The sequence below is a fragment of the Mytilus galloprovincialis genome, chromosome 2, assembly GCF_965363235.1.
Source record: "Mytilus galloprovincialis chromosome 2, xbMytGall1.hap1.1, whole genome shotgun sequence".
Taxonomy (NCBI): Eukaryota; Metazoa; Mollusca; class Bivalvia; order Mytilida; family Mytilidae; genus Mytilus; species Mytilus galloprovincialis.
Window position 1 is genome coordinate 40,339,422 of NC_134839.1, and position 133,678 is coordinate 40,473,099.

The 133,678-nt window shown below is 32.1% G+C and overlaps 2 protein-coding genes and 1 long non-coding RNA gene across 4 annotated transcripts in view; 2 read left to right on the plus strand and 1 right to left on the minus strand.

Annotated features, from left to right (window-relative positions):
• The window catches only part of LOC143063592 (uncharacterized), an 11,969-nt gene extending 6,470 nt beyond the window's left edge, over positions 1 to 5,499 (plus strand). The window contains exons 4-7 of the mRNA XM_076235808.1: positions 1,306 to 1,460; positions 1,992 to 2,155; positions 3,172 to 3,542; positions 3,965 to 5,499. Coding sequence (XP_076091923.1) covers positions 1,306 to 1,460; positions 1,992 to 2,155; positions 3,172 to 3,348 — 496 coding nt within the window. The 3' untranslated portion in view covers positions 3,349 to 3,542; positions 3,965 to 5,499. The remainder of the gene's footprint in view (positions 1 to 1,305; positions 1,461 to 1,991; positions 2,156 to 3,171; positions 3,543 to 3,964) is intronic.
• Positions 5,500 to 64,989: 59,490 nt separating this feature from the next.
• LOC143063594 (choline transporter-like protein 2) lies at positions 64,990 to 120,330 on the plus strand. Of its 2 annotated transcripts, XR_012975056.1 has the most exons (24): positions 64,990 to 65,123; positions 69,676 to 69,724; positions 70,715 to 70,788; positions 76,518 to 76,593; positions 77,335 to 77,428; positions 81,255 to 81,389; positions 83,853 to 83,916; positions 85,711 to 85,873; positions 89,498 to 89,581; positions 90,301 to 90,413; positions 90,867 to 90,998; positions 92,835 to 92,934; positions 93,512 to 93,604; positions 95,321 to 95,417; positions 95,848 to 95,897; positions 96,865 to 97,041; positions 98,675 to 98,803; positions 100,595 to 100,664; positions 104,402 to 104,475; positions 105,395 to 105,465; positions 109,263 to 109,351; positions 110,446 to 110,530; positions 116,520 to 116,732; positions 116,903 to 120,330. XR_012975056.1 is itself a non-coding variant. In XM_076235810.1 (23 exons), the coding sequence occupies exons 1-23, from the start codon at positions 65,081 to 65,083 to the stop codon at positions 116,639 to 116,641; spliced, it is 2,184 nt and encodes a 727-aa protein (XP_076091925.1). In that variant the 5' UTR covers positions 64,990 to 65,080; the 3' UTR covers positions 116,642 to 120,330. The 2 variants fall into 2 exon arrangements, 1 of the variants encoding a protein (XP_076091925.1); XM_076235810.1 differs by having other exon boundaries at positions 116,520 to 120,330.
• LOC143062244 (uncharacterized) lies at positions 101,631 to 102,859 on the minus strand. Its single transcript, XR_012974632.1, has 3 exons — positions 102,738 to 102,859; positions 102,308 to 102,386; positions 101,631 to 101,748 (listed from the first exon to the last, which is right to left on the minus strand). It is a non-coding gene; the product is annotated as an uncharacterized LOC143062244 (long non-coding RNA).
• Positions 120,331 to 133,678: the final 13,348 nt, after the last annotated feature.

The window sequence follows — 133,678 nt, forward strand, 5'->3', positions numbered from 1 at the left end:
AATTGTAGTGAAAAAAGTTAGAAACACAATAACTCCAAATGATGTTAGACTCGGGTGCCGTGGGATGGGAAGTTATCCGGATAGCATACACCAATCCCCTTCAACGCCATCTGAATTATAAACATAAGTTCAGACGCAATTGATCGAAAATTTAGCATGAAACGCTGTAAAAATACGGCATCATGTTTGAATGGCGCGTGCCACAGTTTAACTGATGGACACAACAGTCAAAATTTAGAAACGAATTACATCAGACAAAGTTTATAAGTTGTTTTAGTTCTATGTAGTCTATTGCTCCTATGTGTTTTAGGAGTGAAGGGGGATACATTTATTGCTTCCGCCGCTTTTTTTTTTTGTCTCGGTTGTACAATACAAGAATAAGCCTCATAAAAAAAGAGATTATAATGTTAAACAGTCTTATGTTGTAAAATTTGGTTTTTTTTTTAACCGGTTGGTTTTGATCTTTACTTTTAATGTGATTACAAACTCCTTCATCCAGCTTCCTATTTATTTTTTTAGAAAATGCAATTATAGCAAGGTTAAAAACGTTCTTAATGAAATGGTGAAAACGGGGGATTAATATTTATCTGTATTCACTAATGACCAAAACATGTTATCTGTTTCAGAACATTGTCCAGGTATTCTTATTACTATGAATGAATTGCAATATCTATTTTTTGTCAATTAACGATAATAGCCTCATTCACATCACTTCCTCAAATTACAATTTTAAATCAATGAGCGGTCGCACAAAAGCATAAACTTTGATATTTTATATCCGTGCTAACCTTTCCGTGACTGTTTCTCGACTGGTATACAATGTCATTATGAGTCCCATTTCGAAGTTGTTAATTCATCGTGGGTTCTCATATTAAGGATTTGTATCTGCCATTAAAATATTTACTTTGTATATGATAACGATAAAAACTTACCAAATGAAAGGCAAAACGCAATCAAATCATTAGCCCAGACATTCTAAATGTCAGTGGATGACCTAGCAAAAAATACAACATTCGTCCTTTAACAGAAAACGTAAGAACCAAGATAAAAGTGTAGTTTGTATAAGTCTTGCATGCATTCGTAATACAATCAACTCACTTTAATTGATGTTATTTTTTTATCACAATTATTATGTAAAATATTTCAAAATTCAATTATTGTTTTCAGTCTTTTATGTTGACGGTACGTTCATACAAAATGATATTAACAAGCACAGAAAAATGCAGAAAATGCAGAAAGACAGGTGGCAATTATAATGAAGTGTTTTTTAAACATTGGGTTATATTAGTTTTAAATACATTTCAGGGCAAAGAATATGAAAAAAAGATTTCAGTTTCTGAGAAGACAAAACACAGACACAGTGGTGGATCAAGAAAACTCTTTTTCCTTCTTTAGTGTAACAACCTACGACCAAGCATTACAGTGGAGCAGATCAGTCGAGGATCTCCTTCATGATAAAAGTAAGAAACACGTTTATGTTTCCTTGTATTTTGATTTTAAATACTTTTGGTTTTTTTTATATATATATATTTTTTAAATCTGTTTACCGTTAAGTTATTGTTTTTATGACTCAGTATATAGAAAATGTCCTAGATATTATTTTGAATTGTTAAAAAAAATACTCATACACATGAAATAAGAATTAATATTAGACACGATTACCAAAGCCAACACGGCGGTTGTCACATAAAAAAAGATTCTGCGTATTCTTCCAGAGTACCTGATATCACCCCTGGGTTTTTATGGAGTTCGTGTTCCTCAGCCTGTCATTGTACTTTATTGACTATTGTATGTCTTTTGGTCTTTTTTCGAGTTTTTTATGGCATTGTCAGTTTGTTTTTGATTTGTTGTTTAGACTATCCCTTTGATATGTTTTGCTTGTATTTTCCATGTAATGAAATGACAAACAGAAATAACTGTGTTAAGGAAATATGTATTATGATGACTTTATTTTTTTAAAGTCCTCACAAGATAAATTCTTTATTTTTCAGATGGTTTAGAACTTTTTCTTGGATATTTGAGATCAGAGTTTAGTGAAGAGAATTTAGAATTTTGGATTGCTTGTGAAGAATTTCGGTCGTGTAATGAATCTAGTATGACAGGGATGGCAGAACAGATCTACAATAATTTTGTGGTTTCAAAAGCACCAAAAGAGGTAAATATAACAGATTTCAAATAAATTTTCGACCTTTTTGTTATAACTATTATTTTTATTGTGTTCCATAAAACACCATATAACTTTTATAAGAGTTGTACCAAATAACTTTTTAAGTATGACATTATTGATAAATGTTTTTCTAAGTAGCAAATATTTGTTATTATCAAAATAATGAATGTTTACGCAGTTTAATAAATAAATATACAAGAGGTTCAAACAATGAACAAGCACTGGTCTACCACCAATGTATATGCTTTTTATATTTGAAATAAAGTCAACTATTCAGACACACCATGAGCTTTTTGAATTAAAAACGCAGTTCTAGATGAAATTTAAAATGCATGTAAATAAAATTGAGAATGGAAATGGGGAATGTGTCAAAGAGACAACAACCCAACCATAGAGAAGACAATAGCAGAAGGTCATCAACAGGTCTTCAATGCAGCGAGAAATTCCCGCACCCGGAGACGTCCTTCAGCTGGACCCTAAACAAATATATATACTAGTTAAGTGATAATGAACGTCATACTAAACTCCAAATTGTACACAAGAAACTAAAATTAAAAAAATAATACAAGAGTTACAAAGGCCAGAGGCTCCTGACTTGGAACAGGCGCAAAAATGCAGCGGGGTTAAACATGTTTATGAGATCTCAACCCTCCCCCTATACCTCTAGCCAATGCAGAAATATATATCACGTTGGTCTATTCTCAATATGAGTATTAAACGAGTAGAACCTTGGTGAGCACTAAAAATTTATTTCCGTATTATCTGTGAACTCGGTTTTGTTCTTTATCTATATTCTCTACTTCAAAACTCCGGTCGTTTGTGTTCTTCCTTTTGCTTTGGTCTTTGGATCCTCAAATTTTGAAAAGAAAGTTAAATATTTAAAATATATTCGGATTACACAACACATTGTTTAAGATTTCCACATAAATTGTGTTTACAAAAGATTAAAAATATAATACAACTAACCTGCCCAGAAATCTGTATGTGTCTCTTTTAATCTGTAGGTTAACTTGGATTCCGACACAAGAATGGAAACAGTTTTAGCATTGGAAAATCCTTCAAGAGATACCTTTGATGTAGCACAGTACAAAATTCAAGCTTTAATGGCCAAAGACTCCTACCCTAGATTTCTAGAATCTGATCTCTACCAGTTTGTTTTGGAGAATATATCCAAGGCTTAGATCAATGGACATTTTTAACTTACATGTGTTTTTCCTGAAAAATTTGCAGATACAGAGGATTTTTCATATAATTTTGATTAGACTTAATAGAAGATTGTAGTCTTTAGTGATAGTGAAGAAGTAAATTATCACAGCTACTACATGGAACTTATTATTGGAATATGAAAATGGATACTATAAACATGTTGAATTAGGTAAGAATCTAGTCCCAATATGCTAAATATTAACCATGACACGCTTTCAAAAACATGATACATAGTAACCGGGCATGCTATGTATTTACCACATCATATTAACCATTAACCAGACTATGTTTAGAAATAACCATTTTATGCTTAGAATTAACCATACTATGCTACGTATTAACATACTATGCTAAGTATTAACATACTATGCTAAGTATTAACCATACTATGCTAAGTATTAACCAGACTATGCTAAGTATTAACCAGACTATCTTAAGAATTAACCATACTATGGTATCATAACAACACAATGCTATGCTTCACTCTGTTTCTACAGGATCTATAATATCTATTTAGGAACTGTTTTTATCAATTTATATTTCGTGCTTTTCTGTATCATGGTATTTATATTTCCTTTTGTTATATTTTAGGTATGGTTATTAAAGTACAGGGAATTGGTGATGACGAACACATTGTATGGTTCTCAATGTCTACCAAAGAGTCGCTTTTAAGATGACAAGTTTTTTCTCCGAAATTTAGACTTTGCAGACACAATATCATTAACATATTTGATCTCTACAATTTGATGTTATCAGGCATTATTTTTTATATAATTCTTACCAGTGTTTTGATAGCAATGAAGAGATAGATCACAATTTATTTCATGCATTTATGAATTTTTAATATATCGTGCATATGTATGTTAGGTGAAACAATTTAGCATTATCTGATTCATTATAAAGGTAACTGTGAGTGAGAATAATAAGCATTCCGATGTTGAAATCTTAGCTTTTTTTGCAAAGTTCTTGGGATTTTTTTTCAAGTCTCGATTTAGCATTATTCATATGCTGCTAAAATCAAGGAAATAATTGTGCGTGTAAAAATGCCTAATACCAAGTATCATGTATTTGCTTTATTTTCGGATTTGAAAAAAAAGATGAATATAGCCTCAACGGGATTTGTTTTCAAGGTCTTTCTTATCCCTGAAACGTTTTTATTGAACCTTTGATTAGCTGAGATTTAGAACAGACTGATGTTGGGTTTTTTTAACGAAACGTTACTAAAATTGATCCCTACATTATGCATACCTTTAAATGTATGTGTTTTAATTTTGCTGTCACCCCATATGGAATTTACTGACCCCATATGTACCGTATTAGATCACTAGCACACCATGTAATTAATAATACCCCACACAAATTTAAAGAGAAGAAAAAAATGGTGATTGCGTAATGGACGTTTTAGTTGTTCGAAATTGTTCAATTCAAAGACACATTCATTTTGTGGTCTTTTTTGGTCATATAGTTCTTCATCTATTTCAATTCTGATACATCCATAGCTTCAAAATATGCGTTCCTAGTAAAAGTAGTTCCAGAAAAGAGCTTCTGGCACATAACTTCATAAAATGCTGTTTTCGTTTTTATTAACTCGCTTATAATTTTATCCTAAAACTTCTGTATCTTTTTAGAATTTATATTGACAAGTCTATCGACTTCCTTACATTCCATTATTGATATCTAAAATGTTGTGAAATATTGAAAAAAAACAGGAGTCAACGAGACAAGATACGTATCAAAATCCATACTAACAAATCATTGAAAAAATGAATTTTTTGTTTCATTTCATTTCATGTTTTTATGCAAGCGCAAGTGCTCATTCCGAACGATTTTAAACATTTACGTTTAACAATCCATTTTGTGATTAATGGCAATTTGTTTTGAATTGCGATTTCATTGTGTGAATTTTTTTTGTATTTCCGATTTTCATAGTTGTATTATTATTGTGACTTATCATTACTTTATATTATAAGATAGCTTTTTATTGTTGATCTTTGTAAAAAAAAACTGTTATTGTATATATAATATTTTTCTACCAATTTGAATCTTATTCCCATTTTTGCACACCATTCCATTGTTATATTTCTATTTTTCTTATACTATTAAGCACAATAAAAAATTAAAAGTCACTTAGCATTTATTACAATGCCATTTATTACTAGAATTATTTCACTTGACATGGCGGGGTTTAAGAAGTTCGTTTATTTAAGACCAGTTCTTCTATAGACAGGAGTTTTGGTATAAACTCATCAATGAAGTGTCCAGTTTTTCGTCCCATATCATACACTCAGTTCCTTTGTATATGCGTTTGATGACACTGATAGGTGATTAAAATTCAATAATAATTATAACGGCAATCATCCTTATCACACACATCTTCAAATAGACGGTTCTTATGCAAATTAAAACATAAGCTCCGCCCGATCAGTTGAAATAACATTAGTTAAACAGATACATTATAATTTTCAACCCATTCCAGTAACCGCTGGATATACTACAAGGCAAAAAGAACATTGTTTTGTTTCAAACAACAACTGAACAGGATAAATCTATTAGCTGAAAGTTTTCTTTGATCGTTGTTTATTGTGCTCCCTCTACATCTGATGAATCAAGCCCTCCCATTCATCCATAAAGTTTGTTTTATTTTGTGATGTTACACCAGTGTTTTAGTAAAGATGAGGTGTTGAGCCCCTACATCATTAATATTCAGTGATTGCCGTTGGTTAATGTCATTCATATTTGCTTTTCGCTTTTCAAAATTTTTATACGGTTTAACCTAAATAATTCAGTCATTAGCTGCTGTTTGATTTACGTTTGCTCATTGTTGAATGTCAGACGATGACCTATAGTTGTTTAACATTATTATCGTTTTGTTTGGTAGATATATGTCTCATCATCAATAATATTAAAGCTTGTTTTATATTAAGAACAAATGCTCTTAAACTGACACATATTTTCAAATCTAGTTCCATTTTCATCATAACAAATAACTGTCAAAATGAATCATCCGTGCAAGAAAAGTTCCAAGGGAATATTTGACCTTTAGAAATAAAGATAACTTATATCGAATTTATTATTGCATTATATATATTTAATTAAAAATTGAAAATAGTTTGTAACGTGATTACGTGCACACATGTCTAGTGTGGGGTGGTGTATTTCATCAACAACCATGGGTATCAAAATATTAACCATTTGTTTTTTCCGATACATGACATTTTATTATAATAGCAACGACTGGTTGTCTCAGAGAACGTATTTGGCATAACCTTTTGGAAGTTTTGGTCATCAATGCTCTTCAACTTTGTACTTGTTTGGCTTTATAACAATTTTGATCTGAGCGTCACTGGTAAGTCTTATGTAGACGAAACGCGCGTCTGTGCGTATTAAATTATAATCCTGGTACCTTTGATAACTATTAGCTTAGATAAATGTCTATCTACTGTTCCCTTGCGCCCTGGTGCGTTGACAATCTATTGTCCGGGCTTTGGTCACTGTTGCTTCGGTCAAGGTTAATGCAGGACTTCATTTATATCAATATACGGTTTTTAAAATTTTTTAAATCTGTCAAGCGGACATTAACCGCTCATTATTTTGTTCGTTCTTTGTTTGAAGAATTAAATTGTTTAGTTTCATTATTAGGGTTGTCACCATACTTCGTAATGGACGTTTTATATTTTTCCCCTACATTTTCCTATGGACAACCAAGGGCGAATCCTTGTGATATAGTAAGTAGTGTTTGAATGAAAGTATTGAAACCCGTTTGGATGGTTTTACACTAGTCATTTTTGGACGACCTTTATATCTTGCTGTTTGGTGTGAGCCAAATGCTCCGTGTTGAAGACCGTATATTTTGACCTATAATGGTTTTTTTTCTTGTACAAGTTTTGACTTGGATGAAAAGTTGTCTGATTGGTACTCATATTACATCTTATATCTATTTGCTGCATCAGTGACATTTATCGCGTTTTCAATGTCAATATCGATAAGTCGAAGTCCCTAGTAAGCCTCATTTCTTAAGAGATTAGAAGGTGTATGTTGTCTATTAGTTTAAACATATTTATTTATAGTGGATTAGGAAACACGTTTTGCAACTCATAATAATCCCTTTCCACTTTGCTGATGCGAGTGCTGCCTTGTAGAGGCATTAGCATGCTCTTTTTCGAAATCTACAAGGATGTCTTTAACGTGCAAGATATATGGCTCTCTCTTATCACGGGTCAGCCATTTATCGTCCTTTTCCGACGGACTATCATCGTTTCCTCAAGACCATATTCGTTTGATGTGTTTTATCATTTGATTTTGCCATTTGATTAGGAACTTTCCGTTTTGAATTTTTCTCGGAGTTCAGTATTTTTGTGATTTAACTTTTGTCTTACTTCACGATATAACCATAATTTTATTACCTCTTCATACATATATATTCTCTAAACCTTAAACGCGACCAAACGTAAAAATTTAAAAGACTACTACAAAATGTTTCTTTTAAATGGCGTCTGGCGTATTTAAAAACTATAATCCTGGTACCTTTGATAACTATTTAATGTGCGTATATCTGTGTGTGTGTTTATTCTACATTGACTATAGGTATAGGGGAGGGTTGAGATATTACAAAACATGTATGATTATTGTGCCATCCAAAGTCAGGGGTCTCTGTCTTTTGTATGTCTTGTTTTCATAAAAACTATTTTTGTTCATTGAATAGTTTCAAAAGATATTGCGAGGGGAGAGGTGGGGGGGGGGGGGTCAAAATAAAATCAGATTTTTATGATATATTGTCAAAATGTACTTTATGTAAGACTTTCTTCAAAAATAACATAAAACTATTGGCCTTCGGGCTCTTTTTAACGCAAAGGTTGTGCAAAATTGTCACATTTGACACATTCCACATTGCCATTCTTAATTTTGTCTTAGGACTGAAGACAGACAACATCATGGTAGAAAGACAGAGAAAAAAAGATCACTAACACACATAATATCGGAAAACACATACAACTGACATAAACGCAACTCCACTTTAAAAAATACTTAGTGGTGACCTCGGATGCTCCATAAATGGCTGCACTCTGCAAGTGGCTCTATTTATTTGGGTAAGTCTAAGAAAATGGTACTGAAGTTAAAAAGAAGTTAAGTAAAAAGTAGCATTTGCCTTTGAAGAATATTTTCTTCTTTCGAACCATCGGAAGACCCAAAAATTGGATTCGAGGAATCTGAAACAATAATTGCAAATGTCAGCTATGATTTCCGTCAGATCAAGGCAAACAGGGTGAATTTTATAGTTCAGAGAATCCTGCCTTAATATTTCCTACCAAGTCTAGATCAGACAGGTTATGCAGTTTTAAAGAAGACGTGCTTTCAGTGAGGTTACGGCTAGTATTTTCTAAAGGGTTCTCAGTGGTATTTCATATTGCTGAAAACAGATTTGACTTTTATTGTTTCATATGTGTAAAAATTATGCAGGATATTTTAAACATTAGTCTATTTTAAAATCTTTTTGCAGCAATATTTTTTTCACAAGAGGTGATAGAATTTTACAACTCAGTGGACGTACGGCAATATAACCTCTTTTCTGAGTTGTATAAAGATTTTATTTGGGTATGGTCTGTTCCCTCAATTAATACCTACAAATGTTTGAAAATTGCTTAGGTCCTTAGTATTGAAAGAGATATTTTAAAGCTATTCAGTGTTCTAATTTTTGGACTAAAGTCAACGGAAATGGAAATCTGTTGTTTCTGTTTGAATTATGTATTTGTTGGCACGATTCTTGCATTTTTCATTGAAAAAAAGTTGCGTAATTATCAGAAATATAACAAGTCAACAGGAAACGTAGGGTTCTAGAAAGTGATTTGTACCAATTTATTTTCTTTTAATGTTCTTATTATTACAAAACATGACAGGTATATTTTTTTATAACAAAAGTCAATAGTAAAAGAGAAATGCTTTATCCAATGACCATGGCATGAAACAGCAAATATCATCATTTATCAGGATGGAACAGACATTATTAATTTCAACTTTAAAAAGCTTAAATACTGATTTTAACAAAAATAAATCGGATACTGTTTGCCATTAAATTTCTAATTGAAAAGGGTAATCTTATTGTTACAATCGATCTGATATTTGTGAAATTGGATATACCTCAAACTGGGCCGTCGTTCTTCGTATTGTTTTATTGAAAATCAATGTAATAACACGGCATGCAATCTCCAGTAATGGTTCATTCTTTTACCAACTGTAAACTTTCTCCCTACTTAGGCCAAAGTTGTGTTTTCTTCGTTGGTCGACTTTCGCTTCGTCTCAGGTAAAACAAATACATGTATATTTTTGTCCATCTGATGAGCTAAGCCTTTTTCAACTATTTTTATAGTTCGTTCTTATGTTGTACTGTTATACCACTGTCCCAGGTTAGGGGAGGGTTGGGATCCCGCTAACATGTTTAACCCCGCCACATTATTTAGGTATGTGCCTGTCCCAAGTCAGGAGCCTGTAATTCAGTGGTTGTCGTTTATGTGTTATATATTTGTTTTTCGTTCATTTTTTTACATAAATAAGGCCGTTAGTTTTCTCGTTTGAATTGTTTTACATTGTCTTATTGGGGCTTTTTATAGCTGACAATGCGGTATGGGCTTTACTCATTGTTGAAGACCGTACTGTGACCTATAGTTGTTAATGTCTGTGTCATTTTGGTCTTTTGTGGATAGTTGTCTCATTGGCAATCATACCACATCTTCTTTTTTATATCTTAATGTAAACTTTCTACCTACATAGGCTAAAGTTGTATTTTCTTCGTTGGTCGATCGTTCACTTCGTCTCAGGTAAAACAAATACATGTATATTAGAAAATCTTTTGAAAAAAACTTTTTTAAGGAGACATCTGAGAATTAGTCACATGAATGTTCCGATGATATTTGGATCAAACTTAAATCCTCTTTAATGTACATCGTTAAATGAAACAATAAAAAAACATTTTTTTTTTTAAATTTGGCTTTATATACATTGTACGTTTAGTTTGTAATGGGTGTCTTTTTGTTTAAATGTATCATTTCAAAGTTTTTTCTTCATTGTATGGTGGTAGTTGTCGAAAATTTTACTTCACACAAAACAAATAAAAAGTTAGATGTGGCCTTAACAGAGAAGCATATACCATAGCAGATCAATAGAATATGATATTGGTAATTTAATTTGCTTTTAACTGTTTCAATAAAATATTTGATTGATGTTTTACAACAATGAAAACAATATACAATGACTGACTGATAAAATCTGTCTATGGTAGATGGAATGGCAGGGGACTAATTAGAGTGGATTGGGTGCAAACATGCAAAATTATTTTTACCACGCAATGCAATTAAAATTAAGTAAATATTTTCCCGACATTTTACATATACAAAAACAGAATCCATGACATTTTTAATAATGTCATGGATAAACTTATTGTTGTGGGAATCGAATTGTTATGACTAGGTCAGTAGTTAGCAAATGTCGACTTGGTCTGAATGTCAGAGTGTGATAAAAGAACTGTGTGGTTTTTTCTTTGAAAACCTTAAAGAAACCTCAAAGATTCTGAAAACAAAATTTTACTCCCGCACTCCCGGTTATAATAGACAAAAACAAAAAAAGGAAATATTGTGAAGAAAAATCCTAGAAATAATTGTGATGCATTATCTAGATAAAATAAAGTGTTTTCACAGATCCAATAAAAATGTGACCTACTTATTGTTAGCTACTCACAAGAATTGAACAATTTATTACTTTTTATAAAATAGGACTCATTGTACAACATGCAGACTAATAACAAATATCATTAATGTTAAAAAAAAATGAGATAATTATTCATTTCAAAAATTATAAAACATTTATTGCACAATGGAGGTGGTCTGAAAAAATCTGAATCATTCAAAATCCCGAATATATTTTTTTTAATTCAAGCATGCTGATTAATACTTGCTGAACATCCGCCGGGAAAAAAACAAAACAATTAAAAAACTATGCGAAAATCCGGATTTACTCTCATCAGGAACGTTCAAAGCCGTCTATTTGTAGGTCAATGACGTATAAAATCCAAAACAGTTGACAAGATATTATGACTATCTAGATTTACATTCAGCTGGAACGTTCAAGGCCGAATATGTTTAGGCCACTGTTTGCATAAAAAACGAAACAGTTGACCAGATATTATGACCTTCCGGGTTTATCTTCACCAGAAACGTTCAAATTCGAATATTAAGGGCATACGATACAGTAATTAGGGGGAGGGGGTTGACGTTGCTTACGTATATTGTTATTTTAGCAACGTCAAACTATGACTTTTCGGGAACAGATTCAGTTTTCGACTGATTTTTATCATTAAAACTTATCTAACTTGAAAACGAGTCCATGGACCCCTATTTTTAAAATGTCATTTGGTCTGATTACACAAGAAGATTCTGGGTGCCAATTTTCATGAAAACGTAACTAGTGCATTTTTTTTAATTTGAGCTAAAAATGACGTTTTTTTTTCTACATTTGTGAACATTTGATAAATATGAGTTATTTGAAAAAAAAATTGCTCAAATTTAAAGTACATTTTGGCTTTATAAATATTTTGATATGAGCGTCACTGATGAGTCTTATGTAGACGAAACGCGCGTCTGGCGTACTAAATTATAATCCTGGTACCTTGATAACTAATTATATAAAACAGAATTTACAAATACTTTAACACAAAATCTTATGTTTATTTTTTAAAACCAAAAGTTATTTCGGTCGAAAGGGAAAATACGTCCACAAATCCGAATTTTGAACAGATATATAAAATTTGTTTATCATTTTACTCAAAAAGTAGCACATGAAGGTATATTTTATATTACATATTTCATTTATATAGGCAAAAAATAGCCCATATGCAAATTGTCAGCAAAATTTAAAAATTCAAAACTGTATCGTATGCCCTTAAGACGCCGAGAAAGTATTAATAAAAACAGTTGAAGAGTTATATACGTTTTTTTTTTCGCTTGAGAAATTTTAACCCATTTGCAGTTTTGTAACTTAGAACCAACATTTTTTTCTTGAATTCTTTCTGAAAATGTCAGTACCAACTACTAATACTGAATTCCTTTTTTTTCTTGGAAATAGTTGTTAATTCTAACAGTAACAGGAAGGATAGTAAATGATAAATTTAATTGAAAATATTTTTAACTATTTCCTTTTTTTTTCTATATTTATATCGTTACTTATGAATAATATATTAGTCTTGATAGATCTATCCTGAATTAGTTTTATATTTCATAATACGTAGGAGGAATAACTAACCTTTTCCTAATTTTACTTTCCAAGAGAGTCATAAAGATAGGTTTATACATTGAAATATAAAACTTTAATTATGCAACCGTTTTTTACTACATTAAATTTTTACAAAATAACTTCATTGCAATTGATGTTTCAATCAAAATTATAAAAAAAATATTTTAATTATGAATGAAAATGTTTTTCCAAGATTGTTTAATGCTGTAAATGCCAGTTGCCTACAAATTGGAAATTTGATGTTAGGAATAAAAAACTAAACACAATAAAGGCTGGGGAAGACAAACCCCACCAAAAACTATTTTAAAATTTGGACCTAACTTATAAAATTATACTCATTGATCTTTTACTTTCGTCTCATGACTTCTATTCTATAAAACATCAAAGTTCATTGTTGTTGAATATGAATCATGACCAACTAGCTTGTAAGTTAATTATGATCAGAAGATAATGCCCTCGATTATTAAAATATCATAAATTTAGAGTCTCGGAATCTGACCAATGTTATTTCACAAAGAAAAAGGGAAACTAATACAATTCTGAACATTTCTGCAAATGTGGTCATGCAAAATATTCCTGCAACGATAATTCTTAATTGATCGAGCCGCAAAAATATAACGCTGGTTTGGTCAGCATTTGTTTGATATGTCAATCGCTTCTGTATCTTTAGCAGTACAAAACAAATTATAGAACTTTAATTTTTTCATGATTTAGATTGTAATGCTTATATATCTCAATGAAAAAATAGAATTGAAACTTCGTTATTTTAACATAAAATATTTTATTATGAACTTTGCCGTTAATCATGTTAATCTCTTTGTTGAGATAATTTAAACTCAGACAATAGTGTATATATTATTCATAAGGTTGAAACTCTTGTTATATTGAATGTGACTAGTTGACCTATGGTATATATCCCGCTAGATATATTGACAAGATAAGGATTGTTGTTATTGCTTTTGTTTAGAGGTTAATATCATAGGGTCCATACACTAAATTGCAATGCACGTTTACATACAAAAAGGTATGTTAACATTAAACATGAACAAACACAGGTAGCACTCCACAGTTAGAAAATAAAATTAAAATTGAACCACAAAATGTTTTATCATCTTCTATTCCATGCTTTCTATTACATTAATCTAACTGTTTGTGTTATACATGTGCATATGTATGTAATCAGTATCTTCCATAAATGTGATTTTCAAACTTCCATAAATTTGATTTTCAAAAGTTAAAAGGGTGAACTATAATTCCTTCTTTGTGTATCCATGGCAACATTCTGCAGTTTTTACAATAAAATATTGCAAAAGGGGGATGAAAATGTCACAATATCCCCAAAAATTTGGATCAAACTGGAATTTCAATGCCTTTGAGTGATATCTTTTTCAAAACTGTTGACATTAATCTACCTTATGATAAAAAAAAATGGGTGTAATTTATATATTGTATCCTATTGATTTACTCCAATTTTGTATAAAATTCAATAACTTTAGAGAACAAAAATTGTCATCGTATAGTTCAGACCTGGGTCTATTAAACTATATAATACGTCTCATTTCAGACGGATTTTTGTTCTCTAAAGTTATTGAATTCTATACAACATTGGAGTAAATCAAATCTATGGAAGATACTGATTAAATCTCAACATCATCAGGAATGTTCAAACCTTAATACTTTCAGGAATGCAAAAACTCAAACATTTTAAAACCTAAATATTTGAAAGCAACGGATGTACTTATACGTAGAACGAGCGGAGCTATATGTAAAAATTTGGCATAAACAGAAAAGCAAACTGCCTTTAATGTAAGCTGCCGAGGGGGTATGAACCTTAGTTTTTTAATATTTGTTAAATTCAACAGCGTCAACATTTTGAAGACTAGTTAAATTTGTGTCAGTACCGATGCACTGAACTCATGTAGTCGATAAAAGTCATGTCAGTGCTTGAAGTACTGTCTACGGAATTGAAGTGTTATTAGAATATTTGTGCATGTCTCTATACCATTGTACTTTTGTTTGCGAGATTACAGATGTATATATATAACCCAAACTGTCAATTGACGTCTGATTGAGAATGGTATAATTATTACTGATCCCATCAAGAATGAGGAAGATAGATCGAATAACTATCGTGGTCTCTACATCAACATTATTGATGTTTCCTTTGTATTCAATAAACAACATATTTACGTATTGAACCATTTGTTGGACTTCAACTCAACATTTTAGTAAGTTTAAAGAAAAACTTATTTTTGTGATTTTACTGTTCATTAAAAGTTTTTTTTTTATACATCTCAAATTAATTTCAGGACGTATAGTTTAACGTATTTATTTTCGAAAAATATGTAGGTTATGTATGGACATATCTCCTTTATCATTACAGTTAGAAATAAGAACATAGTTTACTGCTAATGTGTGAATCCATGGAAAATTTGTGTAATTTCATTACTTATACGGATTTACTCCCATACTATTACCTCTGACGTATGATGGATAATGGTATAATTAGAACTGATCCTATCAGGGATGATGAAGAATGATTGCAAAATGATTTTGCTGCTAATTACAGATGTTCCTCAATCAATAATACTGATGTTTGCATACTTTTGTATTCGATAAACAATTATAAAATTGCGAAAGGACAAAAAAGTGCATTGGTTTCAACATTTGAGTTCATTATAAAAAGATAAATTCAGTATGTGTTGTTCATTAAAACTTCGAGACTGTATAGATTTGTTAATCGGTTAAATGGTATGTTCGACTTTATTTTCTGGTTCTATTACTCCATCTGTTCGGTAAGCCTTAACAATCCCATTTCCTAGCAACTGAAACCATGTTTTTGCGGGGGAAGGGGAAGTATCACTAGCCCAGTAGCCAGTACTTTATACTTTTTTTTCAGGTGTTATGATATTCCGGAACATATATTGTACGATATTTCAAAACATGTATTTCTTGTCATGATTTCCTTAATAGAGGGCTGCTTACAAGGAAGCTTTATTTTAAATCATCCCTTATCAACACCAATTGACGCCATTATCACATTTGTTTTTTACATTTGTGAAATATCTGTTTCACAGATGACGACGGATATCTCCTTATTGGCGTATTCACAATCTTGTCCTTTTTCAATTGAATGTGACTCACCAAATTGGACTTTTAACCGATTTTTAATAACGTTTGCCACATGACAGATGCCAAATGTTGATCAGAATTTGCTTACCCTTCCGGATCACATGAGATCACATCCAGTTTATGGTAGGGTTCGTGTCGCTCAGTCTTATGTTTTCTATGTTTTGTTTTTTATAATGTTGTGTCTTCCGGGTTTTTTTTTTAGCCATTAAATTGTCAGTTTGTTTTTGATTATTTCTTTTATATGTTACTGCTCTGTTTTACTATTATATTGATATTAAACTCCCATTTGTTTATATTTATGGCCATGCAAATGCGAAATTAAGAAATTGATTCAGATACATACACTGGTGCAAAAATATTTCTACTCCTCCCTGTTTGAATTTGTGAGTGGAAATCACATAAGTAAATATTAATAAAGTATGACAAATTTGTGGTGAGATTCAAATATTTTCAGATAATAAGCCGTATATAAATCATCCATTCTGTCTTTCAAAAACAGAAATAAAAACAGGCATATCAAGGATTTGATATGTTTTCTTCGATCGCAATAGGAGTACAAAATGCATCAAACAAGTCTATATTGTGTCTAATTGTTTGATTGAATGATAGTTGTTTCCTTGATTAAAATTTCAATGTAAGATTAGGTTTGCTATCATTATTCAAATAAGGAGATGTGGTATGATTGCAAACTATCCACCAGAGACCAAAAGACATCTATGTAAACAATAACGTATGGCCTAGTATTTCATTCAAACAGTACTTATGATAACAAACATAAACTATTTGTTTTATAGTTTATTGAAATATTTGCTTTAAATTTCGTTAATATAATATCTTTAATGGATCATAAATTGATATTTTATTAATATAATAAAGAGAGTAGATTTTGATGTGTATATTATTTTCCCCGTTATCCATTAGCGTAAACATAAATTACCTAAATAATTACATTATTTCATTTTAATAGATGTATCACAGCTTCAAGGATAATAATTCAGTGGCCGTTGTATTGTACTGTAAAATAAGTTTCTTGTTACCCCGGACAGTAATGAAATAATCCACGTAAAAAACATATGTACTTAGACCGAATAATCAAGTCGTTATAGGGGAAAACGTAGTATTACATTTGCCTGACCTAAGGTTGGCTTTTTGTGTACCAAGGCAGGCAAAGAAGTCAACTTAGGAGCGCTGTGATTGGATGTAAAGTATGCCATTATCTTTATGAAGACATAATTTTTCAATCAGTTTAATTGAAGTCCGGAGCTGGCATGTCAGTTAACTGCTGGTAGTCTGATGTTATTTATGTATTATTGTCATTTTGTTTATTTTCTTTGGTTACATCTTCTGACATCAGACACGGACTTCTCTTGAACTGAATTTTAATGTGAGTATTGTTATGCGTTTACTTTTCTGAATTGGCTAGAGGTATAGGGGGAGGGTTGAGATCTCACAAACATGTTTAACCCCGCCGCATTTTTGCGCCTGTCCCTAGTCAGGAGCCTCTGGCCTTTGTTAGTCTTGTATTATTTTAACTTTTAGTTTCTTGTGTACAATTTGGAGTTTAGTATGGTGTTCATTATCACTGAACCAGTATATATTTGTTAAGGGGCCAGCTGAAGGACGCCTCTGGGTGCGAGAGTTTCTCGTTGCATTGAAGACCTGTTGGTGACCTTCTGCTGTTGTCTGCTCTATGGTCGGGTTGTTGTCTCTTTGGCACATTCCCCATTTCCATTCTCAATTTTATCATTATCTTTAATCAATTTGTGAATAACTTCAGTGTGTATATTTTTTACAATCTAAATTTTGAAACCCATTGAAATATTTTTTTAGAATTATTTGATAAGACTTTCAAATTTTCATAAATTTGACAAGATGTAAAATGGTTGTGGGCATGGATACCATATACAAGAATGATAAAGTATTACTACCACATGTAACTGGTTTTTTTTTCAGTTTTTATTATAAAGAGTGGTAAATTCGGGAAAGTTTAGTATGGTCGCCTATGGAAGAATACAGTTTTCTCTATATTTCGCTGCTCAACGATCATGGTTACATTACAAACAAGTAGGAGAGATCGTTTATGGTGAGGGACTGAATTATTCGTGTAAACACGTACTCGACAGTATCGTACGGAAATTTCACAACGAGGCTTTCAATACGAAACAAAAGATCACAATACATGTTCAAAACTGTACCGCACATCGGTGAGTGGAATTATTTGCTGGTGGTAAAAGCGATAGAGCTGTGCATTGAAGACTGACACATATAAAGGATGCGACCAAACAACTGCAGAATAAACAATTCAAACAAATATTGTCTCAAAATCAATAAAAGAAAAGATTGAACAACCATGCACGGGCATATCAAGATGTTTGTTAGAAAACTTGACAAAATAAAAGAATAAATAGGGCAAACTATTTGGATGAACTGCATTTCTGTTTTAAAATATTTATACAAAAAGGTTTATTTAAACAAAAAACAAAAAAAGAGTTGCGTACCACCTCAAACCATAAAAAAGTAATAAAAGCAACGAAACAGTTCCATTTACTTTCGATTTATTTTTTGTATTTAATATTTTTTATCAGTGTGATAGTCGTCCGCATCACGGTTGGGTTTGTGGTGTGTTTGTGCATATAACACTTACAGGCATATGAAACTATAAACGTCATTCAAATTCGCCGTATATCGTTGTCGCGAAACATCATACCAAATTATTAAGCATCGCATTTCGCTACTTTTTTGCTATTAAAGCAAACAGTACAAGGAAGTGAGAGATCTTAATTGTATGTCTGAGAAGGGTGGTATGCTTTCATAAACATTGTTATAGTTATATATTGCAGAGTTTTCGTTTCTTATCATCATTTTTATATAGAGGGATACTTCATACATGGAAACTATTGAACTAATGGCAAATATGTTCCAATTTCGGTTACATCAATCCCGTACTCTCTTTCTCGATTTTGGCATTCTTGACAGGGCTGATAACCGAGTTGTTACTAACATGAAAAATGAGATAAGGACCTGTGGATCTGTTTACCATTCAGTATTTAAATTTCTTTTCTTCAATCTTCTTTTTGAACAAAGTATTGTCTGTCTTTAACTTGTGTTTTGTTTCTACCTTTTGATATCTTCTGTTTCTCTTTAACTTGTAGTCTAGCATCTAACTTAGCTTTTCAGAAATGTATTTTTATCTCTGCTGTTTGATTATCTTATCGTTACACTTTTATTATTCGTTGCACGGTTTATATCTATAAAGGCAGTCACGAATCAACTAGTTAAAAGCAATGTATATTTGAGTCATTTGAATATATGTTTTTTTCGAAAAATCTAAAACAGTTCATCGTAGAACGGGTTTCACCCGGCAAAGACGAGTCATAAGTTCAAATAGGCTTTCAGCACATTTTATTCACGTATTGAATAACTAAAACATATGACTACTAGTATATCAACTATTTTCTTAAATCAGAACCATCGAAATATTTAAACGTCGTCATTTACTTATTCTCAATTATAAATTAAAAATTTCAAAATAAATGCGCCTGTTGTATATAATTTAGTGGATTTGCATTTGGTCTAAAAAAAAATACCATGTTCTTTCGGAATTATATAAGATAAAAGAATCACTCGATGCGGAGCTGTTTTCCGATATTTTTCGATGTGATAAAACAATCCAACAACCTCGGAACTTTGTTTTAACTTGACCAACTTAACACGTTACCTTTAACTTAATCTTTAGTTATTTCATATTAATTTAGTTAATGTTGGTTTGCAAGCTGATATCAGAAAGTGTAAATGAAATAACGGATTGTGCTGGTGTAAAACAATCCTGCTATAATTTGGTTATAAGAAATGGTTTTAATACTATATTCTCGTAATTTAATAAACGAATGGCGATGATTATAGCGATTTTTTTTTTTATAGTTAAGGCTATTATTTTCTTATTGGTCGACACTCAGCTTGTATATGGAGTGGTATGCGGTAGCTGAGGACATGAGAATCTACCGTTAATTTTCATTCTCAAGCGAGTTGAGTTAGAATGAAAAATTATCACATTACAAGTACAAAGAAAAAAATAACGCATAACATAGCGATAAACATAGCTATCTATGATATAAATAATTCCAAAAAAATATTTTTTTAAAGACAATGTTCCTTATGTGAATTAAGTTTTTCTTACTTCTTTGTTAATGTATACATTTATAATGTATATATTTTGTGTTTTATTGAATTGTTGTTAAATGTGTATCACCAAATAACCTTTCTTTTCAAAACCATCTAATGTACTTAAAAAGTAAAACAATAATTTTGTATCAAACCTATTATATGATGAAAAACGGGTAAACATAAAAATCGTTAATGTTTTCTTGGTAAAATTGCAGCATAAAACAGTAAGTTAAAAAGTATTAATATTTCATTATTTCTGTATTTATTAGCAAGACTATCCTAAAATGCATTTATGTAACTAGAAAAATAGCCATTAAATGCAAATCTGTTTTTAGTTTTTTTTTTATACGATGAACTGGGTTTGGCTTTGGTATTGTTTTGATTTAATACATGGTTTAAATAATGATTAGAAGTTTATTGTTGTTTTTAGCTTAAACATCATACAAATTTCAACAAGATGTTTGTTTTCTCTTTTAAGATTTATTGTTCAATATCAAAACGGAGAAATTCAAGAAAAGATGTTTTTCGTGATATAGATGTATTTATTAAAGTTGAGTATATACGTGTTTCTATTATGTAAACAATCACACGTGAGTGTGTGTCCGCATAGTGGTCATCTATTGATGTTTATAGATCTCACAAACATGTTTAACCCCGCCGCATTTTTGCGCCTGTTCCAAGTCAGGAGCCTCTGGCCTTTGTTAGTCTTGTATCGTTTTAACTTTTAGTTTCTTGTGTACAATTTGGAGTTTAGTATGGTGTTCATTATCACTGAACCAGTATATATTTGTTTAGGGGCCAGCTGAAGGACGCCTCCGGGTGCGAGAATTTCTCGTTGCATTGAAGACCTGTTGGTGACCTTCTGCTGTTGTCTGCTCTATGGTCGGGTTGTTGTCTCTTTGGTACATTCCCCATTTCCATTCTCAATTTTATTTAAATATATGATATTTCGGATTGGTCAATATTTGTCGCATTGCGTAAATATATTGAGTATGATATTTGATACGTAAATAGCACGGGATTTTAAAAGCGCGGATAGTTTTCTTGTTAAAGTAAGTTAAAGTTTATGACCCCTTCTGTAGCCATTTTTGTACGAACTTTTCAAACTTCAATTGTATAAAAACTACAGATATAATGAATAATGGAGATATGCCATTGTGTACATATACCAAGGGGAAACTTGGTGCAAAGCATTATTATTTATTGTTTCATTGCGTTTGATAGAAAAAGAGTACTTTGTGGCAAATAAACCATGATTTTTATAGAAAATCCACAGTCTTTATAACAGAGGTTTTTGTTATAAAATTTGAAACATAGATTACTCAATTGCTTTTCTATGATATGCTAGTGTTCATTGTTTACAAAAAGTTCTAATCAATCTGTTAATTTCAAAATACCTCGTGATGAGTCGCTTAAGTCGAGTGCACCCTAAAAAGTGTATTTTAGTTGGTCCGTATTTTTTTTACCAATAACTACATTAATAAACTTGTTTTAAGGAAATCAATGCTAGCACTGCATGCAGTAATCCTATACCTATCAGTCATCACATTGCCAAATATGCGAGTACAAGGATAAAGGCTGTGGATTTTCTATAAAATTTCGATATGTTTACCATTGAATCAACACAAGGGTACATAATCCTTAAGGTTCATCATAACAAACGGAAAAATATGGCTGTATTTACATGCCAAAAATTACTCTGAGTACAGACTTACCTGTGAAGTTGGAAAAGTTTAATGCCTGGCATCCACTAGATATAATAAAGTTACATGCATTTTGTGTTTCAGAAAGATAAAATCTCTTTTGGATTTTGATGGGCATTTTTTTTCCTTCATGCAAAAGGTGTGAAAATTAACTAAGTTGTGGAACAACTATGAGATGCTCCCTCAGGTAAAAAACCGGTTTGTATTGTTTTGATTGTCCTTAATTGACATGAACAAGAGTTATCTTCACAACTATAGGTGAGTTAAAGAGTTTAACTGAGTCAGTGAGTGAACAGTATCAAAGTAATTCAGGTGTTTGTTTATTTTTACACCTTCTGCAGAAAGGAAAAAAAATGCCCATCAAAAACTAAGAAAGATTTTATCTTTCTTAAACACAAAATGCATTTAACTTTTATATATCTAGTGGATGCTAGGCATTAAAACTTTCCAAACAGCACAGGTAAGTCTGTACATAGAGTAGTTTTTGGGGTGAAAATACGGCCATATTTGTCCATTTGTTATGATGAACCTTAAGATATATTGTCATTCGACGCTCGTATACCGTTCAGAAAAGTGCAGTTTAGTTTAGGTAAAGACATGTCCGAGCCAGTCCTCGAGTTGAATGAAGACGATTTGTTAAGAGATCCCTTGTATAGTCAATCCGAACGTCATAACGTTTCAAATTCACAAGCAAGTCAACAAAACCGTGACTTAGTAGACACTTTTGGGCTTTTCAAAGATTATTTGGATAAGAAACTCGTTGATTTAAAGTCCGATATTCTTTTAGAACAAGACAATTTGTCAAAGAAATACAGAGATGAGGCTAATATTAAGTTTAAATCAGACGGGAATCATATTCAGTTTCGTTTTAATGAGAGTATTTTGGATGGTCTTAACAAAATCCACAACGATCTTGTATCTGTTGCTTCTCCCCCTTTCGTCTATTACCGGTGATTTGGTGGGTAAACTCAAAGAAAGATATAAACTCATCAGGATTGCTGATAACTCCACTAGGGGATGGGTTACTGTTAAAGAATACGAGAGTAATGATATCGCCGACAATGATGAAGACGAGAAAAAAAATTGTCAGGGTGAGACTAGGGCCCTTAAAACTATCAAGGAGAAAAAGATCCGCCCTCAGCTGTATACAGCTAGTCCATATCCAGCAGTTGAACCTATCGCTGCTGCCTCTGCTCTTCCTCCAGCTTACGATTTCAGCCGCTATCAACAGCCCTTTCGTACTAGCACCACACGGCGTGAGCTGTGCTCCATGGACATATGTCACTACTGTAAGCAGTATGGTCACTGGAGAAGAAACTGTCCACTCAACTTCAAGTCGGCCACAGCTTCTGCACCCAGTTACCAGCCATCCAAATAGCAATGACCCAGTTACTGTCAATGATAAGAACAAATGTATCTATAGATTTATATTTTTATTTTTATATTCTAAGCTATGAAAGCAGAAATGACAAACTTGTCGAATTTATGTCACAAGTTTATTTTCTTCAAAAATTAAATTTTTCTGCTAGTCGGGATAACTTTAAAGGCGTGAAAAGCAGGTTTGCAAAGCATTACAGATGCTAGTTATGTAGCCTGTAGGGTTTATAATGAAGCATTAGAAAATGATATCAGTTTTCACAAAATGCGGAACGGATTTGAGAGATATAAAAGCTCTACTTGGAGAGAGATGAGAGCAATTGAAGAGGCTGAATTGTCGTTTAGTACTTTAATTATGGGTAAAACATTTTAAATAGTTTACTGATAACCAAACCTTGTACGTATAGTGCAAGCTGGAAGCATGAAGGAAGATTGACAAAATCTTGCCTATTCTTTATGTTGTAATTGTAAAGAGCACAATATATCCATTGAATTACAACGGATTCCTCGCACATTGAATTCAAAGGCAGATTATGTGAGCAAAATGAGGGATTGGAAAAAAAATTTAATGAATTTTTAAATTTTTAGAAAGTTTATGGGGAACTTTTTATTATTGACAGGTTCGCTGGCGTGATTAATTACGAGACAAAAAATGTTTATTTATTTGTTTGTTTGAATTGTTTTACATTCGTCAATTGGTGGTCTATTATAGCTACTATGCGGTATGACCTTTGCTCAGTGGAAGGCCGTACAGTGACCTATGGTTTTTAATTTCTGTGTCATTTGGTCTCTTGTGGAGATTTGGCTCATTGGCAATCATACCACATCCTCTTTTATCAACTCATTTTCCTGGAATCCAACCGCAGATATCTGAAGCCTAAGATGCTTTTACACAAAAATTGACACGGAGAAAATAAGTGGCTTATCCCTCCTATCTATTCAGTTATAAGCACAGTTAGACATCTGCATAATTAACTATAAAAACAAAAGGGTCTTGATTGTCCCACGATGGGTATCTGCGCCATTTTGGTCATATATTTTCAATAAAGATTTGACTCACAAAGCTTATGTTAAGGATGGTAGAGAAAGCGAATAGAATCTATTTCTGAAGGAAGTAGTTCAAAATGTATGTTTTGGAACTAAAAATGTTTATCGACTATGTCTCACAGTTAGACTAGACGCTAGTCTACGATGTTTCACATGGTCCTGATATCAATTTTGGTATTGCAGAGACATGGTGTATGAGATTTTACGTTGTACATATTACTCAGTTGAGAATGTAAAAGATGAAGGATTTTTAACGTCATGGTCCTAGTATCATATGTCGTAGAGTGACATTGTAGTAGGCACGGTCGATTGTGTTTATGTCCTATGCATTTTAATATATGAACACTTGTTTAATTTTCCTTTATTTGGTAACACATTTTTCAGATGTCTTCAAAACCGGGAGATGGTTTAGTATGGGTTCTTTTTGTCAATCACAACACATATCCATGCAGCTCCTTGTAGACCAGATACCTTCCTTTTGTTTGTCATCTAGAACGGACAACACTCAACGACAGTATAGATTTGTTTTCAACGCTTTCTGTGAGTGGTGTTTCATATATTGATTTTCAAATACATTACCTGCTACAGACATTTCTGTTGTACCATATTTAGTTATTTGACAAATATTGGTAAATCTAGTAACAGCATAAATGAAGTTTTGTATGCTATAAGTTGGGCTTATAGATTAGCCGGAGTTGAGAATCCGTGTAATTCGGATTTGGTTATTTCTGTTAAAGAATGAATTGTGAGATCTGTTGGACACATTGTGGTTAAGAAAGATTCTATTACACCAAAAAATGTGCATCAAATTGTTATTCTATGTGGTAAAAATAGATTCCATCTAAACTGATATTTACCGTGAGGGTAGAGATGTGCTCATTTCAAAAACTGACAAAATAAGATGTCCCTTTAAGATGTAAATGCAATAATTAAATTTGGCAGACATCAAGTCGGACAGTAGAGATTTGATTTTTCGTCCTTTTATATCTTGTAAATCTGTAAATGGCTACAAATTAAGAAATGGTAAGCTTTCTTAAACTACTGCAAGCAAATGTTATTAGCTACTTAAGCATTTATTAGATTATACAAAAGTATTTTGGTTTGAATAGTTTAATTGAGGTCCGGATGCGGTACTGCCGCTGAAAATGTGTATGTGAAAGATTACATCTTCTCAAAACATGGTCGTTGCAAATCAGATAGGACTAAGGACGGATAAGTCAAAAAGAACATCAGTAAACGTCTGACAGTAACTAAAAATTTAGGAATTTTAAAAAACACTCGTTAAGGTCTTTCCTTTTTCTATAAGGAAAGACCTTACTGTATTTCTTCTGATTATCATTATTATTATTATTATTATTATTATTCTTTTTGTTCCGCCAAACTTTGACAAAATAAACCTCCGTAACCGTAAACCATGTCGCTTTCATGTTCACACTTTGTATCGGTGTCATGAATATCTATCCGGAACTGACCCTGTGAGTCGAAATATTTTGTCGGTTCGGAGTAATCCCTCCGAAACCCAAAAACCTTGTTATCGTTCCAACACCGTAACCGTAATAGGTAGAAAAAAACCGAAGGGTGAAATTTGTTCAGGACCAGACCCCGGTTCTTCGTTACATTTGGATCGAAAAGATTCAACGACTCATTGGTAGGGTTATGCCCCTATGAAAATTAACCGGTGTCGGTTGGCCACCAAAACTCAGAAACCGTAAGTCATAGACACCTAGGATCTTCACCAATCATCATCAATTCATGTATCTTTGAAAAATACCTCAAGGTCAAATTTGTATGTTGACCTTGACCTTTGACCTAACACCTTGTTATGGGATAATCTCAGAAACCATTATACTTAAGAAGTTAGAATAGTGGAAAATGTTTGGGTCATTAATGCGCAACTTTGTTACATTTTGACCAAAGAGATTTGACCTTTCTGTAAGGAGCATAACCCCTGATTTAGGTTTCTGAAAAGACAAAATCAGCTTTTACTACATAACCAAAGGTCCTAGACCCATGGGGTCTTCAGCAATGACATTGGGGACTAATGACCTTGACAAAGGTCACAAGGTCAAAGGTCAAGGTCATGTCCCAGATAGCGAATTATGTGTTTTTGACCTTATTTTGATGATTTTTAGTGTGTTTTAAATGTTTTTAAGGTTGACCTTGAACTTTGACCTTTCAACTTGTTAGTCGATATCTCAAAAACGGTTAATCTTACAGAAATAGTAAACAGTGAAAAATGTTTAGGTGACTGAGGCACAACTTTTTTACATTTTGACCGAAAGGATTTGACATATTCTTAAGGGGCATAACCCCCGTTAACGGTTTCTGAAAAGGTAAAATTAGCTTTAACCCTTGAAAGAAAAGTCCTAGACCCATGGGGTCTTTTACAATGACATTGTTGACCAATGACCTTCACAAAGGTTACAAGTTCAAAAGCCAAGGTCATGTCCAAATTATCGAATTTGTTGTTTATGTCATTTTTTAACGGTTTTGTGTGTGTTTGAGAGCTTTTCAATGCATTCTACGCCTATTGGAACATGTACTTTACATTTCGAAAAGGAAAGACCTCTCAATTGTTCAAGAACAATTGACATTTTAATTTTAGCCTTTCTTTGTTTTGTCGAAAATAGCTGACCATCCTGGCGAGCTATTCCTTTGAAACAAGTGTTTGTTTTTATTTTATAAATACTTTATATTCGTTGGAGGTAACGAATTAGAATTAATATAAATGTATTTATTAAAGTTGAACATACACGTGTTTCTATTATGTAAACAATCACACGTGAGTGTGTGTCCACATAGTGGTCATCTATTGGTGTTTATATTAGATAAACAGGTTTATGTTTTAAATATATGATATTTCGGATTGGTCAATATTTGTTGCATAGCGTAAATATATTGAGTATGATATTTGATATGTAAAGAGCACGGGATTTTAAAAGCGCAGATAGTTTTCTTGTTAAAGTAAGTTAAGGTTTATGACCCCTTCTGTAGCCATTTGTGTACGATCTTTTCAAACTTCAATTGTATAAAAACTACAGATATAATGAATTATGGAGATATGCCATTTTGTACGTATACCAAGGGGAAATAGGACGAGATTTTAAAAGCGCGCGAATAGTTTTCTGGTTAAAGTAAGTTAAGATATATTGTTATTCAACGCTCATATGCCGTTGAGAAAAGGGCAGTTTAGTTTAGGTAAAGACCTCCCTCCCTGAGTTGGATGGTTGTATTTATGAAATGTTTTTACTCATAGATATATAGATACAGCCCGTAACAGAGAAGTGATCGAATTGATGTTTCTTTACCGTCAAAATTAGCTACGTAAAGCCCCAGTCCCACTAGACCACGATCGCACCACGCTCACCGCGATCTAAAATAAATTTAGATCGTGGTGAGGTCGTGGTATGAGCGGCATGAAAATGTAAATTTTCGTTGCTTTCACGATGCTACTACGTCCTCTCTACGCTTCTACAAAGATCCCGCTACGATTATACCACGTTCTCATCGCGCTTATTCTGCGACCTCACTACGCTTATCAAGATCTTTCTACGCTCTTCACGTTCTCACTACGACCATACCACGAGTTATCCGATTGCAACACGATCTTACTGCGATTATTACACGTTCTTACCACGATTATACTACGTTCATACTCATAGCGCGATCTTACTACGTTCTCAGCAATAACGTCAACATCGTGTTCCATATCAATACAGTTCAATTCCTTCTATTTCTGATTAAATCGTAGATTCCCGGAAACAATACAGTCATGCCACCAAAATCTACCAGAACACGTGGGCATAGTGGTAGGAGTTGATGTAGAGGCAGAGGGAGCAAAGTAACGAATCCTGATCAAGCAGAGATGTCGGACCGACCAATCCAACCTAAATTACAACCTATTGCTGGTCCATGAAGCTCAATGACGATATTTTAGTGAACGATAACAGAGATGACATAGATGTATCAATATATATAGGAAGATGTGGTATGAGTGCCAATGAGACAACTCTCCATCCAAGTAACAGTTTATAAAAGTAAACCATTATAGGCCAAGGTACGGCCTTCAACGCGGAGCCTTGGCTCACATCAATCAGCACGTTATATATCTAGTGTTAAACCATTTAAACGGGAAAACCAACGGTCTAATCTATATAAAAACGAGAAGCATGGTTGAGCCGTTAGAGCAAATGGATAATTAAATTCAAACAAACAAAATCTAGGGAGCTTTTTTATATATTTTATGTGAAAATAACAATGAGAATGATGGTCGTAGTGTGAACATAGTCAGGTCGTAAGAAGAGCGTGATGAGGACGGCAAGGGCGTACTAGAATCGTACTATGGTCTTGAACAGCGTAGTATAGTCGTAGAGGAAGCGTAGTTGGGTCGCAGTGAGAACGTGATGGTCGTAGTGAGGTCGTGATTACGTCGCTGTGCGATCGTAGCGCAGTCTCTCCGAATAGAATCACGCTTTCGCTACGCTCTCGCTACGATTGTACAGCGACCTTTGCGACCTTACTACGATCTTAGTGCGCTCTCACTACGCTTCTACTACGACCTGATTTCGCCACGACCGCACCACGATTGTTTTGAACATGTTCAAAGTTGGCCACGCTCTTCACGATCTTGAAGACCTCACCACGACCGTGATACGACCTTACTGCGATCTACACGATCGCACTACGATCATCAAAATTTGCATTTTTTTCACAGATCGTAGTGCGATCGTGGCCTAGTGGGACTAGGGTATTATCGACAAACTTAATTGAGTAGTGACCGAACTATTGGTACTTTAACGTTAAAAAGATTGACAATGCTGACAAACTTTCATGTGTCGATAATCAATTTTAATACCGATAATATTGAAAATAATTCTAATAATATGAAACAAAATATGTCCATGCACCATTTCGATTGGGCGAAAAGTAGTTTGTTGTTGACAATTTTTTTTTCATATGACAAAATATTGAGGCAGCAGGTTTTTTAAGTCAAAATCAGGGTCAGAATATTGTTTTCTAAAAACTACCAGGCCCCTTCCTCCATGAAAATTAAATGGTCCGTGGCAAAAATCAAAAATTCCCACATGTTCAACTTCAAAATTTGACCAGATTCTATTCTTAACTGTCGGATAATATACCAAGATAACATAGAAAATGTCCTGTATGGGACGATTCTGTACTCATACTTCACGCGTAGTTGGGTACAAGTGTCCTCGTAGTGAACGCACGCGACTACGCGTGCAGTAAAAAGTGTACTCTTACGTCGGATACCTGGCAGTTTCTTTGTTATATCTGTACTTTATCAAATACATGTACATGTTAATATTTACTTAATATTAAATAGGTAAAAATTATTGCTGAAAGCCTGTTCAGGGTTTCTTTCTTGTGTACGATTATATATTTTTTCACATGCCTGAACTCATTGACGATAATGTAAGGTGCTCTATTAGAAAAAAATGGATTTCTAGTTCGGGTTTGGAAAAGAAATTTCGCCTTTTCTTGAGCCTGTTTTGTACATTTAGTTTAACAGATATCATCCAATGGAAATTTTCACATGGAACCTTCGGTAAATAGGAAAATAAAAAGATATGGGGTAATTTACAGAGAGACCACACTCCATCCATGAGAAAAACGGACGGAATTTAAAAATCTAGAGGTCTCCACAAGGCTTTCAACAAGGGTGGAATCTCACTCCTTCTGAAAAGCTCTAAATCGCCCCAACGTGTACATGCGTTTGGTCATCAAGAGATTCTGGTTTCTCATTTTGTGTGTCATAAACGTTCAATTCGGATTTGACTCAATTTACCGAAACATTTCCGTACATTAAATCTTAGGACGGTCAGAACATTTTAAGGACGCAACAGATCGAAGTACAATTTTAAGTAGTACATAGATGTGCAATAATTCAGCTTCCTGTACATGTTCATGAAGTTCTAAATTTTGAATGTTGATTTCTTTAAAAAACACACCATTTTTTTACAATAAAAAATCTCAAAATGTCCGTTAACAATGAAAAAGTTTGACCATGAAAAATCACATATCTAAGAAAAGCAGTCGTTTAATTGATTATAAGAAAGTTTCAGAATATCATGTCAAATTTCTTTAATTTGAGAGTTTTCCTTTAGTTACAAATGTGGCTCCATGTCTGATGGTGAAATAAAAATGAATGTCTCAGAAAGTGGTGAATTAGTTTCCATAAATGACAGATGAATCGGGCCAAGCTTAGTAACTTACAGTAAACAGACTACTGTAACATTGACGCACTCGTCAAACTGTTTAAAAGATTTGTGTTTATGACCAAAAATTTATATACAACTTCATTTATAAATTAATCTGAATTTCATAGCGGGTCGTCACAATAATAAAAGTTATAAAAAAAATCTATAAACAGCAGATCTATACTTCTATAAAGAAAGTATTCTTGTACAAAAGTGTATTTATTATAAAATGGTCCTAACTATAGAATAGATAGTTTACCACAGAAATCTTAAACGGAAGTTTCGACAATTTTAAACAGAAGAGATTTGAAAATAAACTTAACTTTAAATAAACACTGAAATAATTTTAAAGAAAATGCCAATGACAGAGGTTGATTATAAAAAAATGCTTTACTGTGTTAAAAAAAAACTTCGACTTAAACAATGAAAACTTAAACGTTGGACATGAAATATTTTGTCGATGAAGAAAATTAAATTATGTCACTTCTAAAATAAGTTTGTCAATAACGTAACTTATTCTGACGGTAAAGAAACGTGAATTCGATCACTACTCTGTTACGGGCTGTATTGATACTACCAGTATGACATTTTTCATTTTCTATTTTGTAGGCTGTCGTGTACTACGCAGCGGTGATCCGGTATCATGATGACATCGGGACTATAATTTTCTTTTTAATAAAATCATAACAGTAAGCTGCACATGCTGGCTAGCTATTCCTATGAAACAAGTGTTTGTTTTTATTTTATAAATACTTTATATTCGTTTGAGGTAACGAATAAGAATATAATTACTTTTATATTTGCAACAATGTTTAGATAAACGAACGTCTTTTTACGCTCAGACTTTTAGAAATTGTTGAATCCGTTCTGAAGCATAACAGTGAAAGTATGAAATACAGACAAGACTTCATATTTTAGCAAATAAAACAGTAAGTCTCAAAGCTATAAATATTTCTGTATGTATTACCATTAAATATATGTATAAGAAGTTGTGGTATGAGTGACAATGAGACAACTCTCAATCCAATTCACAATTTTTAAAAGTAAACCATAATAGGTCAAATTACGGTCTTCAACATGGACCGTTGTCTCACACCGAACAACAATCTATAAAGGGCCCCAAAAATGACTATTATAAAACCATTCAAACAGAAAAACCAACGGTCTAATCTATATAAAAATCAACAAACGACAAACGACAACAACTGAACATTAGGTTCCTGACATAGGACAGGTGCAAACAAAAGCTCCCGGGTTAAACGTTTTAATAATTACAAACCTTCACCCTTACCTGAAACAATAGTGTAACATCACTCCATATAAAGACACACTATAAAATATCAATTGAAATTGTTTAACTCAATCAAAAAAGAGATAACAACACGTGAACATACACTGAACGAATATATTTGATCTAGGAGACAATGAAAATACAAAATCAATAAAATAATGGGTGAGATGTTAAACAATATGTATTAGATAAAATACAAAGGTAACAAAGAAACAGGCCGGTAACAACCGTTGCCGGATAGTTTTTCTGCACGAGTAGTCAGGTCAAGGTCCGAGGCGATAGCCGAGGACCTTGACCTGACTACAAGTGCAGAAAAACTATTCGGCTGGTTGTTACCGGCCTGTTTCCTTTGTTACTTTTGTTTTTTATCTGACTTGTACGACGTTTCAAGAAAGTTATAATACATTTTGCAAGACTAAACATTTTTTAATACTTAGATAGCCATAAAGCAGTAAATATAAGTTATAGTATAAACATTTTTCATTTCCCTTCAACCGAGATTTTTTTTAAAGAAAAAAAAATCAGGAATCTAATTATTTGATAAAAAAAAAAAAGAGCCATTTCAAGTAAAAGATGAATGTTGTACACATTTAAGACTTTTAAAAGGCAACTTCGTAAAAAAGTAATATACTAAAGAAATATTTTAGTGGTAAGTAGGATTACGTTTGATCTTTATGGATGAAACGGAAAGCGGGGAAGAAAGGCGGGGGCTAATTTATTTTAAGATAAACAGGCTGTAATCTTTATTTCTGATGAAAAATGCAAGATGTGCCATTCCATCCCCCCACCCCCCTTAAAAAATACGTTTGTTGCCATATTCATGAATTAAGTATTCAGTGGTGGGGTCCTGGGGGTTGGAACAACCTTGTTTTGGATGATCAATGCATTTAAATGGGGACATAAAATTGGACCCCCTGTTTTGTCCTGAATTTGGACCTGAATCCGCCACTGATATAAATTCGATAACAATATAAATGTATCAAAAGAATGAATTTCCTACTTCATTAGTAAATGAAATGTTTATGAAAAAATGAATTTTGTCTTAATATTAAATATATTCAGGCATATACTTTATTTATTTCTTTAAATTCATGCTGGTCTCTAGATCTGCAAGTGTTGATCGGGAATAAACACGTGTTACTATATGATCCAATCGCAGCTTACCGCCCAAAATTGATGACATAAGTTGAATGATTTTCTTCTGGATTTGCTGCTTATTTGGACGTTTATACATGAACACTTTTTGTTTATAGGATCAATCGTGCATTGGTGAGTTGATAGGGATTTTATCTTTTGGTAAGATTTGATTTTTATTTACTTATTTCCTGTCTTATTTTTATTGAAATATACACGTCAGTATCATCCTTTCTTTACTTTCAGCATTGTCCAAAATACTATTCATATCCATATATTGAAGAAAACGTTTATTGACCGAATATTTTGCTTCATAAAGGAGGCGGGTATGTTCTTTTTATTGAGTACATTAATTAACTCTTTACTTTTCAACGCCATCACCCAAATGTTTTTGTTTAAATTAGCACTATTTACGGTATTCGGAAAATCCGGAATCATGCAAAACATTAATTTGTCATCTGCTTGACCATAATAAATTTTTTCTGATAAAATTTGAGATCAAAATATCTTTTTTTCAGGAAAAACATACCCCCGCCCCTTTTGAAGTTAAATGTCTAATCCCTTAGTGTACTGATATGAATAGTATTTTACTGGAAATGTTTGAAAATAGATATTGATGCTAACGTAAATATTTTGTTCAATAAAAAGACAGGAAATAAGTCGGTGAACCAAAAAGTTCAAATCTAATTGAAAGTTAAAGTGCCCATGATCTCACTGATCATGCACGAGTTATTCTATTCATAAAAATTGTCCGTGTAACAACTAAAAAGAGTCCGTGTATCATCTAAAAAGAGTCCGTGTAACACCCGTTAATGTACTGTTTTTCTATAGCTCTGCGGGGGGCAAAGTCGTACAAGAAAAAGACAACCATTAACCTTAGACAAAATGTAAATGAATTTTGTTATAAGGTATACAGTAATGGAATGCGAAAATTTTGTACAGATAAATAATCAATTGTGTTGTTCAAAGTAGAGTCGGAAAATTGATAGTCATTCCAAACACTTATCAAAGCTGTTACATTTATATATATATATATATATATATATATATATATATATATATATTTAAGTAGAGAGACGAGATATAACACTAAATGAGTAAACATTTAATAACAAAAAAGCATTACAAATTGTATCAACAGGTTAACACAAAAGTACGATTTGAGAGTACTCGCAGTTACTGAAAGCTAGTTAAAAGCCAAAAACAATTAACAATGAAACATCATGCATCAGAGACTTAAATGAATTAAACACATCCCAGGGTTTTAGTATTTTAACGGACAAAGACGACATGACTTGTACAATGCCACAAATACAAGTATCGACAGGTAGTAAGATAGTTAGGGGTAAACGTTTCAATTAATAAGTATAACGTAATGAATAGATAAAATAATCTCTATATAGAAAATGAACGTGGATGTTATAATTTCCAATTTTGTTTTAAAAGAATACAAAGTTAGTTATGTTTTAATTGGCTGATTACAAAATCGGTATTTATGCCAATGTAAACTATATTCAAAGATACATTTACAACATTAGTAAGATAACTAATAAGATTTTTAAAAAGTTCAATGAGTTTATACGGATCACTTAGTAATTTCCGCGCTTTTAGTACGATATTACCGTAAAATTTTGGATGTGAAATACCGTTTTTAATTTTAAGCCATTCTTATTGAAATAACCATATATTCAAATATGTGTTTTAACCAGATTTAGAATTGGAACTCACAAACTAAAAATAGAAAAAGGTTGTAACTTTAATTTTAAACTAGAAAATAGAATATGCAAACTCTGAAATGAGGAAATAAAAGATGATATGCATTTTTTTTAATATGTAAAATTTGGATAATGTAATACTGCAGTCCCACTAGGCCACGATCGCACTACGATCTGTGAAAAAAAATGCAAATTTTGATGATCGTAGTACGATCGTGTAGATCGCAGTAAGGTCGTATGACGGTCGTGGTGAGGTCTTCAAGATCGTGATCAGCGTGGACATAGATAGCCATAAAGCAGTAAATGTAAGTTATAGTATAAACATTTTTCATTTCCCTTCAACCGAGATTTTTTTTAAAGAAAAAAAAATCAGGAATCTAATTATTTGATAAAAAAGAAAGAGCCATTTCAAGTAAAAGATGAATGTTGTACACATTTAAGACTTTTAAAAGGCAACTTCGTAAAAAAGTAATATACTAAAGAAATATTTTAGTGGTAAGTAGGATTACGTTTGATCTTTATGGATGAAACGGAAAGCGGGGAAGAAAGGGGGGGCTAATTTATTTTAAGATAAACAGGCTGTAATCTTTATTTCTGATGAAAAATGCAGGATGTGCCATTCCATCCCCCCACCCCCCTTAAAAAATACGTTTGTTGCCATATTCATGAATTTAGTATTCAGTGGTGGAGGGTCCCGGGGGTTGGAACAACCTTGTTTTGGATGATCAATGCATTTAAATGGGGACATGTAATTAGACTTCTTGTCCATTTTCTCTCAGGGCTCAACCATGCTTCCCGTTTTTATATAGATTAGACCGTTGGGTTTTCCGTTTTGAATGGTTTTATACTAGTAATATAATTTTTGGGTCCCTTTATAGCTTGCTGTTCGGTGTGAGCCAAGGCTCCGTGTTGAAGGCCGTACCTTGACCTTTAATGGTTTACTTTTATAAATTGCTACCTGGATGGAGAGTTGTCTCATTGGCACTCATACCACATCTTCCTATATCTATTGACACATCTGTGTCATCTCTGCCTTCGTTCACTAAAATATCGTCATTTGAGTTTGATGGACCAGCAATAGGTTGTAATTAAGGTTGGATTGGTCGGTTTGACATCTCTGCTTGGTCATGATTCATCTACATCAACATAAAATTGAGAATGGAAGTGGGGAATGAGTCAAAGAGACAACAACCCGACCATAGAACAGACAATAGCAGAAGGTCACCAACAGGTCTTTAATGCAGCGAGAAATTCCCGCACCCGGAGACGTCCCCTACCACAACGCCCACGTGTTCTAGTAGATTTTGGTGGCATGACTGTATTGTTTCCGAATTAATCAGAAATAGATGGAAAGGAACTGCATTGATATGGAACACAATGTTGACGTTTTTGCTGAGAACGTATTAAGATCGGATAACTCGTGGTATGATCGTAGTGAGAACGTGATGAGCGTAGAATGATCTTGATAAGCGTAGTGCGATCGCAGAATAAGCGCGGTGAGAACGTGGTATAATCGTAGCGGGATCGTTGTAGAAGCGTAATGAGGACGTAGTAGCATCGTGAAAGCAACGGAAATTTACATTTTCATGCCGGTCATACTGCGACCTCACCACGATCTAATTTTTCTTTTTACCTCGCGGTGAGCGTGGTGCGATCTTGGTCTAGTGGGACTGGGGCTTTACCAATCCCTTTCTAAGCAAAATATATAGTAATAAATATATTTCAAAACTTCATAAAAAATCTCTTTTTATTTGGTTAATGGGAAATGAGGATAAAAACATTTTGATAATAATAGAGACAATAACAATCAAAACCAAGGAGTAAACAAAGACTAAAAAACCGAAGGACATTTACATCAACAGTTATAAATAAGAAATAAGAAACAACACGAACTACACTAAAAACCGGGAGGGAAATCAGGTGCTCCGGAAGGGTCAGCATTTCCTGTGCCGTATACGGCACCTTTCGTGGTATTTCTTTGTTCAGTTCGGAAATCCTCAGTAGAGGTTTTAAATATAAACAGGAATACAATATAAAGATATAGAATGATATTATATAAATTATAGGTGTGCTGTTCAATAACGAGACCAGAGTAACAGACCATGGGTCAGATTATGTTATATATTTTTATAATTACAATTTGCTTTGATATTTAATATTAACCAATTAAATCAAAATCTATCATATTATGTGCTTTGTTTAACCTATTTTTAATTTACTTTTCATTATGTTTGAAAATTATTTTGTAATTATTCTCATTTTGGACGCCGTGATAGGCAAATACAATATTTGTTTGTTTGTTTGTTTTATTTTGCATACAAAAGTATGATGTAAACATTGAAAGTTCAAGCTGTGATTTAAACGACACCAAGCCTTTCGAATTGTCTGTAACAATAAAACATCGCAAAAGTTTCTGAATATACAGTAAACAAATAATTATAATGTTTATCACAGAAAGTAAACATATACTCCTGAATCTGTTTTTTTTTTTTTTATATATATATATATATTCTAGTTTTTTTTTATATAAAATATTATTCGATTTTAATTTATTTGGTTAGATTAACTTAATTGCAAAGTTTTTAATTGGCATCTATTTGTGTTTTTCATTAAAATGTCGTATTATTTAAAGATTAAATCAATCACTAGCCTAAACTATATTTGGTAGAACACGAATGTTTACTTCTGATGTTTATAGTTCAAGTTCTCTTTATAAACAAAAAGATATCACACACAAAAAAAACTATTATTATAATAATGAAAGTTCTGCCATTCGAATGAACATTTCCACATTTTTTTAAAACATCGGGGAATGTGAGAATTTCATGATAACAATAAGTCATTGCTTTCTAAAGGTAAAAGGATGGTACATTTTTATCCATTCACTCCTTAACAGTAAATATTCTATTGTTTCCCAACATATAGTTCTAATAATAAATGTAGTAAACAAGGGTTATTTTTGGATAATGAAAATTGAAACACAGACTGATTCTGTCCAGCAAATAATACTTATGTCTAAAGGTTGTTTTTTGTCTGTACATGCTATATAAAAACGCAGAAATGTTTGTTCTTCTAGTGGTAGTCTTTACCTCCCACTACACAGGATCACAATGTCATAGAACAATATTTGAAGGAATGTTGTTTTTTTAAAGTGTTTCCCATTAGGCTATTATATAACTTCTTTCAGCAATTTGTTCAAAACAAAATAATAACTCCACTAAATTATTCTGTTGGGTTTAGTTGTGCAATGTTATGCATTTGAACACGTTATCTTTGTGTTAATTTGATTTGTCCTCGTCGTTTATATGCTTATATTATTTACAGATAAAGGTAAAGAAAGCAAGTGATGGCGAAGGATTGTTTTGAACTAAGATTAACTACCTGTTTTTGTGTTTGAAATGTATAACTTCTGGGATAAAAACAATGCAAAAGTAAATTCCAAATTGATGCTGGAGTGGAGTTATTATGTGGTTTTACAAAACAAATAATTTAAAGAATGAGGTTTTAATTCGACTTAGTAAGCAATGTTAGCACAGCATAGTTCTGTGTTTGTGATGAGAATTTTGGACGAAATAACAAAAGGATACATGAAGGTGTTAAGGGGAGCAACCAAACGCATTAGTGGATGAAAGAAAAAAACAAGACAAACAGACACATAGACACACAACAATCTACAAAACACTACACCTACACTAAAAGGTAAAAAGTAAGCAACAAGAACCCATCATTAAAAGAAGGGCTACCAGGGGCTACAGAAGATAAAAATCAATTCCTAGTTCAATCTAATTCTTAGTCAGTTACACTTAATTAAGGGCATGCGATACAGTTACAGGGGAGGTAATGACGTTGCTAACGTAGAATGTTATTTTCGCGACGTCAAACTGTGACATATCGGGAAAAGATGCATTTTTAGACTGATTTTTATTATTAAAAACTGATTTAATTTGAAAACGAGTGCATGGACCCCTATTTTTTTAAAACGACATTTTGTTTCATTTTGCAGGGAGATTATGTGAATCAAATTTTATAAAAATTACGATAACTCCAAACGGTACGTTATTCGATGCATATAATCTTTAAAAAAATAATGAACCATACATTCTTGTGTTATACTTATGAATAATATATATCATTTTTTGTCGTTTTAAAGTTCAGGAACACCGCATTCAAAATATGAAAAAATGAAAAAAAAACACAACGCACTTCTATCATTTGTGTACATTTTTTTCTACATATAACTCAGACAACAGACAAACGAGAAGACATGGTTGCATTAAAAATTAAATTATCAGAAAAACACATATATTTTCTAATGTCCAAACAAATAATTGCTGTATTTGTACTTCAATTTTTTTTAATATTTATTCTGACGAAAATGAAAGTTATCTACTGGCATGAGGTTCCAAAATCAAGATCCTGCTCGACATGTGGCACCCATCGTGTTGCTCATGTTATAACACACTCGGTAAATAAACTAATTCGGTAGGTTACATTCATGAAAAGGGAAGGGGATTGTTACGACGTAAGAAACATATCAGACATCATCTGTGAAACGGTAATTCCATAACGGTCAACCATCTCGTGATGGCGTCCGTAAAATTTTCAAAGAAATGGTCTCGAATGTTGGAGATCGTTGGATCAAACCCTTCAACGGCTTGAAAAAAACATATTTTCTTTTTCTCTCCCATGTTCTCAGCATTTAGGTTTATCACAAAGCGATGTTAGCTCGGAGTCATTATAATGTGACTAAATGTGATAAGTTGTTCCACGGACTTAAACCTTGTGAGCGCATACAAATCAAATTCGGTGTTCCACTAAAAAATATACATCCACGTCCCATCATGTTTATGCAAGTAACTTTGTTGCATGACAGAGGCAAGTCACCAATCAATCCTAATTTCAATACTTAAGAGTTTTCAGCAAACCTCGTCATTCTTATCATGTCCAATACCTACTCACATGTATCACACATAAGCATAATAATTTATAAAGATGTAAGGCAAACCAATATATTTACAAAAGCAAAAAGATAATGATACCCGTTAATATTTTTGAAATCACGAGAAAGGATTGCAAACATATAAGACATATTGTTGTTTTTATGTTGTCATGTTGTAATCTTATGGAGGTCTACCCCGCATTGCCCGCTATTCGTGTTCTGATGAAATCATTACTGTTTACTTCAGCATGAAATATAGGGGAAAATAGTTATTTTTGTATATTCAATCATAACTTTTATTTACAAGAATAACCTCCATTGATTTATGTTTTAACACGCCGTTCTATTTATTCCGGAACATGACCATCCTGAAGTTTGAAATATTGTTTATTACACATTAAATCTTGTTTTAATTATCACAGTTTTTGTTAAAAACTAAAATTTTCACGTTTTTTTTTTTTTTAGAATTATGATATGTTTAAATTATATGTAGAACGTAGGAGTACTACGTATCTGTTGGAACTATATTTTGATAGTATAATGAATTGCTTGAATTACCGAAACGAATTAGATTAACACCTGCTTTTATTGGTATTACTACGAAAAAGCATAAATTTTACACATGAACAGTCTGTTTTACGTTTAAGTTGACCAATGAATCGTTGATATTTGTGTACCCTACATGCGATTGGATACGGGCATCGACCTATAGTAGCACCATATTTTATGTCAAAAATTGGGGTACAGTAGTAAACATTGTGTTATAATCTTAATCGCTACAAAACCAAATAACTATTTCAACAAAGACAAACAAAATGGCATATAAACACTGTAAAGATAAAGTACGTCATCAAGAATGAAAGACGAGAATACAAAAAATGTCAATAGAACATCATCTTGATGACGGGAAGTAAAATACCATACCAGGTCGAAAGTATATTACCAAAAATTGACTTAACAGAAAAGTTGAAAAATATAAAATATGTACAAAGACAAATTCAGAGGATAAACATAGTCAGTACCTAAAATGTATACTTCTAGACCATAATGTATTTTTTCTGAAGTTGATATATAATATTTAACAAAGAGGTTTTGGTATCTTCCGAAGAGACGTTATTTGACATAACCCTGGTTAATCAACTTTCGGCTCAGACACTGTCGAAGTTTTATCAAACTTGAGTAGCAGCTGCAAGGTCATGAATACCGAATGAGTTGGGAAATGTATATTCCATATGCAGGGAAAGTTGGTATACTGTTGCTAATGAGGGGGGTTTATAATTTCAAAATAAAAATCGTCCCGTTTATCATAGATTCTGGTACTGATATAACTTTTTATGTAATTTTCCATTTATAAGTCTAAAATACAGCCGTGGAAGCCGTGTCTGTTTGTTTATATAATTTTAATTCTGGAGGATATATTAATTGAACCCAGTTAGAAAAGTTTGAATTGTTGATGGAAAGAACATCCTTAATATATCTAAATGTGAAATTAAATTATATGCCTTCTTTGATCTTCTTGTATTTGATATTTTTCTAAAGAAACTCCGACTCCTATAAAAAAAAAAATAATGGAAGAGGCGATCAGCTATTTGCCGTATGAATGGCGACGATAAGCTGCTAAATCTACCTTCAAGTTGTCAATAAGAAACTGCCGTACAGTATTAAAAGCAATAAATTGTTGTTATTCATTCGTTTGATGTGTTTGATGTAATAACTCTTATGTAGACAAAACGTGCGTCTGGTGTATTAATTTATAATCCTGGTACCTTTGATTATTATTCACACGACTGGATCGATGCCACTGATCGTGGACGTTTCGTCCCCGAGGGTATCATCAGCCTAGTAGTCAGGATTTTCTTATCCCAGGAATAGATTACCTTAGCCGTATTTGGCATAACTTTTTGGAATTTGGGTCCTAAATGCTCTTCAACTTTGTACTTGTTTGGCATTATACTATTTTGATCAAAGCGCCACTGATGTGACTAAACGCGCATCTGGCATATTAAATTATAATCCTGGTACCTTTGATAACTATTATCCTTTGATTTTTTTCATTTGATTAGGGACTTTTGTTGTCCATTCGTTTGATGTGTTTTATCATTTTATTTTGCCATGTGATTCGGGCCTTTCCGTTCTGAATTTTCCTCGGAGTTCAGTATTTTTGTGATTTTACTTTTTATAACATATCTTCATACAACACCGAATAGAGGACTTTTTGTTACTATTGGAATGTTGATTTGAGCCTCTAGTTTGGTCGTTTAAAGTGTAAGAAGGATAAATATCATGGGTCGGACACTAATGTTTGGCCAATTGCAAAATGATTACAGGATCGTAATGTCTATTATCAATATAACATTATAGTCGTATCGCAGTTGATAATTAGGTCATCTTGTGTGTATATGGCTAGCAACATATTAATTCTAATTCAGCTCTGATTATTATATCTTTTTTTCACACATGTGAGTTATAAATGAAAAGTACGTATGACGTCAACGGATTAATAATTGCTTTCTTTAGGAAACGTTAATGAACAAAATTAAAACGTATTACTCCCCGTGTATATTTAGCGATATATTATCGCCTTAAGACTCGTAATTAGTCCTGTATATATAATAAGTATCAATAAAATGTGTTTATCATATACTATGCTTCTATAAATGAATAAATGAATAACTTGTCATGTTTTATTGGCTACTGGGGTTACTTTTTGTAAGTTGTGTATGTTGTTTTTTTTTTTAATTCTAGTTCATTTAATTTAGAGAATGACAATACTTTTCTTATATAAATGGGGCACTAACTGTCAAATTCTTGTACACCGATTTGACTCCTATTATAACATTTGATTTAAAACCATGTAAAAGGTAAAATCACAAAAGTACTGAACTCCGAGGAAATTCAAAAAGGAAAGTTCATAGTCAAATGGCAAAATCAAAAGCTAAACACATCAAACGAATGGATTAAGAATTTTTGTGAAAAGATCTTGAGCATCATGGCCCAACAGTATGATACATTTATATGTTTTAAATACGTTTTCTAAATGTCACTTTCGGTGTAAATCATCTTTTATTTATTCACATTTCCAATCAATAAATGCAAAGTTTGAATGTCAGCTACATTGTATTCCACAACCTATATTTTATTCCTGTTCATTACAGAAGAAAACGCTCGGGTAATTAATTTATTGTTCAAACAATACCTTCTGCGTAAAATTCAAAAGCTAATTTAATTTCCTGGTTTCTTTTTATTATAAATATTTTCTATTTTATTGAATCGAAATATTGACGATCGATTTTTCGGGGTCAAATAGCTTTTCAACTATATCAGTTTTTATACACACTTGGCTTACAGCTTTCATGAAGAAGTACACCAAGAAAATCGCTTACGTCACAAGAAAATTATATTTTGAAGTGATTTGTATTCATACAATTACGTTTGGATACCAATTTAACTACACCAGTAAACTTCATCTTATGTGAATGCATTTTTTTTCAAATCTATGTTAGTCGGATACAATAGTTCTTTCAAGTTTAGTTTCAGTCATATATTCTTCCAACCTGGTAAGTTTTTCAGACAGTTTGCTTTGAATTTGCAAATGTTTTGGCCTCCAGCATTAATGATAAGACATTGATTGTCGAAATGCACATCTGGTGCAGAAATATTGTTTGTGTTAGTAAACTCATTGGGATTCCTTGCATTGAACTGGAAGTAGGCGTAAGCATAATTATAATCCCTTACTTAGAACATGATTTACATTCATTCTTCACAAAAAGAAACATTAAATCATACAAAGTCATTGGCCGAGTGCATATTCTACATCTTCTGATTTAATTTTATCACTCCTATACGCGAGTAATTGCATGTTAGTATGACGTAAAGAAATAGTAATGACTTCTTTTGGAAACTTTAACTTACAGAGTGGAATAGTGTCGTGTACAATAAGTGATACAATTATCGGCTTAAAATTTATAATTCAACATGTATACAATATTATTAGTGTCAATCTATTATTTTACATGGACTCTTTACCTCACGCAATGCTTTCATTTATGACAGAAGATTGTCATGCATTAATGGCTGCTTGTTTTGAGTTTTAAACTTTAGTTTCTGAAAAAGAGAAGGATACCAATAGGTCAATCAAAAACATGTTCTGTAGCCATGAAATTTAAGATGAATTTAAATCTTTCAACAAATTTTACCTCTTGGTTCGTCTTATGGATCACACTGCAAACAAGATGAACTTTTATTAAGTTTTTAAAATAAGTAATAAGTGCTTCGCAGTATCAAACAAACGTTAGTGTTTATGTGTTTGGTGGGTATTTTCAAACTTATATGAGAAACATATAGAAGTCATCAAACCTCCACCAATTCATTAATTGTATACCCAGACAGATACTCAGGATGAAATCATAATCTTTTTATATGTTTCATAGCTATCAGACACACAATTCGCTGACATCTGAATTAGATGGTCATGAAACCAATCATTTATAAAATCTAAATGGAATGGCAAATAGTTTATACAAAAGATGAATACGTTTAACCCATTGACATGTATATTTTAACCAATTGTTATACTATTATCATATAATTACGTCCAAAGAGATGATTACAGTTTCCCAATTATGAACTTTTCATTTTTATGTAGAAATATATCAGCAGCGCCTGCATACGAAGTATATATTTACCATTTGATAATCCATTCCAGGGTTTGTATTTCTTGTCTTGATTTCGTTGATACAGGATTGCTGCTAACATGAAAGCTATTAAAACAAGAGTTCTCAAATGTGAAATTAAAATCATCCCCTCGACAATTTTACAGACACCATTACGAGTTGGTTAACTATTACGGAATATCCGTTTCAAAGATTATAGAGAATATGTTCCAATTGTTGTAATAAGATCATGTCCCCTTTTTAGCCAATGTACCCTTAATAATTTTAAAATTCACCAATAATAGTGGCCCATCTGCCTTTATCTTTAAATAGGTAGAGTCGTATTGTGATCTGCAGTAAATTTGACATCATTGTTTTACAATATATATAAACTTTTAAATATTCTAAAGTGTATATCTGCAACTATGCATAGTAGGTTCGTTGATTGTTGTCAGACAACACTTGCAGTGACACAATTCTTACACAGCAGTCGATTTATTCAGATATTTCGTAACAGTTAAACAGCTTGCGTCAGTAAAATTCTAGAAGGTATGATTTAAACTTAACCACTCAAAAACATTAATTACATCAACATGATCAACAGATTTGTAGAAGACATCCCGAGGTCAAATGTGTTATGGTAAATATGTTTCTCTTACATAAATTATTTCGAGAAGATGTTGATTTTCATATCAATATGAAAAGCCTAACGCAAATATGAATGACAAAGTATAAAACTAGTATTACTGATATCCGGAAGAGAAAGATCTTGAGCATATGAAGCTTGGTTTTTTTTATCAGATCTTGTATTGTTTTTGATTTTTGTTATATACTGATCACTTGTATGCAAAAAAGATGTATCTGGTATTTATTCGAATGTAGTCAAATTGGATCTTATGCAAATAGTAATCGTTAAAGTACATTATTTTTATTAACTTTTGCATGAAGGGTTCCATGTAATGGGATGTTAGGAGAATACAGAATTTGTACACAATATGTGGGATTTGAAAATTAATAATGTCTGCACTCCACAGGAAACACTTTGTATGCATATCCTAATAATACGCAAAATTTAATGATTGGTTCGCTTCATTTCAAAAATTAATTTTTCATTTTTTTTTTTTTTTATTCTTTCATATCTATAACATCCTAATGATTGTTAAAGAAAAAATGTCTACCATGTAGTTAAGAAGAAAAATAAAGAAAGTGAAGAAGGCCAATGGATAAAACGTCTTAAAAATTTGATTTACTACTACAATAATGTAATATATGTTCCTTATTGGAATTTTTGAAACAAGGATTTTAATTTTTGTTAAATGGAAAATAACCAGGTTTTCATTTTGTTTTGCCACTAGGTATGAATTCTAATTTACTTAACCCAATTTAAATAATTGACTTTAAATTGCCTGTACACTTCTGCTCATTACATATTTATTAAAAAGGAAGACTGATTTTGTTCTACTAATTAGATTTCCTTAGTCGGGAGAGTAATAAATGGCAAGTAAGTATGACGTTAATGGGAATAGTTGTTACTTCTTAAGGCACACTGTTCAACAAAATTAAAAATTATTTCTCCCCAAAGTGTATATTTAGAGATGGACTATCGCCATAAAAATTGTAAAGGGCATTTTTTGCATCATAAGTATAAATGTCATAACATGTACGTTTTTTTCTCTGTGGAACGCTTTTATTACTGCGTGACAGATTCGTGTTTACTGGCTGCTGGTTAATCGTTTCTCTCTGTCTTAATCTGTCTCTGCAAAATGGTAAGCTATCAAAAGGTCAATCAACATTTGTTGAATATTGAATAAGCTTTTCGTCTGCAGTACTTGTGAAAATTTAGGTTTTTTTTAAGTTCTTTGCTAAATTCAACATAACAATGATATGGGACTGCACTTATACATCCTGCTATTGTTCTATGATTTTTTTTGTATTCTTGTCTTTCGTTTTTGCTGATGTGCTTTGTATGTCTTTTTTTGTTTTTTTATTTTTTATTTTTTACATCTGACATGGCTCTGTACGAATACACCTCGTCATTGTGTTATTTTGCCATGGTAAATGATTGTTTATATATTGGTTTGTTTTGTAGTGATTAAGATAATAACACAACGTTGACTGCTGTATCCCTATTTTTGACATTTATACCTACTTTGGGTGTTTGTTTTGTTCACACATCGTTGTCAATATAATGGAGTTGTATGTGACTGTCATACAAGTGAGAAGTTTTGCCAGCTTTAAAACCAGGTTTAATCCACAATTTTCTACATAAGAAAATGCCTGTACCAAGTCAGGAATATGACAGTTGTTATTCATTCGTTTAATGTGTTTGAGCTTTCGATTTTGCCATTTGATTAGTTTTTTTTATTTTTTATAGTCCCTTTAACTAAGGTGTCGTCAGTATATACAATAAGGAATTAAAACTGATTATTTCTTCTTTTAATTCAACGAAAACATTTAATATGTCTGGAAATTTTAAAAACAACAGTTTTTTGTATGCTTTACAGAAATATTCTTTGTCATAAAAAGAGTTTATATAAAAATATATAGTATAGTTTATGTCATATGACCATAGTTTACACGTATCAGGTCAAACATATACCCAAGTTCTTGATGATAATCTTCCGAAGTTGTTCCCTAGAATATAATTATTGTTTTTGTATTTTATGATATAGTATTTAGACATTGTAACCATGCAAACTTATGCCATCAAAATTTTGAAAAATCACAATTCACGAACAAACAACAGAAAATATGGCCTAGAGAAGGACCTACCAATAGTAAAAAATGATATAAAAAACGCCTATATAGAGAACTAGAGATTCACTAAAACGAACCCAATCAACTGCTGAGGCGGGGGGACATATTTGATTTATTGGTGACTTTATGCGTGGATATGATCATCATAAGCATTGACTAAACCACAACGTAGTAAAGGGACAATTTAGGCAACATATACACCCAAATCACTTACCAACGAGGAAATCCTGAACAACCATAGGTCTTCTATTTTGTTTCTTAAAACCAACAAGTTTCTTATAGAACTGAATCTTAATGTTAGTTCTTCTGGATACCACAATTACATAACATACGTTTCCTTACAAACATTATACTATTGTTGAGTTCAAATATGCTCCATAAATCCTATTTCCAAATTAGGGCTTAAGGGTTAATTTGAAACTTCCTAATCTAGTGGTGGTATGAACTACATACATGACATATTGCTACTGAAAACAAATGTTTGAACATGTAAACCATTTTAAACTTAATAAAAGAACTAGTCTAACTGTGATTCATAACAGAAAAGAACGGCCAACGTAGATAACACATCTTGTTTTCGAAATAAATAAATCATACTCTGTAAGAAATAACACTCTGATTCAAACAAAAACCCTCACAATACTATATTTTTCTTTGACAATATATATGTGTTACATTTGGAGGACACTCTTTTCTTTAACAAACAAATTGCATCCATAAGGAAACTAATTGTGCTCTTATTCTTGATGATGTTTTCCTTTTATTAAGATTATTGAGTTGGATGCATATATCCAATCAAACTTGAAACAAAGGATATCATAATTTGACGAAGTTTGATTACAAAACTTAATCACCAACTTGATATAAGGACCAGCGACGGCAATTCATTAGTCATAAAAAAAAACACAGGAACATTACGATATGGATATACAAGTCAATTTGATAAACCGTTTATAATATCAACTCTTTAAAAAGAAGTGTTATCTGTTGTTTTTTTTTCATATTTTTATTATTATTATTATTATTATTATTATTATTATTATTATTATTATTATTATTATTATTATTATTATTACAGTTTGCTTCGAAAAAAGCAGATAATTTTTCCACAATTCAAATGAATAATTGTTTTATCTTTCTTGTTTGGCAATACAATATATCTTCAAAGATGTCAAATCAGGATAGAACATTACAGCCATCCCTCATTAAAGTATGTGACGCTTCACCAAAAGAAAATGAGAATATTGGATAATTGGATAGTACAAAAGATATATATGAATGGGCAAAAAAAACAATAAGGTAAGAAGACAGGACATAATCTTTAACCAACAGTTACCCATAGATAGTTTCCAATGCTGTTTTAATCAAGAAGATGTTATTCTTTGGTATATTATAGGGTTATTGCATGAATATTGGGGAATATTGTCCCGAGTAGAATTTTATATTGCACGAGCTTGCGAGTGCAATATATGTTCTACGAGGGACAATATTCCCAAATATTCATGCAATAACCCTTTTATTGTATAGCAATATAATATTTGAAAGTAAAAATTGTTTTAAACTAAAATTTGGTCGTTGGTGACGTCATGAATTTTGAAGATTTATTGCACTAGTGCAATATTATACAATTACTGTCTTTTGATGAGGTAAATATGCGGTTTTATTGACTTTTGAAAAAATGATATTCACTGAGGCCGACGGCCGAAGTGAATATCAGTTTTTCAAAAGTCAATTAAACCCCATATTTACCGAAACAAAAGACAGTAATTGTTTTATTCCATATTCCGAGAAAAGAAAATGTATTTAATGACAAACATAATATCAAAACTAATTTTACACGAAACATTTTACCAATTAACGTTGCATGTAAAAGCGCGTGACGTTTAGCGCGGTGAATAACACTTTCTCAGGTGAATATGCTTTTTTATTCAAAATGCAATTCATATAGAGAAACATACTAAAATAATACCAATATAGAATAATTGAATTTATTGCACGCTAACTTTTGGTTACTTTCTGTGGGAAATATTATATTGCTATACAATAATTTCATTTACAAAGTTACTTGTGTTTAGAAAGTTAAACTGTGCAAAAATGAAGACGTTTTCTGACACTAGTATTTCAAGTTGGAAATGGAATAAAATATAGTTCCTTCCTAAAATCTTTAAAGAATATTTCAAGAAACTATACAATAAATAAAACACAAAATTGGCCTTCCAAGTTATCACTTTATGCATATTTAAATTAGATGTTTTAACAAACTTCGGTTGTTGGCTTTTAAATCATGGTAAGTAATGACCTTACACTAGTCATTATGTTATGTCCTAAAGCACATTTTATTGAAACTTCAAAAGAAAAAAGCTTATGTTATAGATAAGCTGAATGAGAACGAAATTGGATACTTAACATATTCTGTCTTACAAGTGAGAGGTTTATCTAGCTATCAAATAGGATTTAATCACCATTTTCTTCGGGAAATGTCTTTTTCAAGGCAGGAATAAAGTAGATTTTTTTATTGTTCTGTTTATTGAAGGCATTTGATTTTGTCAGTCTTTGTCCGTAGAGTTCAGTACTTTTGTTATACTTCTATTCTCTACGGACAATAGTTCAGTACTTTTGTTATACTTCTATACTCTACGGACAATAGTTCAGTACTTTTGTTATACTTCTATGCTCTACGACAATAGTTCAGTACTTTTGTTATACTTCTATGCTCTACGGACAATAGTTCAGTATTTTTGTAATACTTCTATGCTCTACGGACAAAAGTTCAGTATGTTTGTTATACTTCTATACTCTACGGACAAAAGTTCAGTACTTTTGTTATACGTCTATGCTTTACGGACAATAGTTCAGTACTTTTGTTATACTTCTATGCTCTACGGACAATAGTTCAGTATTTTTGTAATACTTCTATGCTCAACGGACAATAGTTCAGTATTTTTGTTATACTTCTATACTCTACGGACAAAAGTTCAGTACTTTTGTTATACTTCTACACTCTACGGACAATAGTTCAGTACTTTTGTTATACTTCTATGCTCTACGGACAATAGTTCAGTATTTTTGTTATACTTCTATGCTTTACGGACAATAGTTCAGTACTTTTGCTATACTTCTATACTCTACGGACAATAGTTCAGTACTTTTGCTATACTTCTATACTCTACGGACAATAGTTCAGTACTTTTGCTATACTTCTATACTCTACGGACAATACTTCAGTATTTTTGTAATACTTCTATGCTCTACGGACAATAGTTCAGTATTTTTGTTATACTTCTATACTCTACGGAAAATAGTTCAGTACTTTTGTTATACTTCTACACTCTACGGACAATAGTTCAGTATTTTTGTTATACGTCTATGCTCTACGGACAATAGTTCAGTATGTTTGTTATACTTCTATACTCTACGGACAATAGTTCAGTATTTTTGTTATACTTCTATGCTCAACGGACAATAGTTCAATATTTTTGTTATTCTTCTATGCTCTACGGACAAAAGTTCAGTATGTTTGTTATACTTCTATGCTCTACGGACAATAGTTCAGTATTTTTGTTATACTTCTATGCTTTACGGACAATAGTTCAGTACTTTTGCTATACTTCTATACTCTACGGACAATAGTTCAGTACTTTTGCTATACTTCTATACTCTACGGACAATAGTTCAGTATTTTTGTAATACTTCTGTGCTCTACGGACAATACTTCAGTATTTTTGTTATACTTCTATACTCTACGGACAATAGTTCAGTATTTTTGTAATACTTCTATACTCTACGGACAATAGTTCAGTATTTTTGTTATACTTCTATACTCTACGGACAATAGTTCAGTATTTTTGTTATACTTCTATACTCTACGGACAATAGTTCAGTACTTTTGTTATACTTCTATTCTCTACGGACAATACTTCAGTATTTTTGTAATACTTCTATGCTCAACGGACAATAGTTCAGTATTTTTGTTATACTTCTATACTCTACGGACAATAGTTCAGTACTTTTGTTATACTTCTATTCTCTACGGACAATAGTTCAGTATTTTTGTTATACTTCTATACTCTACGGACAATACTTCAGTATTTTTGTTATACGTCTATGCTCTACGGACAATAGTTCAGTACTTTTGTTATACTTCTATACTCTACGGACAATACTTCAGTATTTTTGTTATACGTCTATGCTCTACGGACAATAGTTCAGTATTTTTGTTATACTTCTATACTCTACGGACAATACTTCAGTATTTTTGTTATACGTCTATGCTCTACGGACAATAGTTCAGTACTTTTGTTATACTTCTATTCTCTACGGACAATAGTTCAGTATTTTTGTTATACTTCTATACTCTACGGACAATACTTCAGTATTTTTGTTATACGTCTATGCTCTACGGACAATAGTTCAGTACTTTTGTTATACTTCTATACTCTACGGACAATACTTCAGTATTTTTGTTATACTTCTACACTCTACGGACAATAGTTCAGTATTTTTGTTATACGTCTATGCTCTACGGACAATAGTTCAGTATGTTTGTTATACTTCTATACTCTACGGACAATAGTTCAGTACTTTTGTTATACTTCTACACTCTACGGACAATAGTTCAATATTTTTGTTATACTTCTATGCTCTACGGACAATAGTTCAGTATTTTTGTTTTATTTCTATGCTCTACGGACAATAACCAAAAAAAAAAAGCCGAAATTTTAAACAATCCTACATAAAGTCTATGTTACTGTAGAAATTCAATCAAATATAACAAACTGGATCTTCCTTCACAGTACAAATTGTACTTTTGAGAAATGGATCTCGGTTGTAAATGTCGGTAATATTTCGATTCCGCAGTTGTCTAGTCCAATGAAACTTGCTATGTCGTTAATAAAATAGTGCATATACTGTTTGTCTGTATTATTTGATGCAGTCCTTCCAATTAGGTCAAATATATAAGTTATTTCGTTTTCTAACAGCGAACTTGGAATGTTTCTATGTGATAGACAACCGGTTTGTAAATTTATGTTATGTTAAGGTATATATGAATTCTTTTCAAAGACAAGTATCTTCATCAAACGAGTTGCCATCGAAGGTTAGACGATGAAAGTGCACCCTTAGTTTTTATAGAATTACAAAAAAAACTGAATGAAATTTTATGAAATTATAAAGCAAACCTTTCTTTTCTGATTTAAAGTGAAAATTAATGTTAACGACTTTATATAAACTCTTTGACTAAATTATCAGCCTCATTGATAGATGAAATATAACCAACTAATTTGAAGATATGCACGCACCCAAATTTGGCAAGATTTTATGTTTTATCTCTTTGAAATAAATTGTACATATTCCAAATGACTGAGACAATACCATGTGGGACTTGTATTTTCAAAGCACTAGTAAATTGAACATTCAATTTGGAATACTTTTACGTTGAACTTTATATATCACATTTGTAGACGAAACGCGCGTCTGGCGTATATTCTAAATTTGGTCCTGAGTTTATTTATTATTGGTTAAATCCAGGCGCTTATGGTCATTACAAAGACTAAAACGACATGCACACCGTTATATTAAAGACACTTGAGAGTTTCCAATTAATAGGCTTCGAAAGAATTATTTCCATTCTATCAGATTATTTTCTGTGGAAATCATTTATAGCTTTATGTACAATCCTACTTTTGATTTAAACCCTTTGTGGCACGAACATTGATAGCTATATAGTAATCTTCACTACAGTACACTTCTTAAAGAAAGGAATGAAAGCATAACAAGAAAAAAGAAACAGATCGAAAAACTGCCGTTAAAATCCACATTTCAATTTATTCATAATCATGCAAAATATCCGATAGATCCATAATCAAGCGGTTCTCCACAAAAAATTATGATGTATTAATACACCATGTTAACATGTTGAGTGTAACTGATTGATCAAGAGTTCATACCTAGTTTGTGTGCGGTTCGCGTGCTTAATCCTAATACTTAAAGAAACAAAGATGATGAATGTGTATACTTGTATTACATTTCGTATGGAACTTTGCTGCTCGCAGAGAAGCTATTAATCCTAGAGTTCCAAACGGTGACGTTGAAATCATCCCTCCGTAAATTTTACGGACGTCATCACGAATTGGTTGACAGTTACGAAATAACTGTTTCATAGATGAAATTTGATATAATAGTATTCCTTACCTCGTAACTACAATACCCTTCTCTTTTCACGAATGTGACCTACCGAATTAGACTATTTACCTGATTTGTAATAACATAAGTAACACGACGGGTGCCACATGTGGAACAGGTTCTGTTTACCCTTCTGGAGCACCTGAGATCTTCCCAGTTTTGGAGGAGTTCGTGTTGCTTAGTCTTTAGTTTTCTGTGTTGTGCCTTGTGTACTATTATTTGTCTGTTTGGTTTTTTATTTTTTTATCCATGGCGTTGTCAGTTTATTTTCAATCTATGAGTTTGACTGTCCCTCTGGTATCTTTCGCCCCCTTTTTAATTTATCTATGAAATACATCTAATGTAATACCCCATTTGCATACAGTGTAGGTGTCGTTAAAAACCCACAGGCTTTATAACACGTGTTAGAATGAAATTAAGGGACACAATATATCGTACTCCTGGTACATTAAACTAAACTAAGACGAGGGACAAACACCAAAAACTTCACACGGTTCCAAAAGGGATTTCCATGCCAAGGTCTCCTGTCATCTCAACATCAAATCATTGCGTAATGGATAATAAAATATGATGCATTGACATGCGAAAAGTGAAGGAAGATTGTTTACAAATCCAAACTTTAAAATGTCAGAATTTCAGATACAAACGACACTTTTGAAATAGACGATGTTCATAACATACTAAACTAGATTTGTAATTGCTAGCAATAACGGATGGCACCCTCGTCCCCCCATTGCCAGGCGAGCGGCAGCCATTTTGAAAATTTCAAAGTCAAAGAGTGCATCTACACATGCAAGTCATCATTTTTGTAAAATTTCATTAAGTTTGGAGCATTTTAAAATTTTGGACAATTTTGCTGTTTCCATGGTTACGGCAGCCATTTTGGAAATTCCAACTTCAAAATGCAACTCCGCACATGTCAGTCACTATTCCTGTAAAGTTTCATCCAGTTTGCAGCATTTTGATTTTTTTTGGAAATTTTGAACATTTGTGCTGCAACCATGGTTACAGTAGATAATTCCAAAATTCTAAAAGCAGACATCTTATTGCCACATGTCATGTTATATATCAATGCAGTTTCATTTATTTTGTTCCAATGCTCTCTGAGAAAATGCAGATTTTATGCATTTTTCCATAGGGTCAATGCAAAACTTGGCCCCAGTTTCCATGACAACAGCGGTCATTTTGGATTATCAAAATATTGTTTTGACATCTTAGCGTACCGGGTAACATTTTTATAAAGTTTCATCCAGCTGAGTGTTATAACGAAAGAGTTAGAATTTTTGATATTTTAGCTGTTTCCATGGTAACGGCAGCCATTTTCAAAATTCCAAAGTCAAATTGGAAATCAGCACATGTCAGTTACCATTCCTGTGGAGTTTCTTCCAGTTTGGAACACTCTGATTTTTTTTGCATTTTTGCTGTTTCCATGGAAACGGCGGCCATCTTTTACCATTCCATACCAAGGTGCACAACTTTACATGGGGGTCCTCATAATAGTAAAGTTCCATCAACATTGGTCCATAGGATTCCGAGAAACACGACGGACAAAATGTGTGGAAGAAGAATAAGAAAAACTAGATTTGCCATTGCAAGCAATAGCGGATGGCACCCTTCCCACATTGCCACTAAACTGCAGCCAGTTTGAAAATTCCAAAGTTAAAGACCGCATCTACAGATGTTTAATAACATTGTTGTTAAGTTTCCTCAATTTTTGGAGCATTTTGAAGATTTTGAAATTTTTGTTGTTTCCATGGCAACGGCGGCCATTTTGGAAATTCTGAAATCAAAAGTCTAATCTTTACATGCCATTGGTCATTTATAATGAGTTTTATTTAGTTTGAAGCATTTTGAGATTTTTGGACATTTTTGCTGTTTCCATGGTAACGGTGTCCATTTTGAAAATTCCAACAACAGTTTCAATATCGACTTATGCCATGTTATATATACATAAAGTTTCTTTGAGTTTGATCTTATATTCCTTTAGAAAAGGCTGGTTTGAAGTTTTTTCCCATAGGTTCAATGTTAAACTTTTCTCCAGTTTCCATGGCAATGGTACAGATTTTGCAGAAGCTAAGTCGTGTTGGTACCTCAGGGCACCACTGCCAACATTTACATAAAGTTTCATTAGGTTGGCTCTTATAATAAAAGATTTAGAATTTGGATTTTTTTTTACATTTTTGCAGTTTCCATGGTAACGGCGGCCATCTTTTACCATTCCAATGTCTCTTGCACAACTTCACATGGAGGTTCATATTATGGTATAGTTCAATCAACATTGGTCTGACCAATTCCGAGAAATAGCGTGGACAAAATGTGTGGAAGAATAAAAATAAGAAAAACTAGATTTGTAATTGCTAGCAATAACGGATGGCACCCTTCCCCCATTGCCAGGTGAGCGGCAGCCATTTTGAAAATTCCAAAGTCAAAGATAACATATACACATGCCAATTAACATTTTTGTAAAGTTTCGTCAATTTTGGAGCATTTTGAAATTTTTGAAATTTTTGCTGTTTCCATGGTTACGGCGGCCATTTTGAAAATTCAAACTTCAAAAGTCAACTCTGCTGATGCCATTGACCATTCCTGTAAAGTTTTATCCAGTTTGCAGCATTTTTATTTTTTTTGAAATTTTTGACCTTTTAGCATTGTTTCCATGGTAACAACAGATATTTTGGAAATTCCAACTCCAAATGCCACATCTTCCAATGTTGCTCATCGTTACTGTGAAGTTTCCTGAAGTTTGGAGCATTTTGAGAATTTTGAAATTTTTGGAGTGGTTTCCATGGCAACATAGTAGTTCCAATGAGTGCCAAAATTATCCAACACCTGTATATAGTGGGCACCTACATTGTATTAAAATATGATGATTCTGAGATAAAGCATATCCAAACAGTTCACTAAAACCAAAAATTGGATTTTTTAACATTTGTTCTGTTTCCATGGTAACGGTAGCCATCTTGAACCATTCCATGTTTCCTGCAACTTTGCACATGGGGGTCCTTAATATAGTAAAGTACCATCAACTTTGGTCCTATAGATTTTGAGAAATCGCCTGGACAAAATGTGTGGAAGAAAAATAATAAAAATAATAATAATAAGAAAAAAAAGAAACGTAGAATAACAATACGTCACCCCAACTCCGTTGAGGGTGCCATAAAAAGAAACGAACAATAACAATATGTCACCCCAACTCCGTTGAGGGTGCCATAATAAGAAAAAAAAGAAACGTAGAATAACAATATGTCACCCCAACTCCGTTGAGGGTGCCATAATAAATTGGACTCAGTGTGCTTGTGTGGCCCAGGTACCGAGAGGTAAAAATAAAGGAACCTTAAAATTGAAGAAAGATGTCAGACAACAAAGTCAAGACGAAATGTGATATAAATGAAGTTCAAGAAAAACATGAATTTGTTAACAATAATCATGAAATCATAGAACACAAAAAACTTTAGATGCATCACTTATTTTACAACTCAATGGAAAAAACTAAGAAAAGAACTTGAATTGATATAGAATGACTGGCTAAAACAAAAAGTTTCATGAGAAATAATATAGTGTCCGATGAAAACAAATTTATACAGTGAGTTCAATATAATTATGTATTCCAACATGCAACAAAACCAGCTAAATAGAGGGTACTAGACACACCACACACCTTAGACCTTTATGTTCACAAACGTGAAAAATAGGATAAGCTGTACTTATTGAGTAATTCTATTGGGGATAACCAATCACTGTGTGATACAATTTTAACTGTTATACAAAACGTAACATATACAATTGAACATTGATATGCTATGATAGAAGTAACCACGTAGACTTTTATGCAAGAGTAACAGAGACAAGCTTGAAAGTAATACTGATACCAAGTAAAGAATAAAATGCGAGAGATGGAGAAAAGTTATACTGATACCAAGTAAAGAAGAAAATGCGAGAGATGGAGAAAAGTTATGACCCTGTTAGAAAGTTAGACTTATAAAAAGAGTGAATTATATATGGACCCAAAAAACATTAGAGCAGTTTCAGAAGAGAACGCTCTTTGAAGGAAAGACCCAAATATAAGACTGGAATAGTATAAGCTATGCAATCAAGTATGCATGAATAAATGATTACATATTTTATTGCAGAATCCAGTGGCGGATCTAGAAATTTTCATAAGTCGGGGCCCCCTGGGTCCCCCCCCCCCAACCCCCCCAACCCCACCTAAATCTGCCTCTGGAATCAAACATAATGATATAACAAAATAATATAGCATATGACAGGGAATAGACTACAACGAATAAACTGAAAAAGGGAACTTTCAGCAAACGCCAAGAAAAATCAAAAATCAAAAATAATGGAAAATTGTTCTTGACATCTTTATGATATCATAGTGGCAAAGGTGATGTAGAGAATTTTTGGTAAAATGCTCTTAATGGGTTCAATTAATACAGTTTTGGAAAGTTTGAATAATGTTAGTATTTTTACAAATTTAGGTGTCAAATAATGAATCTAATCACACCTCATCCTTATGAATTCGTTGTAGCATATTTTTGTTCTTCCAGCAGTGGGATTTGAAACCTTCTCAGACCCATACTTAATTGGCAACTCTTCCTGGTAGAGTCCCGCACTACAGACCACTAGGATGTATGTAAAAAATTGCATTCGTTAATCAAGCAGTACTTTTATCTGGGAATGTTACGCCGTACAAGATTCCTTTTCGTGGATTTTGTCGATGTAATACCTTGTAGATCAGCTGTTAGGTCTGTTGTAAAGAAAGATAATATTTACCATGCGGTCACATCAATATTATTTTATTATTTACATCTAAACTTGTGACAATTAAACTATTTCCATTCTCAATTTAATATGGTGACTTAATAAATTATTAAACTATTTTTGCTGGCACTCTGGCATGGCAGAAAAATCAAAGATTTGAAACTTTGAAAGAACTAAAATAACTAATAAATAATAACAATAACAATATGTTGTGATATTTTATATGATTATATATATTCTATGATATTATCTCATCCTCTTCATGTGAATTATAATTCTAATTGATCTTCATTATATGTTTATGTGTTAAGAACCAGAATGTATTGTGTATTGTTGTCATTATGTCCCGTCAGGGGCCCTTAATTGGAAAATAAAGAACTTTGAACTTTGAACTTTATACGACAGAGAACAATATCTGTTTTACAAGGTGTTCCCCGTACATGCCGACATTCATCATTTGCTGTGTTACAACTCAAAATAAACCCAGGAGAATAAGTATTACTCGACTCACAAAGTTTACATTTTTATATTTGCTTGTTATCCCAGTCGTCTAAGGCGATGGACACAGTCCGGGTGATCTGAAATATTTTAAATCGTTCGCTTTCTTCAGACTCTTTATTATGTTATTTTCAATGAAAATTGAGAATGTATCGAATACATTGATAACTCTTTATTGTGAAAACGCTATTCGATGATGAGAATTTATAATCTGATTGTGAAGCCATATATATAAGCTATTCTTGGCCTGAATTAATTTGTACTGAGATAACTTTATTTAAATTGCTGATATAATTTGGTTCATTTTAACATCGCTGTCCTTCGAGACGATTTTCCGTGATTTCTGTCTCTTTAAGACCATATAAAGAGATTATAGAAATCCTGTACCAGTCATCTGATATAATGGTCGTCAAGGAAGTTCGAAGTTATGTGAAATGTAAACCAATCAAATTACTGATTGATAAAAGTACTGCTTACAGAAAAACGTTCCTTCATATTTTTAAATGCACAAGATAGAAGGAGAAAAATATAAACCATTTGCAAAAACTTGTTTGTTGTAATGCAGAATACAAAACTATTTTAATAGGCAATATATTGTATACAATTTTATGCAATTTTATGCGTTCGGCAATGTTTCTGTTCGACATTTTTACTTTATTTAGACTATATACATTTTTATAAAGACGAAACGCGCGTCTGGCACAAAAATAAAATTTTAATCGACTAAGATTGATCGTAAGTATACTGGATTGTTTATGACTTAGGATCAATCCTAGTCTCCAGTTTTGTGTGAAACCGACTCCTGTCTTTACACTGCTTTACAAACAAACGGGCCCTCGATGGCCGAGTGGTCTAAAAAGTCAAACTGTAAACGTATATTTGTTCCACCTAAAGGATGCTCCTCTAGAAATGTCAAAATATATGTTGGAACAAATATGCTAAATGCCATTTATACCGTTAGGAACATATAGAAGTAATAATATTCCAGAATACTTTCTTTCCATTTGGAACTTATATCATGAAAGAATTTCCATTTCGTGACAGGACTATGTTGTGAGTTTGAATACCGCACGTGGCAGGTGTGTTCGTTTCTAATCTTTATTGACAAGGATTACCGAAAGTCGATAATTCTGTCCGAGACATTCCGGCTGTCTCTGTCAATACAGACCGACCGCCACAAAATAACCATGGAAGACTAGTGCTGAACGTGACATTAAACCTCAACCAATCAATTGGTACCGTTAATGTTATTACTACCACTGGGTCGATGCCTCTGCTGGTGGACTGTTAGTCCCCGAGGGTATTACCAGGCCAGAAGCCAGTAACTCGGTACTGTCATGAAAATACGGATTTTTTTGTGTTATTAAATTTTGTTGTTACAAAATGTTAGAAATTATTATAAATTAAGAAATGTATCTCCCTCATGCAAAGCTCTGTTTCCTTTCACGGATTTGGCCCATAGTATACTTTTTGGACCTTTTGGATTATAGCTCTTCATCTTTTATATAAGCTTTTGATTTCAAATATTTTGGCCACGAGCATCACTGAAGAGGCATGTATTGTCGAAATGCGTATCTGGTGCAGGAAAATTGGTACCGTTAATGTTATTGTGAGATTGTGAGCAACTTAAGGTAACCGAACGGCCTCAAACAATTTACAAAACCCATAGCGTTATTGGTCCTCTGGGAATCTCGATGTTCCATTAAACCCATGTCAAATATTATCATACAACTCCAACCTCAAACTAGTATATCACATACCAGTATCAACTCAGATCAAAGACATTGGAAAAAAATATATTTACATCTGATTTTTGTAAAGGAGCATACTAGTATTGTATTAACGGTTTCATTCAGGAATCAATGGTTTGAAATCTTTTGGTAATTAGTATGATGATGCACGAATCTGAAATTAGATGCCTAAACATATGTTTTAGTCTAGACAGATTATGTTTACTTATACAAGGATGACCATACACAATTGCGAATCAATAATGTGTCGTCTCTAATATATATTTTTTATGAATTATATATTACAACAAAATTACTTTGAACTGTTTATCTTATCAACATGAAAAGAACAGGGAGAGAGTCATCTTTGACTAAATTCTGCAAATGTGATCCATTTATTTTTAACGATATTTGGAAAAAGAAACATAATAGTAGGAACCTGTTTCACCGTCTCTGTAATTACCGCCCTAGGGAAATGCAATTTTAATACGATACGTTGCTAACGTAAATTGTTATTTTCGCAACGTCAAACCATGACTTATCGGAAAAAGATTCAGTTTTCGACTGATTTTTATCATTCAAACTTTTTTTTTAACTTGAAAACGAGTTCATGGACCCCTGAGCCTCTTTTTTAAAATGCCATTTGGTTCAATTTTCATGAAAACGTAAATACCGCATTTTTTTTAAATTTTAATAGATATACATAAAAAAAATGATGTTTTATTCTACATTCATGATCATTTGATAAATATGTGTTATTTCTGAATAAAAAAATGTATATTTTTAGGATACTTATAAAATACAAAAATTACAAATTATTTAACAAAAAACAATTTGTGTTTATCTTTTAAAACAAAAAAAGTTATGTCTTTCTTTCGAAAGTGAAAAAACGGCCACAACTCCGAATTTTGAGCAAATATACAAAATTTCGACCTCATGACATTTTACTCCTGAAGTAGCACATGAAGGTATATTTTTTTATTACATATTTGATTTAATCAGGTAAAAAATGGTTTATATGGAAAAAAATTATCAAAATGTAAATACGGGATAAAAACTGTATCGTATGCCCTTAAGCTGTAGCTGGGATCACACATTCACGATTTTTACTGCCGTCCTTGACAGGACCATTTCCGATTAATTTGCCAAAAGTAAGATCCTGTGAATCGTGGATGGAAATTCAAACTTCAATTAAAATTTGTAAAACAAATAATTTAATCACGACAACAATCAGATATTGTTCAGGAAGCGTCGATATTCAACCGTTTCCAAGCGAATTTATCCCGATAATTCCGTTCACAATCCGCTTCTAATCCAATTTGTATATTTCGCCTGGTAAAATTCGACCGAGTCTGTCACGACTGCGTCCAGATTCTACCGAATGTAATCCGACAGAGATCAGACAGTGACCAGACAGTGAATTGACGCTGACGGAAGTTATCCGTTCGAAAACTGTCGGCATACTCGGGATGATCAGGTACTGTCGGAACGTAATCCTATCACGGTCCGCTATATCGCATTGCAAACGGCTTTGTCTGGTTTCAGTCTTATTGGATTCTGTAATTGTCGGGACTCTGACGTGGTAATCATTGACGAATTTCGTATTAATAACGGGACTGTTCCGGAACGGTTTCGGCAAAAACGGTTCGCAATCGACAAGATCTGGATGCAATCTAGACTCAATCGGCAGAATGAACAGCAATGAAAAAATTTTCCAGATCATTCCCGTTCCACAGGACACCGTCACGAATACACAGACCATTGTTACGATTTTGATCCGATACAGCAGAATCTGTCACGACATAGGCACGATTGTAATCCGACAAGAAAAAATCGGCTGAGTTTCCCCGAATGTTACGGGACGCACCTAACTGTCGGGGTGTTTCGCCGAACAATTCGCACCCTTCCCAACCCGTAGGAATCTGTTACGAACTTAAACGACTGCGTTCAGACAATGATAGGACATTCCAGATAATCGAGGATAGTAATCCGACTTTTTCACTTTTCGTGTCGTATCCCTGTCTGATCTCAAACGGGAGCAATAATCGGCAATGTGTGAACCCCGCTTTAAGAAACAAATGCAAACGTCATTTTCTGGGTCCAATACTAAAAGCGATGTTCCCAACAAGTGTCTGACTTCGCTCCTAAACCGCAGTGATAAACATGTCTTGTCACGTATAATTTTTGCAATTCAGTCATGTGAGGGAGCATATACTGATTATCGTTGTATCTTTTGTTTGATTGTTATCCCAAGAAATAATCATTGTATTGAAATTCAAAATTCGAATTAATGCTGTTTTTTTTTAAGGTTATTAAAGGGGCACTAGCTATGAAATATATAAACAAGAGGCTCTCAAGAGCCTGAATCGCTCACCTTAAATTTTTTGCTTAAATCTTCCATCAATGATTATTTTGGGTTTTCAATTTATATAAATGGTTCTTCGATTCTGTCATGTCTTCTTCAAAAGCAAAAGCAAGAGTGGACACACTGAAATGTCTCGTTTATGTCGTGTTCATAATATAATTTATGATGAAAGTATAAAAAAAACATTGTATACCCCAAGCATTACATTAAATTAACTGTACTTGAGATGAAGGCGAGATAAACCCTTTCAGACATAAATGTAGTTCATACACTCATTCCATACAACAAATCGAGTTTAACTATTGCTAAAAGTATCTCAGAAATAACCTCATAAAAAAATAACTTTGACCAATGAACCATGAAAATTAGGTAAAGATCAACTTACACCTACTAAATAGACATACACACCTTACAATTATTCCCTACACCAAAGATAGTTCTACTATCGCTATAGTATCTGATAAAAAGACCAAATCATTGATGATTTAACATTGACCAATGAACCTCTATTTTTAGCTATGGCAACTATATTTTTTGACAAAACAGAAAATAAAACACAAACTTTATTCTAGACACCTTAATGATAATTCAGCTTAAGTTTGGTGGTTTCAGAGGAGAAGATTTTTTAAAGTTAGCAAATATGATGAACAAATTGTGTAAAATTGTCATTAAAGGACAATAACTCCTTAAGGGGTCAATTGACAATTTTGGTCATTGAACTTATTTGTAGATCTTACTTTGCTGAACATTTTTGCTGTTTACAGTTTCTCTTTATCTATAATAATATTCAAGATAATGACCAAAAACTGCAAAATTTCCTTAAAATTACCAATTAAGTGGCAGCAACCCAACAATGGGTTGTTTGATTCTTCTGACAATTTCAGGGATGATAGATCTTGACCTGTTGACCCATGTCAGATTTGCTCTAAATGCTTTAGTTTCTGAGATATAAGCCAAAAACTGCATTTTACACCTAAGTTCTATTTTTAGCCATGGTGGCCATGTTTTTTGATGAAATGGGAATTAAAACACAAACTTTATTCTAGATACCCTAGGAATCAATCAGATGAAGTTTGGTTTGAATTGGTTCAGTAGTTTCAGAGGAGAAGATCTTTGAAATAGTTTACGACGACGACGACGGACGGACGACGACGACGGACGACGACGGACGCCAAGTGATGGCAAAAGCTCACATTTCCTTTTAGGAAAGGTGAGCTAAAAATCTAAATTATGTTTTTTTTTTTTGTTTTTTTTTTTTTTGTTAAATCATTAATGAAAGTGTAATAGTGAAATAATTATTCGATTTTAGCAGACAGTATGGTTAAATAATTATTTTGTCATAATAAAGCTAAGAAACGTTTATGATGAATTATTCACTTTCAAGTGAATAATTCGACCTTATGAATCTGTATTCATTTTAACCTCTTAGTTAGATGAGGGTGGTAAAGGGGGGTGCTTGCACGGAAAAAACGTGAAATAAGACATAATTTCACGTTGAACGTGAAATAATTTCTGTAATGAACGTTGCATGAAAAATAAATACTTTTATGTGAACCTTTTGTGACTGAATCACTGTCTTTTTGTATATATTAACTCTGTTTTACTTGGTATTCCCGATTTAGTATACACATTTATGATTTAATTGGTTTACGACTTTTAAAAAAGTATTTCTTGACGATCCCTGCCAAGTGTTTGAATTTTATTTGAAAATACCGAGCACGCAAAATAAGACTTTGAAAATCACGATGCACGTTAAATTAAATAAGCAGAACACGTTGAACGAGGCACCCGTCTTGCACGACTAAACGTCAAATAAAAAAGTAAAAACACGTTGAACGTCAAATAAAAAACAGCGATCACGTTGCACGAAAATAACCCTTTACCACCCTCTTAGATATGGATACTGCATGAATTGTGGGTGTAAAGTTATTTAAAGGAAAAGAATGTCAACATTGAAAGTGAAACAAAGGTAAATCATTTGTGATTGACTGATTCGATCAAGGATTTGTATAGTACAAATCAGTTGATTCGATCCACAAAAAAATCATTCTTATACAGGTAAAAATGATGATAAACATATATTTCTAATCTATAATATGAAATTAAACAGACCAAGAAAAATTCAATTTCACGAGTTCGCTTGGTCTTTTTGTATCTATATCTATGTTTACATCGCTTAGGCAGCAACCATTTGATTTTCGGGGGGGGGGGGGGGGGGCTATGGTTTTTTTTGGAAAAAAAAGTTTGTTTCCAGTTTTTGGAGAAAAAAATAATTTGTTGTTTTTGATTCTGAGAAAAAAAAATTGTTTGTTTCACCCTCAGCTGCCACTATATGTAATGCTAAAATTGAAAGAAAAAAATTGTTTTGGACTTCTCGCGAAAAAAATAGATTGTTTTTCGCCGCAGGCGAAAAAAAAGTTTGTCCAGAAAAAAAAACCATAGCCCCCCCCCCCCCCCAGAAAATCAAATGGTTGCTGCCTTATATGGTCTTTAGAGATGTGGGAAAATGGAAATGAAATGGAAGTAGCTTGCTTGACTGTAAACACTTATGCATTTTGTAGCTACCTTTACTCCGGGTCTCCATGTCGGATTTTTTGCAACAGTCAGTCAAGATTTCTTTTCCGGATATTTTTCCTAGTTGTGCCGTTTTTGCGCCTGCTTCCGGAAACACCTTGGATCACGTGACTCAGGTAAAAAAAGAAAACAATAACACGTTTAGCAGTTCAAACACGGATCTTAATTTCGATAGCAAGTACATGTTTTAAATGGGTTCTAAAGACAAAGATCATGAAGAAATTGAACTGAACGGTAATATATTTACTATTTTTGTCATAATGTCAGAAAAACACTTGTTCAGTCGAAAATCAAAAACGAAACCTGAGATTTCTTAACCTGTTAACAGTATATCCTAAGCGGCAAAAAAACAATTATGAGTGAAAAGGGTTTGGTCAGGTTGGCCCCTATGCTCCTACATAAGTACAATACTTTGAAATATCAGATATGTCAAATTATTAACAGTCTAAGCATCCAGGATTTAATAAAAATAAGGGGGGAGCTGACCTTGACAAAGTTTGGAACAGAACAGGTAAAACAAATCTGCCATTACCTAAATGAAGCTCAAGATGGTGGAGCTCTGTCACAAAAGTGCCTTCCTCCGAGGCAAATTTTAAAAGTGGAAGTCAATAAAACTGACAATTTCAAATGCTATCAGCAAAAATACAACTGCCTTGTTCCTGATCGACTTGGAACAGGGATTATTCCTAAATAATTATTGGATTATTAAAAACAGGTTTAAAAGCTAGTTTGTCAGTAATTTTATAGTTCATATATATCGACAAAGTTGATCACAAGCAACACAAACAGACAAAATACATGTGTACATGTAAATGTAGGTTAATATGACATACATTTTTGTAATACATGTATTAGATGTATAGTAAATTTATTAAAAATGTTATCAAAAAAGTATTTGTCTTTGATAGTACATACTGTACATGTACATGTTCATCTGTGTTTTTGTAGTTTACACTTTTTCACTAACAATGACTTTAAAGTCATGAAAGTGAAAATTAAGTAAAATTACATGTACATTGTAAATACAAACATGGCAAAGGTTAAAATAAAATAAACAACAGCGTAAAAATTCTTTCTGTCTGAATATCACGTCAGGACCTACATTTTTGTACCTTCACCAGGAATATCCAAAGTTATACAGTCAAAAACAAAATGGCTAGATGCATAAATCCAGATTCACATTTATAGTCATAGGACCAAATGAAACATAACAGAATAAAGGCAAAAAACAGGGAAACTAAATTAGAGATAAAGTACACAACTTCAGCAACTACAAATGTAGACACTAGTGTAACGTAATATAAAAAAGAAGATGTGGTATGATTGCCAATGAGACAACTATCCACAAAAGACCAAAATGACACAGACATTAACAACTATAGGTCACCGTACAGCCTTCAACAATGAGCAAAGCCCATACCGCATAGTGAGCTATAAAAGGCCCCGATAAGATAATGTAAAACAATTCAAACGAGAAAAGTAACGGCCTTATTTATGTAAAAAAAATGAACAAAAAACAAATATGTAACACATAAACAAACGACAACCACTGAATTACAGGCTCCTGATTAAGGCCATCTTGTAAATCAGTCAGTTTAATTTGTTTGTAAAATTAAATATGCTTCAATCAATCAGAAACAGATGAAAGAAGTAATCTAACTAAGCAATTTAAGGTCTCAATGTAATGAATATGAATGGCATTCTCTAAGAAGGTCATAGCTATCAGACAAGCAGTATTATTGTTTATAAAATGAAAAAAACACATTTATGTTGCTAAGGCTAGATACATGTATGCATTGCATATACATGTATTATTTCTAGGTTTTAGGTAGTGGTGGTATTGTCCTATACATTTTTTTGTACATGTATATAAGCAGCAACATTTTGTTTCAGTTTTTAAGTTAGTTTCTTAACCATCAATAAGTTTTTCAAAACTTTTTTGGAATTTATAAATTTTGGACAAAAGCTATAGTTTACTCACTGTTCAGTTATAAATTTTCGAGTTCTCACTGAGTCTGGGACTTTAAAATTGATAATTTAACTATCTCCATCGGATCTCTTTTGGATAAATCTGATTACAAAGTAAAATTGTATATGAAGATTGGGAACAAAAGATTGGGTACAATATACATGTACAGCATTAATTTTTGTAAGTATATGAGAGGTGGGGCAGGACCTTTTTCTTGAAGTCGGGATCAGGTGTTTTCAAGCTCAGGATTTCGGGATCCAGGACTTCTTGTTTCTAATTTCAGGATGTCAGGATTTAAATTTCTTTAAATTCAGGACCTCAAGATTTCATGTTTTTAAGCCCGGGATTTCGGAATCAGGACCCCTCCAACCCCCCTTATATGATAATGTTCATTATATAAAACAGATTTCAATCACACTTCCTCTGTCAAGTTTATATCTATTATATTTAACTATGTGTAAAGGAAATGAAAGTTGTTGTAACAATTGCAGTCAAATTATCATTCATAAAACATACTTTTAATTCCTATTCATACAGTAAATGTATATTTCCTGAATTCATTGTTCATTTAGAAAAAATGAACTCCATGAACTATTTTATAAATGACCTTTTAAAGATTTAAATTCTCTTTAATTGGATATTTAAGGGAGTTTGTTTCTCAGTTTCAAAATAATTAGCTTTTCAAAACACTAGTTTATATTAATAAGGGATCATTGAAGGAATCAAAGGAGCGAAAAAAAATATAGGTCAATGTGCTTGCTTTCAAGATATTAGCCATTGAAATTTTGGTGGGAAAATATTCTCTCTTGATTTTTCATAGCTTTATCATTGACAAGTTTTAGTTCTCAAAAATTAATTATTTTTTTATAAGACTTTAAAAGATGGCTTATCATTATACATGTAAAAGATTTTAAAAAAGAAAACTGGGGGTCAATGGGGATTTTTTTTTATGCATTCAAATGTAAAAAACCAGAGGATTTTGAAAATCTGACAAAAATTCCAAAACATGACAAGCGAACATCCTTAGGCAAATACGCCAGATATAAATTGAATAAGCAGTTGTAAATGTTACAGAATTTTGAATATTTTTACACAGGTACAGCCCAGCGTACACAGTTTTTAAGCATCCATTACTTTTGTCAAACTTTATAACATTGAACATACATATAATTCTAATTAAATTCTTTCAATGTCGTGGAGTACTAACATTGTACTCACTTGTACTTTCAGTGTTTGTGAAACAAAATATGTTGACTATATTTTTTGATAGCAGTGGCGGATCCAGGGGGGGGGGTTCCGGGGGTGCGCACCCCCCCTTTATTTTTGCCGATCAATGCATTTGTATCGGGACATATGTTTTGCACCCCCCTGCACCCCCCCTTTGCCCTGGGTTAGCACCCCCCCTTTCGAAAATTCCTGCATCCGCCACTGGATAGTGTCATTCGACTATATTTTTTGATAGTGTCATTCAACAGTTATAAAGTTAAGTTTGTATAGTATAAATTTAAAATGGTCATAAATAAAGTAAAGTGTGCTGATTCATATAAATCAGGTTATACATGTTATTCATTTAATTTATAAAGCGAAGTTTTCTCATGAAGATTCATAATCATATTGCATTTGTACATGATTAACATAAAACAAAAACAAGAATTTTCTCTTGAATATTGTTATACAAAGTAATAATTAAAAATTTGTAATCCTCTCTATATATGATGTTTGTTATAGTGCAGGCCATTCCTTATTTATAGTAGTGAAACGTCATAAATTATTTATTGAAACAAACAGGATGTGTGAAATAAATAAATATTTATAAATAATAATGATAATTAATTTATGTAGAAATGTGACAAATCACAATATGTAAATAACTATGAAGCTTTTCTGGGTTTATATTCATTAGAAACTCTCACTCTTAACATGTGAAAGCTTTGGTGTTAAATTTACATAAATTATTAGAAGCTTGGCAACAAAAACCAAGTCATAGAAGGAGACAGTTGTCAAAAGAAACACAAAATAATTAATAAAATAGAAAGAAACATCGATCATAGTTGACAAATAAAAAAAGACAGCATATAGCCAAAAGAAAAAAAAACACAGAAAAACAATAATTCACAAAATACTAAAAAAAACTCTAGATTGATCAATAAAACCCTCTCCAAAAAAACTGAAGGTGACCTCAAGTGCTGTGCATCTGTGGAAGGGCCATGTTGATCTGGCTACTCTTTTTTAAGCCATCCTCTTGCTTAAAGGGGCACTAGCTGCCAAACTCATGTTCACTGATTTGACTCAAATTCTCATTTTTTTTATAACAATGTAAATTTAAACAACTTTCCAAACTATCAAAAGTATAAAATAATCAATTAACATGGCTGTTGAAAAATAAAATAATGGTCTCAATAAGATGTAGCTTCGTTTCGTGTGAATTTTAGCCAAGACTCCATCTAATTAACTATCCAGTTGACCTTCTATGACCATAAAAGCGATGTAAACATAAACATAGACATGATAGATATATAGCTAGGGGGGGGGGGGAGAAAATATATGAATTTTGAAGCGATGTTTGTTTGTAACAGTTTAATATTCTCTTGTATTTTAATGAAAATTGTTCATTTTAAGGCATTCATTATTTGCGTGTAATTTCTTTTATTACATTAACTGTTTATGGGTGTGTTAACTGTTAAACATGGCACAGAGAAATGACCGGTTAGGATCCCCAAGCAGCCAAGCTTACACAATGTGTTGTTATAATCTTTCTATTCAAGTGAAGATTAACATATTTATACATGTCATATTTAAAAATTCTTCTTTTTTCAGGTAAACGTACAAAACATAATGAAAACTTCAAAGGTCCCATTGAAAACAGGTAAGTACACTATATACATGTACATGTAATAAAATGCATGAACAGGTAGATCATTGATATGAAGCAGATAAATATATAATATTGCTAATTTTGCATGGATACTTAATTAATATAGCTACAAGCATTCAAAAGAGGAAGTGAAAATATTGAGTTGAAGCCTTGAAGGACAGATAACACAATGAGAAGAAATAAACAAACAAACAAACAAAAAATGAAATTATATTATATGAAAACTATAAACTAAGAAGCACATACCACACAATGTAACCTAAAAAAAATCCATGAAAATTGGCAAATTTACGTTTGTTTCTAGAAAAGAAACATAAAGCTTGTGCGTTGCCAAAAGATCTTTTGATATAATGTTTGTAACAACATTTTACATGTCTGACTTGAATATTTAGTCAGTAATTATTTTTACAAAAAAAGTTCTATTTCACTTTCTTACATCAAAAAAGAAGATGTGGTATGATTGCCAATGAGACAACTCTCCACAAGAGACCAAATGACATTGTACTTACAACGTATAACTCTTATCATGCATAGAAAAATGTCCACTTTCTAATAGATCAAAATAAACTATGTATTGTTGTCTTTGATTGAATACCGGTATTCTGTAATGCTTCATTGTGAATTTCTTCCAGCAATCATGGCAATTAGCTCTAGGGTTTCCAACTTATATAGTTTAGTCACAACTTGTCTTTACAATATAGCTCATGGCGATTTAAATCTCGACACATTGTATAGAGAGTTGTTAAAAATTTAATACAGTATATTTCCTTGAACTGTTTTGCTGGTGTAGATACATGTAGGTAGTTGTCTCTTTGATATCGCCTTTAATTCATGTAGATGTACAAAGTATTACGGCAAATGAAATTAAAGTATTGCTGGAAGAAATGACTCTATAAGAATATGTATAGTATAAGTTCATGTTGTTTTCATGATTCTTTAAATTTGTTTACAATAATGTAGAAATAAAATTTCTATTTACAGGTCTTGTACAGATATCATATGTTGTTTGTTATTTTTGGTCTTCATCTTAGGACTTATAGCTGTGTCTATATTAGGTATGTATATATATATAACTTTAGATTTTCCCTGCTGTTCATAATTAGAAGTTGTGGTGTTAGATTGTTTGGAAACAGCACGGGGGGATCTCTTACTATATGAAGGTATTTACTTAATGATATGTGCCGCTGGAATGGGTCCCTTTTTAGCTCACCTGGCCTAAAAGACCAAGTGAGCTTTTCTCATCACTTGGCGTCCGTCGTCGTCTGTCGTCCGTCGTCGTCGTTAACTTTTACAAAAATCTTCTCCTCTGAAACTACTGGGCCAAATTAAACCAAACTTGGCCACAATCATCATTGGGGTATCTAATTTAAAAAAATGTGTCCGGTGACCCGGCCAACCATCCAAGATGGCCGCCATGGCTAAAAATGGAACATAGGGGTAAAATGCAGTTTTTGGCTTATAACTCAAAAACCAAAGCATTTAGAGCAAATCTGACATGGGGTAGAATTGTTAAACAGGTGAAGATCTATCTGCCCTGAAATTTTCAGATGAATCGGATAACCCGTTGTTGGGTTGCTGGCCCTGAATTAGTAATTTTAAGGAAATTTTGCTGTTTTTGGTTATTATCTTGAATATTATTATAGATAGAGATAAACAGTAAACAGCAATAATGTTCAGCAAAGTAAGATTTACAAATAAGTCAACAATGACTGAAATGGTCAGTTGACTCCTTTATGAGTTATTGCCCTTTATAGTCAATTTTTAACCATTTTTCGTAAATCTTAGTAATATTTTACAAAAATCTTCTCCTCTGAAACTACTTGGCCAAATTAATCCAAACTTCGCCACAATCATCTTTTGGTTTAGTAGTTTAAAAAATGTGTCCGGTGATCCGGCCATCCAACCAAGATGGCCGCCATGGCTAAAAATAGAACATGGGGTAAAATGCAGTTTTTGGCTTATAACTCAAAACCCAAAGCATTTAGAGCAAATCTGACATGTGGTAAAATTGTTTATCAGTTCAAGATCTATCTGCCCTGAAATTTTCAGATGAATCGGACAACCCGTTGTTGGGTTGCTGGCCCTGAATTAGTAATTTTAAGGAAAATTTGCTCTTTTTGGTTATTATCTTGAATATTATTATAGATAGAGATAAACTATAAACAGCAATAATGTTCAGCAAAGTAAGATTTACAAATAAGTCAACATGACTGAAATGGTCAGTTGACCCCTTTAGGAGTTATTGCCCTTTATAGTCAATTTTTAACCATTTTTCATAAATCTTAGAAATCTTTAATGCCCGCGTCACACTGTCCCGATTTTTAAGCGGATGGCAACACGATTATGGAAATTTTCAAAATCGGGACTGATCGTATCCAGATAGGGCTATTCGTAGTGCCATCTTTAACCATCGTAGAACCATCGGCCACTTTTCTAGCCTTCGGGGACAACTTCGGGAAGGGTTCTAAATTTTTTAACATGTTAAAAAATCCTCGAAGGTGCGTCCGATGTTGAGGGTTCGTATTGAGTTCGTATCACCATCCTCACCATCGTAATGTCACCGGGAATGCATCTTTGAACATCGTATTGCATTCGTGTTTCCATCGTTTCAATCGGGCAGTTTTGACATTACGATGTCTACACGAATGAATCACGAAGCTACCCGAAGGTCTTACGATGGCAACATGACTTCGTGAAGACCTCGTAATCCCGTCATGTTGCCATCGAATAAAAGTACGAAGGCGACAAGATGGAATTACGACGGCAATAAATCAAGCTAAATGTAAGTTAATTTTCGCGCTAAAATACATTTAAAGTGCCTTGCGCGATATGCACTGGTCAGTCTAATACGACAGTTAAGAAAGACGTTCACAAAACATGGAGCTCATATCATATGATTCTATGAGAACAAAAAAGGCGACAGTGTTGTTTCTATTAATTCAAATGGAACAAAAAGAGCAGCTATTACAGGCTCAGGATTTACTTTTACAAGTAAAATATTATTGTTTGTCAATTTTTCATATCAAGTAACATAATGAAAATCATAAACGCGCCTCGTACACCAACACTGCAGGTACACGTATATAGGGAAACCAACTTTTTCTTCATTATTCTGATTTTTTATGTATCGTCTGAGTTGTTGTCACACGAATGTTTACTCCATAACCATTTTGTTTTCTATATGTCATATTTTGCCGCATTTGTTGCTTTCCCCACATCCTTCCTTTTGTCTATATTATTATGATATTCTCCTGGAAAGAGCTCTTTTTGAATAAAAGGGATCAATGAACCCATTAACTTACCTTTAAGATAGATCAGTAAACAGGGGCATAATTATGGGTGATTATTCAGACTAGTGCACATATTTTACAGTTCAAACAAGGCAATGCCAAGCGTGGCATTCCCTCGTATGTAACATATTGGGGACAAATATGGACACTATATTTGTATATGGCACATGCAGAAAATGGTAAATTGAATATGCATATTTGATACATAAACTATTTTTTTAGAAATCAACCAAATCTTTCAGTAACTGGAAATACCTTTAATATTGTCTTTAGAACCAGCAGGTAAAAAAATGAGCAACCAATTTCCTGTGTATTATGCTATTTCAAGGAGAAAAAACAAGTCCATCTGCATGACCTTGACCTTTGGCCTTGAACGTAAAAAATGTCAGATCATTACAAGGAGGAAAAATATACCAAATGTGGTTAAAATCTTTTGAAGCATATTTGTTTTAGAGTGTCCACAAGGGTGATATTGCCTTGTATTACAACTGCCCCTGTGACCTTGACCTCTGAACTTTAAAGTCAATAGCGCTTAAGATATTCTAAACGAGTAACACCATACAAAGTTTTGAGCATTTTGGTTCTAGAGTGTCCATAACAATTTTATATACACGCAACTTACATGTAGTAGGCGAGGGGATAATAAACTAAGTTTTATAAGTATTAGACAAAAAGATCGATTTCCCGCAATGCATGGCAGACTTGTACAGACTCATACCCCTCCCTCTTCCTCTCCCTGATTTTAGTGGCATTATATGCAGAGACTCAGAGTCAACTTTTACCCTTCAAGCCCACGGTCTTCCGTCTTATGATTAAACCAGAAATTAAATGTACAATATAATATATATTCAATATTGATTAAACAATTTAAAAAGCGTGATGCCTTCGGCATATAATTTAAATGCATCGTAAGCTGTACACGACGTCTTTTAGACATCGTATGGCCATCGCGCCATCATCGTAATCCATCGTGTAGCCTTCGTAATCCATCGTGTAGCCTTCGTGATCCATCGTGTAGGCTTCGGCTGAGATATGAAGCTTAAATACCCGTCTTCGGTTAACCTTCGTATGTCCATCTTTTGCTATCGTATATAATTTCGGCACCATCGTATAGACTTCGTTATTCATCGTACTTTACTTCGGTCACTTTTTGGTATTTTAACGAGATCGGGACCAACTTCGTACGAACTTACAATTTTCGCATTCGGGTGTCAATCGTAGATAAAAATCGGGACAGTGTGACGCGGGCATTACAAAAATCTTCTCCTCTGAAACTACTTGGCCACAATCATCTTTTGGTTTAGTAGTTTCAAAAATGTGTCCGGTGACCCGGCCATCCAACCAAGATGGCCGCCATGGCTAAAAATAGAACATGGGGTAAAATGCAGTTTTTGGCTTATAACTCAAAACCCAAAGCATTTAGAGCAAATCTGACATGTGGTAAAATTGTTTATCAGGTCAACATTTATCTGCTCTAAAATTTTTAGATGAATCGGACAACCTGTTGTTGGGTTGCTGACCCTGAATTGTTAGTTTTAAGGAAATTTTGCTGTTTTTGGTCATTATCTTGAATATTATTATTGATAGAGATAAACTGTAAACAACAATAATGTTCAGCAAAGTCAGATTTACAAATAAGTCAACATGACCGAAATGGTCAATTGACCCCCTTAGGAGTTATTGTTCTTTATAGTCAATTTTTAACAATTTTCATAAAATTTGTAAATTTTTACTAACATTTTCCACTGAAACTAATGGGCCAAGTTCATTATAGATAGAGATAATTTTAAGCAGCAAGAATGTTCAAACACATCACCATCACCAAAACACAATTTTGTCATGAATCCATCTGCTTCCTTTAATATTCACATAGACCAAGGTGAGCGACTAAGGCTCTTTAGAGCCTCTAGTTTAATTTGTCACCTATCTATGGGGTGCAATTTTATCGAGGACATATATCATGTATATCAATAGGTATTAATTGACCAAATGTGATATATCAATGAGTCATAATTTTTCAGTTTGTTGTGCAACGATCTTCATTGATTTTAGAATTTCTCCAATGTCATTAAAACTTTCAAATCTGCTGAAACTTATATGACACAAGTTTTGCTATTGATCTAATTTTTTTATACTGTCACAGTTAATAATCTTTACCCACTAGATAGAGTACAGTTAAAAAATCACATATCAAACCTTTTGCACTTATTGTGTAACACATAGATCTATTTGCACTAATGGTGTTGCATTTATTGTATAGGCATAAAGGTACTATTTGAGCTGATAAATATATGAATGGGTTATCATTTCGCTGTGAAATATATGTATAGGTAGGGATTTTACAATTATTCAATATATGAATGGTGTGTGTTTTTTTAATCCCAGCTGCACAACTGTACCCAAAATCCCATGTTGAGGACCCCTCCCTCCCAATTTTGTCCAGTATGATCATCTCTTTTGCACTTGTACATGTACAATGTAACTGTATAATTATTAGATGCCAATTAATGAAGGAGTAGTGGTGAAGAACTGATCGACATTAAATTGCATTATATAGTCATTGTAACTGTATCAATTTGAACTTTGAAAATATGAATAAAATTTATTGATTGTAAAGAAATTTAGTAATATGAACCAACTATTGTAGATGTAGACATAATTGATAGTCCCTTAAGCATGTTAAGAAACAGCTGGCAATACATTTTCTAATTCTACTATTACATCAGATAGGCTTTTATATTAAGAGTATAAAATAAAATAAGCTTTTCCCATTAATGTTAATCTTATTAAGTTGAATGATTACTTTTGCTACGACAGCATTTCTATGTTTTCTAGATTTTTATGAAACGTTTCATGAGTGTTTATGGATTTATTTATTAATCAAGAGTGAAATATGAACTATTATACTCTTATAAATGTGTTGTATCTATGAAATCTAGGATAGGATAGGAATGAATATTAACCATGTTTACTCTTGTAACAAAATAGATTTACATCGGAAATAGAAAATATATATTGGTATTATGAATAAGTACTGCAGATCTGAAATCTTTCAGTTTGTCATGTGAAATAGCATTAATTCAACATTTTTGTTCAAGAAGATCATTAGTTACATAATAAAATGAATTGTTACATACCTTTAGTTGAATAATTCAGAGTCATTTTCATATTCATATTTCTTTCCAATTCTTTCATCTAAACCTATAGGTAATAAGGTATAGTGTTATTATTTTTGTGGCTTAATAATAGAACTTTAAAAAAGAACAATATTCCCATATGCAAATTTTAGATTCACATTGAATCTATAGATATATTTCTTCTAAAGCTTAAGGTACATGATGTATACAAAATGAAAATTATACTTCTTGTTCAGTAAAATGTTTTATAAAGCTCTGTTAGACTTAGAGATAAATATATAGTACCATTATGTAGCAACAAGTTTTACAGAAATAAGAATTATATGAATTCATAGTGAATTTTATTATTTTTTATAGGTTTTGTATGGGGTAACCCCAACAGATTGCTGCATCCTACAGATTCTTCAGGACTTATATGTGGCTATGATGAAGAGTAGGTTCAAATCATGTGATAAATAGTTCATTTAAAGTTTTTTAATGTATTTTTTGTTTCATTATTATTCATGTGTAACTTATTTTCATGAGTATAACCAGTAGGTAAACCAAGAATTTAACTATTCATCAAGATATGAACCACGAAATCAGGCCCTGCGGTCATGAAAATTTGGAGTACAATTACTGTGCTTAGACTCAGAATTCAACCAATCAAAATACTAAATTTTGTGTTTGAAACACAAATGTTTTGCTCTGAGTAAATGTAACTTTTCCTTAATATGAAAATATATATATCATGAATGTTTGTACCAAAAGAAATATTTATTGAATCCTTGCTTTTATTCCTGTTATGAAAGCTCCTACTAATACATTTAATTCCCAACAATTTTCATATATTTTATATTTATATATTTATATCTGTGTTGTTTGTCCTTATTAAAGAATTTGACTTTGATTGTAGGTCTTTGTTTATTTATTAAGAAATTGACTAGACTCATATTTGACATACTCAGTTTTCTATTCATGACAAATATATGTTGACTCTAAGAAGTCTTATTATATTGTATTGTTGGGTTTTTTGTTTCATTGTTTAGATTGTGTACTGCTTCTTGTATTAGCTTATTAAAAATGATGATGAACACTGAAGTATAGAGATAATTTATGTTCTGTAAGCAACTGAGTTTTGTTTTTAATGAGTGTTTCAACTCTTTATTTGTAAAAATTTATATTTTTTTTTCAGGGTTAAAGAGAGGCCATTTTTAGTATACTTTGACATTTCAAAATGTGCTCAAGTGGGTCCAGCTGCAGTTGCATTAGGCTGTCCAACACCTCAGGTGAGTCATTTAGATACTTTTAAGTGGTTTATTTTCATGGGGTTTAGAATTTGGCCATTTCAAATGCTCATGAAATTTTCCTGAGTACTGTTGAAGTGCTGATGTTTTATGCCCCACCTAGGGGCATTATGTTTTTCAGTCTGTGCATCTTTTCGATTGTCTGTCTGTCCCTCTTCAGGTTAAAGCTTTTGGTCGAGGTAGTTTTGATGAAGTTGAAATCCAATCAACTTGAAATGCCAAATCAGAGTTTTTACCCCAATTTCAAGGTGCACTGAACTCAGAAAATGTGGGTCATCCTTGTACCATGGAAGAAATATTAAGAAGGAATAACAACGACTTATTAGCATGTATTAACGACCTGCAGAGCTCTGTACTAAAGTCTTATGATTTTATCCAGTTATAGTCTCAGCGGCAAGACCCCTTTGGTTACTATCTGTGATACCGCAGTTGTGAAATGGCATCTGGAATTTCTTATCAGTCACATGATTTTATTGAGTCCAGTAATTTATAAAGTACCTGTGTAAAATCCGAGGTTTTTTATAAAGAAGGTGGTGCTGTAACATATAAAACCTCTACCTTCAGAAAGAAGTCCTATGATGTAAAAAACTTGAAAAACGGACAAGAATTGTTCAAACTACAACAGTTTAGTATGGAAAATTGTATTTAATTTAGCATATTTTTGCTTTTTACTGTTTGTTTTAAACTGTTCTAAAAGTATTTTCCGATTAAAAGCTGATCCTGAAAAAAAGGATATTTATTTTGAAGTATTATAAATTTATGTGTATGTCGTAAATGTCATTGATTACATTATTGAAACTGGACAACTAAAATGGGGATTATATGTTCGTAAATATATAGTTTTTTCAAAAGTGTTTATTGTGGAATACTTGTTTTAATATAACAAGCTACAGCAAAAATTACAACAAACCGACGAATGAGCTTGACGCTGCCCGTCTTACGGCAAATTCATTTTTACACAAATTAGTTTATGTATCAAGAACTATAAATTAAAGGATAGAACCGTTTATAATTGTGAATATTTCAATTGACTAATACACGAAAGACTTAGATTATTTGTTTTTGATAAAAGGGGGTCCAAACATATTGTGTGTACAATCATCTTTTAACATACGGAAATACGGAAATACCTTTTTAACTGTCTGTAAATATTAAAATTGAAAATGACCCAACCGTGTTCTCCAATTTCATATGTGATAGCTGTTGGTTTAAACTATTAAGATCGAACTAACCAGAAATAGGAAAATTGGACTAAAATAGAAATTGAACGAATGACTCTATTCGGCAGTGTAATCAACAGAATGTAACGAATGGACTATTAGGGTTACTTGGCACGTATATACGACAAAAACTTGTCTGTTCGTAATTTTTCGTGAACACGAAAATGACTGAAAAATGTCAGTGATTTGATAGATCACATGCAGAGAATCAACTTCCATTCCAGATATTAAACCAATTAACTAGCTATCGAAAGATGGGCTGTAACGCAGATGAAACCTTTGAAGTGACGACGTCGTTATTCCTTTTAAATATTACTTCCATGCTTGTACTATGGACACATTCTTGTTTCATTACTGTTTTTTCTTCAAACAGCTCTTATTCCTTACATTTTTTAACAACTGTTTTGTGTTTTTTGTTTGTGAGAGCCTTTTACAATTAGGTTTGATTAATATAGATTCTTACATTGATACCAGTGGATTATCGAATTTATCCAATCGAGACAATTTTAAAGTCTGAGCCTCGGCGAGGACTTTAAAATTTATAATTTAACTATTGAGATTGGATAAATCCAATAATGCACGAGTAACTATGTATAAATCTGTTTCTCTAATGATTAAAAAAAACAAAAACTTTTTTTGTTAAACGAAAATCCCCTTCGAGTGCCTTTCACACTCCACGAAATTATCCATTTCATTAACACCTGTTAGCATATTTTGATTCATCCAGTAATATAAAAAGGTTTATGACACTTAAAATCATCTAATGATCTTTTGAGATCACCGGAAACCACACGTTGATTAAATTTTTTTATACAATGGGTTAATTATATGCGTCTGAAACGCTTTTCTGGATTTACCTTCATCAGAAACGTTCAAAGCCAAACATTTGAAATCCAAAGATGTAAAAGTACCGAAACCATTGAAGAGCTATATGACAAAAATACCTGAAATAAATAGCCAAATTCATCTAAAGTCAACTTTGCCTGAGGGAGTTGAAACCTTAGTTTCTTAATAATTTCAAATTTATAAACGGACAATTTTAGTAAAGTTTGTTAAATCATGTCAGTTCCGAAGTACTGACTTATGAGCTGATGATACCCTCAGGGACTGATAGTCCACTAGTCCAAATAATTATTAAGAAGGTGTCCCAGAAAAAAAATTAAAATAGCCTTGCCAGACGTCATAATTATTTGGACTAATAGTCCACCAGCATAACCGTTTTCTTATCTACAAGGATGTCATTGAAGACATTTGCATTCTGCCTAGATAAAACTTTCATCCTAGATTTTAGACTTTTTGATATTTCAGTCAAAGGGCCTCTTTTTCAACAATATTCAATGTGGGAAACATGAAACTTAATAAATATAATACTAGTACACTCTAGTCAAGAGTTAGGGTATGGCATAGTTTACATTTATAAAGAGAATGCAATGGAGTGCTTAATTATGTAACAGTGTGGGGGAGTCAACTTGTATAATTTTATGGAGGAGGAATTTATATAGCCAGTTTTCATAAATAATTAATACTTTAAAATTCAAAAATATCATAAAATGTAGGAATAAATAGAATGAATAAATAGCAAATTCTGAGATAAATCTTATAAATATTTCAATCAACTAATGGGAAATATTTCTGATATACATTAAGTAATTTATTTTAAATATGAATGTACTACAAGTTCATATATTTACCTTCCAACTGGGGATTATTAACACTATTTACGGAAGATATATGAAATACATAAATTAATAAAACTATTTCAGCTGATACTTATCAAGAGCTAAAAGCTTATTATTAGATTTGTTGATTTCTGATGATATTTCATACCAATTTTAGATATGGTTATGAATAATGAAAATAAACCCATTACAACAGTAGATTTGTCTTTCCGAAAATAGAAAGACGGAAAGATGAGTTGGATTCAACTATACTCTCAATTAATGTTAATTATTAATTTATGTAACTGATAATCTTTTTAAAAGAGCATTCACCTTAAATGTATATAATATATTGTAGACATTAAATGGATTTCAAGCCCAAGAATATAATTATAAATGTATATATCATTTTTTAATTTGAATTATGTGACAGAATTTGTTGAATTATTAATAAAGATTTGAAAAAAAGTACTTTAATGAAAAAGTACCATACCAGAGCAAAATGTTTTACAGAAAATATGAAGTGACAATTAATTTTGAAATTGTAATAAGGGATAACAAAAACTTCTAATGTTAAATTTAAGCTTTTCTGGGGTAAAAATGAAAATTTCAAAGGGAAATTTTTACTCTTACCTCTTCATTGCAATTAAATTATGACTTTTAAAAAAAAGATGTGGTATGATTGCCAATAAGACAACTCTCCACAAGAGACCAAATGACACATGAGGTCACCATACAGCCTTTAACAATGAGAAAAGCCCATACATATAGTCAACTATAAAAGGCAGTGGAATTACTTTCAAAAGTTTGTCTAACATGATGCTCTTCAGTATAAAAAAAAAAAAAATTATAAATTTAATATGGAAAATAAACTTATATATGTATATGGCTTATGTAATATTCAAATGTTGTCTTTTTTTTATATGACAGGTGTGTCGGAAATCTTGCACTTCTGAGTATTATGTTTACTTAGAATCAGTCGCTAAGGCTGGTTCACTTAACTCAGCTGACAGAGAAAAAATGGTGTGTAAAGATAGCATCAACATTACAGAAACAACATCAGCGGTATGTAGGCTATTTAACCAAGAAGATTAAACCTAATAGTACCACTAGTTACAGCTTGATCTGTATCAATAGCACTTCTCTCAAAGTCTTTGCACAGGGAGAATTTGACTCTGAAATGTTATTAGCTCACCTGGCCTAAAAGGCCATGTGAGCTTTTCTCATCACTTGGCGTCCGTCACCGTCGTCGTCGTCTGTCGTCGTTAACAATTTTTCAAACATCTTCTCCTCTGAAACTACTGAATGGATTTGAATGAAACTTAGCATGATTGTTCCTTAGATTATCCTGCACAAAGTGTGTGCTTCGATTTTTGATCCGTCAAAAAACATGGCCGCCGTTACTTAAAATAGAACATAGGGGTCAAATGCAGTTTTTGGCTTATATCTCAAAAACGAAAGCATTTAGAGCAAATCTGACATGGGGTAAAAATGTTCATTAGGTCAAGATCTATCAGCCCTGAAATTTTCAGATGAATCAAACAAACCATTGTTGGGTTGCTGCCACTTAATTGGTAATTTTAAGGAAATTTTGCAGTTTTTGGTCATTATCTTGAATATTATTATAGATAAAGATAAACTGTAAACAGCAAAAATGATCAGCAAAGTAAGATCTACAAATAAGTTAATATGACCAAAATTGTCAATTGACTCCTTAAGGGGTTATTGTCCTTTAATGACAATTTTTCACAATTTGTTCATCATATTTGCTAACTTTAAAAAATCTTCTTCTCTGAAACTACTGAATGGATTTGAATGAAACTAAGCATGATTGTTCCTTAGATTATCCTGCACAAAGTGTGTGCTTCGATTTTTGATCCGTCAAAAAACATGGCCGCCGTTACTTAAAATAGAACATAGGTGTCAAATGCAGTTTTTGGCTTATATCTCAAAACCGAAAGCATTTAGAACAAATCTGACGTGGGGTAAAACTGTTCATTAGGTCAAGATCTATCAGCCCTGAAATTTTCAGATGAATCAAACAAACCATTGTTGGGTTGCTGCCACTTAATTGGTAATTTTAAGGAAATTTTGCAGTTTTTGGTCATTATCTTGAATATTATTATAGATAAAGATAAACTGTAAACAGCAAAAATGATCAGCAAAGTAAGATCTACAAATAAGTTAATATAACCAAAATTGTCAATTGACCCCTTAAGGGGTTATTGTCCTTTAATGACAATTTTTCACAATTTGTTCATCATATTTGCTAACTTTAAAAAATCTTCTCCTCTAAAACTACTAAACCAAATTCAACCAAACTTCAACTGAATGATCAGTAGGGTGTATAAAATAAAGTTTGTGCTTTATTTTTTATTTCGTCAAAAAACATGGCCGTCATGGCTAAAAATAGAACACAGGGTAAAATACAGTTTTTGGCTTATATCTCAAAAACTCCAGCATTTAGAGCAAATAAGACAAGAAGTTAAAGTATTTATTAGGTCAAGGTCTACCTGTCCTTAAATTTTCAGCCGAATTGGGTAACTGGTTTTTCAGGTATAATGCCCCTGAATTGATGATTTTAAAGAAATTTTGCAGTTTTTGGTTATTAACTTGAATATTATTATAGATACAGATAAACTGTTAATAGCAAAAATGTTAAGCAAAGTAAGATCAACAAATAAGTCAATTTGACCAAAATTGTCAATTGACCCCTTAAGGAGTTATTGTTGCCCTTTAAAGACTTTTTTCACAATTTGTTCATCATGTTGACTTACTTTAAAAAATCTTCTCCTTTGAAACTGCTGTATCAATTTCAGCCAAACTTAGGCTAAATGAGTTTCAGAGTATCTAGTATAAATTTAATATTTCATTTCCTTGTATGTCAGAAACATAGCTCCTATGGCTAAAATAGAACATAGGAGAAAATGATTTTTTTTTTTTTTTGCTTTTGAAGAAAATAGGACGATTCAAAGAACATTTAAAAAATTGAAAAGCCAAAATAATCATTGATGAGAGATTTAACCAAAAAAATTAAGGTGAGCGATTCAGGCTCTTGAGAGCCTCTTGTTTTTTGATGGAGTTTATCCTGAAACCCTTATACATTGTGTAGTAATAGAAACAAACTTATGATGCAATTATTAAAGGAAAGTACTCTGTTAATTCGGAGTAGTAGTAGTTTCAAACTTCATGAAGACCACTTATAGGTTCTTGAATGAATGAATGAATGTTGAAAATAAAAGAAGAATTTAAAATAACTTTCTCAGGAGTTCTTCCATCATATACTTGTCTGATTCTAGTTGTAACTACTTTGTTGTCCAAAGGTTGTATTTAGGATTTGCATAAAAATTTCTTCTTGGTTTTCAGAAGTTGCATGATAGCCAATGAGACAACAGTGCAAAACAACTGTTAGAAAAGATCTTTATTATAGTTAAATTGTTTTCAGACAGTATCATGAGTATGTTACAATGTTTTGTTAAATTGTGTTTGATCCCCAAAACAATGCAAAAACTGATTTTTCTATTTTAGAAAGAAATCCAGAAGTATGTTTCTGATAATGATTGTGCTGCATATTATTTAGAGACTACAGATAGTAAGTTCTTGGAATACAAACAGAAATCAAATTCTCAATGTACTGTCAGTATCTGCAAGTTAAGAAATTAATGTGTGAAATTCAGTGGGAAATCTAGTGAAAAAATATTACCTCCCCTTTAAACACTGAAAACTAGATTCTCAATTTTTGTCACAATTTAGCATGGAGCATGGACACTATCAATTATGGATCTTGTAAATAGTAAACATATCTCTGGAATATGCTTATTATTTCTATATATACAGCAAGACCATGAAAAATCATGGAAAAAATTCCAAAAGAATCCATTGATATGCAGCAAGTTACCAAGCAAAATAAAAAAAAACTTATCTTTATGTTAACATTGAATGTGAAAAGATTGAGAAGTCGCAAACACTTGTAGAAACTCGAAATGACCTTTTCTTAAAATTGTATACAAAATAGAAGAAAGATACTTACTTTATAAAAATAGTTATCTTTCATATTTATGCCCCATCTAGAGGCATTATGTTTTTCCATCTCTGCATCTGTTCGTTTGTCCATAAATCTGTTTGTTCGTTGGTCTGTCCTGCTTCAGGTTAAAGTTTTTGGTGTTTAGTGGATCATCTGTGTACCTATGGACAGATTCTTGTTTAATTGTCACAGACTGACTTCTAAATGTTTATATTCAGGAAAAGACAAAGTTCTTTACTGAATGTATATGTGACAGGTGTGAAAATTTAACCAGCTAGGGACCTTTTGAAACAATGTGTTACCCGAAACGTGTGGTTCATTTGATGTCATTTGTTCATTGGTTAAAATCCGATTATGACGTCGACTTTTCTTGTTTTCCTCTGAGTTTCCTAATGTGACGGCATGAAAAAAGGCGACCATGCCTGATGACGTCACATAGAAAGAACACATCTTTTTGCAGATCAGTCGCAAAGAAGGAATAAGTTTGCCTGCGTATTGTTGAAAATCATTAGAGAAACAGATTCCACCACCAAATCTCGTGTAATACGATATTTATCCACTCTCGACAGTTAAATTTTAAATATTTAAAAATGCTTGGCGAGCCTCGCGTTTTAAATTTGAAAATTTAACTGTCTCGAGTGGATAAATCTTGTATCACACTTGATGCAGTGGTAGAATCTATACATATACAAGTGGTCAATAGTCTGTATAAGTAATGAATTTTACATTTATTTAGCAGCAGATTAGATTGTCTAAAAACATGTACTTCTAATTCAGAAGAGCATTTTGTTGTTAACTTAGCAATTTTTACATTTAACAGGCTATTATTTGAAATTGGAATTATTTTTAATTATGGAATTTGTATAATTTTTTGTGCTTGAATTTTTAATAAATTCCATGTTTATTCTGTGCTGCGCACAACACTTTCTATTACAAAGAAGATAGTACCTTTTCAATAGAATGTACTGTGCCGCGCACAACACTATCTATACAAAATACATTGTATGGAAAGTGTTATGAACTGCTCAAAATATTATAATACCAAATAAACATGGAATTCAAGCTTCGCTCACCCCATATTTAATTTAATGACCCCATATATATCATATTAGGTCACTAGCATACTATGTAACTTATAATATACTGTTAAATCAGAAATTATGCTTGCATTTTATTATTGCAATTTTTGAAGAATGGACGAATTTTTGATATTCTGATTTAAGTTTCAGGAAAGTCTGCATTGAATATTAGAATACAAGTTATTTTTGCAATACACATCCAGTCTAATTATTCACATAAATAAAAACCTTGCAAAACCTTCATTATTTGAAATATAAATAAATACTCCTTTTTTTTTTGTAGTTGTTGGTCGGTGTATACCATCAATATTTAAAACCATTTTGGAAACAGCAACTGATGCCATAAAGTATACTGCTGTAAATAACGATGGTTCAAATACAACTTATAACCTAACAAACACTGATAATACCCTGATAACAGGAAGTGTCATCAGCAAAGGGTCAAGGTAGGTATTTAATAATGAAAAATGGATATTTTTGAATATCAAAAAGAGATTTTATGAGAACATATTAGTTATATTTTTGCCTAATTCACATTGTAAACAGCCTGTAACTCATCTTTCTGTGATGTATGTTTAAGAAATAATTGATGTAAGCTATACTTTATTGTAGTTTTAACAGGGTTACTAGGCATTATATTGGTGATTATTTTTGCCGGAGCGATAGTGAGGGCTAAAATAACACGAATGTAATGGGTTACCATGTTAAAACTACAATAAAGTATAGCTTGCATGAAATATTTCAATTCTGATTAGGAATAGTAAGGTTATGTCTCTATGTCCGATGTGTATAAGTGGCGAGGGTTTGTGTAGGCTCTTCCATTAACCTCACTTTATTGTTTTGTAAACAAGCAAGCGACTGGCAATGTGATTTTGCAGAGGGAGGAAATTGAACAGCCAGCATGACCGGTTGTCGTATATAGGTCAAATATGTAGAATTCTAATTGCAACACATGACAGTCATAATAAATGAATTAGAAATGATATGTGCATCATTTAAGAAATTGGAAGTGTTTAAATTAGTTAAAATTATTAATTGCATGCCAATTTGATAGAACTCATTATTCTTCAGTAGTCAATATACGCATGTGCAAACAAATTTTATTGGATTTAGAGCATGGGTTTGTTCACAAAGCAAAAGAAGGACGTCATATTAGAATTCTTTTTACTTACTTTCTACAAACTAGAAGTTCTAGCACTGGACTTACTACTAGACTTCATCTTGAGTTTGTCACCTGCAAACGGTGGTCAAAATAGAAAACTCTGGCGCCACAAATTCACAATGATCGATACAGTAACAAATCTTTTATAGACTTACAAATGTATGTTCAAAATTGCAAAAACCACTGATTTAAGTATCCATGTACCGGTAACTACAATTTGTTCTCAATCCACGAAAAATTAGTGATCATAAAAAGAAATGAATCGAAGTACATTTGATAATTACTAGAAATTAGGTGAAAAATTGAGAATGGAAATGGGGAATTTGTCAAAGAGACAACAATCTGACAAAAGAGCAAAAAACAGACCAAGGCAACTAATGGGTCTTAAACACAGTGAGAAAATCCCGCACCGGAGGAGGGCTTCAGCTGGCCCCTAAATAAAAATGTATACTCTTTCAATGAAAATGGACGTTACACTTAACTCTGTAACATAAAAATGAACTAAAATTTAAAAAGCATACAACTTACAAGAGTAACAAAGACCAGAGACGCTCATGACTTGGAAAGGCGCAAATATACAGTGGTGTTAAACATGTAGTTGATACTTTTTGTATGTTAGCCTCATTGTTAAAGTATACTGCAAAAAAAATGACAATAAAAAAATTGATCGTCATTAACAATTAAGCTTAAGTAAGATGTGCATCATATCTTTACCAAGCACTGCAAAAGCTTTGCTTGGATAATATACACAAGAGGTATATGTACTGTATAAGGTTAGATGAGATACATGTAAAACAATAAAGTTCGCTGGATAACATTCTAAAAAGAGAAATAGTTTTAATAGTGACCTAAATATCATTAAACTTATCATGAAGCTTTTTGATAGTGAGAGATTAAAATATATTCTGTTTATAGATGTACCGCAAGTCATCATATAAGTTTTTAGGCAAAAAAAGAATTTGGATTTCCATCATATTTTCATTAGAAATAGATAAATGCATGTTTATGGTTAGAGGGTAAACTTTTTATGAGCTAAATGTCAAAACTTAATGTCATATAAATAAACAACTTGTAGGAAGAGACTATGTGTTCATCTTGTGAATTCTCATATATATTTAAAAAAAAAAAATTATTTTAATATAAGAGGGGGGCAGGACCATTTTCAGGAGGTAGGGATCGAGTGTTTTTAAGCTCAGGATTTCTGGATTGTTCCTTTCAGGATCTGGGAATTCTCTTTTCAAATTTCAGGATGTCGGGATTTAAATTTCTTTAAATTTGGGACCTCTGGATTTCATGTTTTTAAGCCCGGGATGTCGGGATCAGGACCCCTCCAACCCCCCTAAAAACAAGTTAGATGATTGGCAATAGATGATGTTCAACATCAGGCAGTAAATGTTGTGATTGTGTGATTCTCTTCCATTTATATAATACTAGTACTAAATACAAACTCTTTTGAAATTTGTTTTTTTTAAATACTCCTGGTGGGTTTCTTTTAAAAAAAAATAATTGTCTATAGAAATTAAATTCAAATGTAAAACTTCTTTTATACAAAGGATAAGGGCTATAGCTAGTCTGAAAGACAAAAATGAAGAGACTCTGCCTCCAATTTCTCAAAAATTCCCCCAAGTAAAAATGTACTGCATATAGTATGGAATTCATTGCTGCTATAATATCTGAAATTTTATTTTTAAGTTTTATGTTATGCCAAGGGAGGCAATGCAAACTTTGTTGATAATACACTGTAGTTAATCTAAGCATATTTTGATGTGCATTTAGTTTCAGTTAATCTACTTTGATTAATAAGTTAATTCGTATTTCCAAATAATTTATGGTTAATTAAAATTCTGAAATATTTGAAGTTTATTTGTCATGTTTATACTTCAGGAAATGGTATATACAAAATGCACTACTTGTTACTTTTACACAAACTGTGAATTTAAAATTCATCTTTTCTCTCACAATGTGTTTGAATAAAGAAAAAAAAAGGAGAATTTTTATGCCCCCGCTGTAGCAGAGGGGCTTTAAGTTTTACCCTTGTCTGTACGTACGTCTGTACATCCCAAAGTTGGTTTCTGTTCTCTTACTTTAGTTCGCCTCAACCAAATGTTATGAAAGTTATACACAATGCTTATTATTACTAAATACAGATCAAGTTTGAATTTTGGTGGCGTCTTTTTTACTGTTCTAGAGTAATGCTCCTTTACGTAGGAAAAAAATGCTAAATTCTTTTGTTTCTGTTCTCTAACTTAAGTTTGCCTCAACCAAATGTTATGAAACTTGTACACAATGCTTATTACTACTACATACAGATCAATATGAACTTTGGTGCTGTCACTTTCACTGTTCTAGAGTTATGCACTTAACAAATGAAAAAATAGCTGAAAAATTTCACAAATATCAATTAAGTAATTGTTTTTTTTTAAATTGGAATTATTTTCCTTTGTCCATGATTACAGTTGAATCAACTACAATCAAAGCTTTTTAAAATCTTCTTTGAAAATTGGAATTATCTTTCTTTGTCCAGAAAGGTAGTTGAATCAACTAATGCAATATTCAATTTTAATACCAACTGATAAATTAAAATCTTTACCATTCAGTGCTTCCAAACACTTTGATCACCATTCTAGGGTTATGCCCCTTTACAAATTCGAAAAATTGCTGAATGTTTTAGTTTCTGTTCCCTTAACTTAAGTTTGTCTCAACTAAATTTAATGAAATGTATATGTATATAATGCTTATTTCTCAGTTAATGTTCAAATTTTGGCAGCTTCACTTTTACAGTTCTTGAGTTATGTTCCTTTATAAAGTTATATGCTAGCGGGGGCATCATCTGTGTCCCTATGGACACATTCCCCATTTATTTTTTAATACAATATAAATGATCTTATACACTTTTTTCTGATTTCAGTTTTCTAGCTTTGTTTTATTCAGCATCACAGGAGGCAGAAATGATATTTAAAGACGTAATTTCAGCATGGCATCTCATTATCATGTAAGAATTTTATTACAATATGTTTGACTTCTACAAAATATAAGAATCATACGGCATTATTTGTGGGTTTGTATTTAAAATCATATGAGGCTTATTGCAGTTTTTATGTAGTTAGAAAATAAATAATGGACCAGATTCACTCTAAAAGTTGATTTTCTCATAACTGACTTTGTATTGCAATTTTGTAAAATTTGGCAAAGTGAAAACCAACTCTGTTACAGGCTCTATTCCCTGTCAGTGTGAAACCTTATGGTTCCAGATACATGTTTTGATGTGCATAAGATATTAAGAATTTTCAACCATAAACAACATAATTCCAAATTGGTTTGTACCATAAATGTATTTGTTCATTTACAAAGTCAAAATTATTTTCAGGTCACATACAATACATTAGGCATGTGCTGCTTGCTTTGTATAGATCAGGTCACATTTTGACCTATTAATACAGAGTTAAATTAAAACAGTTTCCCTTTAAAAAAATATTCCTGAAAGTTTGAAACAAATTCAATAGTTTGTGTGATAGAATATGTTATTACACATCAAATGATCAAGGTAGCTCAATTTTAAAAGCAAAATATTAATGTAAATATAGAATTGAAATTCAGCATTATATTTTAAAATATGGCAATATTTAGCCAAGGAAAAATAGTATTCTAGTTTTTACAGAATATTTTGCACAAAAGTTATTTTAGAGCCTTTTACTTTCAATTTTATTTTAGATTCCTGGTGATTGCCATGGTAGCATGTTTTATTTGGATTGTTATAATGCGATGGATTACAGGTTTTATGGTGTGGTTCAGTATTTTTGCAGTTTTAGGAGTCATGGGTTTTGGTAAGAATATATTTTCTACAACTTGAATTTTTATAATAGCTTATAAATTGTTTAACATACAATGTACTTTATATATATTTAAAGCAACTTTTATGAGTAAATATCAATTATCTCAGAAAAGATATCACTGAACTTAATTGAAAATCTTCTAGTATTTGTAATCAATAATTAGCAATTAAACATGTCTTGGTGGATTTTGGAACATTTCCAGAATTCCACTCTTGTTTCGCAAAATGTAACTTTAAGAAATAAAATCTTGATTGTATTCAAATAAACATGTAGGATAAGCTTGTTTTGCATGAAATATCAAGAGCAGAGTATCATTTATAAGCACGAGGACTATTGTTTTTTGATTTACCAGTATTCATTTCCAAACTCAACATTGCTACCTAAGTAACCTAACTAATACAGGATAAAACAAATGTACATTTGTAATTACTTTAATATTTTCAGGTTGTTACTATAGTTATTCCCAGTATTATGATTTGAAGAACTCCAATTCAACATCAGAATTTGGTATTGCTCAAGCTTTTGCTCTTAATTTTTCATACTACCTGACACTCAAAGAGACATGGCTTGCATTTGGTAAGTAAAGATTGCATTGAAATCTTTGTCTCATAGTTTTCTATCTTTTCCAGGTGTTATCTGGTTAAGGAACAGTTACCACCAGTTAATAGTTACTTTCAGTTCTGGTTAAGGAACAGTTACCACCAGTTAATAGTTATTTTTAGTTCTGGTTAAGGAACAGTTACCACCAGTTAATAGTTATTTTAAGTTCTGGTTAAGGAACAGTTACCACCAGTTAATAGTTACTTTTAGTTCTGATTAAGGAACAGTTACCACCAGTTAATAGTTATTTTTAGTTCTGGTTAAGGAACAGTTACCACCAGTTAATAGTTATTTTTAGTTCTGGTTAAGGAACAGTTACCACCAGTTAATAGTTACTTTCAGTTCTGGTTAAGGAACAGTTACCACCAGTTAATAGTTATTTTTAGTTCTGGTTAAGGAACAGTTACCACCAGTTAATAGTTACTTTTAGTTCTGGTTAAGGAACAGTTACCACCAGTTAATAGTTACTTTTAGTTCTGGTTAAGGAACAGTTGCCACCAGTTAATAGTTATTTTTAGTTCTGGTTAAGGAACAGTTACCACCAGTTAATAGTTATTTTAAGTTCTGGTTAAGGAACAGTTACCACCAGTAAATAGTTACTTTTAGTTCTGATTAAGGAACAGTTACCACCAGTTAATAGTTATTTTTAGTTCTGGTTAAGGAACAGTTACCACCAGTTAATACTTATTTTTAGTTCTGGTTAAGGAACAGTTACCACCAGTTAATAGTTACTTTCAGTTCTGGTTAAGGAACAGTTACCACCAGTTAATAGTTATTTTTAGTTCTGGTTAAGGAACAGTTACCACCAGTTAATAGTTACTTTTAGTTCTGGTTAAGGAACAGTTACCACCAGTTAATAGTTACTTTTAGTTCTGGTTAAGGAACAGTTACCACCAGTTAATAGTTACTTTTAGTTCTGGTTAAGGAACAGTTGCCACCAGTTAAAAGTTACTTTTAGTTTCCATATTATTACAGAATTGACAGAATGTTCATACAAATTTCTTACTGTTATCAAGTTTTGAAGAACTGATACATGTGTAACTAAAATGTCTTATGTCAAGTTTTGAAGTACATGTACATGTGTAACTAAAATGTCTTATCTACTGGTATGTTTTGAAGAATATATGTAACTAAAAATGTCTTACTTATGTCAAGTTTTGAAGTACATATGAAACAAAAAAAACTTACCGGTATGTCAAGTTTTGAAGTACATGTGTAAATAAAAATCAAATGTATTTGCTAAAATATTTGATAAAAGTGTAAATAAACTCATCATAGTTTTAAACAACATGAACAATGGCATTGTTCATCAAAATATCTGTACAAATATGATTTGTCAAGTTATCTGGTGCTAATGTGGCATTAAGCAACCAATAATCAATCAATCAAGTTATCTGTTTGTTACCAGTACTGTGGTTTGAATGGCTAGCTATAACTATGGTAGTAAACAAAGATTATATTGACCACATGGTCCACTTAGCAAACTAGCAAATTTTTAATACACCCTTAACTCTGAAATTGCTGTAATTAGATATAAGAAGATGTGATATGAGTGCCAATGAGACAACTCTCCATCCAAGTCACAATTTGTAAAAGTAAATCATTATACAATTTATAGGTCAAAGTATGGTCCTCAACACGGAGCCTACAACCAACAGCAAACAATAAAAGGCCCCAAAAATGACTAGTGTAAAACCATTCAAACAGGAAAACCAATGGCAAGAATTGCAAGAATTTGTGTTTGTGTCCTGTCATGTGATTGTTTTGTTGATGATATGTTAAATTTTACCTTCTGTTTTATTCTATTTTCAGGTTGTACAACAGCCACTTTCCTGATCATATTTTTATTAATTTTGATATTTTTGTGTCACAGAATTTGCATTGCCATTAAACTTATAGAAGAGGGAAGCAAGTAAGTTGTTCAATTGTAAAGGAAAGGGAATGGGCCTGGTAATTGAATAACTTTTCCTAAAAATATTATTAACCTTTTTCATCAATTGAAAAAAGGTTTTTGTCATTAATTTATCTTAACAGGAAATTATTTGATATGTCAAAGTTTAAAATTCTTCTTTTATTTAATAAAACAAGAATTTTAAAAGTATAACACAATACTTCTCATAATTAAGACATTCAGAATACTGAGTGCAAAAAAATGTTTTATTCAAATGAGTAATGAAATTCAGAAATGTTTACAATGTTCTCATTATTGCCAACAAATTGTGAATGGATAGCAGAAATAAAAATTTGCATTATAATTTTAATAGTATTATTTGTTGCAACTTTTCCTGAAATTGTAATAACTAACCCAGCATTTTGTCAATTGTAACTTTTGCAATGAAAAATGCACAACCAAAAAAAATCATTTGCCTTTTAGGTAAAGTTATTTTCTTTTGAAAACATATCAAACTTCCTGAATAGGTCAATAGATTTGATAGGTGTATGAATTATTGTAAACAATATGACATTGTTTGATGCTTATATCATTTCAGAGCCATTGGAAACATGATCTTTACCCTGTTCTGGCCAATTATTCCATTCCTTATGCAGATAATAATGATAGCTTATATGGCTGTGACTGCAGTGTATCCTTCAAAACATATTTATTGTCAAAATTGTTATTACGTCATTGTTTCATCATTACTTTTAAACATTGAATATTGTATGGTAACCTGTGTGTGTCTTTTAATGCTAAAAATAGGGAAAACCATCCAAACCATAAGTTAAAGAAAGACCAACAACTCTGTTGCAAAAAGAAGTATCTTTACAAAACTTTCTAATTTGTATACTTTCCCATACATTTCATTTATCACAATACTTATGTTACTACATCACAGTAAGAAGCAATTGTTCAATGGCCTCATTTGCACCAATTGATCCCAGGTCAGCTGGTGTAACTCATTCATAAAAAAAAACAAATTGAAATTGGTCAACTTGTAATTTTTGACAGACCAACTTTTTTGACTGAAATAAATAAAATTCTGGAGTTTTCAAGTTTGTGCACACAAGATGATAAAAAAAATAAGAATATAGAGAAGCTACATTGCTCACTACCTATACAGCTAAAGAGAATACTGTCCTTTTCAACTGTAAACTATTGGCTGCCCACTTAAATTTTACCCAAAGTATTTTAGGAATATTGAATGCAGAAGCTATAATTTTTATGCCCCACCTACGATAGAAGGGGCATTATGTTTTCTGGTCTGTGGCTCCGTTCGTTCGTTCGTCCGTCCGTCCGTTCGTTCGTCCTGCTACAGGTTAAAGTTTTTGGTCAAGGTAGTTTTTGATGAAGCTGAAGTCCAATCAACTTGAAACTTAGTACACTTGTTGCTTATGATATGATCTTTCTTATTTGAAAGCCGAATTAGACTTTTGACCCCAAATTCACGGTCCACTGAACATAGAAAATGAAAGTGGGAGTTTCAGGTTAAAGTTTTTGGTCAAGGTAGTTTTTGATGAAATTGAAGCCCAATCAACTTGAAACTTAGTACACATGTTCCCTATAGTATGATCTTTCTTATTTTAATGCCAAATTAGATATTTACCCAATTTCACGGTCCATGGAACATGGAAAATTATAGTGCGAGTGGGGCATCCATGTACTTTGGACACATTCTTGTTTCTCAAGGTATCATATGTGAAATTGTGTGATGAAAGGAATAAAATATCATTGCCATGCATAGAGTTGACAAATCTGGCCATGTGTAAGTTATGAAAAAAAGGTAAATAATGTTTATGTTAATATGAGACAGCAACCTACAAATAACAAAAGGACATTTACAGGGCAACCTACATTCTTTAACAAGTGACAGGTGTTTATGCAATATGAAAGCTCTTTATTGTCCAAAGTCTGAAATGGTTGTGTATGAATTCACAGAATAATTAAAATCCAATTAAAAATCTTCCAATATCCAACTTTCTAAGTATCTTAAACATATAGATATTTCAAAAGACAACCATCGAAGAGGATTATGAATTAGGACAGGCATATAAACATAAGAAAGGGACAAATAAGTTTTTATAGATCTCTACCCTTGTAATAGTGATCAAGGGATTTACAAATAGAGCATACGAAAAATCAGAACAGAAAAAAGACAACAAACCAACTTAAAATAATTTGTAACAATGTAAATGACAACAAAGACACAACAAGGGTAAAAAATCACAATGTTAAAATAATTTGTAACAATATAAATAACAACAAAGGGAAAAAATCACAATGTTATAATGATAATCAATATTTGAATGTAGTTTCTCTCTCTCTATATATATATAAAATACAATCTTTAACCTGGTGCCAGATTTGTAGCTTCTATGGGAGGAAGGGAGTATTACAGAAATGATACCAGCAGTCAGATTGGTAGTGAAGCATTGTCTAGTTTACCATGCAATGAAAATGTAAGTACAATGTAACTGGGGTAAAAGAAGCTTTTCAAATTATAAAAAAAAGTAAAATGAAAGTTATGGTGGTATATAACACTAAAGGGAGATGACTTTGTAAAATTCAGCTGACGATTTTAAACATATTGTATTGTTAAGGAAATGTTAAGCCTCTCAATGATCAAATTTAGTGTTTGTCAAACTGCTATATATCAAATGAAATCTTTCAGATGAAGTGTGAGGTTAATAGAAAATATTTTGTAAAAATTGAAAAAATGAAAATTAAACAAGCCAAATTAATTTTAGTCAAGATGTTTGGTACCTTCTAAGTAAGGAAATTAATATTTGAAAACTTTTCATGTGAATCCCATATTAAAGATTGTAGGATAGTTTTGAACTGAAATTTCTGGCAAACTATATCACTTACTGGAATAATTTGTTATTTTAGGACACAACGTTTGGAGAATTTTGTGGTTTTGTAAAATATGGTGGAGATCAGTAAGTAATTTCTTTACAAGTAAGAACATGAAGAAATGTTTGCCCAATATACAAGTACAATGTATATATATATACATCATTGAATGTTGTGATGCAATTAATAAAAGTGGTACATAATACGTATACACAATGTGTAGACTCCAATCTTTAATTTATGGCAAGGTTTTAGTCAGTTCACAAGCCAAAGGTTGGTAGATCTCTCTGGATTGTCTTGTTTGAGCCACCATGACCTCCATTATATGGTCAGGGTTGATGAAAGTGGCGTGACACACAATGAACAAAGAAAAAACACAATGCATATGGAGTTTATGTATATGAAAAATGAAACTCCTTGAAGTAGTAAAAGTTCAATGTATGGTCATATCAAAAGTTTTCTTATGTCATATGAATTAGTTCTATGCATGATTTTTCAATGGAATTGGAGACGGTACAATGCATTCTTAATAGCACAAAAAAACATGAGATGAGGATATTATTTTTAACAGAAAAACAGTTCGTCCAAAACTTTTATTTATCTTGATTATTAATCTAATGGTGTACTAGTGAATTGAATTCTTTGTACAGAAAAATCCAGAAAGTACAGTGTTGACACAAGCAAATCTCTGATTATACTTGGTTATCTATGCATATTACTTGGGATGAAACTTATATGTAATAGGTCATTGGTGGCCATTAGTGATCTAAGCAGTCCTACTACTTTATCACTAGCCTGTCAATACACCTTATTGCTTATCCTGTGTGACCCGGCCGCTTGAACTTTAAACGCATACAACAATCACTTTTCCATTGTGGCGTCAGATATTTTGTTTTATGAAGTCAAAATTTTACGGGAACCTGTGTGATATCCAGTAATGGCGGACAAATAGCGATAAGGTGTATTCTGAGGTTGTGACTTTGAATCTCTCATGTGAATTAAACACCAACCAATCATTCAATTATATATTTATTTATTTTTTATATTTTTCAGATATATTATACCACTGGAGATATTTTTACTTTTCATGTTTTTCTGGTTAATGAATTTCATCATAGCTTTAGGACAGATGACACTGGCAGGAGCATTTGCTTCTTACTACTGGGCAGTAAATAAACCCAAAGATATACCTACTATGCCTGTATTGTCTTCATTTTACAGATCAATCAGGTAATTTATCATGCAAGATATTAGTCCTTGGTGGCCGAGTGGTCAAGTAATTCAACTCCTTTATCACTAATCTTATAACACTAAGGTTTAGAGTTTCAGCCTCATAAAACAGGTGCATTCAACTCGAATATTAGTTGACTAAGATTGTCTGTTTTTCCTTCCAAAGGAGATGGTTCTCTTAAGACACTGGTTTCCTCCACCAATAAAAACTGGTCACCACAAAATAAGAAGCAGTTCTGAATGTGTTGTTAAACACCACTAAATCAATTAATCAATCAATACCATGCTAGATCTGTGGTTTGTTCTCTTATCTCAGCATTATTGCCTAACCCTGATGACTCCTGCTAAAGAATTTGTACTACCAGATTCAATTTGTGACAGAATTCTGATATTTCAGATTACTTTTAAATTTCACTCAAGTCTCATACTTTTCACGAAAAAACATTACAATCCTAGAAACTGCATTTTGTAAATGAACTGTTTTCCAAATATTACATTTTCAAATATTGAAAGAAAATACATTACTTGATTAATAATGACAAATATTAGATAAAATTAGATTCTATTTTACTTTAAAACATATCTAAATATTGATAATTCCATGAAATTTGTTATTTTCCAGTTTGAATGATCTTTTAAAAATGTTAAAACGCTACATGAGAATGAAAAAAATACTGTCCAATACACCTGCATTTTCATACATGTTAAATTCATGGTTTTGCCAAAGTCTGCTTACAACCAAATAAGAATGTAGCAATTCATTGAATATTTGAATTTGTGGTTAAGATATACCCATGAAACCAACAAAATAGGTATCCAACAATTATAAATGAATCTATGAATGAATGTGATTATGGACTCACCAAATTGATTTTCCTCTGAGTTCAGTATTTTTGTGATTTTACTTTCTACAGTTATGGAAATTTGAGAAAGTTCAATATGTCATTTTCATGTCCTAGTATAAGTAACTGAAGTGATATTTATTCCTAGATATTATCATTAAACACATTACATTTTAATATGTTAACTATTTGTGGATTCTTATAAATTCTGTATATAACTTTTGGACTATTTTCAATCTCGGTCTATTTCTGATATTTATTCTTACATACTTTTGATTTTTTAACCCTATATGCTAACATTGCCTATGTAAATTTTTAAATTGTTTGCATGCACATTGAACGACAAATTTATGTGACGTATAAAATTTTTCTGACGTCAGACACACAAATCAATGAATGTGTTTGTAGATAGATGTTTTTGTGTTCTGTTAAATTGTCCCTTTTAAAATTGTTATACGATGATGACTGATGTACCCATATTTTGACTATTTATTTATTGTGTCTGTTTAGTTAACGCATCAATGTAAATATAATGGAATTTGATGAGACTACATCAAAGTGAGAGGATTAGCGCTATAAAACCAGGTTTAATCCACCATTTTCTACATTTGAAAATGCCTGTACCAAGTCAGGAATATGACAGTTCTTGTCCATTCGTTTTTGATGCGCTTTGTTATTTGATATTGCCATGTGATGATGGACTTTCCAAATTGATTTTCCTCTAAGTTCAGTATTTTTGTGATTTTACTTTTTACATGTACTATATAGATTTATATTTTTCTGTGTTTTAGGTATCATTTAGGATCATTAGCATTTGGGTCTTTAATCATTGCTATTATCAAAATGATTCGTGTGTTATTGGAATATATTGATGCCAAGCTAAAGAATTCAGAAAATCCAGTCTCAAAGTTCCTCATAAAGTAAGTTTAATAAAGTAAAAGTTTTTCCTGGTTTGTAAAAATGACAAATCAATGCATCAGTAACTTGTAATTGTAAATTCCTGTAGTCTTGTAATTTGTAATTGTAAACTCCTGTAGTCTTGCAATGGATGGAGAGTTGTCTCATTGGCACTCACACCACATCTTCATATATCTACTTATATTTCACCTATTATATAAAATTGAAAACGTAAAGAGTCTACCAATGGTTCTTTATCACTGTAAGGCCACCTATCATTATGGGTCTTCAACACAGCAAGAAAATCCAGTACAATGCAATGGGCTTTAACTGGCCCATCAACAAAAATACATACTTGTTCAGAGATGATAGATGTCACACTAAATTCCAAAATATATAAATGAACCAAGGTTTAAAAATCATACAAGACTAACAAAGGCCAGAGGTTCCTGACTTGGGACAGGAGCAAAAATATGGTGAGGATTAACATGTAGTGTGAGATCTCAACCCTACTCGCTATATCTCTAGCCTATGTAGAATAAACAAACATAAGTAAAACTCAGTTGAAAAGAATAAAATTGAGAATGGAAATGGGGAATGTGCCAAAGAGACAACAACCCGACCATAGAAAAAAACAACAGCAGAAGTCTGAATCAAAAGCTAAATTAGATGACAGGGGAATTTACTAAGCAAAATGACAATGATCTACAATAATTAACAAAATACTACTAGCAGTTACTGACATGTCAGCTCCAGACCTCAATTAAATTGATTAAAGATTGTGTCTTCATCATATGAAAACGAACCACAATTCTTCCTGTTAAGGTTTAGTATCATACCATCATAAAATAAACCAGAACAACATAAACCCGTATCATGCCAACAACTGGTTTTAGAATCTGATTATTTCTGATTCAAAGACCCTATCAGTGCATCAGTCAATATCAATTCCAAAAAATGCCATTTCAATAACCTTACAACAGTATCATAACTGTACATGTATAGTATATTTTGCAATTAATTATTATATGGTGGATGTGTGTTTTAAATTATATTTGTAGCTCAATTGGCGAAAAGGGTCAAGTGAACTTTGTATCAAACATCATCGTCTGTAGTGGTTGTCTGTTAATTATTACAATTATTATCTTCTCTTGTTAAATTTGGCCACAATCATCATTTGGGTATCCAGTTGGTTTTCAGTTCTTCAAAATTTTACTCAGGTGTTTTTATGCCCCACCTACGATAGTAGAGGGGCATTATGTTTTCTGGTCTGTACATTCGTTTATCTGTCTGTCCGTTCGTCCATCTGTGCGTCCGTTCGTCCAGATTCAGGTTAAATTTTTGGTCAAGGTAGTTTTTGATGAAATTGAAGTGCAATCAACTTGAAACTAAGTACACATGTTCCCTATGATATGATCTTTCTAATTTAAATGCCAAATAAAAGTTTTAACCCCAATTTTACGGTCCACTGAACATAAAAAATGATAGTGTGAAGTTCAGGATAGTTTTTGGTCAAGGTAATTTTTGATGAAGTTGAAGTACAATCAACTTGAAACTAAGTACACATGTTCCCTATGATATGATCTTTCTAATTTAAATGCCAAATTAAAATTTTGACCCCAACTTCACGGTCCACTGAACATGGAAAATGATACTGTGAGTGGGACATCTGTGTACTATGGACACATTCTTGTTATTATGTAACTTGCAGATATTTAGATTTATCTTTACTGTAAATCCTTTCTCTTGAAAAAAAACTCTTGAAGGAAATTTTCCGTGTTAATAAATTTAATTAAATGATTATATTTTTACAGGTGTATGAAGTGCTGTTTTTGGTGCTTGGAGAAATTTATAAAGTTTCTGAACAGAAATGCTTACATTATGGTAACTATTTACTTACTAGAGGTTTTTTTTATTGCTGTTGCCAACTAAAAAGAAGACTATTTTGAATTTGCCCATGAATGGTAAAATTTTATCAGAGAACATCTTTACTGGATGTTTAGCACAAAAATTTTACAGCAAATTAATTTATCTGAAATTTATAGAAGAGGAACACAAAGTTCAGGATGAAAACAAAGTTACAATAAATACAATGGGTTGGTGCTGTAATAGAGGCCACCATTGACCAAAAGACAAGGATGTTAACTACTAAAGATCCCCATACATCTTAAACAATGAGCAAAACCTGTACCTTATGATTGTCAAATATATAAAGGTGTGGGCAAGTGTAGTTATAGCAATTAATAAATATTTTTTTAGTTTGGAGTTGACACAAAATATCAATGCCATTTTTCAAAAGAATTTCAACCTTTTTTCCCTTGAAAATATGTGATAGATATGAAAATGTATATGAACGTGTGAACACAAATACAGACATTGCCACCAATTTAGGTGTTTCCTTTGAAAGAAGACCCTTTTCTTTATGATTAACCCTTATCACACTGTAAAGGAGTAAGTTCAGTAAGGGCCATATTTGGCACCACAATTATAAAGTTCAATGTTGCAAGATATAAAAAACTTGACTTAAAGACGTGTGAAAAAGTTAAATAGAACTTGTTGTGTAAAATTTTTATTCTAAAGAACACCTAAATGTCAAATAAACTTAATGCATTTTTTTCCCCTCCAATTGCAAGTTATTTCAAGCATAACTATCAAGTTTTGTCTCAGTCAGAACTATAGTTTCAGAGAAAATCACTGTAATGTAAGGCCATATCCTATGGCAATTTCAGTCTAATTTCTTCGAAAAATCCTAATTTCAGTGTATCATTATAAAATGCAGTGTTGACTAATATCTGATCATAAACTCATGATCTATGCATTCAAACAATTAAATAGAATACAAAAGACAACTTTAAGATGATAAACAATTTTATTGCACCTTTTAGAGTTCATTTGAAGGTCTGTTTTGGTCTGTTTTGGTCCATTTTTCCTCCTTCCTTCCTTTTCATCAAAACTTGATATCTTTTGTCTAAAAAATAAAACAAATCTGATTATTTTCCCACAAAAATGAAATAGATGTAATGTTAAATCAATAATTAAAGTGTTTTAGCTGAAAGAACTGACTATAAATGTTAACAGTCTACACGGAAGTTTCTATAAGCTCTTATGTGTAACTTGAGTTTTTGGTCTGTTCCCCTAGTGTGACAAATAACGATTCCCTTTCAGTCAATCATTTATTGCTACTGGTATCAAAGTCTTTTTATTTACTCATAACAGTATATTTCTAATGGATTTACACAAAAAGTCCACTTTCTTGTATTTTACATTAGAAAATGGGGAGAAAGAGTAATAAAAAAATACCTCAAAATGTTTTTAAAAAGGGTTATGTCCCTTGGAATGCTGGTACAAAAAATAATTGGTAAGAATTATAAAGTTTAAGTATGTGAGACTGGATTCTGATGTGTATAAATCCAGGACAAATAAGTGTTTAGATGAGTTATTGTCTGTTCAAAATGTAGACGGCACAATGGCAAATTGTAAACTTTTGCGGCCAAAAAAAACAAAACATGATGATAGTTGATACATACTTTAATGCTGTAGTGTCATCTGCAGACCAATTCACATATAAGATTTTTCAACAGAATGCTCTTCAGAACATGGTTAACACTGAAATTAAAAATTCACATGTTGTATAAACAAAACTGTGAGGGTAATTTAAAATTTAACACAGTAATCTAAATACAGCTTCGTCTGTCCACCCATTTGACTTAGAAAATGCCCGTAAACCCCCATTTCAATGCAATTTTACCTCAAACGTGCTTTCTGTGTCTAAATCCATTCCGAATAGTCCATGTTTACAATGTATAAACTGGTTTATTAATAACTTTTAGAAATGAAAGTACAATAGGGTCACGAGTGCACATTTAGTTTCCCTAAATAGGTGTAATACCACCATTGATTTTTCCCTATTAGTCTTTGTTAAATTGGCACTTTATAAAAAAATTGTACAGTATTTACCTTTATTTCAACCAAAGAAATACTTTGCATGTGTAAAGTTAAATCCTTTCCAGTGATACAGTGAAAATTTCACACTACATTTCATTGCATATAAGAAAGTAACCACCGCCGGAAGTAAACAACCCAATTTTTACACTGTTATTTACTGGTTACCTGCTTTGGTAACTATGTAACCTGAACGTTCCAAAATATTTTATAAGACCATCAAATAAAAAGAGAATGATTATTTCAGACATCCAACATACATCTTTACGACTCAGAAAAATTTAAGTGCATTGAAATGCAGGGTTAATTTTCTACAACTGTCAAATTCAAGGGAATATTTTTTATGCCCCACCTACGATAGTAGAGGGGCATTATGTTTTCTGGTCTGTGCGTCCGTTCGTCTGTTCGTTCGTCCGTTCGTTCGTCCGTCTGTCCCGCTTCAGGTTAAAGTTTTTGGTCAAGGTAGTTTTTGATGAAGTTGAAGTCCAATCAACTTGAAACTTAGTATACATGTGCCCTATGATATGATCTTTCTAATTTATATGCCAAATTATAGTTTTGACCCCAATTTTACGGTTCACTGAACATAGAAAATGATAGTGCAAATTTCAGGTTAAAGTTTTTGGTCAAGGTAGTTTTTGATGAAGTTGAAGTCCAATCAACTTGAAACTTAGTATACATGTGCCCTATGATATGATCTTTCTAATTTAAATGCCAAATTATAGTTTTGACCCCAATTTTACGGTTCACTGAACATAGAAAATGATAGTGCAAATTTCAGGTTAAAGTTTTTGGTCAAGGTAGTTTTTGATGAAGTTGAAGTCCAATCAACTTGAAACTTAGTATACATGTGCCCTATGATATGATCTTTCTAATTTAAATGCCAAATTATAGTTTTGACCCCAATTTTACGGTTCACTGAACATAGAAAATGATAGTGCAAACTTCAGGTTAAAGTTTTTGGTCAAGGTAGTTTTTGATAAAGTAGAAGTCCAATCAACTTGAAACTTAGTATACATGTTTCCTTTGATAAGATCATTCTAATTTTAATGCCAAATTAGAGAATTTATTCCAATTTCACGGTCCACTAAACATAGAAAATGATAGTGCGAGTGGGGCATCCGTGTACTGTGGACACATTCTTGTTTAGGCCTACTTTCGTATGCAACGGGATGTGACGTACCATGATTTGGTGGTATTACACCTAAAGCAATTTTTTTTTTATCCCAAATAGGTCAATCAATATAAAAGATTTTGGCAAAATTTGGAAAAATCTGCCAGTTTTCACCCATCTTTAGGAACAGGAAACATAAAGTACAGGCATTGATAAACTAAATATTCAAGTGATACATGTAAAATGTCTTTATAAACATTATTTCAAAAGATCTTTTTTGTTGAAGTATGCGCTCTAAGTTTCCTGTCCAATAATCAATAGAAATTTACCAATTTTCATTGACTTTTTTCGAGGAAATTCAAAATAAGTACTACTAGTGTGGCGTCATACTGGTACACAATTTTTTTTTTCAAAATGCTTATTTCCTATCTAGTCACTGTATTAGATATAATTCATTGTGATATTAGTCAATAAATTCTTATTCGAAATTTAAGTTAAAAGACGGGGCCATTTTAGGGCCTTATCAAACCTACTCCTTTTAAATCTATATTTTGTATTTTTACAGATAGCTGTATATGGTAGAAGTTTCTGTCCTGCAGCAAAAGATGCATTCTTTTTAATATTTAGAAATGTTGTAAGGTAGGCAAGATATTTATCCTTACGACTGATCGATTTGAGTGTGTCTTTGGTGCATAACAGTTTAATTTGATTGTTTGTTAGGTGAACCTTGAAATCTTTATAATTTATTCAAGAATTTAATGCTTCTTTTTGTAACTTCATTGGGGTGTAAAAGCGTTGACCGAAGTACATTCTAAAAATGTGCGCACGGTCAACACTTTTACAACCCTATGAAGTTACAAAAAGAATCATTCAATACTTACAATTACATTTTTGAGCTAGGATCATGAAAACACGAATTTTATCAATTTGTTATTTAATTTACTTGTGCACTTTATTGTGGGACCTCGTGTTATCATGAATGAAAAGTTTTATTGAGTAATGCAATTGCTTAAGGAATAACATGTGATGTGTAGTTAGCCAATCAGAATAACATATTGTAGTGAAACATACATCTAATGTAATTATTGTAGATTGCAACTAAATAGTCCAAACAGGTTTCAAGTTATTCTTTTGTTACCTGTAAAGGGATTTTTTGAAATTTGTAAATTTGCTACAAAGAATTTGTTATTTCATGGTCTGCTGGCAAACAAGCAAATCTAACTTTCTTCATTGTTTTACACACTAAATAACTTTTATTTGGAAAGTTTATGCATTATGGTTTCCAATAAAATCAGAATATTTTCTGTAAAATGTGACAAAATTAAACCAAATTTGACTGCTAATGGTAAAAATATCATTTCATAATTCTGGTTTTATAAATGTTTGAAACAAAAAAAAATAATGTTTTGATACTTTGTATAAATTGTTACTCAATACCCTTAATATTTTACTTCTAGATATCTTTCTTTGATCTACAAACAATTGTTACTAGGAGTTTAGATGCATTTTTTTTTTTAAATTTTTAGCTTTATAATTGAGATAATTTTACTTTATACAGGGCCATGGTTCTTGACAAAGTCACAGATTATGTACTGTTTATTAGCAAACTGGTGGTCACAGCTGGTGTGGGTAAGTCATGTAGTAAAAGTGAAAAAAGATACTGTGGATTTATGAATAATCTATGGATACCAATTAAGTGGATTTTGTTGGTACAGTGGAACCAAAAATTTAATTGTTCAACAACTTACAAATCAGAATTAAGAAACTGAATGGGTCTATCAATACCCATGCTACGTCAATCTTTAAAGACCCAAATGTTGCAAAACACCTATCCGACCTCCATGACAAATATGTTGTTGTCCCCGCAGATAAAGCCCCAAATAACATCGTTTTTGTGTGTAAAAGTCACTACATCAACTGCTTGATAAACAAATTAGGTATTGACAATTCACTTGGAAACTCAACATATACCCTCACGACACTTACCAAAGAGGAAATCCTGGATAATCATAGGTCTGTTCTATGTTCCTTTGAAATTTCAACCAAAGATGAAGAACTGGATCTTCCATCACTGTATTGGATACCTAAACTACATAAGTGTCCTTACAAACAACGGTATATTGCTGGGTCTTCCAAGTGCTCCACGAAACCTCTTTCTAAATTATTAACATCTATTTTATCAGCAATCAAAGACGGGCTTCAAAGTTATTGTGAAACTGCCTATTCTAGAGGTGGCGTGAATCAGATGTGGATACTTAAAAATTCAAAAGATCTTTTAGAGTACATACAATCTAACTCTCTTTCATCTTGTAACAGTATTAAAACATTTGACTTTTCTACTCTGTACACAAGTATTCCACATTCCAAACTAAAAGACAAATTGAAAGAGTTGGTATTACTTTGCTTCATAAAAAAGAATGGCCAACGTAGATACAAGTATCTTGTCTTAGGGAGGGATAAATTCTACTTTGTAAAGAATCACTCTGATTCAAACAAAAAATTCTCTGAAACTGATATTATCAAGATGCTTGATTTCTTGATTGACAACATATTTGTTACGTTCGGAGGACGTGTTTTTCAACAGACTGTCGGCATTCCAATGGGAACAAACTGTGCCCCTCTACTCACCGACTTGTTTCTTTATTATTATGAGGCTGACTTCATGCAGGAACTTCTTAGGAAGAAAGACAAGAAGTTAGCAATATCCTTTAACTCTACTTTCCGCTATATAGATGATGTTCTTTCACTAAACAATTCAAAATTTGGTGACTATGTGGAACGCATCTATCCAATCGAACTAGAGATAAAGGATACTACAGATACAATTAAGTCGGCTTCATATCTTGACTTACATCTAGAAATTGACAATGAAGGTCGGTTGAAAACAAAACTTTACGACAAAAGAGATGATCAACTTTCCATTTCTAAGTAGCAACATTCCAGCAGCACCTGCATACGGGGTATATATCTCCCAATTGATACGATATTCCCGTGCTTGCATTTCCTATCATGATTTTCTTGATAGAGGTTTGCTGCTCACAAGGAAGCTATTAAACCAAGAGTTCCAAATAGTGAAGTTGAAATCATCCCTTAGTAAATTTTACGGACGCCATCACGAGTTGGTTGACCGTTATGGAATAACCGTTTCTCAAATGATGTCGGATATGTTCCTTACGTCGTAACTACAATCCCCTTCCCTTTCATGAATATGACCTACCGAATTAGACTATTTACCGGATTTGTAATCACATAAGCAACACGACGGGTGCCACATGTGGAGCAGGATCTGCTTACCCTTCCGGAGCACCTGAGATCACCCCTAGTTTTTGGTGGGGTTCGTGTTGTTTATTCTTTAGTTTTCTATGTTGTGTCGTGTGTACTATTGTTTTTCTGTTTGTCTTTTTTCATTTTTAGCCATGGAGTTGTCAGTTTGTTTTAGATTTATGAGTTTGACTGTCCCTTTGGTATCTTTCGTCCCTCTTTTACAAGTTTTTTAACGGGATATATGTATACTTTACCAAAACATCAAAATTAGATAACCAAGAAAATGGTACATAACATCAATCCACGAAGATTGGTACCCATGAAAATAAATGAATCCACAGTAAAAGAAAAAAAATATACATAAAATTAACACCCCATAGTATGCACCATTAAACCTAGCACATACTTAAGGGGGTACCTAACACTACAAGGAAATAACTCTGTAAAATCAGCTAAACGCTTAAATCACATTGTGTTGTTAAGGGAATATTAAGCTTCTCAATGATCAAAAGTAGTGTTTGTAAAACTGCTATATAACAGGGTCAAAGTAAATACTTTGTCAAAATTCTATTAAAAATTAAAAGAGCCAAATTAATTTAAGTGAAGGTGTTGGGTACCACCTTAATATGCATTTTTTTTTTAAATGACAACTTTTGAAAGGATTTAATTTATTTCAAATTGTAATATGTCAATACAGCAATTCTTCAAACAAACAAGACCCACCAAATTCTGGGTAAAATAGGGGGAAAATTGAGGTAGAAATTTGAATTAAACTGAGGTAAATGCATGGATTCAGTAACATATTATACAGGGATCTCCATGGCCTGTTTAACGATGGCGCCCCGCCATCATTCAAATGTCTTGCGCCATCGTTAAATTGTTTTGCGCCATCGTTAAATTGTCTTCCGCCATCGTTCAAAACTTCATCGTTTTTTGCAGCCCGACGCCATTTTTTTTATCAATTATTATCAAATACATGTAATTGCATAACCCTTAGGCTTTTTATGTTATAATCAAATACAGTTCTAACGCCTGAGGGATATCCGGATTAACAATGCTAATCAGTTGTACCTGAGCTTGTACAGCTTAGATCAACAAACCACACAGGAGAATACTTATCTGAGGATAGACGATCCATTTGTCGAATTAATCAACTAAGTTTTAGCAAATGATTATGATAATTTAGATTAAATAAAAAAATTAATAATCCAGTTACAAAGAAAACAGTTTAACAAGTAGAACACGTGCTTTATTTTGACTTACGCAATCAGCATCCCCCTTTTTTAAGAAGTACAAAATAAGACGCAAAACAGTAAATATTATTTCATTGCAAGTAACTTGAATACTGCTGTAACGATAATTTAGAATTACTTTAAAAGTTTAAAAGTAAAAACTTAAATATTTCCTGTAAAGAAATATTGTATCGTAATTCCGAATTCATTTCGTATATTACAATCAAATTGATACATCCGCGTTTCCGGTTTCTATTCAGACTCGAAAGATGCATGTTGCACAGCATCAATTTGACAGATAAAGTCATTAAAAACGTTTTCATTTGTCAATGTTTGCTTTACAAATCTCTTTAACTTTTTACATAACCCGTACGAATCGTTTTGTTGTTGCTGCAAATCAGCCATACCGGTAATGGGTTCTGAACTTGACAACTGTCCATGAAAAATAAGCTCCACATCATTTGATTTTTAACCTCCATAACAATTACCAAAAATACAAGAAATCTACATTGGGACCTTCATGACAGCTTTTGGTCATTCTCGACTAAAGGGGGACCATGAAGACTTGGCATTTGAATGGTTAAAAACGGCAATAAATGAAAATATTGATACTTCTAATTCTATAATGAAAATTCAAATAAATATAATTTAAATAAGCAATGATTTAGCATGTTCACCATTCCTTGTATAGAGGGATAAAATACTTCCGATATATTGATATACTGTTCCCAGATGGATTACAACACATTTTTTTCTATTTTTCCACATGACATATATATAAATCAATGTAAATAGGCATGCCTTGTTTTTCCCCATACATACATAAACTTTGCTAGAAACCAAGAGGTAAATCAACTTCCATATTCATCTAAAAGTAACAATGTGGTTTCTGAATTGATAAGCATTTAGAATTGTTTTATTTCTTTTCAGGTGTTGGTGCATACTTCTGGTTCCAGGGCAAAGTTGATTTCTTTACGGATTATCTACCCAAGCTCAACTATTATCTGGTACCAGTCATAGTAAGTAGACTAATACTGTGAATTCAGGTGAACCAGGAAATTATTTTATATTTTGTATGCAGGCTTCTGCAAAACCATGAAATCAAATAAGGGCTATTCCAGAAAAAAATGTATGGGGGGGTTGGAAGGCAGTTTTTGTCAGCACCCGCCACCCAGACAATTGTAATTGAGAATTATAGTGCATTATAGTGTGAAAAGTTGCTCTGATACCCATCACCCATGTATTATTAATATAATGTGCCTTCCAACCCCCCCCCCCCCCCCCCCCCCCATACAATTTTTTCTGGAATAGCCCTAACCACAAACATGTAAATTTTCCTCCAGTCCACGAAAAATTGATACCAACGAAAATAAATGAATCCACAGTAAAGTTGAAGTGATTATGCTTTGTTATTGTGTATTACTCCAAAGATAATTGAAAATAAAGCTGCATAATATTTTGGAATATGAAAGAAAGTCGATATGGGGAAAATAGCTATGGAATAGGAAACCAGCTACACAATTAATGTTTACACAAGTTTACAGACATATATCTAGAATTAAATATACCATGGTTTTCAACTATAAACAAATGTCTAACTAAATAAGAATATTTGAATTTACTGCCAGTCAGGTTTTAGGTAGTAAATGCAGGTTGTTAGACTGCGTTAAGTATAGTTGACCAAAGATCTAAAAATTGATTAAAAAGGCCCATAAACCTAATGGTGGGGGTGATGATAATGATAACCAAAATATACTACCCTCTCTCTTCAAAACACTTCAAAATTTAATAATAACATGCATTTAAAGTATCAAAGTACTCATGATTAGATTGATTAGTTACAGTAAAACAGTATAAGTCATCCTTGAGATTTTTATCTTATTTTTGTGAAATTTTCAATTTAGAAAAAAATCTTCTGGAATAGTATGAGATCATTAAAATTTGAATGTAAGCATGAAAAGGGCCTGATTTTCATGTCTTATTATACATGAGTGTAAGCAGTCTGACTTTCCCTAAACTTGGCTCCAGTTTTAATGTGCCAAATTCTTATATCAAATTTGAGATGAATGTTTCGTATTGTCTTTTGATGTTTAATTTCACTATATTTTTTCAGGTTGTTATAATGGGAACATATGTGATAGCAGCCACATTCTTTAATGTTTATACCATGGCAGTTGATACTCTGTTTCTATGTTTCTGTAAGTATTTTATGTTATTGCGATGTGGTAGAGGGTGTTGTATTTGTTTTTTGATATTATTGTTTGGTTTCCCTTTTAAAAAAAATTTATAATCTAATTTGTTTACCATTTTTCTTTTTTTAGTGTCTTTTCTTAGAGGGGAAATTACTCTGAAAAAAAACAATCGAAATTATCACACTCCTCCCTTTCAGAATGAAATTGTTAGTTCCACAATGATTTCAGATTCTTTATGAGCTTTCAACAGTATGACCATCAGCAGTACTATATATGTGAACAATTGAGATTCATGATTGTTCAAATTATAAATGAACATAGATTTACATCAGGGGAGACCACAACAGTAGACTATGAATAAAAAAAGAGCTTTGTTTTGGATATTTACAAAATTTAAATATCTGATCAAAGATTTCCTTGACTTTCAAAGGTTTAAATGATTTGAAAGCAGTTATATTACTTAATGATTTGTTTAGATAATTGAATATTTTTTGGATATTGAGGTATATATTGAAACTCATCTTCAATAACTTCATTGTTCAAGTTGATCAAATTTGTTTCATTGAATTTAGAATAAAAACGGTGAATGTGTCTTTTGAGTGACCCAACAAAAGAGCAGAAAACAGTCCAGGGCACCAGTAGGTCTTCTTAAACTTTCTACACATTGAAAAAAATCTAGTTTAAATAAAGAGGTTCTGGAATGATAGATGTATATTAGTCAAGAACTTATCAAAGAAGGCTGTCTTAAATTATACCAATGCCTTATGTAATAAACACAATATCCAAAAGGAAAAACACTGCTGAAATAGTCAAACTTTTTATGTAGTGCTTGTTTTACTTTATCGAAATTTCTGATTTTTAGCTCACCTGGCCCGAAGGGCCAAGTGAGCTTTTCCCATCACTTTGCGTCCGGCGTCCGGCATTCGGCGTCCGCCGTCGTCCTGCGTCGTTAACTTTTACAAAAATCTTCTCCTCTGAAACTACTCGGCCAAATTAAACCAAACTTGGCCACAATCATCATTGGGGTATCTAGTTTAAAAAATGTTTCGGTGACCCGGCCAACCAACCAAGATGGCCGCCACGTCTAAAAATAGAACATAGGGGTAAAATGCAGTTTTTGGCTTATAACTCAAAAACCAAAGCATTTAGAGCAAATCTGACATGGGGTTATTATTTATCAGGTCAAGATCTATCTGCCCTGAAATTATCAGATGAATCGGAGAACCCGTTGTGGGGTTGCTGCCCCTGAATTGGTAATTTTAAGGAAATTTTGCTGTTTTTGGTTATTATCTTGAACATTATTATAGATAGAGATAAACTGTAAACAGCAATAATGTTCAGCAAAGTAAGATTTACAAATAAGTCAACATGACCGAAAAGGTCAGTTGACCCCTTTAGAAGTTATTGCCCTTTATCGTCAATTTTTAACCCATGTTTCGTAAATCTTAGTAATCTTTTACAAAAATCTTCTCCTCTGAAACTACTGGACCAAATTAATCCAAACTTGGCCACAATCATCTTTGGGGTATCTAGTTTAAAAATTGTGTCTGGTGACTTGGCCTTCCAACCAAGATGGCCGCCATGGCTAAAAATAGAACATAGGGGTAAAATGCAGTTTTTGGTTTATGACTCAAAAACCAAAGCATTAAGAGCAAATCTGACACAGGGTATATTTGTTTATCAGGTCAAGTTCTATCTTCCCTGAAATTTTCAGATAAATCGGACAACCCGTTGTTGGGTTGTTGCCCCTAAATTGGTAATTTTAAGGAAATTTTACTGTTTTTGGTTATTATCTTGAATATTATTATAGATAGAGATAAACTGTAAACAGCAATATTGTTCAGCAAAGTAAGATTTACAAATAAGTCAAACTGACCGAAATGTTCAAATGACCCCTTTAGGAGTTATTGCCCTTTATAGTCAATGTTTAACCATTTTTAGCTCACCTGGCCCGAAGGGCCAAGTGAGCTTTTCTCATCACTTGGCGTCCGTCGTCCGTCGTCGTCCGTCGTCCGTCGTCGTCGTCGTCCGTCGTCGTTAACTTTTACAAAAATCTTCTCCTCTGAAACTACTGGGCCAAATCAAACCAAACTTGGCCACAATCATCATTGGGGTATCTAGTTTAAAAAATGTGTGGCGTGACCCGGTCAACCAACCAAGATGGCCGCCACGGCTAAAAATAGAACATAGGGGTAAAATGCAGTTTTTGGCTTATAACTCAAAAACCAAAGCATTTAGAGCAAATCTGACATAGGGTAAAAATGTTTATCAGGTCAAGATCTATCTGCCCTGAAATTTTCAGATGAATCGGTCAATCGGTTGTTGGGTTGCTGCCCCTGAATTGGTAATTTTGAGGAAATTTTGCTGTTTTTGGTTATTATCTTGAATATTATTATAGATAGAGATAAACTGTAAACAGCAATAATGTTCAGCAAAGTAAGATCTACAAATAAGTCAAATGACCAAAATGGTCAGTTGACCCGTTTAGGAGTTATTGCCCTTTATAGTCAATTTTTAACCATTTTTCGTTAAAGTAATCTTTTACAAAAATCTTCTCCTCTGAAACTACTGGGCCAAATTAATCCAAACTTGGCCACAATCATCTTTGGGGTATCTAGTTTAAAAAATGTGTGGCGTGACCTGGTCAACCAACCAAGATGGCCGCCACGGCTAAAAATAGAACAAAGGGGTAAAATGCAGTTTTTGGCTTATAACTCAAAAACCAAAGCATTTTGAGGAAATCTGACGGGATAAAAATGTTTATCAGGTCAAGATCTATCTGCCCTGAAATTTTCAGATGAATCAGTCAATCGGTTGTTGGGTTACTGCCCCTGAATTGGTAATTTTGAGGAAATTTTGCTGTTTTTGGTTATTATCTTGAATATTATTATAGATAGAGATAAACTGTAAACAGCAATAATGTTCAGCAAAGTAAGATCTACAAATAAGTCAACATGACCAAAATGGTCAGTTGACCCGTTTAGGAGTTATTGCCCTTTATAGTCAATTTTAACCATTTTTCATAAATTTCATTAATCTTTTACAAAAATCTTCTCCTCTGAAACTACTGGGCCAAATTAATCCAAACTTGGCCACAATCATCTTTGGGGTATCTAGTTTAAAAAATGTGTGGCGTGACCTGGTCAATCAACCAAGATGGCCGCCACTGCTAAAAATAGAACATAGGGGTAAAATGCAGTTTTTGGCTTATAACTCAAAAACCAAAGCATTTTGAGGAAATCTGACATGGGATAAAAATGTTTATCAGGCCAAGATCTATCTGCCCTGAAATTTTCAGATGAATCGGTCAATCGGTTGTTGGGTTGCTGCCCCTGAATTGGTAATTTTGAGGAAATTTTGCTGTTTTTGGTTATTATCTTGAATATTATTATAGATAGAGATAAATTGTAAACAGCAATAATGTTCAGCAAAGTAAGATCTACAAATAAGTCAACATGACCAAAATGGTCAGTTGACCCGTTTAGGAGTTATTGCCCTTTATAGTCAATTTTAACCATTTTTCATAAATTAAATTAATCTTTTACAAAAATCTTCTCCTCTGAAACTACTGGGCCAAATTAATCCAAACTTGGCCACAATCATCTTTGGGGTATCTAGTTTAAAAAATGTGTGGCGTGACCTGGTCAATCAACCAAGATGGCCGCCACGGCTAAAAATAGAACATAGGGGTAAAATGCAGTTTTTGGCTTATAACTCAAAAACCAAAGCATTTTGAGGAAATCTGACATGGGATAAAAATGTTTATCAGGCCAAGATCTATCTGCCCTGAAATTTTCAGATGAATCGGTCAATCGGTTGTTGGGTTGCTGCCCCTGAATTGGTAATTTTGAGGAAATTTTGCTGTTTTTGGTTATTATCTTGAATATTATTATAGATAGAGATAAATTGTAAACAGCAATAATGTTCAGCAAAGTAAGATCTACAAATAAGTCAACATGACCAAAATGGTCAGTTGACCCCTTTAGGAGTTATTGCCCTTTATAGTCAATCTTTAACCATTTTTCATAAATCTAAGTAATCTTTTACAAAATCTCCACTGAAACTACTAGGCCACAATCATCTTTGGGGTATCTAGTTTGAAAAATGTGTCCGATGACCTGGCCATTCAACCAAGATGGCCGCCACGGCTAAAAATAGAACATAGGGGTAAAATGCAGTTTTTGGCTTATAACTATGAATTCAAAGCATCTAGAGCAAATCTGACAAGAAGTTAAATTGTTAATCAAGTCAATATCTATCTGCCCTGAATTTTTCAGATGAATTGGACAACTGGTTGTTGGGTTGCTGCCCTCCAATTGGTAATTTTTAAAGAAATTTTGCCGTTTTTGGTTATCTTGAATACTATTACAGATAGCGATAAACTGTAAACAGCAATAATGTTCAGCAAAGTAAGATCTACAAATAAGTCAACATGACCTAAATGGTCAATTGACCCCTTAAGGAGTTATTGCCCTTTATAGTCAATTTTTAACAATTTTCATTAATTTGGTAAATATATGTAAATTTTTACCAAATATAGTTCTCTGTTACTAATGGGCAAAGTTCATTATAGATATAATTGTAAGAAGCAAAATCGTTCAGTAAAGTAAGAACTTCAAACACATCACCATCACCAAAATACAATTTTGTCATGAATCCATTTGTGTCCTTTGTTTAATATGCACATAGACCAAGGTGAGCGACACAGGCTCTTTAGAGCCTCTAGTTCGTAAATCTTAGTAATCTTTTACAAAAATCTTCCGCTCTGAAACTACTGGGCCAAATTAATCCAAACTTGGCCACAATCATCTTTGGGGTATCTAGTTTAAAAAATGTGTCTGGTGACCCGGCCATCCAACCAAGATGGCCGCCATGGCTAAAAATAGAACATAGGGGTAAAATGCAGTTTTGGGTTTATAACTCAAAAACCAAAGCATTTAGAGCAAATCTGACACAGGTTAATTTGTTTATCAGGTCAAGGTCTATCTGCCCTGAAAGTTTCAGATGAATCGGACAACCTGTTGTTGGGTTGCTGCCCATAAATTGGTAATTTAAAGGAAATTTTACTGTTTTTTGTTATTATTATCTTTAATATTATTATAGATAGAGATAAACTGTAAAAAGCAATAATGTTCAGCAAAGTAAGATTTACAAATAAGTCAAACTGCAGTTGACCCCTTTAGAAGTTATTGCCCTTTATAGTCAATTTTTAACCATTTTTCGTAAATCTTAGTAATCTTTTAGAAAAATCTTCTCCTCTGAAACTACTGGGCCAAATTAATCCAAACTTGGCCACAATCATCTTAGGGGTATCTAGTTTAAAAAATGTGTCTGGTGACCCGGCCATCCAACCAAGATGGCCGCCATGGCTAAAAATAGAACATAGGGGTAAAATGCAGTTTTTGGTTTATGACTCAAAAACCAAAGCATTAAGAGCAAATCTGACAAAGGGTAAAATTGTTTATCAGGTCAAGATCTATCTGCCCGGAAATTTTAAGATGAATCGGACAACCCGTTGTAGGGTTGCTGCCCCTAAATTGGTAATTTTAAGGAAATTTTACTGTTTTGGGTTATAATCTTGAATATTATTATAGATAGAGATAAACTGTAAACAGCAATAATGTAGAGCAAAGTAAGATTTACAAATAAGTCAACATGACTGAAATGGTCAATTGATTCCCTAAGGAGTTATTGTCCTTTATAGTCAATTTTTAACAATTTTCATAAAATTTGTAAATTTTTACTAACATTTTCCACTGAAACTACTTGGCCAAGTTCATTATAGATAGAGATAATTGTAAGCAGCAAGAATGTTCAGTAAAGTAAGATCTACAAACACATCACCATCACCAAAACACAATTTTGTCATGAATCCATCTGCTTCCTTTGTTTAATATTCACATTGACCAAGGTGAGCGACACAGGCTCTTTAGAGCCTCTAGTTTATAAAATGTTATACACTTCTATAAAAAACATGCTATCTTTTATCCTATAGTGGAAGATTTGGAAGTGAACAATGGAAAAGATAAGCCATATCGTATGGGCAAAGGATTGCAGAAATTATTGTCAAAAAAGAATAAGAAATATGAAGAAACAGAGGAAGAAAACAGAGCTTAAATTCCAAAATCTGAAATCGTGAAATGAACTGTTTTGTTTACATGCCTTTTTTGTTAATTATATATAAAAGGTTTGTGAATACTGTACCAGTACCATACCCATAGCCAGGGGGGTTTGGGGGGTTCGGACAACACCCCCCCCCCTTGAAAACAAATAATGACTGTTAAAGTCAACGTTCTGTTCGAATTGTGACTGTTAAAGTCGAGTTTTTGAGACCAAGGCACCCCCCCTTTAGAAATTCCTGGCTACGGGCCTGCCAGAACAACTGATTCTAATTTAATTATAGTGATAGAGGATAAAGCGAGCAAGTAATTTTGTAAAGGGCGTTATGAATACTGGACCTTTTTCAGTGGCCAAAATTACATATCCCTTGAATTGAATTTTACTTTCCAAGAAAACGCTATAGTTTTTCCTTCCTAAATATAGGTCTGTTTTTAAAACATTATTTTTTCTAAATTGACTATAGTTGTCTAGTTAAAGCAATTTTCAACTTTTTTATGTAATGAAAAAAACAAAAATGAAAAATGTAGAAAATTCAATACTGCTGATAAAATATTGTTTTATTTAATGAAAAAACATAAAAATGACTTTTGACTATTTTAATTGCTGTTAAATTAGACAAAATCTTTAAGGATCCATGAGGGGGGCGGGGTTGGAGGGGTCCTGATCCCAAAATACCGGGCTTAAAAACATGAAATCCTGAAGTCACAAATTTAAATGAATTTAAATCCTGACATTCCAAAATTCGAAACAAGAATTCCCAGATCCAGAAATGGTCAATAGCTTAAAAACACCTGATCCTGGAGACCCGATAAAGGTCATATCCCCCCTCATCCATTTAGTTCTAAAATGGTGAATCCATTTATATATTTTACTTTTAAGAATCAGTTGTTGCTGTCAAACCTACTTAGTCATACTATGACAATCAAACATATTTCTAGATATTTACATCATTAGTGAAATCCTGGATTTTTCAGTCAACAACACAAAAGAAAATGTTTACAAATAGCATTTCTATAAATCAAAATACAAAATGAGATTCTTTAATATAAAAATATATCATAATTTTTGTGTTAGTCAATATACCTTCCAGTCAGAAATTTATTACATAATAAAATGCATTCTATATGTAATATGTTGTAATAACTGTAGTGTTTGACTCATGGTTATATATATTCAGGTACATTTTAAATGTTAATGCTAATAAAATAATCAATGCAAATGTTTCTAATTCTATGCTTGACAAGTACATATAAAGTTTGAGAATGTATTAATTGTACATATAGATCTGTTAGAACTTACTTTACATATATAAAAAAAAATAGAACAAAATGTACATATATATTCAATTTATTTGTTGTAATTTTATATAATAATTCAACTAGTTAACATTAATCAAAATTGTAGCTAAATTTAACTGTTAAACTTCTTGTATTTTGTAATTTGTTAGAAAAGATAAAAGGTTTCAGGGGACCAAAAGGGGACCACTTTAAAAAAAAATCACATTTTTTATGTGGAATCTTAATTAATTTTGACTGTTAAAAGAAAGTGATAACAAATTTTGTAGATTTATTTGATAAAATTCTACAAGACATGTATGCCATAAAGATACTTTTATGCAAATTATTAGATCTGTCAATACCAGAATATTTTGTATATTTTATTTGCAATATAACAGCCCCAGGGCATTAGATTTATGATATCTAGTCCCCCATTTCATACTGAATTGGCTTTATTTATACCCCTCAGCTTTGGTTCTTACAAAAGAATTAGGTTCCTGTTGTGTACAATAAAGACTTACTTTCCCTAGCTGCCATAAAATATGTTGGATATGGTTAACCTTACTTTGTACTCTTTCACTTAGGCTGGATGGGGTTTACAGAATAGAGAATGATGCAAAATAATGGGCATACAAAAAATAAATGGCAAAAATTACCCCATAAAAAGAAAACAATGGGCAAAATAAATAACAAGAAGAGATAAATGGTAAAAAAAATGGAAGACCCTCTTAATTAACAATTGTATCATTGTATCATGGTGCTGTACCTAGCATGTTCCTTATTATCTCATTAATAAATTAATAAATAAAAACTTCATGTACATTCCTTGCTCAATGTTTGTGATTTGTTAACATATATCATAACAATTTGTGATGTTACTATATATATACATATGTATGTGCCTTGACTACTTGTCTTAATTGTAAATGTTATATTTTTATTATGATATTTTAAAGTTGAAATGAACAAGCAATATTGAAAATTTGTACTTTAAACTCTTTTTGAAATAGTTTATTTTCTTATTTTAGTTGTGAACACAATTTCAAGAAATCCATATGATATATTTGATATTTCCTTTTTTCAAGAGTTATTTTTGGCAAAAAGATGTTTGAGCGTCTTTTTTTATATGGCAATTATTTATTCCTATATTGTTTACTGTTCCTAATTGGTACCACATCTTCTTATTTATATTTTGTATGTATACTTGTATTTGTGAAAAGTAATTATGCATATGTTATGTCTTTGATATTTATATAATAATTTTTATATAGACCGTGAAATATCTAAATCATAATGTGAAAATGGGTCCAAAAATGCAAGAAATGCATTGCTTGAAAAGTGTTATGTTGCTTTGGTATAAGTAGCTATGAACATATTATCTCCCCTTTTTGTACTCTTAGGTGTTTAAATTTTCAATACTTCTAATGAAAGTCATTCATCATAATTAAGAAAATTCTTACCATCTAAAGACGATAAGAATCCTCTCACAACGCTGCACATGCACATTCAAAGTACAATCGTTTAGTAACAAGTTATTCCAAAAATGCCATCATTGAATCTAGATCTTCTCCTTAGCACAAAAAAAAACTTGTAAATAGATATAAGAAGATGTGGTATGAGTTCCAAGGAGTCAACTCTCCACCCATGTCATAACTTGTAAAAGTAAACCATTATAGGTAAAACTGCGGTCTTCAAAACAGAGCCTTGGCTCACACCGAACAGTAAGCTATAAAGGGCACAAAAAGCAACACATATGAGATTTATTTCTGTTTTTTATTAATACCGGTATTACAGTTAATCTAATTCATGGGTCAACCAATTTTCTTGTAACCAAATTTTAATTAAACTTTAATAGTTTATGCTTTTAAAATTGTTGATGGGTGTTGAAATTATTAATGTTTATGCAGTATCATCTGTATCAAATATCTAACCTTAAGAAATTTATCTGAGTTTCCCTGAGGAATTTTGTTTTTAAAAAAAACATAAACATTTTAAAAACCTGTTGATAAAACCAAAATAGAATTGACTGCTTACAAGGGACATGGTTGGTACATGGATAGGTTCTTCTATATATATATAATAGAATCCAAGATCTGATAGAAATCCTGGTGATTTTTTATTTCCTTTTTTTATGTATCATTTATTTACACTTATATTGTATATTGAATCTAATTGAAATTCCAAGCATTTACCAGTAGTGAATTTTTATAACAATTAATATTTTCTTAATTAATCTTTGTTTATGCATTCTTTATTAATCGTGGAGTGCTATTTTTTGTGGATTTCCAGAGAATTTATATTTTCAGCAAGTAAAATTTTCTATAGGCTTGCAGACAGACTTTTGCAAAACTTTGAAATTTCTTTCATTTGAATTGAACCATTATATTTTTATATATTAGATATGAAAAAAAATAATATTATAAAGCTAATTATGATGTAAAGTTAAAACTCTGATATTCAATTTTTATAGAATACTACTTAATTATATTTTTCTTACATTCAATTATGTGCATAGAGTGGGGTGCTCATTTTCGCCACATCTTTCCATGTTTTCTACAGTTTATGTTCAGGTCTAAATGTTTTTGAAGTATACTGATATTTCTATATGAAGATAACTTCAAATGCAAAATATACTTCAGCTTGAAAACTGGTTTGTTTTAAGAAAATCATCTGAAAAGTTAGATTAAAGGGTGTTTGAAATTTCCAGATGTTTTGTCAATGGGGGACACATATTCGCCGTTTTTACACATCTATTTAAAACCAAATAACCGCAGCTTTTAACAATTTTGATCAAATCAATTGCATAATAGATGAATAGCAGACATTTCAAAGGTATAAAGAATTCAAAATTAGGGCATTCAGTCAAATATTTACTTAGAAATACTTCTTTGAAATCGTGTTTTTTATTCAGGAAATTTTCCGAAAATCGTTGTCCGTTTTTCGGTCATTTTCGGTAGGAGCCGCAATTTTGTCTCAGTTTAAAAAAATATTATATTTGTTATAAAAATATAATTTACGGGTACATTTCTTCCATTTCAGCCATCCTTTGAAGTTTTTACACCTCAAAATCCTTAAACGGCGAAATTGTGTCCCCGGCGAAAATGAGCACCCCACTCTAGTACTTTGTAAACATACTCTTTATATGATACCTTATTGGTAGATTTTAAACTCTAAATTTACTGTTGATATTTAGCCATCTGAGATTGAGGCAAATACTTGTAGCAGTTTTGCATATCAATATTGAGTTTTACTCTTAAATATTTATTCTTGATTATAAGTTTATATTTGTAATTGTTTAATTTTTTCGTTTTTTGCAGCAACTGCTTAATTGCGCAAATGAAACAATGCAAAACCTTTATGAAGCATTTTTTTGTTTGATATGAGAAACACAAAATGAATATTGTACAGTTTTGAAATCTTTTATTCTGATGATGCAGAGATGTATAACTTACTGAGATTTGTATTTGTATTTAGTTTATAAATAGTCTAAATTTAATGTACACAAAAAATAATATACTGCTGGTGATTTTAAGGCAGTTTTTATGAGGATTAGATGAAAATCTAAGAATAAAGTCTTCTGGCCATATTTGTATGAATGTGAATAATACAACGATATTTGTTTTAACATTATGTGGTTTCCTTTGTTTTTATGCCCCACCTACGATAGTAGAGGGGCATTATGTTTTCTGGTCTGTGCGTCCGTTCGTCCGTCCGTTCGTTCGTTCGTTCGTTCGTCCGTCTGTCCCGCTTCAGGTTAAAGTTTTTGGTCGAGGTAGTTTTTGATGAAGTTGAAGTCCAATCGACTTCAAACTTAGTATACATGTTCCCTATGATATGATCTTTTAAATTTTAATGCCAAATTAGAGGGTTTATCCCAATTTCACGGTCCACTGAACATAGAAAATGATAGTGCGAGTGGGGCATTCGTGTACTGGGGACACATTCTTGTTTTGTAGTTTTTTTTATCTTTGATGATAGAATTCAATTTCAATATTGAATTACAGTGAGTTGCTTATAGGTATTACTGTAAAACTTTACCTATAGCTCAACCTGTTTTTAAAATGGACAACACAATAGGGACATTTAAATTGACCAGTTGGTATTGTTAGATTTAAATCTATCTTGATGCTACCTGTAAAGATTTTTATTCACCTAACCCAAAGTTTCAGCATGCTTTTTTCCTGAACTTTTTCTTACCTAGGATTATTCTATTAAAAAATTGATAGGGAAGAAAATAGTTTTGGTTTTCATTGTTTTAAATCCCTGATATATATAATTTATCTATTTTTTACCTAAAATTCTAAATCAGTTAAAGATTAAATTAAATATGTATTACTATGTTTGAAAATTAAACTGTTTTTACACACTAAATGCTTCTTTAAAATTCTAACCCTTATATATAGTATTATCCAGCTGCCAGTGAAACAAGAAATAGCTGTTCAGGTGTTTACAGTTTAAATTTTCAGATGGATATGTTGTTCATTTCTTCACATGTCCCTTCAAGATTCTCATTTTGGATTATTATTTGCAATGTTTGAAATCTTTTGGTGTCATTGTGCATACAATATTGGATTTATTTTATTTGAATTCACTTCTTAGATTTTTTATAGCAATTTTGCTTCTTAAAATGTGATGTGTTTTTTTCAAGATTTTATTGTCATGAAGGACATCAAGGAGGAAATAATTCATTCAAACTGTTTTGTGGGGCTTACATATGATGTTGTACATGTAAAATTCGAAAATAAGTTTGGAGTATACCTTGCTGTGTTTTTTCTTTGAAATCTATTATAATATTAGTGGGACTTTTGTGCATAAAATGCTGTGTTTGCTCAAGGAAATTCAAATTTTCATACGATGGGATTTAGTTATGTTAAAGATTAAAAAATTTCAAAACTGGAATTCAAGTAGGAGATATAGTGTGAGTTCATCCAACATGTTTCTGTGGCTTTAAATGTGATTTTAAAAACATTCATTATTAATTTGGGATCTATTACAAACTTAAGATTATTTACCATTTAAATGGGATCTTGGAAATGAAATAAAATGTTGAATTAATGCAGTGGATATAGTCTAATCTAGTGATAAAGTGAAAAATGAAAGTAAAATATTCTAAAATATTCCTAACGTGGGGAAATGTTTTAAGTGAATGTGAAATTGGAAATAGTCATTATAAAATTCTGGATCAATTATTGTTTGATTTGGAAATTTATAATAGGAAATGAAATAAAATGTTTACTGTGGATATAGAAAAATCAAGTGATATATAGTAAAAACATAAATAAAATATTACAAAATATTTGTAAAGTGAGGATAACTATTTGGAATATAGTAATGGAAATGATAATTTTTTTTTACAAGATTCTGAATTATGTATAGATTCTGCACCTGTTAAATTAGGATGTATATCATGGGAAGTTAATCAGAATTTATGCTATGGATTTAGAAAAAAATCTAGTGAAGTAGTGAAAAATGAATAAAATTGGGAATTATTTAAAAACTTTGGAATTCTGGATGAGATGTCAAATATCAGTGTAAAAAAATAAATGAAATTGTTTATTCAAATATGATTTTGATGTTTCATAAAGTGAGTGAAATATTACGACTGGATTATTTAGGGTATTAAACACTGCTAGTAGTGGCTATGTAAACATTAAGATGAAATGTAGTGCATTTTAGCCCATGCAATTTTAAATAAACTGCAAGAAAATAACATAAATGATATAGTCATTCTTGTTTGGCTTGATAACTCCTAATATTTTGAATGACAGTAAAATAAAAATCTCTCAATAGAATAATCCTAGGTAAGAAAAAGTTCAGGAAAAAAGCATGCTGAAACTTTGGGTTAGGTGAATAAAATTTTTTACAGGTAGCATCAAGGTAGATTTAAATCTAACAATACCAACTGGTCAATTTAAATGTCCCTATTGTATTGTCAATTTTAAAAACAGGATGAGCTATAGGTAAAGTTTTACAGTAACACCTATAAGCAACTCACTGTAATTTGTTACAAAGAGATGCATCCCAAAGTTTAGGTCTTGTGACATTTGTGTGGCAAATTATTCATTGCAAAACAAAAATTTTAGTTGTTAAAAGACTTGTGGACCTCATTTCAATTCAGCATATTGAAAGTTTTCGAGGAATGAAACAAGAAGCACACATGTTTTCTTAACACAAATAAAAATTGAGCTTCCTGAAAATAAATAATCAAAAATAATTATTGAATTGTTTGCATAAAATTAATTATGTTTTTTTTTGTTTTTTTACAAAATGAATTTGATGAGATTATTCTTGTAAATGAAATCCATTTATTTTAATATTTAATTTAATTCTTGATAACTTATTTGACCTCTCTTGAAATAGATTTAAAATTAATCCTAGGTTAATATATAGTAGGTAATCTGCAATGGATCCAGCATTAGGAAATACTTGAAAAAATCTCCCAGATGGCTGCTACAAGAATATGTATATGAATCCATGTATTTATTTTTTCTATTACAACCAAAGTCATACATGTGTTATGATTTATTTATTTATTGTTTGTGGTCATTTAAGTTAAATTTTGTCTATAACATAATTAAACAAGTATTGTAAGATATTATAAAAAATTTGCAGGGGGGGTGGGGGGGAACAGGTTGATTCAGATAGCTTAATCTCATCATTCTTTCCTAAGTCATTTATCAGTCCACACAGCTCAAAAAAAAAATAGAGAATATTTCTAAGTTTAAAAAAAAAGTTGCTTAAATGTTTGGTCTTTTATGATTATTAGTCTCATTGGCAATCATACCCTTTTTAGCTCACCTGGCCCGAATGGCCAAGTGAGCTTTTCCCATCACTTGGCGTCCGGCGTCCGTCGTCCGTCGTCGTCCATCGTCGTCCGTCGTCGTTAACTTTTACAAAAATCTTCTCCTCTGAAACTACTGGGCCAAATTAAACCAAACTTGGCAACAATCATCATTGGGGTATCTAGTTTAAAAAATGTGTGGCGTGACCCGGCCAACCAACCAAGATGGCCGCCATGGCTAAAAATAGAACATAGGGGTAAAATGCAGTTTTTGGCTTATAACTCAAAAACCAAAGCATTTAGAGCAAATCTGACATGGGGTAAAATTGTTTATCAGGTCAAGATGTATCTGCCCTGAAATTTTCAGATGAATCCGACAACCTGTTATTGGGTTGCTGCCCCTGAACCGGTAATTTTAGGGAATTTTTGCTGTTTTTGGCGATTATCTTGAATATTTTTATAGATAGAGATAAATTGTAAACAGCAATAATGTTCAGCAAAGTAAGATCTACAAATAAGTCTACATGACCAAAATGGTCAGTTGACCCCTTTAGGAGTTATTGACCTTTATAGTCAATTTTTAACCATTTTTCGTAAATCTTAGTAATCTTTTACAAAAATCTTCTCCTCTGAAACTACTGGGCCAAATTAATCCAAACTTGGCCACAATCATCTTTGGGATATCTAGTTTAAAAAATGTGTGGCGTGACCCGGCCAACCAACCAAGATGGCCGCCATGGCTAAAAATAGAACATAGGGGTAAAATGCAGTTTTTGGCTTATAACTCAAAAACCAAAGCATTTAGAGCAAATCTGACTGCGGTAAAAGTTTTTTATCAGGTCAAGATCTACCTGTCCTGAAATTTTCAGATGAATCGGACAACCTGTTGTTGGGTTGCTGCCCCTGAATAGGTAATTTTAAGGAAATTTTGCTGTTTTTGGTTATTATCTTGAATATTATTATAAATAGAGATAAACGGTAAACAGCAATAATGTTCAGCAAAGTAAGATTTACAAATAAGTCAGCATAACCAAAACGGTCAGTTGACCCCTGAAGGAGTTATTGCCCTTTATAGTCAATTTTTAACCATTTTTTGGTAAATCTTAGTTATCTTTTACAAAAATCTTCTTCTCTGAAACTACTGGGCCAAATTAAACTAAGCTTTGCCACAATCATCATTGGGGTAATTTGTTTAAAAAATGTGTGGCGTGACCTGGCCAATCAACCAAAAAGTGCTACGGCTAATAATAGAACATAGGGGTAAAATGCAGTTTTTGGCTTATAACTCAAAAACCGAAGCATTAAGAGAAAATCTGACAGGGTTTAATTGTTTATCAGGTCAAGATCTATCTGCCCTGATGTTTTCACATGGATCGGACAACCCGTTGTTAGGTTACTGTCCTGAATTGGTAATTTTAAGGAAATTTTGCCGTTTTTTGTCATTATCTTGAATATTATTATAGATAGAGATAAACTGTATACAGCAGTAACGTTCAGCAAAATAAGATCTACAAATAAGTTTACATGACCAAAATAGTCAGTTGACCCCTTAAGGAGTTATTGCCCTTTATAGCTAATTTTTAACATTTGTCATAAATTTTTGTAAATTTGTAGAAAATATTTTCCACTGTAATTACTGGGCCAAGTTCATTATAGTCAGAGATATTTGTAGCAACAAGAATGTTCAGTAAAGTAAGATCTACAAACACATCACTATCACCAAAACACAATTATGTCATCCGTGTCCATTATTTAATATGCACAAGACCAAGGTGAGCGACACAGGCTCTTTAGAGCCTCTAGTTATTTTTATCTAAACAAATTTGACCTGAATTATTGACGACGTCATAATGTTTGACCTTACATTGATAAGTTTGACCCAAACTTATCAAATCCACTTCTGGTTTGCTGTTAAATTGAAGAAACATGTTTCTGTATCAAAAAAAATACCTAATTACAATCTGATAAATGGATTAGTAGGTTATCATCATATTACTATTTTAGAATATAAGTTCTCCACACAATATATGTGGCATAACTTGCATTGTATAGTTTATTCTTTGTTATATTATTTATTCAAAATGTCATGTTTAGAATATACTCAGGTTTTTCTGTCTTTGAATTAACAATGTCTCATCTCATGTATTTTTTTTTAATTTTCTGTTTGTAGTCATGACAATAATTATCCTTTAGATATTTTCAGAATTGTGTATGATTTGAGTTTTTAAATTGATATTGTTTTTTATTTTTTTCTTAAATAATTTTGATATATACTGTTAACTAAAATAATGAAGTTAAAATATATGTAGTATACTTTAAAAGGAAAAAATTGACATATTTGATTATTAGTTTCAGTAAAAAACAAATGTGGTTTCTTTAAATAGAAAGGATGTTTGTTTTTAACACATTTTTGAGAGGGCTAATAATATTATTCTGGCCAATTGTTTTTAATAAGAAAACTATACAAATCCTTGGTTCAATTAATAATTGGATGAACTAAGATCAACCCCTTTTCACATTGAATAATATTTTTATTTTAAATATTGGACAAATCTACATATGTTGAAGATATGATGTCAGATTTTATTACAATATTCGATGGACTTCTGTAACTGAAGAATGGCAAAACTTAAAGAACTGAAGGTCTTATGCAATCTATAATCTACACAAATGTAATGATCTGTTATGAATAAAGAATAATCTTAATCAATTAACTTGTCTTTATCTATTCAATGTTTACAATGGTTGCTGTCTTAGATATAAAAGGAAGATGTGACATGAGTGCCAATGTGACAACTCTCCATCCAGGTAACAATTTATAAAAGAAAACCATTATGGTCAAGGTACAGCCTTCAACACAGAGCCTTGGCTCACATGGAACAGCAAGCTATAAAGGGCCCCAGAAATTTCTATTGTACAACCATTCAAACTGGAAAACCAACAGTTTAATATATATAAAAACGAGAAACACTTATGAACCACATAAACAGATGACAACCACTGAACATTGCCTATTTGTTCTTATGTGTTTGATATTATTTTTGCATAACTTAGACCATTGATTTCTCTTTTGAATTGTATCACATTTAGTAAACACTTTTCTCATTCACTGTTGAAGACTGCACACTATCATATAGTTGTTTACATTTTATGGTCTCTGGTGGATAATTGTCGCATTGCCATTCACGCCACGTTTCCTAATTTCCTTCGTGTCAAGCAGTGTTAGGGCTATAGAAATACCAGATATCTATCTGAAAGGCTTGGAAGCAAACAATTCTTACTAGATTTTCACGTAATTTTTCTCCTAAGTTTATATCAGCAGGGAGTGTCCTTGATGAGTTCAGAAATCAGTGCTGATCAACATTTGAAAGGAGTTGGAAATATAATATATTTTAAATTGCCTTGTAAGCACTCTATTAAATGCCTTAAAATCAACCTTGATCAATTATTTCTATAGAAGTTATGTCCCTTTGAAATACAAATTATATAGAAAATTGCTCTGAAAGCACTCTCAAGTCTACATTTCTAGTAGGATGTAATGCTTTAAATCCAACTAAACTCTAATGCTATTTTTGGGTGTTTATCACTACTTTTGATACCACATATAGTGCAGTGTGGTGAAAACTCTTTAAATTGTATCCAGCCAATGCAACATATGATATGTTATAATCAGATATTCAATTTACAGAATGATGTGTACTTGTAATACTTAATGGTTAAGAAAACTATTGATACACCAACAAAAAGGTGTATGGTGTGGGAATCTATCTGTACAGTTATAAAAATAGGTTAAACTACAAATGTTCAATTATGATCACAGTAAATTACGAACAAAGGAAGATGAAAATACTGTGGATCTTGTCTATCATCTGTTTGATACAAATTTTGGTTGATTACTGTGTATAAGTAAACCACGAATTTCAATGTCCAAAGAAGTAAAATTATTCTTTAAGCATATCAAATTTCCACCAAAAAAAAGCAACCTCTAAAATAAAATTATCCCTCAATCCACGAAAATAAATAAATACACAGGACTATAAGGTTGGTCTTAATGTGATCCATTCGAAAATATGATTCAATGTTTTTAATTTGAAGTTCACAATAAAAGCCATCGATCATTATCATTAATTGCTTCCAAGCACTTGCATGACATTTATATCAAATGTTTATATCAATAATGTCTTGGACAAGATCGAAAATCAGCACTGATCAATAATTTGTATAGATAAGTCCATTCATAGCCTTCTTACACCTTCATTTCTTGACAGATTTCGGTAATCTCTAACACAAGTTCGAATATCATTGCCAATCCACCATTTTTATAGGAATAATGTCCATTCAAAACAAAGTGTTTATCTCATTGATTCACCACTTTGCGTCCGTACAGTTTCTAATCACGTTAACCAAACTCTACCTTGCTTTTGGTCATGGTATCTTATAAATAATCATTTGGTGGTTTGATCCATTGACAAACATGGCTGCTATTGCTTTAAATAGAACATATAGTGGTAAAATTACGTTTGTCTAATAACTCAAACATAAAAAGAGTGAGCGGAAACGGAACACAGGTCAAGTTCATTCACCTGTGGAAAGCTCAGAAAGATCAGACTGTTAACACGTTTCATGGTCATTGCATGTATGATACCTAGTTTCTATGAAGTTAAACTCCAGGTAAAATATTTAGAAAGCTGTGAAAGTTGCATAATTTTTCTTGAACAGTTGGGGATTTTTATGCACCACCTACGATAGTAGAGGGGCATTATGTTTTCTGGTCTGTGCGTCCTTCCGTCCGTTCGTCTGTTCGTCCGTTCGTCTGTCCGTCCGTTCGTCCCACTTCAGGTTAAAGTTTTTGGTCAAGGTAGTTTTTGATGAAGTTGAAGTCCAATCAACTTGAAACTTCGTATACATGTTCCTTATGATATGATCTTTCTCATTTTAAAACAAAATTAGACTTTTGACCCCATTTTCATGGTCCACTGAACAGAGAAATTAAAAGTGTGAGTTTCGGGTTCAAGTTTTTGGTCAAGGTAGTTTTTGATGAAGTTAAAAGTCCAATGATTTGAAACTTAGTACACATGTGCCCTATTGGTTGATCTTTTTACTTTTAAGGCCAAATTATTTTTTTTACCCAATTTCACGGTCCATTGAACATGGCAAATGATAATGCGAGTGGGGCATCCGTGTACTTTTGACACATTCTTGTTACTAAGTGGTCTGACACCTTTATTAATGCGACTATCCGGTAAACTTCAGCAACATACTTGAAAGTAAATAAGCTTCAGATTAACAATCACAAAATGAAATATTAGTTGTTAATAGGAGTTAAAGATTCGCAATACTGAAAAAACTCCTGCATGCATACAGGACTTAAAAAAAGTAAGAAGATGTGGTAGGCTTGCCAATGAAACCACTCTCCACAAGAAACAAAATGACATAGAAATTAAAAACTATAGGTCACCGTACGGCCTTCAACTACATGTATGAGTAAAAGCCATATCGCACAGTCAGCTATACAAGGCCCCTAAATGAAAAATGTAAAACAATTCAGGCCTGATTTATGTACAAAATAATGCATGAAAAACAAATATGATATACAGCAACAAACGACAACCACTGAATTACAGGCACCTGACTTAAGGTAGGCACATACAGAATGTGGCCGGTTAAACTAGTTTACAGGCGCCAACCTTCCCCTAACCTGGAACAGTGGTGTAACAGTACATCATACGAAAACTATTAAATCAGTACGTTGAAAAAAGCTAAGCTGTAATAAATAATAAGGATTATTAATCATTTAACGATTACATGTTTTTTTTAATCAAATAGGAAACGAGTCACTGAATTACTTGTGTTTTACAAGGGGTACTACAAGTATCATCTTCCTGTTGTTATTAAACATGTTGATTGTTTATCTTCTGTATGTATTCCTCATTAAACAGCAATAATAATGCTTGGTTCCATAATCTAACAGGATAGTTTGCTGTGTACGTCCTGTGGTAAATATCACTATAATTTACTCAATTCAATTTACCTTAAAGTACATCTCAAATTCATTATATTATTCAATATTTTAGAACAATTTGTTCAATCAAATTATCCGTAAAATTACATCCATGGGCATTAATTTGCTCGAGTAGAATGTGACTATTCAATTGGTAAACATGGTTTTGTTCATATTTGAAGGCCGTATGGTGACCTATAGTCACAATGTTTTGCCTATAGGAGACACAGATGAAAATATGCTCGTTTCAAAAAAGTTTCAAATTTTCCCTGTCGGATCCAGACGACTATACGTACGTGGTATTTGCTTTCTTCTCATTGCTGAAGGCCATGCGATTGCATATAATGGCTTAGTTTGATTTCTTGGTTAATTTCTTGTGAATAGTTGTTCATTGGCAATCATGCCACATCTCATTATTTTATATGAAAAAAATAAATTCGACCGTAAGGAGCTGTCCTAGCTACTTGCAAGCCGTCATGCACCTACTCCTCTTACTGTTATCAAATCAGAATCCATTGTGCTTAAGTGTGTTCACTTGTCAAGGGAAAGACGTGTGTATTAATGTCAAGATTTAGATTCTTATATTTTTTCCCATATTTACTAAATCTGATTTCTGTGAAATTTGCTAATGCTATGTATGGAAACTGATATGTCACCCCAACTCTTCTTACAGTTTTCAAACTAAAAGCTTTTTACAACAAGTTTTTGTCGTCAAATCAAAAAAAGTCATAGAAGAGTTTTAACGTGTAAACATCTCTTAAAAAAATGTGTGTTTTTTAAAACAGTATAAATACCGTATCAACTTGCAAGTAGAATGTCACCAAAAAGTAGTAGTCATGAATTTATTAATGGATGAACAAATGTGGAAAAATAAACACAAACCAATTAAGGGACATCATTTTAATAGCTTGTCCCTTCGTTGTTTTCCACAACAAATAGCATAAACAGATAAGGGTATTTCATAATCTTTATGACGCCATTGAATTCTCAAGCTCATACACTTTCATAAAAGCCTAATAATATATAGCTTTCCTCTTGGTCTTTACATTTTATATATATAGACACCGATTTCGAAATCAATGGTGAATGCACTAACATATGCTTAATTTGTAACATTGGAAAAAATGGGGGAGGCTCAACACATTGCTACATACACTTTTGTATTTTAATAATAACATCTTGAATCAAAGTATACAATTTTTTGTTTACATCTTTCACTTCATGATTTTATCGTATAGAACAAACATAGTTATATCATTACTACAGTTATTGGCAGTCCTACATTTTGCCACGAAGTTCAATCACCATCTTTATTTATGGACCATATACCACCTAACAGAACTAGACAGTGGCATGATTGCTTTATTTTAGTACTTAAGTACAATGACGACAATTTTTCATATTCAATCATTGTATTCCATATCAAAGCCTACAATATTAAGAACAAAATAACTTTATACTTCAGTGGTTGTTTGTCTTGGATCATGTGTGTCGTTCAACGAACCAGAAGTTAATCTTAAATATAGAGATATTTATCAGTCTGGCTACTTTATAATTTGATGCAAAATTGATGAAATCCACGAGCCGTTCTGAGCTTCCTGATGGGCCATCTACCAGGGCTACCGCAATTACGCCTCCCGTTCATAAAATCCTGGTCTAGAACTATTGAAATGTTAAGTAACGCCTTATACTCTAGAATTTGGAATTTTTCGTTATTGGTCTACTGCTGTTAAGATCCACCCAATCATTCAGTTAATATACCATCTATAGACAATTAATGGAGAGAATTCGGCATAAAAAATGTCAAACCCTGTCGACATTTTGAAACTATTAAATATACATGATGGCCGCAAGTCAGGAACCGTTTCATTAGTGTATTTCACAATTATTTTATGTTTTTTGGCAAAACAAATGTCATTTTTTTTTCGCCTCGCTTTGCAAGGTTAAGAAATTTATTTCTCACCCTCTCTTCCAAATATCATAGAAACACCCTGGTTATAATTAGTTTAAGGGTTAAGGTTAGGGTTGGGATTAGTCTGCGGCTTTAAAAAGTTTCCTAGTGAGTACACTTTGTTGACTCCAGCTGCTTCGGTCCATTTTTTTTAATTTCAGGATAAATATTTGTTAAAAAATCAACAACAAAAAAAGGTCCGTCCAATCAAGGATTTGTATAGTACAGTCTTCACGGCCGACACTCGGCTAACCGAGAGATTGGTCGGTTAATCAATATTGAGTATGCGGCTATATCGGCGGTTGGTCTGTTTATCGGGTTGCATGGCTAAAGTCTGTTAATCAGGTGTTATCGAGAAAATCATTGAAAGTTCAGCATGTTTCATTGTATAACTTTTTAAATATATTTTTATCATAAAAAATATTCATGTCTAACAAAACAATTCAATGTACTGAATCCAGTGGTGTAATTATTATTTTTCTAGCTTCAATGTACGATCTATAAAATGAAAAGGCGGGTTACTCGTCAATAAATTTATACACATTTTACACACACAAACTGTACACAAAATGACACGTTGGTTGAATTTACGTGCATGCAATATTTTGAACATCGAGAAAATACAGGCATTATGTTTGTTAACCATAATGAAATCATTGTGTGAAAAATCTTCACGACAATCTGTATTTTGGTGACATAAATCAATCTTTATTTAAAACCTGGTCTGTTAATGGGTCGGATGTATAAAACCCAGTCTGTTAATTGGTCTGTTAAGAGTTATGAATGGCAATAAAAGTATAATTTTATTGCTATATAGGGTGTTATCGGATCAAATGGGTAGGCTCAAGACGAGCGGCTAAAATATACGGAAACAACACATGAGCAATGAAACATAAAATATACGGAAACAACACATGAACAATGAACAATTTAAACAATGGAAATTGATAATTGATAAAAACGGTTTCAAAAAGTGTAATATTAAAGTAATGTTAATTTCATCCAAGAATGGTCGCATATGTCA

Excerpts from the sequence above, each read along its gene's own strand:
- LOC143063594 (XM_076235810.1), top strand. The coding sequence starts at position 65,081 with ATGGGTTCTAAAGACAAAGATCATGAAGAAATTGAACTGAACG. Across the intron at positions 77,429-81,254 it reads TAGGCTGTCCAACACCTCAG|GTGTGTCGGAAATCTTGCAC; the intron begins GTGAGTCATTTA and ends TTTATATGACAG. Across the intron at positions 83,917-85,710 it reads TTATTTAGAGACTACAGATA|TTGTTGGTCGGTGTATACCA; the intron begins GTAAGTTCTTGG and ends TTTTTTTTGTAG.